Source organism: Cupressus sempervirens, chromosome 11 (assembly GCF_028749045.1).
Source record: "Cupressus sempervirens isolate cs-2001-9-10 chromosome 11, ASM2874904v1, whole genome shotgun sequence".
NCBI lineage: Eukaryota > Viridiplantae > Streptophyta > Pinopsida > Cupressales > Cupressaceae > Cupressus > Cupressus sempervirens.
The window spans coordinates 82,698,923-82,843,101 of NC_143128.1; the positions used below are offsets into that span (position 1 = coordinate 82,698,923).

Here is a 144,179-nt window from a genome sequence, read left to right on the forward strand (position 1 = left end):
GTACCTAAAAGAGGAGAAAGTTTAATGATGAAAAGAACACTTTTGAAAGTGCCTACTACCATGGAACCACCACAAAGGAAAACTATCCTTAGGACTGCTTGCAAATCCAGAGGTAAGGTATGTAAAGTCATTATTGACTTGGGATCTACTGAGAATTTAGTTTCTCTTGAGATGGTTGAGAAGTTAAAACTTAGGAGAATACCTCATCATTTTCCTTATAAGGTTGCATGGCTAACAAAGGGTCAACAAACTCTTGTAAATGAGCAAGCATGGGTTGATTTTTAGATTGGAAAGTATAAGGAAAGAATTTTGTGTGATATAGTTGTCATGGATGCATGCCACCTATTATTTGGTAGGCCTTGGAAGTATGATTTGTAGGCACAACATGATGGAAAACTCAATATATCCATCATCAAGAAGGATGGAAAGGTGATTAGATTGATTCCATTTTTTGATCATGAAGAAGTGGAAGAAAATAGAGGGAAGCCAAAATTATGATGGTTGATAATAAAAAAATTCTTACGAGACATGAAGGATGAACCCAAACCTTGTTTTCTTTTGATGCCTAAACCACAACCACAAGAACCCGTTGGAAATGACAGAAAGGAGGTTGAAACAAAGAAGGCAATTCCTAATGAAGTGAAAGAATTTTTGGATAAGTATGAAGGTTTGATTTCAGAAGGTATGCCAAAGTCTTTACCACCTATACGAGACATTATTCATTGCATTGATTTAATTCCTAGAGCTACTTTACTGAATATGGTTGCATACAAGATGACACCTCAACAAAATGAGGAGATTGCTAGACAAGTAAAGTAGTTACTTGATTCTGGCTTGATTACAAAAAGCTTAAGACCATGTGTTGTACCTACTATTTTGGCACCCAAGAAGGAAGGAAATTGGAGGTTGTGCATTGATTCTAGAGCCATTAATAAGATTACAATCAAATATAGGTTTCCAATGCCAAGAATTGAACATTTGCTTGATTGTTTGGGAGGTGCAAAGTATTTCTCCAAGATTGACTTAAAAAGTGGGTACCATTAAATAAGAATAAGAGCTAGATATGAGTGGAAGATGGTATTCAAAACCAATGATGGATTATTTGAATGAAAGGTAATGCCATTTAGACTCTCTAATGCTCCTAATACCTTCATGAGACTTATGAATGAAATACTCAAAGACTTCAATGGTAAGTTCATCATAGTATATTTAGATGAAATATTAATTTTCAGCAAGACAAAGGAAGACCACCTAGAGCACATTGACATGGTTTTGAGAAGACTTCATGAGGAGAAATTGGTAATAAATTTGGAAAAGTATTTTTTCATGCAAGAGGAGCTGACATATCTTGGTTTTGTGATCTTTGTTGGGCATTCATTTTTCACGAGGTCAATGGCAGGAATCCATAGTGTAATTCCTCTCTTGAAAAGAAAATCTTTTAAGGACCCGCTCCAAGGTTCAGTGTTTGTCTTGCGACATACCAAAATCTGCTCAATAGAAGATAAATGTGAATGTTCACAAGGAGGCCTTTTCTAGTTCCAAAAACTCTTTTACCTTGGAATCAAGTAAAATCTATTCATTGTCTCAAAATATCACACCAAAAGAACAATATTTTTCTATTTTCTATTTTTTCAATGAATGCAACTCTAACAATGCAGCTAGTATGAGGTCCTAATCTAATAGGGGGGTTAGCAAATCAAATAATGAACTAAAAGAAAATAACATGAAATAAAATAACTTGAAAGTGAAATTCCTAAACGGACATAAGCTACAAAACACAAAACGTGGTGAGTTAAACCTTTGAAGAAATCAGTAGGAAACCAATGAAAATAGGAGCAGCACTTCCTAGAATCCACTGATGCAATCGTCGGTGAGAATCTATAACAAATCAAATGATGTTTCACTCTTCATCAAATCACAAGGCCACGAAAAGTGCGCTCATGCGAGACAAAAAGCTATGTAGACACAATTGGGTGATCTCTTCTCAAGCTCATTATGTCAATGAAATTCATATATCTGTAGCAAACACCAAAACTAAAAGATCGCACAACCAAAAACAACATAATAAACCTTTGGCTCAATCATAATCTCATGAATTAAATCCACAAAAAATGACACATTTAGGAAAGAATAACTACACTCCGAATGCTAGCACCAAAAGCATAATTTTATTGCATAATAACGGCTACCCTTTTTACATTTTACAATGGGGTATTTATAAGAAATTGTCTCCTCAATTTGTGTTGAGAGTGAGAGATATCTTGATGCAATAAAATGATTTTAAAACATTAAAACAAACTAAATATGTACAAATTGGTAATCTAACTGGCGCTTAGAAGGACTCCATCCATATTTTATTCATTAATTGGATGCGTGAGCCCTTTACATGTCAAAAAAAATGAAAGCATGAGAGAGAAAGTAGGAGGAAGCCATCAGTCAAAGTAGAAGTGCATGGAGACACCAAAAATAGAAGTTGGCCCTTCACTTGACGTGTGTCGGAGTTAACTTACCATCAAAATACATTTCCAATGCATGGAAAGTGTTATTTTTGAAATTGACAGTCAACTGTCGGTGCACCTCTAAATTGTGGACCTGTGGACCTATGGAGCTATAGACCTCGACTGGGTCAAAATCTCAAAATTTTACTAAGTGTCAAAATTGAAATTTTAGCATCTGGGTTTTGCTCATCTTTATCCTAAAGATATGTTTGGATCTTTTCCCTTGAATTTCTCTATAATCTCAGTAATCTTAGCAGCATCGGAAAGATCCAAAGCCTCATACTTATCTTTGACCTTTTGTCTATAATTGTCCACCTCAATTTGAGTTTTTGCAAAATCTCCAAGTTTGGTATCCAACTCTAACAATGCTTCTTCTATCTTGAAGGCTTGTCTGATGTCCTCATCACTAGATGCTTCCTCTAAAGTCTTTCTAAAATTTTCCACAACTACCTCAACTAGTAAAAGCTTCTCTCATTCTTCATCTTCAAAAATATCCATGCATGCATCACTATATAACTTTTTTGCTTCCAAAATTTGATCTCGGGCTTGGTCCTTGAGCTTATGTATCTCATCATGCAATGTTTCCATCACTTTATTTCCCTCTACAATCTTTTCTATCCAATCATCTATCATGTCTAGCTCTTCTCTGATATATACATCAATTAGAATGTGATACCTTTGTCCTTTTACAGCTTGTAGAATTTGCAAATCCTTGCTCCAAACCCATACCTCATCCATAATACTGAAGTCCTACCTCAAAATTGCCATGATCTTATCAAAATTCTCTTGTATAGCATGTAATAACTTCAAACTTCCTGTAATTATAGTGACACCCCTATCCTTAATGTTGTCTCACCAATCCTGACAAGCTCTCTAGAATATCCTTTCAAGATCTCAACTTGCCTTCGAAGTGTTTAGATTTCAATCTCATCACATTCCATATGGTTAAGAACCTCTTTGACTCCCATAGTCATCATCTATCAAGAAGTATCCCATGTAGTCTTCCCTAACATGATATCCTTCACTTCATAGTCCTGAAGGCTGACAGCTTCTTCATCTGTACCTTTCAGAAGGTGAGCCACCTATGCAAATAAGTCCTTGTTTTGAGTAGTAGTAATGAATGCAAATGGTTTTGCATCCTGTAAATGAGAGTTAGGCTTTTTCAAAATCTTTGCAATGTCGCAAATATCATCCTCTGAAGCAAGGAATTGATGTTTAGCACTTCTCATTATTTCCTTCCAGAACCACCTCGGGATATGTTTGTCTGTAACCTTGGCTCTAGATGATGAATGGATGTGTTCAACTACCTCCTTCCCTCTGTCACTTTTTCTTGGAGTTTCCTATTGTGATGGTTCTTCTTCTATAGTCTCAATTTTTGTAGATCCCATAGTTTGATCCTCAACTTCCTGGGAAGGCTGTTGTATACATTCCATTACCTGTGCCTCTTTTGAGGGCTCATCAATAATCCTTGGTTCTAGCTCTCCTTGTAATGATAATTCCTTCTGAACATGTTCCTCTAAACTTGAATGTGGAGGTTTCACTGAAATCTTATCTACCATCATAACCTAAGGTGAAGATGGGGGCATTGGATGAGGACTTTGTATCTCAGGTGGCATCTATGTCCAATCTTGCTATTGAAATTCACCTATAAGAGTATCTCTAATCTTATCTCCAACCAATTCTATACCCACTGGCATGAAATCAAAATCTAGAATAGAGAGAATATCATCACCTAGCTCCCTTTGCTAATTCACCCATCATTGTACTTCATCTTTTGAAGAAGAGAGCTCTACCATTTCAGCTTGGGTGGGTGGTGGGGTATTTGTGACATTCTTCTTTCTTTCCAATTTTTTGGCTTCGACCAGTTGGGTTCTCCCTTGTAATGGCACTTTCTCTTCCTCCCCATCTGACTCTGTTTCATCCTCATCTGATTCTTCCTCAAGGATGGTTTCAAGAACAGATGGATTAGGCACTAATCTTTTACAAACTCTTTGCCTCTTGTTCATTCTAACCTTGACCCTCCTTTGCTTCTGTGGAACCATAGGCGAAGTGGGCTCTTCATGCATCGGATGAATGGATGTCTCTGGAATCTCTCCCTCCTCCTGTTGGCTTGACAAAATAGGAGGCAATGGAAAATCAACCTAGATATGAGAAATTCTAGGGTCTCGGGGGTCCTAGGGAGTAGATTCATGTTGCTGTAAAGGGGCCTATTCTTCAACATGCTCTATCTGGATCCTTTGAGGAGAGGCTCTCTTCCTCTTTTCCTTCTTCTTCTATGATGGATGGTAGTATCCCACTAGACGATCAAGCTGGTAGACTATTTGTAGCCTAATTGGAGATAGGAGTGCAAAGATAGGAACTATGACTTTCCTCCCCTTTACCCTTTCTGGGTGAGCATGTGCATGGAATATCACTATGTCCAAAATTGGATCAAGTGGAAAAGGTTTCTTGATCCAACTCTTTGTCATTTTGATGACATGTCTTGCTCAATGATTAATATCATCTCCTTCCTCTCTATCAATTTATGCATTCATAATGGGCCTCTTGCCAACTTTATCTATATTGAATAAGGGATCCAGTAGCTCCTGTGAATCTTGTAGCCTTATCTCATCTAGGATGGTCAAATGGAGAGCCTTTTCTGCTAAATACAAAGTCATTCTACAATAGTCCTTGATATGAACATCATAATCATTTTTTGCATTCATCCAATGATCTTCAATGGAATCTTCATGGTAGAACTCTTTTCCTGCCAGATTTTCCACTTTACCAAAATTGTTAAAGAATGGTCGGGGAGAGTTATATTCTTTGAGAGGATAATTTTCCCATTCCCATTAAAAATTTAGGATATCCTACTTTCTCTTTACCTGGTATGCTCCTATTACAAATGGCCAATCCCAACAAGGCCTTCATTGTTTCTTGATCCTCTCATAAGCTGACTCAATCTGTCAAAAAATTTCCATTAGAACCAACTTGTCACTTGGGTATCTTGGGAGCTTCTTTGGATGGATGGATGCACCACCAACTTGAATGTATGTGAATGTTTGGAACTAGATGAAATATGCACCAAGAGTTGTGATCTATGCCTTGACCTCATTAGATAATCTATTCCCATAATCCCCTTTGATGAATCGAATGATGGCAAAGATGAAGGCATCATTGACAATCATGTACTCTTTTCTTTGTGGTGAGAGCTTCTTCTTAACTAGTTGAGGATAAACTATATATGGTCATGCATTAGGATCCTGCATACTGCCCTTCTTGTACAACTTGAGATAGTCAATGGCTCTTGCTGCAAGTAGGTATACCACATAAGAAGTCATACAGAACTTCTTCTTGTCCTTTACTATCTGCAACTGATCACACAAGTTCTCACTAAGTGTGGTGGCCCAATTCATTGGCATCTTTGTGTGTCTGATGGTCTCAATGAAGTTAACCATGAGTGGAGCAAGATGACCCACTGCAGGCAATCCCATAACTCTACTCAAGAGAATGATTGAATATCCAATGTCATCCTTCATGTATCTTTGAGTCATATCTACTTTATTGATTTTCTTTCCCCGAGATGGCAATATGAGGAATATATGATGTCAATGGCCTCCTGGTGATGATCCTTATGCTACCTCTCAGCTACTTCATATGAAAGCCTGATAAACTAATCAGCTCTAGGTAAGTGAAAAACCCTCTCAATATTATCAGGTCATAGATCTAAGACCACTTCCCCAGTGATGCTCTTTACCACCCTTTCCTAAGGAAAAAAATGTCGAGATAAGGTCATAATCAATTCAATTAACTGAATGGTCCCAGGATGTGATGCTGCATTTACCAATCTAGACTAGATTAAGGCAGATCTCAAAGAAGATCTTTCAGTTGGGTTGTTACAAACCCTCAAAAACTCTCCCAAGTCCGTGTGTCCAAGTTTTTTGTCTTTGATCTGAGAGTGTTCATCGTGCAATCATGACTTCGGGGTTACGCCTTCGAACTTGTACATAACTGGGTTTGTTGTTGATCTAGATGTGGACACCATTTGATTATATCACCTACACATCACAAAGAGAAAAAGAATGATTCATTATCAGATATATATAAAACATTAAAAAAAATGATCTCCTAAAACTTATTTAATTTGTTGTGTTTTTTTTTTTTTTTTTGGTTTTTTGATCATATATAAAAAAACTTTTTTTAAAAAAAATTAAATTTAAAAAAAAACAATAAAAAATAAAAAAATTAACATTAGGTTTGAAACACAACGGCGGCCCAAAGGGTGTGGCGATGGCGGCACCACTCACACATGTCCAGAAGGGCGCGCATTGCAGCGACTGCGTGAGGCCCAGAAGGTGTGCGTAGTGACCACACCGTCGCGCATCTAAAAGGGCATGTGAGGGTGGCCATGCGTAGCCCAAAGGGTGCCATGGCAGTGACCCAAAAGGTGCATGCAATGGCACACCACGTGCTACCTAGAAGGGCACCACGGTGGCGTGGTACGCGTGCATCCAAAAGGGTGCACACAACGCCATGCCGCGCACTTCCTCTTCTAGTTGCGCGCACGCGCGAGTGCTAGGTATGCAGGAAGGTGGAGGGGGGAAGGTTTCTATACCTTTCCCTCCTCAGCTCAACTTCTTCAAAAACAAAATTAAAAAAACAAGTGGGGGAGGGGGTTTTTATAACTTCCCTTCCTTCTTTTCTTTGAATGAGCGTGCACTTCAATATGCGTGCGCATGTGAGATTTTTTTTTGATTTTTTTGACTCTAACTTATTTAATCGAGTTTTCTTCTCCCAACTCCTAAACTATAAGTCTGGGAGTCAAAAAGGTAGGGGGTCCCCATTCCTAGTAAGGAATGAGGCATGTGTTGAGGAGACCATAGCAATCTCCCAAGGCAGCTTGAAGATGGATAAAGATAAGGTAAGTGCTATACTATCTTGGCCACCCCCAAAAATAGTTGGAGATGTTAGAAGCTTTCATGGTCTTGCTACATTTTATAAGAAATTCATAAGAAATTTTAGTCATATATGTGCTCCTATGTTAGAAACTATTAATGGAGGAAATAAGTGTAAGTTTTCATGGAGTCAATCAGCAAATGAATTTTTTGAATTGCTTAAGAAAAAGGTTAGTGAGCAGCCAATTCTTTCTTTACCCTTAAAAACTTTTAACTGAAAATAAATTACATGCATGTAAACATATCAATTAAGCATAAAGTAAACACATGCATCAAAACACATAACACCAAATTTGGTAACCCAGAAATCCTCCAAAATGAGAAGATAAAATTGGGGTGGGGATGAGACCCACAAAATCACTATAGCAATAATGTTTAACCACTTCTAATCGTCTACCCTATTAAAGGCCTACCATGTTAAAGACTTTACACTGTATCAATAGTGACCTATCTAAAGGATTTGCAAACACTTTACATGAAGTGTCACCCTGTTAAAGGATTTTATCACCTTGTCAAAGGTTCTACAACCTAGCTATTAAGCTAACCTATCAACATAGAATTTTATTTCTAATACAATTGCTAGAGAGTACTAGATTAATAAAACTGATAGCTTATAATCCTTGATTTTTGAATTCAAACACTTGATCTACTTTCTCTGATCTTGATCCTCTATGATCTGATATCTATTCAATGCCCTTGCTCTATTTTGATCAATTGAATACTATAATGTTGCTATGTTCCTCTAAGTCTTTCCACACTTCCCTCTGAATTTTGCTATATTTTACCCATACATAGCTCTCATCCATGCATACAATGGGGTTCCATCCTCCTTTTAAAGATTTTGAAGAATTAGGGTTAGGTATGAATCTACAATCCATATTAAATCTTTAAATCCTATCATTCCTTGCACTTTTCTTATTGGTTATATGCCTTCTCCATTTTTCTTACTGGTTGCATGTTTATTGCATAGGTAATGTAAAAGATTCGATCTTATCTTTTAATCCCTTCGTGATTCATCCAAAAATGGTTTACATCTGAGTTTGTGAAGGCACAAACTCATATGTTGATTATGTGTTACTCGACACATACTGTATTACTGGTGCTCAACACATATATGATTCTGGTTTGATTGGCACATGAAGTCACTCAGCACCTATTGGAACTCTAGCTTGGCACATACTATAGCTTGGCATATATAGTGTACTCGGCTTCTATGTAAAAATTAGTTAAGTGTGTTGACACTCACCTGTCAAAACCATTCTAAGACCAACAATCTCCCCCTTTGACATGAGAGTCAAAAAAACTTAACTAAGCATTATACTTGGTCTTATGAGTACATTATCAAATCTGTTTAGCATATGTACAAAATTTCAAGAACTTGTTCAAAATTTTGTAAAGAACAATATACCTCAAAATTCTTATAGCTCCCCTTGAGCTGATTGTGCCATTTCCATTTGTGTAACCAAAATTCTTGTGTTGAATTTGTCTCATGCTGATGTATTTGATACTCTTTGTCTTTGCCCTGTTTCTGCTCTATTTCTATTTCTTGTGCTTTATATTTGAGTTACCTTCCATTTTTATCTACAACTCCTCAAAACATTATATCTCCCCCTTTCTATTTACACACTATATCTCCCCCATTATTAATTCTTCCCCTTTTTGACACTCATGTCAAAGGTTTCTAGGGATTAAGACTAAATTTTACCAAAAATGTACTATTTACCTCCATAATCATCTTAAGAGTTGCATCCTAATTCTCCAAAGAAATTTCCAATGATTTGTGTTGGATGGCAGTCTCTGCAGCAAGATGTACAAGTCCATTCGAAGTACAAAGATTAGGATCTTTCTTTAAAATAGTCTTTGCATAGGCTTGTTCTTTATGGAGTACTTCCAAATGTGGGGTAATGGAAGATTGTATTTGCATCAATTTGGCCTTAATATTTCCCTCTTCAACTGTCAACACAGCTAGTTCTTTTTGTGTGTGAAGCATTTGGGAAAAATGCTTCTCACTTTAAGCTGGATCATTTGGCAGCTGAGTGCTGGAAATCTTTAAATTTCTCTCCAAGCTCAGGATTCTTTGGCTTATCTCCTGTGTGAAGTATGAAAAGTCACACAACTCTTTGTATAATGAGAATACATTTTCAAGTACCTTTTTCACTTTGTCAATCTTCTTTGACAATTCAACCCAGGAAAGTGCTATTTCACTTGATATTTTCTCATTGAATTTTCCTTGGAATTTCTTCTCAGACCATTCTATGAGTTTTACATTGGTTTCTTGGTCTTCATTGGTCACCTGTTCTACAATATCTAACAATTGTTCCATTATTGGCTTGTTTTCATCAGGTGACTGCAAGTTGAAGGCATCCAAAAAGATGTCCTTGATCTCATGTAATGCTTTCTTTTGTTTATACTCCTTCCTGAGTATCTCTTTCCTTTTTCTCCTGTCCAAGGCTTCCTGCATCTCAGTAATTTGCTCAATGCTTATTGTCTTTGAGTCATAATTGGGTATGACTATCTCCTCATCTAACTCAAGGTCTCCATAGTGAAGTACCCTTGTCACCTTGGTTGAGCTTGAGCCTGGTGCAGAAATTTGCAATGGAATTGCATCAGTGCTCAGCTTCTAAAGGACTTTTGTAGGAGTCCTAGTAGTTGGTAGTTCTACCAATGTCTGTATGGCAGCCTGCTCCTCCTCTTTTGATGTGTCCTTATCTTCATCTGATCTCCCTTGATTAATTACAACTATTTGTGGTGTACTTTTTGTTTATACTATAGGATCAGATGTAGTAATCTATCATGTTTTCCTTGTTGTTGCTTCTTTATCTTCTTCTACACTTGACTTCTACTGCATGGTATCACTTGTTCCAGATGTGTAAACTGTTAGAAATGGTGGTGGAAGCATTAGGAGTTGGCAACTAGTAGTTGTAGAGATGGTAGAAGGTGGTTCTTGTGGATTCACCTTGTCTCTAATTGAATCTACTACTACTTTCTATAACTCATCCACACTCACCAGTACTAGATTTGTGCATAATTGTGCTTGTAATGTTGATTGGTGAAGGATCTTCTTGAGATCCTTTGTAGTTAAAGGATTGATGTTCTGACAAGATTTGTCAATAACATCGTTCACATTTATAGTATCTTTAGATGTGGTGATGACATGAGGAAGGCTAAGAGGTGGCAATTGTGTGTCTTACACACTCTGATCTATTTGTTGCTCATCAACTATTGCCATTTCATCTTGTTTCTCTATCTCCTCCTCTTCACCTTTTTCTTTCTACTCTTCCTCTTTCTTCTCTTCTTATTTCTTCTCTTCTTCTCCTTTCTCTTCTTCTTTCCTCTCTTCTTCTTTTTCTATTTCCTTTTCCTTCTTTGGTTTCTCTTCCTCCTCTTTCTCATTGACCCTAGCCTTATTTTCTTCTACATTCTCCTCTTCTTTTCCATCCTTGTCATTTGTCAAGTTATATATTGACTTCCACAATCTTGTGGAATTATTGACAACTTCTTCAATTTTATTTTGTAAAATGCTAAAGGCTCTATACTTTGTTGCAAACTTGCCCCCATGTTTCTTATTAGCCTTAGCAATTTGACCTTTAGTCAATTTTGGCATCACTTGTGCCAATGTGGATTCTCTTATTTCTTTTTTCATATTCAAGCAATAATGCCACTTATTTTTAATAATTTCATATAAATCCTTGGGCATAGTGTTGTCTAATTCAAGAGGTGTGTTCTTGAATTCTACCATCATGGCATATACTGATTCTTCTACCTTATTCTAATCTTCTCTACTTAATTTCTTGAAATCAATACTTTTCAAATTAGAGAAGTCTACATTCTTAATATTTTCACAAATTTTATCAATATGTGACTTGGGGGGATGACTTGTAACTCTAAACTGGCTGATGTCCTATAATTTTGTTCTTTCCTCATCATCAAATTCTGTTTGTGCAACATATTTCCTCCTTGGTTTCTTCTACACTTGACCATTCTGCTCAATAGCCATCTTCTCTTTCACTTGCTCCTTGGCCTTTTGAGTTGAGGCTCTTGTAGTGGCTCTTGTCACTAGTACAATTAGCTTGGCTTGAGTTGACTTTGTAACCTTTTTGGCTTCGGGCTAGGTTGTAGGTTGAGCTTTGGCCTTTCTCTTCTTAGGCTCAGCTTGAGCTGGTGCTTCCTTTGCTTCTTCTTCCTCTGCATCTTCTTCCCTATCTTCATCCTCACCTAAGCCTTGAGTTAAATGGGCCTTGCCCCTATTCATCTTCTTCACTCTCATCTTCTTCTTCTTCTTCTTTAACTGCCCCCTCAATTCCTTTTCCAAATTTCTTCTTTATCTTCTTCACTAACTTATCCTTCCTCTTTATTATAGATGTTGTCTTGAGCTCCATTTCCACTTTGGATTTCACAACATCAAATGTACCAAAAGGTTTGGCAGTCTTATCAACTTCCTCTACAAGCAATGTTGTGATTGTTTCTGAAGCTTCATCAACATCTAACTCATAACCTAATGGTCTTATCCATCTAACCCTTGGAACTATTGCTTGGATGTAAGTATAATCAATGTCAACCAAGATACAGATATCATTGATGTATTGTTCCATTAGAGAAACTGGTATCCTCAGTCTTTGTTTCATGGATTTCTTGAAATCCTCAAAATAACTTGTCATTTGAGCCTCAAAGTTGTCACCCATTTTCTCAATGTACTCATTGATTTGTGTAATGGCTAACTTGTTTGATTTCCAATTCACTTTACCAATTGAGGGAAATTCTTCCATAACATAGAAGAATATACAAATTAGGACTTATCCAAACTTACATTGAGCACATTTAGATCTTCTGATTGCTCCTAGATTCTCCATGATTTGTTGCAACAAAAACTCTACTAGATCATATGTATGATCTTTCTTGACAATTTTATATGCCACATCCATAGCAATACATGGTACACTTCAATCTGCTTGATTGATAGAACTTGTGAGAAATCACTCTCACTACAAAATTCAGAAGGGGATCTATGATTGTATCAATGGTCATGCCCTTCTTGTTCCATTTTGCCCTGGTGTTCTTTTCAATAGCTTCTTTTGAATCACTACGCAAGGTCTTGTGTCGATCTAGGGTTGGAAAACCTATAACCCTATGCACCATCCTCTTCATTATTTTGATAGGACCTCCTTCTAACCATAAACAACCATTATGTATCCTACTTAAAACAATTCTTATCCATTCAGTTTTAAACACTATGGGGAAAACTAGGGCATGGATTAAGCCCTTATTCTCAACTATTTGAAATTCTTCCTTAAGCACTTGATTTTCACATAGTTTATCATATGTTTGAAAATTTTCCAAGTCTCCTATTGCTCCTATCCTATAATTGCAACATTTCCTGACATCTTGCACCATTACGACTTTGGGTGGAATCAAGGCTAATGTGTCGGCAGGGTCATTTTTATAAGCAACTTCTGGAATCAGCCTAAAATCTAGTTGTTTGACCTCATTACTAACTAACTAAACCTCGAAACTTTCCTTTTCCTTAGGGTTTTTAGAACTAGAAGCCATTTTGCAAATCTAGGGTTTCAAAAGATATAAAATTTTATGACTGTGCAACTCGACACGTGAAGAATACCTTAGATTGATGAAATATGTGCTTGATCTATGTTGAAATCCATGCAAAAGACTTCAATGTTGTTCTTCAATCACTTTTGCACTCTTCTCATTCTTGCTCTGCATTTGAATGATGAGAAATGATATAAAAAAATGACCTTATACTCTTTTTGAACCTAGCATTAAATGCTTAGTGCATATAGCTATACACTTGGCTCTTGAAGATTTCAACATAATTTGGCTTCCATTGGTTTTTCTTCACTCAACTTCAACTAGATTTCCTTCACTCAACTTTCATTGATAACTTGGCATCTAAGGATAGCTTGGCAACATTTGTAAAAATTTTAAGTTTTAACTTTGCATTTTTTCTCATGTTGTTTTCTTCTTTGCAATGTTTGTTTGTCTTGGGACTGATGTTTGATATAGCTTTGTATAATAGTCCCATACACCTATTCATGCTTAGTTGGATGAGATGTGACCACTTGACCTCTTGGGTGAAGCAATCCCTTCATTTGATGAGGTGCATTCATCTTTCTTCTTCCATTTCTTATTCATTTGTCCTCTGATGTACTTAACATCAACCTTCTCTTTTCCTTTGTTGACTTTTGACTTGGGTAACTTTGACTTTGTTGGGAAATTCCTACTAATATGACCAGTCTTCAAGCAACTAAAACATGTAGTTTGACTTAGCCATCTATTGTAATTTTCTCTAAAATGTGTTCTTATGCAATTTTTAGGAATATGTCCATATTTCTGATAGTAGTGATAGCTATACCTAGTGTTATAGTCCCAATTGTAGTGATGACCATGGTTACCTTCTCTTGTTGCCTGATTTAATGTCCATATAGGCTTTAATCTACACTCAAATGCTTTATGTCCATACTTCTTGCAATTGTAGCAATGACCTTCAAACTTTGGTGTTCTGATAGTCCTAGTCCTGCATTCATGTGCTTGATGTCCTTGCTTTTTGCACTTGTGACAATAGCTTGCATTATTAGGCTTATCATGCTGATGGGAATTCTTTCTCCTACATACATTAGAAGTATGTCCCTTTTTACTATAGAAATGACAAGTAGGTTTAGTGTTCTTACCTTTGTTACTACTTTCTTTTGTAGTCTTGGATGATTCTCCTTGTTCATTGTTGGTGTAACCAAGTCCTAAAGTATCATTGCTAGCCCTTGGTGACTTCAACAGTTGTTCAAAGTGCTTGATGGCTTCACTTGATCTATTGAAGCTTTTTGCTATCTCCTTCTCTCTTCTCAATTCATTTTTCAATTGTTCATTTTGCATTTTTAGAGTGGAGATCTTAATGTCTTTAACATTTAGCTCATGATGAGCATTCATCATTTGGCTATGGGCATCTATCTGCATGTTTGAGATTCTTTCAAACTCAATTGTCTTTTCCTCCAGTCTATTGGTAAGATTTCTCTTGTCATCTTTTATCATGGCCTTTTGTTCAATGGCTCTCTTCTTCTATTTAGTTACCTCACAAAGCATTATGGCTTGTGATTCTTGCTCAATTTTGAGAGATCTTATCTCTTCTACTTGAGCTCTATTCTTTTCCATCAGTTATGCTATTGTTGCATCAAATTCCTTGCAATCTCTATTGGCAAACACTTTTTTGGTATCAATCTCCTTGTAGTGTGTGTTATTTCCAGCTATGGCTATATCCTTTCTTCTTTTCAAGGATTTTCTCAATTCTTTGTTGGCTTCCTCCAAGTTGTGTAGAGCGAGGTTCATATCAATCACCTAATTCTCTATGATCTTCCCAAGTTTGAAGACTTCCATCTTTAGATCTTTTCTCTAAGTTGTTAGGCTTCTCCTTGTGAGAACTTTTCTCTGATGCCAATTGTTGGAATAATCAAATGGGAAGAATACTTCTGAAAGGGGGGGTGAATCAAAAGTATCACACTTTAACCTTAAAAACTTTTAACTGAAAATAAATTGCATGCATGTAAAAATATCAATTAAACATAAAGTAAACACATGCATCAAAACACATAACACCAAATTTTGCAACCTAGAAACCCTCCAAAATGAGAAGGTAAAACTGGGGTAGGGATGATACCCACAAAATCACTGCAACAATAATTTTTGACCACTTATGGTGGTCTACCCTGTTAAATTCTTTACATTGTATCAATAGTGACCTGTCTAAAAGATTTGCAAACACTTTACATGAAGTGTCACCCTGTTAAAGGATTTTATCACCTTGTCAAAGGTTCTACAACCTAGTTGTTAAGCTAACCTATCAACATAGGATTTTCTTTCTAATATAGTTGCTAGAGAGTATTAGATTAATAAAATTGATAGCTTACAATCCTTGATTGTTGAATTTAGGCACTTGATCTACTTTCTCTGATCTTGATCCTTTGTGATCTAATATCTATTTGATTCCCTTGTTTTGTTCTAATCAACTGAATACTACAATTTTGCTCTATTCCTCTAAGTCTTTCCACACTTCCCTCCAATTTTTTCTATATTTTACCCATACACAGCTCTCATCCACACATATAATGGGGTTTCATCCTTCTTTTAAATATTTCAAAGACTTAGGGTTAGGTATGAATCTACAATCCATATTAAATCTTTAATTCTCGCTCATTCTTTGCACTTTTCTTATTGGTTGCATGCCTTCTCCATTTTTCTTATCGGTTGCATGTTGATTATGTAGGAAATGTAAAATATTTGATCTTATCTTTTAATCCCTTCATGATTCATCCAAAAATGGTTTAGATTTGAGTTTGTGAAGGCACAAACTCATATGCTAATTTTGTGTTACTCAGCACATATTGGATTATTGGTGCTCAACACATATATGATTCTGGTTTTCTTAGCACCAACTATGACTCAGCACCTACATATCACTCAGGTCATATGGTTCACTCGACACTTGTATCATGCTAGGCACATGAAGTCACTTGGCACCTATTGGAACTCTAGCTTGGCACCTATTGGAACTCTAGCTTGGCACATATTGTAGCTCGGCATATATAGTGTACTCAGCTTCTATGTGAAAATTGGTTAAGTGTGTTGACACTCAATTGTCAAAATCATTCTAAGACCATCAAAGGATTCACAGGCTACCTCTCAACATAGTTTTAGACAAGGATGTAAAGTTTGTAGGACGCTTTTGGAGAACTTTATGGAGAAAACTTGGAACCATTTTATCATTCTCATCAGCCTACCACCCTCAAACTAATGGCCATACAAATGTAGTTAATAGAACATTGGGCAATTTGTTAAGAACACTCACAAGACAACATGCAGCAAAATGGGATGTAATCCTACCCCAAGGTGAATTTTCATATAATGAATACATCAATAGAAGTATGAGAAAGTCACCATTTCAAGTGGTGTATGGAATTCATCCTAGAGGGATTTTAGAGTTAAGAGATATGAGTTCACAGCAACAAGTTAGTGCCCAAGGAGAAGAATTTTCTACAGCCATAAAAGAAATCCATGATGAAGTCAAAGCACAACTCCAACAAACCTCTGACAAGTATAAGAAGCATGTAGATCAGAAATGGAAACACTTAAAATTTGAAGTGGAAGATTTAGTATGGGAAAATCTCAAGAAAGAGAGGCTACCAAAAGGTAAATCTACCAAGCTTATGATGAACAAACTAGGTCCTTGTCAAATATTGAAGAAGTTTGGAACTAGTGCTTATGAGATTTGATTACCACTTGAGATTGGCATTTCTCCTATCTTCAACATAGAAAACCTCAAACCATTCAAAGCACCCAATGAAGAAATTGATACAGGACAGACTGTTGATACAAAAGACATTCAATGTGTACCATTTAAGAAAACACCACAGGTAGAAAGGTTACTTGACACCAAAGTCATAAAGTAGACAAGAGGAAAGGAGTCCAAGTAGTATTTGGTAAAACTTAGAGGTTATTCAGATGTAGATGTTGTGTGGATGATCGAACAAGATAACAAGAAGTAGGGTACCACTCTATAAGAGCTCATCTCAAGTGGGCTTGAGATACAATTTCCTACAGAGTATGGTGCAGGAGCACCCACAGAAATATTTTGGACGTGATTTTTGCACAAGCCAACTTGAGTAATTTATCCTAATTTTTTCATTAGGATAAGATATTTTCTTGGGATTCATTTAGATCATTGTGGGGTCATTCTTCCCTATTCTATATTGATCTAGAGTATTTTTTAAGCCATTTTGGTAGGAAGTCTCTTTGGGTTGATTTTCCTATTTTTTAATAATCTAGAATGTTTTGTAGATTTAGATTTAGGTCAAGTTTTTGGATACAAAGTTATAGGGAGAAGAAATCTATAGGAGAGAAAGTGTATTTACTATTCATTTGATAAATCAATTAGAAGAATTTTATTATCTATCTCTTGCTAGTGCTGGTTCCTTTTATTTTTGCTTCCATTGAGTTTTTTTTTGCATCAACTAGCAATAGTAAAGGTAGGTGAACAGGACCCTACAGAGGTCAAAGATGATGAAGAAGATAATAACAATGAAGACATAGTTGAGGGAGGTACAAAAATGGATGTGGATGAATAGGAAACAACTGAGGCAAGGAAGCAACAAGAACAAAGTGTACAAGATACACAATTGCCTAATGTCAGCCCTCAACATGTAACAAGTATAAATACTAAAATAGTAATATTAAAGGATGTTTCTAATCTCTATGCTCATAACATCAATCCCCTTATAAAGGAAGAAATGTAAAAGATACTTGATTAGTTTACACTATAGGCAAAATAGTGTGATAATCCTATATTGGTGAGTGTAGATGAGATTCAAAAATTAGTGGATGATAATACAAGAGAAGAGGTGAATACATAAGAACCACCTATTATCACTCCTTAAGTCACTAATGTACAACCTTCAGATAATATACCAAAAGCCACATTAGAAAAGGTTGATACAATTGGAAAGGATATAATGGAAACCCAAGCCAATACTTAAGAATAGAGTCAAATAGGTCAGAGAGATTTATCTACACCTCCAACACAAGTACAAGGTGCATCACAAGGCATTGTGGAAAACAAGGACAAGCCTAAAGAGATTGAGTTGACACCAAAGGTGAAGGAGCAAGTAGCAATTCAAGCCCTAGTAATTTTACTAGAATCTGGCACTCCTTCCAGTCACACTCTTTAGAAGCCAAGCATAGATGTAACACCATTGCAAATCTTAGTGCCAAGTCCAAGTATATCAAAGTCAAAAGAGGTCATACAATATGGAGATGTCAGCCTTGATGAAGAGACTGTGTTACCAAAATATGATTATGACACAATGACAATTGATTAGATGGGCATACTCCAAGAAGCCCTATCCAAAAAGAATCATTAGGAACTTCTTAGAAGAGAGCATAGCTATAAGCAAGAATTGTTGGATATCAAAGACATCTTTTTAGATGCATTCAGTCTGCCTACTACTAATGAGACAAACCCACTCATTGAACAACTGAAAAACATAATGGATAAGGTTAGTGATGCAAACCTTGATACAAATGCTAAATTATTAGAATGGTCTAAAAAGAAATTCTAAATCAAAGTGAATGAGAAAATATCAGATGACATTGCACTCACACAAATTGCATTGGCATCTAAGGTAGAAAGCATGAAGAAGGTACTTGAGAACATTTTCTCACTGTACACTAAACTATACAATCCAACACTCTTCACACAAGAGACAAGAAGTCACATTTTGAGTTTGGAAATTCAAATAAATGCATGAGGTGAAAAATTTCTTATGACTCCAGCTCAAAGTGAAAAGCACTTCAAAACGTGGTTGCAAACCCAGAGTCAATTAGTAGCATTATCTGTAGATGAAGATAATATAAGGGAAAAATTAACTAGCATCCAAACAAAATTGACCCCACACATGGATATTTTTCACAAGGAATTAGGTTATGTTGAAACTCTTATGAAGAGAGACCCAAATCTTTCTACATTAGACGGCCTAGTTTAGCTCATTGTCAAATTGGCCATCCAAATCAAGTCTTTGGATGTAGCATGTGAAAATTGGGATGCAACACTCAAGATTATACTAAAGGTCCATAAATCTTTCATGGACAAACACACTATCACTGTATAGCCCATTGACATTAGTGTCAAAAGGGGGAGATATAGAATTTGGGGGAGATACAGAGGAGACAGAGAAAAAGGGAGAGAATAAGAGCATGGGGCAGCAAGCACAAATAGCATGAAGTCAAAAGAGTATTAGTTGAGACACATTTACTCAGCAAGAGCATAGAATTTTGAGTACAGAATAGACCTATCAACTCAGGGGCAGTTATCAAATTTTGAGGTATAAGTCATTACAAAATTTTGAAATTTTGTACATAAGTTGAATAAGATATATGTTATGCTCATAAGGATAAGGATATTAATGCATGACCAAGTGTTTTTGACACTCATGTCAAAAGGGGATTTTTTTTATCATAGATTGGTTTTGACAAGTGATTGTCTACACACTTATGCTGTTTACTTAATTTATGCCAAACAAGTAGTACATGTCGAGCACAACATGTATATAATAGAGCATGTTGAGTCCACGGTAAGTGTCAAGCCACTCATGTGTCGAGTCACTCAAGTGCTAAGTAGACAATGTATGTCGAGTAATTTAGGAGCCGAGTAAGTAGTAGATGCTAAGTGATATAGATGTCAAGTCACAATAAAGAAATCAATATATGCCAAGCATCAAAGACTTCAGATTATGAGTGAGACAGTTTTTTCATAGTTGTTTGTAATGGCACAAACAACTATGTAAACCATTTTTGAGCTGACTTAAAGATTGAATGATGATATTTTGGAGATAAGGATGAATATTAAGTTGGATTCCCAATGCATTACATGTAGCCAATCAGCTAAAGGGAAGGTTTAAGCAAAAAAAATGGATGAATCACAACTGTTGATTCATACCTAACCCTAAGTCACCTGAGTCTTCTTAAGGAGGACAAACACTAAAATTTCAAAAGGTGTATGAAGAAGCGAAGAGAAAATTTTTGCATGCAAAAATAGAGCATTCATGGTGGCTAAGGAGTTATGATCTAAGATTAAATTGTAGAATTAGTTAAAGGAGAATAGAGGAAGAAGATAGCATACAGTAAAGAGACATCTAATCAGAGGTGATCTGTCATCAAGTAACCAAGTGCTAACTATAGGATCAATGTTGAGTCATTCTACTAGGTGAATCAGTTAAATCTCTTAACAGAGTAGTCCTAACAGGCTGTATTGAAATCCTTTAACAGGATGCTTACTTTATTGTGAGTTGAAGTCCTTTAACAAGGTACACTTTTAATAAGGTGTTGAAATCCTTTAAAAGGGTGAGACCTAATAGTATTTTTAAGCCTTCAATAGGGCATACCTTTCATAGGGTAGATCATGTCTCATGATAACCTTCATTGCATACACTTTATTACTACAGTGGTGAAGATTTGTAGGTATCATCCTCACCCCAGTTTTACCTTCTCATTGGAGGGTTTCTAGGTAATCATATATGGTGTCATACATGTGTGAATGTTTACTTGTTTATGTGTTTTAGATGTACATACTTTATATGGTATTTCAATTTACTAATTGAATGTGTAAGATGGATGTGAAGTGAAAGTTTTTATGGGTCAAAGTATAAACTACTAATTCACATGCCCCCCCCCCCCCAACAAAAGTTTTCCTTTCCTATTGCACTTTCAATAGTAGCATCATATGTTGGATCCCCTTGATTTTCCTACCAATCACAACTTTGTTTAAATATTTTATCCCATGGTCTAAGAATTCTCCTATGGTGATAACATTTTCTCAAATCTAACAGTTTATCTCCTAAGAATATGATATTTTGTCACTTGTCCTTAATGGACCCGTGTCATCTAAAGACTACTAAAGGCATTGGAGGAAGATCCAATTAATCTCATTTTTTTATATCGCTAACAAGATATTTCACAAACACAAGATCGTTCCATGTAGATAGGGAATTGAGTAAAGTGGACTATAGTGGGACATGTTGTGTCAAGAGGACCCTGTTGTCTAATTGGTATGCATGGATCTTACTCACATATGTGTCAATGGGCTATGTTTCAAATGAAGAAGAGGTAGTACTGCACATAAAATCAATTGTGGTCATGTTTTTGTGAGGACTAATATTCATCTCACAAAAATAGGAGATGAAGATGTGTGTCACTTGTGGAGTCAGGGTGTGTGCACTGTGTTTCAAACAATAAAAGGTGGAGCCAATAGATTAGATGACTATCATGTTTTCATTAGCCTAATAGGATTTCATGATAACATGATATTGTAATATGTGGCATCGGGCTAGACAAAAGGAAATTTAATGGGGTCTAAGTTGTCAACGGAGCTTGAAATATGATTCATCCACGTCATTTTTTTCTCATGGGCTTGGGAAGTTTCTTATAAAATTTAAACTTAACAAAGAGAGATATGATGGCTCTAGTATTTTCATGAGGATTGGCATCCATCTCATGAAAATGTGAGATTCCTCCACATATCACAAAGGGTTGGCCATAGAAAGAAGGTAAAGATCAAGTTACTAAAGCGGTGAAATTATGCATGTGCTTGAAATCAATGGCAATTTTTTAATCAAAAGGTGAGTTGGCTTGATAATCTCTCATAGGAAGATTGAGGACTCTCACATTTTTGTGGGATCTGACATCCATCTCGTGAAAATGTGAGATGCTTTCAAGTAGGTGTAGAAACATCAAAGGTGTCCACATGATTAACTAACTAATTTCTTATTGATCAAAGTAGGTGCCTTAGTTGGTAATGAGGGATTTCAATGAAGCTAAAAGGACTTATGAGTTCTAGGATATCAGACGGATTAAGATTTACAATGCAATTTTCAACTTAACTTATTATGAAGGAAAAGCTTTTTTATTAATGACTGCAGTAACATCACACACTTCATAGTTTTAAAGATTCTTTATAGTATTTAAATTTGTCATTCCAACCAGTCCTTGCCACATTTTTTGCAATATGTGATCTTAGTGAAGACTGAACTAGTCTGCAACTGGACATTTTGAGCAAATTCAGAGGCATCTTGGCGAGAAAACAAGTGAACCTCCTCGCCTAAATAATTCAAAGTGCTTAATTTATATGGAAAATTGAATTGTGAAAATTTATTAGTGTGAAGTCTATTCCTTTGCTACTTTTTTAAAGGACTAGGTTTATTTTGTCAAATAATGTAAAAGCCTAGCCCTCATAGTTTCTCAATTCTGCAAAAATGCCACCCAAGAAACTTTCCAGGAAGTTCGACTATGTAGAGAGACATCTCCAAGATGATTTTTTAGACCAATTACCAAGAACTAATAAAGGGAAGGTTTCCACTAAAAAATGAAAGAAAATGGGTGAAGAAGTATGCACAAGCTTGCAAGACAAATATGGTGTTATCCCTGATGTGCATATGCCTAGTCTAGTGTTCCAAGTGTTCTAAAGGTGGTATGGATAGGCCAATATAGAGAGCCTAGTGTATAATATGTGGTAATATGAACTAGGAAAGCTAGTGGTCCCAATGGTGTTAATGGATGTTAATTTATTGTTGGAATTGGTAGAAAAATATGACCCTATTTCACAAGTGATTAGGGATTCATTTGGAAACACCTTGTTGAAGGTAGATGTAGAATCTATTAGAAAGGATTTTGACCTTCACCCTACCCTAGATGTTACTAATGAAATAGATTTCCAAGGGTCTAAAGAACCTTATAATAAAGCAAAAATGGAGGTGTTAAGGAGGTTCATCAACCCTTATCTAAGAATTGTGAATGGGATAAGGCTCACTTGTAGAGCCTTGGGAAATAAAAATAAATATGATGATACAATGGTAGACACACATGCAACAACAAAGGAAGGTCTAAAAAAGAAACAATGTGGATGTGTCTAGGAATTCAAAAGTATGGTGTTACAATTATCTATGATTACCCTCAATACCTATAAGCAAAGATAAATGAGGGATTGGCTACCTTACATAAGGGAGAAATGTCAAGTTTCAAATGGTACTCATTACTCATGCATATGACCCTTTTCCATAACAAGGATTATTTTTCTCGAAATATGGAATTCGAAGTGGAAAGGGATGGTGAAATTTTGCCAGTCAAGCTATGGTCAAAAAAAAAATTTCTAATTGGAATGAGATCAATTATAGATTTTTTGAAAATGAATTTGGTATATCGCTAAGGAAAAGATTATTGCCAATAGTTGAGGATTTTTCACATTCCTTGTTATTATTATTAAGGCCTATTGATTGCATTTTTGTTCTAAGGTTTTATCATTACTGGGTTAACATTTAATTTTACCCTCACACTACTATAATTAGGATATATGGTTTCCCAAGAAGACCCTTGGTATTCCCAAGATATGTCACATTAAGGGTTAGATTTTTGGAAGTTATAAAAGAGATTGGCATGTTGTAAGACACTAATTTTCCTCGAAGGCAGGTAAACGAACCTTTTTTCTAGACCTTACTATTTTAAATCATTTGGTTATGATCAAAGGTGTACATAAGGATATTTTTCAATTTCTTAGACTTTACAAGATGGATACCAACACCAAAAGGTTAAATGACATAGAAGATTTTCACAAAATATTGATGAGTACAATAAGTTGGAAGCCTAGACAAGACCATGAATTTGATTTCCCTGAGGATATCATCAAGAATCATGGAGATGTTGAATCTCAAAATAAAAAGAAAAGAATGTGGCATTCCTACCAAGACATGTTAGGTTACATACATGAGAAGGATCCTCAGTATGATCCACTTTCATCTATCAACCCTATGGCCAAGAAATTGAAAGTCATCCTTGATAATTTCATAGAATTCTATAGGACCATGAAGAAAAATCTTGGCATGAAGAAAAACACAAAAGTTACATTTTTTGGGGCTACACATGGCTTAGATTTATTATTGCAGCCATTAGACACGATTCCCCAAGAGGGAAGAAGGCAGAAAAGACTAGGAAATGGACTAGAACCTCGGGGTGTAGGAGCAGCCAAGAAAAAAAGAGTTGAGAGTGATCTAAAGGTATAAAAAAGAAGGAGATCAGTAAGGGGATCAAGGCACATGTAATCTATCAAGGACAAGAGGTAGAGGAACTAAGAAGAAGAAGCACATCACCCCAATCCCTAAGACCACTTACTCCAACCTCATTATCAAGAAGACACCATGTTTTATTTCTTGAGAAGGAGCGAGTCTCAAAGGGTCTAATGTCCACCCTAGCTATGGAGCAACTAGGAGAAGAGAATTTTCATAAGGAATAAGAAGAAGGAGGAGGAGGTGGTGGTGGAGAAGGAGGAGAAGAAGCATTTATCTATATACCTAATAATTTATTGATAATCAGAACTCCTTTCATGCCAAGAGCACCTATATCAAACATTAGCATACAATAAATAAAGGGATTTTTCCCTAGGGATATAAGAATAGAGGCTTTCAATTCTTTGTGGAATATGATGAATTAATCAAGTCAGTAGCCTTCAAGTAGTTATTATAGAAATATTACAAGCAAGAATGCTATTAGAAGATGGAGGATAAGAAAGCACAAAAGAATGAGGCTACTATGATGAGCTCATACATGAGATAGAAGGTGAAATGATGAGAAACTTTAATATCATCACTCCTAAAGAAGGAAGGAAGATTGTGTAAAAATCATGGATTTTATTGCTACTAAATTTGGATTTGGCATATGTAGTTTCCTTTGATTGAGTTATGCAAGGCATTAGGGAAAACCATCCTAAGATTAAGAAATCGGATGAGCCCATGAGAGGCATGTATTATAGTGATTATCTTGGCACACTAGCTACCTCATCTTTCTCCTCCTTTGGTGCAGGAAAGGAAATTGTTGATGAGGGCATTGATCTTAGAGGTAATGTGGTATTACATAGAGTAGGTATAAAGTTGATTGATTCTACTATTGAATTGAATAACCATGTTTCTTATATTGATAAAGTGGCTAAAGAGCATGAGAAACAATATGAGGAATTCATCGTAAAGTATAAGCATGTTTTCCCATGCTTATGAAGATCAAGAAAAATTAATGGATGGAATTCAAACTCAAGTGAGTTTGTTAAATTAGAGAATAGTTGAACTAGAAGTAGAAAAACCAACAAATGCAGATGATGTAGGGTCTTCCCATCAATAGACCATTGTTCCTATGACACAAGGAACTACCATAGTGCCAATACAACAAATCCCAACTAGTGGAAATAGAGATGTAAATGCCTTGATCAAGGAAGTGGTGGATCTGAAGATGATGGCTGGCAATGAAAGAAGTAATTTTGAATTTAATAAAGACGTAATTGTCCAAATTGCATTGATGCATTTGCATGAGAAAATTAATAGCTAGGATGTTCAGAATCCATGAAGTATGGTCTCCATTAAATTTGGTCATTACAAAATTTGAGGAAGACAAATCACAGGTCAAACCAATTTTTGATAAGTGGGTAAAAAGTATTAATAAAATGAAGCAAAATGATTTGTGTGCAAGGGTAGACCCAAATGCTCCCCCTAAGGCACTCCCCACTACCAAAATTATGAAGTCTCTTGCAAGTTTTTCAATTTTACTTGAACATATTGAGAATAAAATTGAGTTAAGAAATAATTTTGAGGGGTATAAAGCTACAGTAGTGCCGCCTATTATAGATTAGGACAAAAAGGTGAAACAGTTTTTAGATTGGAGAACTAAGTCAATAAACAAGATACATGAGTTAACAAAGGAAATAGACAAGGACATGAATATGATTCTTTTCAAAACTTGCATTACAAAGTTAGCTACCTCTTGGTTATTTAATGAAAATTTTAAAAGAGAATTTACCCAAGCTACTATCAAATACAATCCTTACAGATAGGTGACCAATCAGATCCTTGCACACTCTTGGCCTAGTGATAACAAGTATGAAGAATGGGTGAATAAATACATTAACATTGATGATTTAAGTGCTAAGGGCCCACAAAGAAACAATTTTCTTAGGAGATATTTTCTTTTGAAAGTGACATGCGATTGGAGTAAAAAGAACAAAAGGTTACAAGATCCTAGAGGTATCACATCCAGCCTTGAGAGTCTAACTGCATGCATGTTCCCACCAAATTAAATATATTTTTGTAACTAAGTATGCTTGTCAGATGAACATGTGACATGTAATATTCTTCAGTCTAAATCTTGTTACAATCTATCCATACAAAAGGATTTCCAATACTTGGAGAAACGGGTCTAAATTCTACTATTGTGAATGACATATTCATTTTCAGTCGGTCTAATATTGATGTTAGTTTTTTTATGCTTGTAAAGGAAAGAAGAGTGAACTAAATGTGAATAGATTAAGTCTATTTTGGGTCATTTTAAACTTTTATCTAATTTCACTGATGTATACATGTCAATAAAATTAATGCAAAGAAAAGATTTCTGGAATTATAAACTTTGAACCTTGTCTTTTTTTGTGTTATCCTCTAATTTTCTTTGGTTCAATCACAAAGAAACTGAATTTCGATTGTAATTCATTTAGAATTATATCGTGCATCTTGTTTTGTTGTAGATCCAATGGATTGAGTAAATTATTAACATGATATGAGAAGGTCATAGGGTTCCATAGAGATATTTTGATAAGTATATGATGCAAAGTGTGTATTAATCTTCATTTACAAGGTAAATGAGTAGATATTCAATTGTGATGTCTGGTTTATATGGAAAACCCCAATGGATAAAGCATTGATCAAAATATATTTGTTGAGCATATTGTGAACCTTTCATAGTCACAAATCTTAAATCAAAATCATTGTCATTATATGTTATTTTGTAGATTTAAAGATGTCTACCCTCACTTGGCTTAGGATTTATTAGAGTGGATGGTTAGTTTTTATTCATCTCTTTATTCCTTTTGAGTTAGAAGAAATAAAGGTATTTATCTTATTTATTAGGGATTAAAATAATAGTATTATTGTGATGAAAGTGAAATTAATCCCAGATATACCCACCTAAATCTTGCACAGCTTTAAGTGGACAAGATTGAGTTGCTTTGTCAGTTGGTCCTATTGGCTTGTTAGGACATACTAGTCATGGGAATTAGCTAGCCCCTAGTTTATTTGACATTTCATAAGGTAGTTAAAATATTGTCAAATCAGCAGCCAACAAAATGGTGACTCTACTAGGGATACACTACATGAGTTTTGCTTAACATTTTATGATGTGTGTGCCAGATCTCTATCCTTTGGTTATGTCATAGAATTATTTCCATTTGTAGTGCTTGGTTATTTGGTCAAGTTGGTGCTTTGATTATAGTCCCAAGAAAGTGCACAATATTTTATGTTTTAAGTAGGCCATTGAAGGTATTCTCATTCTTCATGTGGTTGGGATTTGCATCCAGTTGTGTTTGGACTAGCTTTTTTATATATTCTCAAGGTTTGCCTCTAGCAAGGTCCTATTTCCCCTAGTGGGTGGCAACTCAATCAAGGTTTCTTAACTAGTGTTTTGTTTATGTTATTCAACATGGTGGAAAAGTGAAAGAATACAAAGGCACATCCTAAGGTCCCACTACAAACCAAGCTACCCTAGGGTACTAAAAGGAATTGGCACAAGAAGAAAGGAGAACCAAGTCATTCTCATGCTTAAAAATCTAGGGATACCATGGGAAATAATCCTTAGTATCAACCCTTATAATTAAATGGGTTTTCCTCCAGAAGTTATCAAACTGAAAATATTGGGTTTCTAGATGGACTTTCAATACTCCTTTTCAAGAAGAAGATGCATACCAAGATAAAGGGGTTTCATCTGTTGGGTATGTTGGATCTAGATTGAGTGGCCCAATAAATTTGGATCAAAATAGGAAATCAACAAGTGTAGATTACTTTTATGGAGATAAATCTCATAGATCTAGTGATACCAGAGAATCAGAGGCAACCAGTATTAATATTGATGAGTTGTTCATTGAACTTGATGTTGTCAAAAAGAAATTTGTAGAGTAAGGTGCCAAATGCAAGCATTTGGAGAAAGAAACGAAGATGGAAAACATGAATGCTCTTATGGAAAGAGATAATTTTCTTAGAAGAATAACTTTTATAAAAGAGAAAAATAAGAGGTTGGAGGAGAGACACATACCATTGCATACTGAGAGTCATAAGAACTAAGTGCCAAGAAAGGGAATGTGCTTTACATAAGAAAAATGAAATTGAGGAAGAACTTGTCTTAAGGTAGGTTCACCAAAAAAAATCTTCTGATGAACCAAAGTTGGAGAAAATGCATCCAATCATGTGACTAAGGTTGGTGACAAGGGCAAGCAAAAGATGACTAGAATTCATATCAACGGTCATGTAGAAGCTTCAAATGGTGCTCCCACTATCTCCAAGATTGACATCGAGTTGGAGAAGGCCAGAAAAGAACATAAAGCTTTAGCCAAGGATTTAGAGAAAGAAGAAATGGAAGCCGATGTTGCTGACATGAGAAGGAAGATTCACTTCCTAAATTTTTCCTCCAATGTTGGTGGTCGACCAGTTGCTTCTTCCCAAGGTATGTCTTTTGGTATTTCTTGTGGTGTTGTGACAAGTAATGCAAGTATTTCTCATGCTATTCATGTGGTTTCTTCTATTGGAGTAGGTCATGTTGCATCTAGGAAACTTGTAAATACAAACTTGTAGGGAAATGTTGGTAATACCACTACTCCTAGTGGTAGTGGTGGTGTGGGTAAGTATCTAGAAAGATATAAGAAAATATGTTTTGCAGGCATCCTTGGATACCCAAACCCAATCCCAAATGAATTGAGAAATAAGGTCAGCAAATTTATTGGCAACAATGGTATGACTATTGATATCCCTCCTTATACTCCAATAGATATGTTGTCCATGCTTTCACAAATCATTGTAAAGGTCCCCTTACCTAAAATGTTTAAGATAAAGGAACACAAGTCTAAAGCCTTTATGTGGTTAGGTGCTATTGGAAAGACTAATATCGTTGAAGATATCAAACCTATAGGAGGAAATGTAGAAGTATCACCCAAGACAAAGGAAGATGGAGTAATTTCCTAGATTCCCCAAATGTATTTTGATATTTCTACTGCAACATACATTGAAAATATTGACCCATGTTTCTTAAGTCTCATGGTAAATGGAAAAATGGTAAATAATTGTATGATAGAATCAAGTGCTTCAAATATTGTCATGCCATTTAAAATCACGGAATCCCTCGGTTTAAAAGTAGACATCAAACAAGGAAGGTGTTGTAGTCTAGATTTTAGGGAAGTCCCTATTATCGAAACCATTAGTGCACTCCCATATTATTTGGTTTCCAAGGATCACACATATGATTGAGAAAAGTATGACAATGATGCAACATGTTTTTTGGACACATAAATCAATACTTTTAGAGCATAGGTGATTGTAACAGAAAAGATAAAAGAACTTGCTCCAATGAAACAAGAGGTATGGAATGATTCTACAAAAGGAGATTTGTGGACTATGTACTTTGATGATGCTAGTTATAAAGAGGGTGTTGGTGTAAAGTATCGCTGATTTCACTAGAGAGGAAGACATTTGGATTTTCTTTTACCTTGGATTTCACCTGTACAAATAATATTGCAAAGTATGAGGCCTTGCTCTATGGTTTAAGGTTAGCTATGAAACATGGTATAAATTGTTTGCATATAATTTGAGATTCTAAGCTTGTAGTATCACATATAAGGTTTTTATATGCATCTAAAAATAAAATCAAATAGACAAGTTGGAACATCTTTCCAAGCTATATTCTATTATCGATTGATATGTAGTGATGTGATAGGTTGGAACGCCTCTTGTAAAAGGTGTGAGGACATACATTTATTGATGATTAGAAAGGGTGGCGGTAAAGGAAAAAAATTATGTGTAAAGGATTAAGCTATTCATTAAATATTATGACATCTCATCAAATCAAAACTTTCCCCAATCATTCAACATAAATGTCACCCGAATTTGATTTTAAATAACCATTTTCTCTCTTATTTGTCATGATTACCTACTTGTGATAAATTTCATCTAAATTTTACCAAAGTGAGAAGGAAGGTGGTGAAGTAGAAATCTTTCTCAGAGTTCTTATTGGAAGTTGAAGCATGGGCGAATCTAAAACTTTTTCTTGAATTTCTTGTTTTGGTTTTCTCTTTTATGCAATTGGGAGCTTTTCTAGTTTTTTCTCTATGTTCCCTTGTGTGTGTTACCAATTTTAAATCCTACACATATATCCTCATGGCCTCATCCCACCCCAAAATGCCTAAGGAGAAGAAACCTGCACCTTTGATGAGTTTCCTCCTAAAATTAGGAGATACCACTCTGGGAGATGAAAGTATTGAGAAAGTGGTAGAAAGATTTGAAAATGCTCAACCCAAGTCCATGGTAAACATAGTGGTTAGGAGTGGTTTAATACATTTTGGTGGTTTCCCTAAAGTTGCATTGTGTCTAGAACTTGTCCTTGAATGTAGAGATAAATATAATTTCGTCGAAAGATGCATTAGGGCCAGCAATGGAGAAATCTTGGTTTATGTGAGTCGTGTTAAAATCATGGGTGCCTTGAGGATTCCACAAAAATAAGTATAAGAAGACTAGACCATAAAATTTTCCTATTCCCAACTCACTACCAACACTAAAGATTTCAATAGAACTATCAAAAAGAATTGTTTTGTAATGCCCCGCTCGGAGATCCTTGGAAACAAGGATGAAATACAAGCCAAGAATTTATTTTTTTTTACAAGTATGAATGCACATGACAACATCATACAGGGATCACAACGATTGCAACGGAAGACTCCACCACAATCCCAGCAACCAACGAATCTCCAAACGCAGCCAACAACGACAAGCGCACAAGTTGAGGGCTTAAGAAACGACCACTCAACAACAAAACACCAAGCTGGGGGCAAAATGCAGAAACCTGAAATTTGGCCAAGCCTGAAATCCTCAATCCCTGAAAATTGGCTAAGTCTGGATTTCTGAAGCCCTGAAATTTCCTAGAATCTTTATCTTATCTCGAAGAGGTCTGAAACCTATCTCAAAAGATTCGTCGCATATATTAAAATATATCTTAAGTATAAGTTGAAATATACGTCAACTTATACTTAAATGATATATTTAAACCCCTAGGAAATCTATTTTGAACTAGGAAAGTGTAAAAACCAAAAGGGTGTCCAAAACCAACTTTTGAACTTCCATCCTACAAGCCTAGATAGCCCCTGTTTCTCGCGCGAGAAAGAAAATTGGTCTCGAGTTTCACATGAGATCTTTCACCACTGCGTGCAAGAAAGTGTGCAACTTTGCACGAGGACTACTGAGCATTGCGCGAGGGCTTTCACTCTCGCACGAGGATTCCCTGCGCACCACGCGAGGATTTACATTCTCGCACGAAGAAGTGTACTCTCTCGCACGAGGAACTACCTTTCCACATGAGAAAATAAATTAGCATGACAACAAAATGCAAATGAAAAGCTTAAAAACAAGGAAAACTCCACACTGGGGAGTACCAGATCCATGTAAATCGAGGAATGAACACTTGAGAGCAATAACAGCAAGAAAAGAAGAACATCTATCCATCTAAACCATAATAGCAAAGCACATGCTGAAATAAACATTGTAACGTACAAAAATACATCTCAGAACTAAACAACCAAATAAGTGCACGATTCCTCCCAACCATCAATAGCATCATAAGACCATCATGGATCCTAGCTATCCCCCGCATGTAATGTCCCAAGTCACCGACCAGATCATCGGTACTATCGCAATAGGGACGTCACTACTACAACATGCAACAAAATACGCATAAGGAATCTAACATGCTAGTAGAAAAGCATAAGATAATCCTATAGTAGATAACATCACCTATCACATGCTAAACACCAATAAGCAATAGATATGTTACTACAACAGTTCACATCATCTAATCATATGCTAAACATCATAATATGGGAATGCGTCAAATAAACTAACATCATCTAAACATGATATCCAAGCATTCCAATGAAAGCAGAAATCACAAGAAAGCATACTTTGGAACCCGAAGTTCCAAATGAAAATATCCAGCAACAGTTGCACTAGGACAAGACCATCTTTGTACATTGGTCCCTAGCAAGGGTGAAGGTAGCTATGCCTCCCAACCACATGGAGCCCATAGGTCCACACCCATCGTGTTGATGGAGATAAGGATCCAACCACAAACACACAAAACAACATCCATGGCTAACACTCACACCAGACAGTATGATGGGTGCAACCAAGAACCTAAGACAATGCAAGGAGTACAGGTCCTGGTCAGACACTCAAAAGGCTACTAAGTAGGGGCTGACATCATGGAGAGTCGCTTGGCATCCAAAAGCCCAAGCTCGAATCACGTGTGGCAACACTCTCAAGGGACTCCCTTGGAACCATCACACAAATGTGGATCTTTTCATTTTCTTAAATTTTATAAACACTCACACATTTTAATTTAGTTATCACTTACTTAAAAATTTGTATCCTCCATCAACCTCTAACGCCATAAACACTGAGCTACGAGATAGATGCCCCCTCTATATGCCACCCTACCATACCCATGCTCATCCTACGATAAGTGCCCGTGGGCATGCATACTCTCATCCCAACTCTAATGATCAAAACTTCTAGAAAAGACATGGAAGGTCGAGACCCACAAGTCCTCCGACAAACGTACGTGCACATACTCGTGTGTGGTGCACCACCATCACGAAGATCATAACACAAGAACAGGATGAGAACATAATGCAAAACAAAACACCCAACTGAAAGCAACTCAAGAGGATGGATTCTTCATGAATCCCAAAGCCAAAGAAACCATACATCATGAAATCACTCAACCGGCCTCAATCCGAGAGTATGGATTCTACAGAAATCCCAATGATGCAACAAGACCAAAAGTCATGAACTCACTCCACCGGCCTCAATCCGAGAGTATGGATTCTACACAAATCCTAGTGTCCATGAAACAAAAGAAAAGGTCCAACAGAAACCAAAACAACAGGTATAAAATCAATCAACCGAACACATCGGGAGTACGGATGCAACACGCATCCCAATGCAACATAAAAGTGCAATAGTGGTCTGGCTGATATCCAAAGGGATCATCAAGGTCCATGACCCACATTGTGCCAAGAAAACTTGAGAAAATAGAGTGGCACGCAAAATGAGGTAAAACTCTCAAATTTTGGAAAACTTCAAAATTAAAACCCATTTGGCCTTTGGGTTCAAAAACCCCAAAAATCCAAAAATAAAAGGAATTAGACACCATATGCAATAACGGCCAGCATAACAGTCCAAAAACCCAAACCCTCATCCCGAAAAATAGGAAAATGTTCATACCCACCCAATTGGGTAGAACTAACATACAAAAATGGAGGGGAACACTAGTTCTCGGCCTCCAAACAAACGGCTACCAAAAACAGAAGCAGAAACAATAAAACAGGAAAGCCCTACGTCACAGCCAAAAGGGTAAAAGAGGAATCTCAACCATAAAATAAATATCTAGCAGAAGTAGCTAAAAATTGCGGCAATCCAAGGTTTCCTCGAGCTGGATCCAACGAGCCCAACCTCACGACGATCCCGTGCTCGTAGCTCCTAAAATGAACAAAACAATAAATCCTCATGAAGAGGATTTTGGGTTTTACTCTCCAACTTTCCAACTCAAAAGTGAGAAGTGAGGAATTAAATTCCTTTTTGGATACTTATTCACTTTTCGAGTGAATAATTGATTAGGGCAAATAACCAGCCAACCTAGTTAAACCCCGAATCGACCCAAACGAAAACAGGCTATTCCTATAAATAGGAATTCATCTATGGCAAAGCTGCCAAAAATTAAAATAAAATAATTAAAAAGCCTGAAAATCCAAAAACATAGAAATCTCCTTAATAACTTTCGTGACAATTCGAACCTCTAAATGCATAGACACGCTTACTGGTCTAATCACATAATGCAAATGAGTTCATATTTAATAATCACCAAAAGGTTTAAATTAAACATTTAATTAAGGATACGTCGACCATATGAAGACGACATTGGTAAAATATGAATGGCTAAATCACTAACTCCATGCGCCACTGTCAGGGATATAAATCCTACACACTAAACAACACGATCAAGTGCAATTGCATATAATAACATAGCCGAAGCAATAAATGCATTAAATCACCTAATTTAACCATTTATTTAATTATATTAAAATAATCTATTTACATCAATCACGTTCGCATAAAGCATAACAACGCAGGAATGAAGTAAATAACCATAGCATTAAATCCATTACATAACGTAATCAAAGGTATGTCCAAAAACTAGATAACCAGATATCATCATAAAACACACTGTCATCTCAAAATGGCATCGTCATGCAATATGATCAATTGAACAGCATCATAGTCTAATATCTATGATACTGAAATCAAGGTATAACATCTAACCCTTGAATCATCTCAAATGTAAAGCATCATAAGTAACAAATATCTCTCTAAACAGAAATATAACAAGGTAAATGTCCGCAACACAAAACCAAATAATCCAACATGAACAATCCATTCTAATTACTTAAGAATTTAATAATGATTGTTTAAACAACATTAAAAGGAACTTAAAACACAAGCAAACACAGTCATAAACATGACTAATCACTGCTACAGGAACCTAGTCCAGTGTAGCATGGTAATAGAACATAGTGCAATCTCTGCACACATCTCAGGGTAATCAAGGAACAACCTCATGATACCACATCGATCCTAGTAACCACTGGCACAAACCTCAATGAACCATAAATCACATTATAATCTCATAGATCAGTCAAAAGCATACAAAGCAACTAATACAGAAACATAAATCCAAACACCTCGATGGTGTAGACCACTCAAGGTCACAATCATGATCTCATCACAACAAAAGATCAACAAGGTTGCATCCATCGGGACAACTTAAAAAAGTCAAATGGGAGAGGCACTACATGTCTTTTAAAGCCTAAAAAAGGAGGTTACCCCTTACCACGTCCCTAACTAGAAAACACATTATCCTAGTGATAAAAGATATCATCATTCGCTGAATATGGTGAAAGGAAACCAACATATATTTTTATGGAAAAATTGGATGTACTTCTTCATCCAAACCATTTTAGATGAAATTAAATATATTAATTGGGAGGAAATAATTGCAGATAGGCTTCACGAAGAACTTTCCAAAGTATCTTGAACCATTCGTTTCTATGTGTCCTCCTAGTTTTCCTATATAGTTGATTGCAAGGAATGGGAAGGTCTTCCACTCCATGTTTGTTCTGGACAAATGGATATTTATGATTACTACCCCCATGTGTAGAAGAAGAGGAGTAGCAAAGACTTTAGGAGGTTGCAAGATTCATTCTTGATGAAACTAGTTTTTGAATTACAAGGAAAGGAGAGAAAGAGGTAATCGGAAGAAGCCATTCAACTAGTTATAATATATGGTAGCTTTTTCATTTAAAAAAATCTTATATTCTTGTATCCAAGGATTGGTGGGTTCCAGGGTGAACCATTGAAATTTCCCAGGTATTTCTTGGAAAGGTACATATTATTGAAATATGTAGGCAAATGGATGATGTAGATAAAAGTTGCAAGGTTAGAAGATTCAGAACCTCTTGTAACCTTATAGGTTGAATTGGGTCATTACAGATGTAAGAACATTTAGGGTGCTTTTAGGTTGGATCTTGAGATAAAAGATATGAATTTAAAGCCTTATCATGCTCGGCCCAACTTTGACAACAAAGGCTTTAGTCAAAGCCAATTTGAGCTAGACCTGGGATTTTCACATGAACCTCAAATGGAAGATTATGGGATTGACTATGAAGATAATTATCAGGTAAGGAAGAGGTTATGGTTAAGGTTGAACATGAGACAGATTTTGGATCTCCAATTGCATATAGATATGTCTAGAGTAGAACAAGTTAAGGGTGAAGAAGTGTTGGACTCTGAATTTACAAAATAGTTTGAATCCCTTCCTATGCCCAAGGTTGATTAGTAAAAAGGAGGAAGATGATCTCCAAATAAGGACCCTCGACATTATGAATAGAACAAAAGAATGGCTAAGAGGAAAAAGGAATATGAAAAAGAAAGAAATGGGGAGAAACCCGCAAGTAGATTCAGCATCGTCTAGTTCAACTCCACCTACTGAACAAATTGATGAAATTGTTGAATATCCTCCTATAGGTAATCTAGAGTTTGAGATTGAAGTTGAGTTTCATGTTCAAAAGAAAGTTCAAGTTCAAGTTCAATCATCAGCAAGAGTTACCCGCTCAAAGAGAGAGAGGAATAAAGAAGAGGAACCAACCAGTTATAAGAAAAAATCAGGAGAGTCAGTTGTGGTTAACTTGGACACTGAATAAGAAGAAGGTGAACTTGCAACATCCATGATGGATAGTTCGACACTTTCCATAGGACAAGGATAAAAGTAGGTGATAGATAACACCAATGTTCTCGATGCACTAGTTAGGCGTAGCCCAGCAAACTTTCAAACCCCACAAGCTAAAGGTAACCCCAACACTCCTAATTGATTTGACCTTTCCATTAATAAAAAGTGTAGCATTATGCATGCAATAGGTCCCATGGAAGACATGGTTAGAAAGTGTCTAGTAAAGACACCTAGAACTAAGAAGCCAAAGGTAGAGGTCATGCTTGAGCTTGATGAAAAGACTATTCATTAGATTGTGGATGTGTATAAACTAGCCAATGATAAAAACCAAGATAAAATCATGCCTCAAGATTATGTTATTGAAAGGACTAGCCTTGTATGAAAAAATTTAATGCCAGGAACTAGAAAATTGCTAACAAAATATGGAAATATTGGAAGGATAAATGGGAAATAAAGCAATCCATGAGACTCGTGGTAGAATACATCTATGCCCTACAAAACATTGATGCCCTAGCTTTACCAGATGCCACCTTGGTAGTGGATGTTTCCTCCCATGTCAATCGAGAATTCTTGGATCAAATGAAAAGAAACAAAGTTGTAGCAAAGATGTCCAATGATTGGAATGATCCAATGATGGCTAATGGAGTAAATTATATTAGCATCTTTATTGAAATTAATATGCAAGCAAACAAGATAATTGGTGAATTAGAGTCAGAACTCAACACTTGGGAAGTACAGAAGGTCAGGTGAGATGAGTACATTATACATATCAAGGAAGTACAAGCTTACTATGTAATGAAATTCTTGGCCAAAAAGCCTGCTACTAGAGTTGATGACCATCTCCTATTTGTAGCTAGAGCTAACCTTGGATGGAGAAATGTTGTCATCGAACAAGGCCTGGATGAATCATTGGAACTGCACAAGGACATGGAATGCTTTAAGGAAATCATGGATAATGATATCCAATGCATTGATATCATATTGATGGAGAATGAGGAGAAGCCTGCTCGTGGAGCTAAGGAAATAATTGCTTCTTCCAAAGACAAAATGAAGATCATGAAGTAAATTGAGGAAATCTCCATCAAGGATTTCACTACTACCTCCAAAGTGGACTCCATGTTAATCATATATAGGGATCATCTTAAGGCCCATGAGAGGAAAGTGGAGCATATTAGCAAAGTAAAAGAGATATGGAAATTGCGGATCAAGCGCATAGGAGATCTGCAAAAAAAGAAGTTGATTGGATTCATGGTGGCATACAAGGAATGGAAGAATTAGGTGGCAACCTTACTGTAGATCAAGAACAACAAGCCAATAGCTCTACTCCAACTGGAAATAAAACAAAGGATGGGAACTTAGTGGCTTATAGTGTTGCTTTAAGTTTGATATAGTTTTGTTTTAAAATTATGTTTAAGTTGCTAGGTAGTTTACCGACTCCTGCATGAGTTAGTTTTAAAATTGAATCTTGGCCCTATGTGGCTATTTAAGTTTATTTCAAAGACTTTGAGAGGGTCGGCTCTGTGTGTTTCAAAAGACTTGCACTTGATGTTTTCTTTAGATTTGTTAAAGACTTTATACGATGCAATATATATGAAATCTTATGGTTTTAAATCTGAATATTAAATCTTGTTGTTTATGAATGCATGATGTTTGTTTTCATGTGGAAATGAATGATATGTGAAGGTGATTCTTATTTCATTGTATGGGATTTTCTTATCCAAAGTAGCAGAGAAATCATTTAAGTTAGCTGATTTCATGATCTCATTGTGATAACATGTCATGTGGCTTATTATCGTGGTGAATTTCGAGTGGTTCTTTAATCTACACCTTTTCATATTTATAAGCTAAGTTTTTTTGCCTTATGCTTTCGGGCTAAAAGTATTATTTTTAACCATTCTTTTATAATAAGAACTAACTAGAAAGTTTTTCAAGTAAGGAAGTCGCACCTTGTAAATGCAAAGAGTTTGCTAGGAAACAAGCTCATTTCTTAGTGTATTGGTTTTTCTTGATATTGGGATAGAGTTGTAAATTGATTAAGATTATAAAAGAGGGGAAAAAAAATTCACTAACACTAATCATGATTTTAGTTTTGATTTGTAGGTGCCTGGTTATCATTGTCTAACCCATAATCATACACTCTTTCAAGAATATGAAATCTCTCATCAACCTTTAACATTAGCACTCTCATTTAGCTTTCTCAATCTAAGATTGTAACATTTATATGTCTTACTCTTTGTAAAGTAACCAATAAATATTCCATCATCACTTCTACGATAAAACTTTCCTAGTTCATCATCTCTTCTAAAAGTACATGATAATATAATAGCTTGTATAAAACTTGCTAACGTCATGTTTGATTTGAACTATGTTCGATGTATGGATTGTAGTAGTGGTTTCTTCTCTCAAATGCATCTATGTTACCTTTCCTTCAAGCATCATTGTCCTTGTAGTGTCTAGAATAGTTGTATTATTTCTTTCTGCTACACCATTTTGTTATAGAGTCCTAGGTGTAGAAATTTGTTTGTATATCCCATGCTCTTCCCAATATGTATTAAATTTATTTAATGTAAACTCTCCTCTATCTGATCTTAAGCATTTAATCTTCAATCTTGATTCATTCTCAACTTTTTCCTTGCAAATCTTGAACTTATCAAATGCTTCAAATTTTTCTTTAAGAAAAAGCAACCCGCATCATTCTTGGATAATCATCAACAAAGAGTGAGATATTTCTCACCATAGTATCAACTTGTCTTTGTAGGACCACAAAAATCTATATGGACCAAATCTGATCTTCCCTTAGTAGAATAAGCCTTGCTCTGAAATCTATTTTTGGTCTTCTTTCCCGTAACACAATTCTTACACATCATATTAGGAAGCTTTACACATTTTTAAAAAAATACTCTGACAGCATTATTGTTACTAATCTTCACAATGTTATCAAAATTTACATGACAAAACATATTATGTCATAACTAACTATCATCTATCTGTGCAACAAAACAAATGACTTCTGATGGGTTCAATTGAGACACATTACCTCTTGCATTAGTACCTAATGTGATCATATTTACCCTATTGATCTTTGATTGTAAATTTGTCATCCTTAAATTGCAAATGATAACCCTTGTCAACAATTTGTCCAACACTCAATAGATTATGCTTTAGTCCATCAACAAACACTAAATCGTTAGTTTTAGTTTTACCATCAAGAGTTACAAGTCATTTTCCTTTAACCAAACAAGGAGTTATGTCTCCAAATCTGAAAACACCACCATCATAGTTGTTAAGCTACACAAATTTATCATTACCACCTGTCATATGGTGTGAACATCCACTATCTATAATCCATTCTTATTTATTTTCCACGTATGAAACCAAAGTTCTTTCTTCATTAACAGGATTTTCATCTTTGATATCAACAAAACTAATCTCAACCTCGCTCTTCTCAGACTCATCATCAAAAGCATCATTACTAGCATAGTAACATTCCTTAGAATACTTGGACTTATATGGCTTGGGCTTATACTTTGCAACTTTGGTAGGACATCTAAAAGAAAAATGACCTATCTTATTGCATGGCAAGCACATCAAACGTAACTTGTCTTCGTATTTTCCTTTACCTCTAGATTCTCTTGTTTCGACTAGTGCTTCAAGTTCCTCCAATTTCCTTTTGTCTTCCTCTATCTCTATCCATTCCTTAGAATATTTGCCAAGATGTGTGTGTTTACCACTTCTACTAGTACTTATATTATTCACTAGTATATTCTTATCATTATGAACAATGGCTTGAAATGCAAATTCAGCATTAGGTATAGCATCTTGTAATCTAGAAGTTTTGAATATAGAAATCTTACCAATCAATCTCCCTAATTAATCCCTTTGTGAGCAATAAGATCTCCTCAATTGCCACGATCTTATTATCATATATTGGTGTCAAGGTTCTTAGAATCTTTGCAATGATTTCATCCTCTGAATAACTCCACCTAAATTTTTGATGTCAGTGACAACCTGTGTTTACTCTCTAAACATATGATCTGATAGTCTCATATGTTGGCAATGGGACAGCATCCCTCATGGGGTTCATGACATGGCTTGACCACCTCTTGTGTCTTCTATAAGTCTAGTGGTTGCATCAAGCATTGACAAATAGGTTAGTCTTTTGGTACAACAACCTTAGCTTCTAACAAGTGGTATTAGAGCTTGATGACAAATTCGAGTCCACCCAAGCCATGACAAGTGATGTTGGGAGGGATTTTGTCGACAGTGGGTCAGTTTTCCTTGTCGGGTTCGTAACATGGCTTAACTACCTCCTATGTCTTCTAACATCATTTTCCTTCACCCTCGTGATTTCCAACTTTGTAACTTGGCTTGCGTGGTGTATGTCTCCTTCATATAACACTTCCAACTTTTCCCAAATCTCGTGTGCAGAATCAAGCTCCTTAACCTTTGTAAACTTTGCCTCTAAAAGTGCATTGATTAAAGCTTCTCTAGCAACCATATTGCATGTAAATTTCTTCCTTTTGGCCTTCATATTAAATTCTAATTCATATTTTGTCTTGATATCTTCCTTATTCTTTGTGATCAACCAGCATTAAATCCCTAAACAGATCACATGATTCCTCATCTTGTTCTTCCAATTGTCAAAGTTTTCACCGTCAAATTTTGAACTATCATTCTAGTAACTTCTCATTCTAGATCTACTCAAGCAGTTAAGCTTTCTTCTCCAAGAGGACCACAAGTTCTTAAACTAATTATTGGAAATAGCAATCCACGCAACACAATTGAGAGGGGGAGTGAACCAATTGTGTTATATTTATCAACTTTATACTTTTCAACCAAATCACCAATGAAAGATATAGCAATGCAAAACAAGATGAACAAGATATGAACTATCAACATAAAGCACAAGATTTTTGTTCTCGAGGAATACTGTGTTAAGGGGGGAAACGTGGTGGGGATGATACCCACAAGGTCATGCACTAGTATAAAAATGTCCTTATTAGGAAACCTGACCCTGTTAGGGGTCGATACAATACATCTAGTACATCAACCCCTGTTAAAGGTCTAGTTCTTGTTAGAAAACAAAACACTTGTTAAAAGATCCTTCAACCCTATTAGGAGATGATGAGAACAAAAGGTTCACTGCCTAAACACATTGCTCGAAGGTTGAAGCTTAAAGCCACATTCAAGGACTCGTTGTCTAAAGGGGAAGGTTAAAACCACCTTCAAGAATGAACTAACTGATGACAACTCATTTGCCTCTACAGTTCCAATGAGGTGTACAAGAAATAATCACAGATTTTACCGATACCTTCATCAAAGCATCTAAGAAACCTTCAACTCTTCTCTAATGTCCAACATCAAGGCTTGCATGTACATTCGCATACATTTCATGCATTACAATAAAGAAATTACTTTCCTTTATATTAGTTACAACAAGCAACTAAATCAGCTTGTTAGAACTTCCTCAATGCACAAATAATTACATCAACCGATGCTAAGAAACTCACAGTACCTAATCCAAGTGTATAACAATTACAATCATTGAAACACGTGCCATAATCTAGTAAACAATGCTTGTCAATCCATATCACACACTACACCACCTAGTTGGCTCCCAAAAAATAAGTGTGCAAATAACACAAATATACTCTAAACTAAATCTTTTGTCATGCATGATTTTCACAACCAACTTACACTAAAAATACAATAACCATCTCTAGCATATTTCCCTATTACTTGCCTACAATCGATCTTCACCAAAGCAATCGTAGATCTCATAAATAATAGCATCAAACCATGTGACCTTAGCCATAAGATCTTAATGAAGGAGCATCCTAAATGTAAGAGCAATTTTGCATCACCCAAAAATTTAATTTTTTTTTCAGTCTTTTCTATTTTAATAAAGACTAGTAGACAGGGTGGTTACTATCTATGGGAACTTGCTATGTTTAGTAAGTTTGTCATACGAGCTTGGAATGTCCTTATTTTCTACAGGAAAGTTCATTTTAAAGTTATAAAGCCACAATAAAAATCTCATTGCTCCAGCTTAAGTATCGGAGAAGTTATTGCGAATTTTCGGTGGAAAAATCTTCACGCTCACCATTGGAGGCCTTAGAGTGCCCAACTGAGGTTCAAAAACTCAACGGAAAGGCGCTTGCACAATTCCAAGCCTGTAGATCACTAGTTGGCATTTCCGAAAAGTGGTTATAATAACTAATCGGAGTAACAGTTCAAGAGTTATGGCCTTCCGAAATTGGGCTGCTCTATACTCATTCAATATGATATAATCAAGCTTGCATACTGAACATCATATACTGACCATACTGCTCTATCTAACTACCTGTAACATCCAAGCTCATAGTCTGTTTGAACAACCAATACATCTTTGATTCATATGTTGACATCAATGACAAAACCTGAATGTCAACAACCCAAACAGCAACAATTCCAACCAATATACAACAATAACTCCCATGTCTGCATTACCACAACTTTTTGTGACAATTGTGAGCAATCGAAACAAGTATATGAATTGTTGTTCTAACTGATCCTTCATGTTTTCTCCTATCTGCATATTAAGAACAACCATTATTTGTGGTAGACATTTGTTGATGCGAGTTTTGTGTCACTACATAACATATTAGTAATTGGATGCTTGATACAGAATATCAAATACACAATTCCTCTCTTGAAAAGTTATCTCTCATGGGACATGAGTATAACTCCAATGTTCCTTACACCGTTGGATACTCGCTCAGTTTTATCAATGTGATTTGCTGGTAATCACGTAGGCGGCCTTACGTTTTCTTGTTTGAGAAAAATTTGGATCTTGGTGAGAAAATGGAGATGGTGGTTCGGTGTGAATGTTAGATGATTTTGATGGCGTGATGATGGCAATGTAGGGTGAATGGCGATGGAAGGTGAGAATGCCGATGTTTTGATTTACTTCTCTAACTAGCCTCTTCTAAGCATGAAATTTGGCTGCTCAACTACTCCTACTCCTAAGAATGGAAGGTTAGCAGATGGATGGGGATCGAATCTAATAAAGGCTAACCAGCGGCCCTACCTCCATAGATGCAACGCTTCAAAGGAAAGTAAACTAGATCACCACACAAAGCCTCCCAACCAGCCGCTAGGATGCTAGTGGCCTAGTGTTGACCCCTATCAAACATCTACCAAAGCTACCATGCAACTATCCATTTTATTTTACTCTTACTCAAACAACTTGAAAAGAAAATTTAACTATGTGGAAGTAGAAAACATGCAATAACACCCAATGTTCTTAGTCAACATGCAATGAAAAAGAGAGCACTTTGGTATTATTTTCACAACAATTTCTCCAAACCCCCTCCTTTACAAATGAGAGCCAATGGCCTTATATAGAGGTCCAAAATACAATGGACGGTAGAGATCAAAACAAGATCAACGATCCAGATTAGATCCAAAACCCTAATTAGGGTTGCCACCCCATCGGCCAATGAGAAGATGCCACCTCATCAATGGACCAATGAAAAAAGTGCAAAAGTGGCAACCAATGAGAAGGCACCAAAATGGTGGCCAATCAGAAACAAACACTTGTCCTATTCTAGAAGAAAGAGAAAGTTGCCACTTGGGTTTACATAAGATGATCTTCTAATATAATTCTTCCTTTTTCTTTTGTTCTTTTAGCTAAGGCAATGAACTTAGCTAGCCTTTCGTTAACTTCTTCCATAGGAGGACAAGGTGTGTGCTTCGCTCGGAGTTCTGCTGACTTTGCCACGCTGTTTGTTGCTTGTAGTATCCTTTCGTGATCCTTCTCATATTCCTTTGCAAACCCAATAAAAGCATTGAGTTAGGAAAGGGTGTTCAGATGTTTCCTTTTGACGGCAGCCTTTCCTAACTCATCCAATCTCGATCCAAATCCTGTCTCACTAACATCCTCCTCTCTAATACCCTCAAAATCAAGCGCCACCCCAACGTCGCTCATCATGGTCGAAATGGAAGTGTCGACGCTTGGGCCGTGTTGTGCAATCTTATCATGAATTTCTTCAAGTGTTTTGAATCTGGTAGTCAATGCAACATACCAAGATTCAACTATGCTCAATCCTCTCTCATCAACCAACCGAGATCTTTCCAAATATGCCTCTGGTAGCCTAATGAACGCCTGCAGCCTAGGAATAACCAAATCCTTGATGGGAAGAAAATTCTTCCATTCCTCTTCAAATAATCTGAATTTGTTTCTAACAATCACCAATGACTGGAATGTTGAGATGAAGGAGGGCAAGAAATTTCGCCCATCTTGGATTGTATCATAGATCCAACCCCTTACTTCATGTAACTGAGCTGATACCTCTTCTGAATTGCTCCCGCTGTCTTGAGGAAGGGCTGCCTAATGCAGCTGTTGGATTGGTTGGCAATCTCTCCAATATTTGTTTTCGGCCTCCAACTTTACTATCCTTTCGTTTGCCTTCCTCAATCTTTCTCTGATTGATGCTATGCCTTCCTGAACCTCCTCACATTCCATATCATCTGTATTTCTTCCCAAATTATGTTCTACTATTTCGTACTCCCGGGCTGCAATCTCATCCGCTGCCTTATTGACTGTTGGTATAGCAATCTGAACCCTTCGGTGACCATCACTGTCGCTTCTGATTACCCTTGCCACCGTATTTGCCATCTGTTTTTGGTTCTCGCTATCATCCTTTTCTATTAGTCCTTGGATATCAACTGCGTGAGCCATTACCACCTCGCCTCTCGGCATAAGCATTTGCCTTAACCATAGTGGTGCAGTGTATCTCCCCAAATCCGGATTCGGTTCGACCAACAAAGCATCACCAACGACCTTAGACGCCTGACTTATCTCTTCAATATCAATCGGCCCATCTTCTTCTCTACTAGTTTCTGCCATATTTCCTTGCTGGTTCTCCAAGAGAGGGGAGTACCCCGTACTTTCACTGTAGCCACTTGATTCCGAATCAGAGCTCACCTCCACTGCGGCCCCTTTATCACTCGAATTGACCTCTTGGCTTCTAGCCTTAGTTATACTCTCCCTTGACGGCGCTGCCCGCTGTCTCTTGGCTGGAGGTTCCGAACGTTCTTGGCTTTTCTCTACCTCCAAAGCCCTCTTCTTGCTATTTCTAACTGTCTCCGATTGCCGGCCACTTCCTTCACCCTTCTGTCTGATTGATTCTACTAGACCTTCCTTCGGTTTCATCATCTCATAAGTAAGGAGAACCTTTTGTCTTTGTAGCTTTCTCAACTTGGCATTATACCACGACTCGGTATGCAAATCTACTGTCCTTGTGACTGCCTCCAAGGAAGGATCTTGATGATCGTCCCAATCCACTGGATTCAACTCTGTTCCAACTACTGTCTCATAGTCTTCTCTCAACACACTACGATCATCCTCCAATTGATCGAGAATATCAAGGCCTCTCCATCTGATATCTCTCATCATGTTCACCGACAATCTTGAGAAAGCTAGCTTTCTCACGTGAAAATCATCCTTTGCATTGGCCCAAAAGTCCTCTATAGTGGGAACATGCTTAAATTCGTTTCCATGAGATGCCTTGATAAGACCAACAGGGTCGAATCCTTGCCTTGCTCTGTACCATCCTAGATGATACCACTCCAATTCCTTTTCCGCAGCCTCAAAGGTGGCCCGATTTGGGCAACTATCATTGCCAATTATAATTGAGAAGGAAACGCCTGTTTTCCCCTCATTCCTCACTACTCTATCATAGTGCTCAAGCTGCCTAGCCAATTCCATCAAAACTACCTTGTCGGGCGGGTATCTTGGAAGCCTCTTGGGACAAACTGTACTTCCTGCCACTCTAATGTATGTGAATTGCGGGAATTGGATGAACCAACTCCCAAACTTCTTAATCCTTGCTTCTGCTTCTGATGAAAGTCTCTTAGCATGCGCCCCTTGTAATACCCTTACTGTCTTCATGGCGAATGCATCGCAAAACATCTTGTAATCCTTGTTATTGTGCAAATGAAGCTGTGGATAACATTCATGCACCAAATATTGCCCCGGCCCATTACCAATCTCTCCTAAGGCCCCAAGTCCCGGACTCTCATACAATCTAGCAATTAAGTAAAACAGATAGGATCCCATGTAGAATTGCCTTTGGTTTTGAACTGTTCTAAGTTGCAACTCTAAATTTTCACTTATGATCCTAGCCCAATCAAATTTTCCTTTTCCCTTTTCAATTTCATCAATGAAGAAGTACATCCAGTTTTCGAATTGCATAGCTTGAGCTAGGCCCATGATCCGGCTGAGAAGAACAATGAGATCGCCATATTCCGGCTTGAAATCTGCCACTGTAAGCCTTGTTGATTTGTTAACTCCTTTCCTTCCTTCGTGTATCCAATTCCGCTTTAGATGTGAGAAGTAGGCCTCTTGGTTACCTTGAAATGATTTGGCCGCCTGATCCACCACTACAACTGTCATGCCCTTGCTCTGGGGAATATTAAATGTCTCTTCAATTGCTTGTTCGCCAATGTTGGCCAACACTCTCTTCCCTTCGCCAAAAATGATGGATTTACTGTCTAGATCAAATCTGGATGCACACTCCATAATCAATTCCGGACAAGGCAAAGTAGGAGGAAAAGCTGCTGCATGTACAATTCCGCTCTTGTATATCCTCTTTGCCAAGGGGGATTGTCCTTCCTTTAGTCTGTCCCTCATCCGTATCATGTCCACTGTAGCGATATTAGTATCGGTTATTTTCTTCATTTTCGAGAAGAAGGAAGTTTTGGGCGTCATATCCTCTTTGTCTTTCTTAGCGTTTGCCCGCTTGGGATTCTTACTTGCACTATCATCCTCCATGCTCGTCGCCCTATTACGGGATGGTAGAGTGGTGGACCAAAAGGCAAGAAGAACCAAATAGTGCAATTCTTAGAAAAGAGCGAAAGAATGGATGTCAGCTTAAGCACTCCTTGCAACTCTAGATGATGACTTTCACCTTAACTAATAATCTTACAGCAACTTTTCGGAACCCGGGATATGACATCAAAGAATTACAAATCCCTTTGCAAATTAGAAAACAAAGCCTCTAAGCTTATCCAACACTTGCCTTCTATGCAAAAATCAAACTTTCATATGTATCTCTTCTCCCAACAAAATTGCCCAAATCTGATATAAAAAATTGCAGCCCCTCTAGAAAATCAAAATTTTGTCTTCCACAAATTTCGGCCCCCACAAAATTCGGCTAAGCATGAAAAAAAATCTGCCCTTCCACAAAATTCGCCCAAGCAAAGAAGGAGCAAAATCTGTAAAATCTGCCACCTAGGGCACAAATCGCAGCCCGCAAAGTGGAGCAAAAATCCCCAAAACGCAAAAAATCTGGCCCTTGGACAAATCGCCCAACAATGGCAATGGAGAAATTGCCCAAAATCGCCAAAAAACTGCCTTCCACCAATTTCGCCCAAGTCTGGAAATCTGCCCTTGCTTCAAATTCGCCCAAGCATGAGGAGCAAATGAATTGATGAAAATGACATGGGAGGGGACTCCCTTTATAGCAGCTTTCACCTTCCTCCCAGGCTGGCCGACTTGGTCCTATAGAAGAAAAAAAAAACCAAAATTAAAGCTAAGTTAGTGGCCCACTTTAAATACTTTGCTAAAAATTTAATTTTCTAAAATGAAAACTGCACTTTTAATTTACTAATTAACCACAAATTGCAAAACGAAATTGAATGGTGCCTTGGGGATGCTAAAAATTTCTATTTAATGAGGGTTTGCTAATTAATACATCCTTGAAGTTGAATTTTGGCTAACCAAAAGCCATTTCTTAATATTAATTTACCAATTTCATTAAATACCAAAAGCTTTCAAGGCAAATTTAATCTATTAAAGCCAATTTTTGCAATTTTCCTCTAAATCGATTTTGCTAAATAATTAAAATTTTATGACAAAAAATAAAATTGCCTCTAGAGTAAAAATCGATTTTGCAATTTAACTTCATCTTACAAAATTAAATTCTATTTCACCAAAAAAAATAAGATTTTCCAAGAACCTAAGTCTAACGAAAAATTTCCTTATTTGAAAATCATTCAAATTTACAATTAAATCCAAATTTTCAAAAGAAATCGTCTAAGTACAAAATTCACAATCTTATCCTGCCAAGTTGAAATCAATTTTGAACTTATTCGGCCTAAGGATAGAACTGATAGCTCTGGAAAATCAAGTTGAAACCGGGTGAAAAAATACATCTAACCTTCTCCACTGGCCCTAAAGGCGATTAAAAAGGGGGTCCCCAAGATTTTGGGGCGATGTGTGAAAACCTCACAACAACATTCTAAAAAGGAGTACCAAGGCACAACCATCATACACCTGAGCTCACAGCTCATGTTCAGATCTAGCATAATACAGATTTCTTGTTTCAATTCTTATACCATTGTCAATTAGCAGCTTTTTTTTTCTGTTCAAGTCCTCTTTGCATTTTTACATCTGTATCATAGATATAAAACCTTTTGCCCACAGAGACTTAATGAACTTGTTTTTTGGGGTTCAACCCCATGTGGACACCAAATCAGCTATGCATCAGAAAGACTGCAAAGGAGGGCACAATTTGGATTTCCAATGTTACATCAGGTTGTGCAATGTTTAATACGAGGTGGAAGGTGGTAGCAAAGCATGGCTACTCAAGAAATGAAACCATTGAATCTGCAGGGTAAGCCCATGCAGCATTACCAACTGGGCAAGCTGAAAGGCTGCAAATGAGTTCACAAACTGCATCAGGTCGCCAAAACATGAGGAGCTATGGATGGTAAGGTAGGTTGCTAAGCCAAAAAGCCAGCACACTATTCTACTGGTATACTTGGTGAGAAACTTGCAGATTACAAGTCATGACTTGCCAAATTGCCATTACATGTTTTCATTTGTATGTCAATGGATAGGTGTGCAATATGTCTTATCAAAAGATACCACCTTCCTATATTAGTGAGTCCTTAAACAAACATGATTTACTATTTAGGTATCCTACAGATTTCAGGGTATATCAAAGCATTTTGATATGCAGTGACATGAGCGTATTCAGTCATCATTGAAATTTAATTTTACTGTTACAAAACATGGGCAAACTTGGATTTTAAACAAACCACAAAAAGTCATTGATCACAAAGGTTCATGTATCGAGCAAACAGCATGCAAGTGCAAATTTCTATAGTTGCAAGTGACAGAAAGAAGTAAACTGTGAGGTGAGATCATGTTTTCTTGAATGCCTTTAGGAATGAGATCAATGATCAGCATGTGTTAGTGCCTCAAATCCAAACAACCTGGCTTATGCCATGAGAATACTAAGCTGCCATATCCTACATTTTACATTGTTTAAGGACAGAAAAACCCCAAAAAAGTTATCCTTGGGTGAATAAAGAATCAAGCTTTCTGCAAAATATATATTCTTCGAATTCATCATCACAAAACAAATTCAAGTTGTTTCTCTTACATATGTAGAATTAAAAATTTGAGATAAAATTATGACAGACTATATTGTAATAGAATTTTAATTTAAGAAATTCATAACTATGACTATTATACTGTACTCTAGCTAATGGACAGGTGCTTAACTTAGAACCATGACGCATAGAGATTGATACCAGCATCAAACAAGAATTACCAAATGCAATTTTCTAATGCATTAAAATTGTTTTTTATTGCAAACTGGGTTTCCAATAAAATATAATACTATTGCAGAAGTAGGACCTACAAAATAGTCTACATTATCTACAATAGAGAAACCTGTACAATACAAAAATGGTTTACAAATGCCATTTCATAAATAAATAGATAATTTTCCTTATTAAACTTCCTTATAACCTGTTAAAATGAAGCTTGTGGGAAACAAAAAAGCATAATGACTACTCATCTTATGACAATACTGTACATGTATGGTCAATGACATATTTTTTTACAATGCAATTCACAGCAGAATAACTTCCATGGAAGTTACCAGATTTTCTTTGGTTATTGGAATAGTGAGAAAAAAAAGTTTAGACAGATTGATACTATAATAGTGAAAATAATTGTTGGCAATCTCAAAAACCTCAACTGCATTCAAAGTAGGAACTCGGATTTTGCCTCATTGCCAATGTCTCCCATGAGTTGTTCAGATCAACATATAATGCAGGAGCCGATGATGAGGATGTAGCAAAACTGTGATCAGAACACATTTGCCCTGCACTATTACTTATATCTGGATAGGGTGCCTGAGGAATTGCCCATTCTGCCTCTTGTGGTTGCGGAGCAAGAATGCCTGTTTCAGCATTATGTTTGATTGGATTCTGGTCACTTATGTTCACTGGGACTCCAAATTCATTGAATTTTGTACGAGGCTGAGAAGCAGCATAGTTCCAGGTTTGACCTGTGGATGTTACTTCACTTGCAAACTGAGGCCAAGAATCAATTACAGGAGTCAGTGGGGGATATGCAGTTTCATGAAGCCAGTCATAATTGAAGTAAGAAGCAGTTTCAGAGCTCTGCTCTGTAGCACTTGAACAAGGATTTTGGGTGTGTGGGCATTGAACAATATTGTCACCTGCAGCAGAAACTCCCACAGAAAAACTAGAATGTGGTAATAAGGGAAGTTCATTGTTTGTTTCAACACAAGAAGACAATGATTCTGTGGATGGATTAGGTTGCATTGTGACATTTGTTGTGATTGAATTGCTAGAACTAGAAGGGTTTAATGTGATATTAAGACTCGGATCACTTGAAGAATCATTCTGAATTGTGCCATTTTCATCTATATCACCACCCAGCAGAAAATCACACAGCTTGCTAATGTCATCAAGTACATAGCTTTGAGGACAACTGACATTTCTTCGTAGCATATCATTGGCATGTATATGTTCACTAGAATGAATGTTTATTGATTGTGTTTGAGTAATAGAGCAGGTATCCAGAGGGTTTGACCTGTTACTGTTTGTAAGAAATGTGTTTATGCAATTTCTCTGTCTCTGCAAATCATCTGTAAAAACCCGACTTCCATTTGATTCTGTGACATAGGCTCCTTGCCCACGAGAGCCTAAACTTGATGGATCTCTCCGGTAAGGGCTTGGAAATCTGCTTCTGCTCCGGCCAACTCTAGGGTTCTGGCTGGCCACATGCTTAATATAGCGGGAAGGTGTCACTTCCTTATTGGCGGCAGAGCTCCTATTATTTGTAGGATACAAAGATCTCTGTTGATCCATGGTAGGATTCAGCTGAAGAGGTGTCACTGCCCCTGCATTTGCTTGATTGCTTCGGCTTACAGGAACTGTGGTCCTTGTTGCAGTTAATGTAAGTATAGTATTGAAAGAGTGCTGTAAAGTTCTAGGTGGTTCTTTGCAATCACGCATCTTGTAGAAATTCCTTTGTCTTTTCCACTTTTCTTCTTTGTCTGATGAATGACAATGATCTTTATCAGGGTTCTCTTTGCCCCAAAACAAACATGGAGCAGGCTTATCACATACATAACAGTGGCACTGATACATCAAACATTGTAAATGTCAACAACTGCATCTATGACAAGCAGAATACAGGTTTATATTATTCCCCTTAATTCAAAACTCTCAGATGAAAATTTAAAAAGATATAAAGCTGAAAGAACAAAGAAAAAGAAAGCTTACCTTTTCACAAAATTTCTCATGAGGGGTGTTTTTGAATGGAAACTTCACACAAAGATGACGTGGGTGAGGGAAGTCCCTACATGCAACCTGCATACAATTAAAATTGATTGGAAATTCAGCAGCATCAAGACATCAACAACAAACAGTTACTACAATGTATGAAAGGCATTCCATCCATCAAGCATTCTTTTTCTGTCAACAACCCCATAGCTGTAGGAAAATGAATAGCTGAAAAAAGAGGAGGAGAACATTGAAGTCAATGGCTGTCTACAATAAAGCATGAGAAAACAACAGCAACTATTTTTAGATTTGGAACCAATTCTAACATGAAGAGCTTTATAAAGTGCAAGTGCATGGTTCAGTTGGCTGCCTTAGATTCAGTGTCATCTAAACCAGCTTGGATCTTTTGCCCTGCTTCAAAATATCAAGCAACCCAATGACACCAAAAATCCCCCAGATTTATAATGATTTAATATCAATCAACTAAATGATACCTACAATCCACCTGATTTATGACGATCTAACTCTTTTAGGGAGCCAAGAGAGAGTTCAAGAATTCTTGATAGACATGAAACCAAAGAACATATTTCATCATCTAAACCAGGGTTAATGAAATAGTGTTGAACTAGGTAACAAAACTAAAATCAAGGAAATTTAGTCCCACAAGCATATATCGCTTCAAAAAGGACATGCTAAAATGACCATTATTGTAATAAAAAAGCACATGCAAAATGGAGTTCAAACTTCAGTTTCAACATAGAGGCTCATGACACAAACATAAAATTATGCAAGAAAGTCCATTAAAAACAAAAGGAGCATACTCCAACAAAGCCTTTCTATAAAATCAGCAAGCATGACTGAGAGGTAAGAATGGAGCATTCCAATGATTAAAAGCCATCAGCCAAGTACAATAACCTGCCACCACCACTACTAACCAGCAACCGCTAAGCAAGCTATGTTGTGAAAAATGAATTGCATAGTACATGTGCCTAGAGGATAGGTCCATGTATTCCATGAGCTGAGAAGCTGGTAACCCTCATTGAGCAGCCAAAGACTACGGAAAAGAGCATCTCTCTAGTTACCACAAAGTCTGATAAGACATTCATGCTGTACCATTTTGTCTATATAACATAGTTACACCGCCTTGCGAGACAGGGGGACGGTGGGTGTAATGCCTACCCCTACTTGACTTTTCTGTTATATTGTCGAATTCTTTTAGGCCAATTTTCAGATTGTGTTTTATGATTATCAGTACTTGGTTACCGGGTTTGATTAGATGTATTTCATATTTAGTTGATATATGTGATGAGTTAGTTATTTCAGTTTATTTAATGTGTTTATGTTTATACTTTCGATGATAATATATGTATGTTCATTTAGTGATTTCAGTTATTTCATGATGATAGTTAGATGAATGATTTATACGTAGTTTTATGGATACTTACCCCATACTTGCATGTGTATGCTGTGCGTGTATGTTTTCTCTATGTTTGACGTTTCTAATGTGGTTAAGGAAGGGAGCCGTAGTCACCTGCTAGTCGGAATTTACACGATGTACCACTTCCTACCATTGCCTGTTTAGTTTAGAATATATGATTTTGTACATGCATGGATTTTATGCAGATTGCAAGTACTGGGTATCAACTTCCCTAAATTGTCAAGATGAGCATACCCTATCGCAGTATTTGAAGGGTATAAGTGGGGAGATAACTCTAGAGTCCAAATCCCCACCTAAGCCAATTAATGTATTATGATAAGTTACTATTGTATGTTTTGTATGAAATGTGCAATTTTACTAATGTTGGGTTTTGGGTTGACTTAGCTTCGACCAGTCAGGATGTTTACCAAAGGCTTGGAAGTTTTGTCTGTGATGTCATGATGATGCTTTGATCACGATCTTTTATACTCAACCATGGTAATGTGTCTTGTATGCTCTATGAGGTGTTTTGATCTTATTAATTGTTATTGCTTTTCAATGTTCTTGTGTGAAACTGAGGTGAATGGTGTGACCTCTCTGATATAACCTTTGAGTCTTTGATCAGTTGTATTTGGATTGCTTTCCAATCGCTTGTACAAGAGTGAGGTATTTGTATGATTTTTTATTTTTTTGGTGATGTCATGTTGTGACATGGAATTGGTTTATGTATACTTGATTTTGGGATCAATCCTGTTAAGATGATCGTATTGGTGGAATCTGTGATTATGATCAGTGATGTTTCAATACTTGTCAGTTGCTTGTTTAAGAACTGATGTGTGGTTTATGGTCATATGAGACCTTTTGATTTTACTGAGCTTATGGTAGGTTATTTGTATGTCATGTTGGGAAGTGGCTTGCAATAGAGGCCGAGGCCCTAAAGAGGCTGACGGGTAACCTATTGTAAGTTATTTAATAAGTGATAACATTTCATTAAATGGGTTTAAAATGAATTAATAAGAGTCGCTATTTTCCTCACCCATGCCTTGAGTGCTAGTACAGGCTAGGATGGGAGTACAGAGGATGCTTGGTAGCAACCATACTTCATTAGTATGCCTTGTCAATACGAAAGGATACTAGTGCCGCATAGATTTACTAGGAGGTTGGAGGATTAAAAGACTAGCCGGGTAACCTTAGAGTTGGTTCAGGCAATGACACTTGCCCACATGCATAATAGATTTCCTACATGTCTATGTTGCCTCTGGGATTAGTTGATACTTGTGTCTTGGTACCCTTTGAGATAGTTTGCTTTCAAGTGATTCCTTGAACCTAGATGTTGGTTTTGACTTTTGAGTTTGTTATCCTGTTGGGACTTGAGTTTATCTCCTTAGCATAGTGAGAGTGGACCTTTTTGGGTTTCACAAGGTCAGGTGGTAGTGCTTTTTCTTATACTATTGAGATCTGACCGTTGGATGTCGTTGTTGGATGTGTTTGTGCAGATGTTCTTTTTTATTTGATCTTGTATTTATATCATGGATGGTTATACTCTAAGTATATTGTATTTGATGTCATAGATCTTACGAGATGATGTTGTCTATTTCATTATGTATATTATTTCAGCCTTTCATACCCTATGACATTTATAGTGGATGATTGTGCATTCTGTTTATTGCCAAGTGACATCTTATATAATTGTATATCATTTAAATGGATATGTACTTGTAATTATTCTTTAATATGGATGTGTTGTATATTGAGTTTAGTATTAATTAAAAACTTAAATGTGATTCAACGTCATGGGACTCTTAAGAGTTGTAACTTGTTTGTGTTGTTAATGTATGAGCGTATGTTAATTGCTTCCGCTATTCTATAACTGTTGTTGTTAAGTTATTATCTTTAACTCTGGAAAAAAAAAATGTATGACAAACTTAATTTCTTTTGGGTTCCCTATAGAGCGTTACAGCAGGATGGGGGGACAAGTTTCCGAGACAGGGGACAAGGGGGCCTTGATTTGGGGACGGCAAGGGGATGGCGGCAAGGGACAGGGGGGGTGGCGGGGGAACAAGGGTGTATATGCTATACATATGGTACTTAAAATGCTAGTTATGAAAAGATGTACTATAATTATATAATATAAGATATAAAGATGCAACAAACTTAAATATTAAACATTGCATTAAAGTTTTGAACTGGAACATCATGATTCATGATCAAATGACAAACAATGAACATTGAACATTAGCAAATGAAAGCGTCAAATTATATAATTTTAAATTTATAATATATATCAGTCTTCAGATATAGAAATGCAAATGTGAATAAAAATAAAGAATAGAAGGCTTTTGAAAAAAGGAGGAAGGAATGGGCCCCACATCCCATTATAACAAAAATAGAACCAAAAAAATATTAAAATAATGCCTTCTTTTTTTATTTTTTAATGTCCCCCATCTTGTTGCCGTAGGAGACGTCCCGACATCCTCCTGCACTCACAAGGGGCACAAAAACATCTCTAACGGAGGTGGTGCTCTGAGTGGCACCAACCAAGACCTCGTCCTCCCATCTCATGTGCGGCCCAGTTTTGGTGGGGGGCGCGTACCCGTGTTCACTATAACATTGATAATGTAACAGCACAATGCAAATGACTAAAAAGCTTGTTTCCACCCTTTATCAAGTCGCCTATTAATAACAAAAAGAATATGATTTCAAGTACATTTTTTATTTTTCGACCCCTATCCCATTATCTAAATTCTGCATTTTGAAAAAAGGTTATCTAAGGGCCAATGAAGCAGCGAGTCTTGAAAACTATAATGAACAAACATTGATACAATTTTCATCTACAGCAGGACACACGATGCATATTGGATATTGGATAGAAAGTCATTGTGGTGGAGCTAAGATACCAATTCGTGCCCAGATCAGGTGGATTCGAAGGCAAGTACGTTTGGATTCCCTGTGGATTCTGGCCGAAAACCAGCCACAGGCCTTCGGATGCGTCAGAGGGAATCTCGGAGGCCTGTGGCTAGCTTCCGGCCAATATAAATGCATTCGGAGGCCTGTGACTGGCTTCCGGCTAGAATCCATAGGGAATCCGGACACATCAAGAATTCGAACGTACCGCCTCCAAATCCACAAATCCAAACCATCCAAAATTCGAACGTACCCACCTCTGAATCCGCCTGATCTAGGGACGAATTGATATCTTAGCTCGGGGTACGATCAGATTCCAAATGTGTCTGGATTCCCTATGGATTCTAGCTAGAGGCCTGTGGCTAGCTTTCAACCAAAATCCATTTAGGGAATTCGGCCGCATCTGAAGTAATCCACAGGCCCAGCGCCCAGAAAACTAATTTAAAATGTCCAAACTTAAGTTATTAGCAATGGAGATGATGATGAGAATGTGGATTTTCTTACGAATCCTTATTAGACTGATGCATATTAGTTGATTGAATCTTCAACCATGAACTAAGTTTTTATTTTGTTGGAATCTTGAACATGACCTATTGGAACTTACTATCTAAGACTAAACTCTAATGTTGAACAAGCACATATTGATATACCATATGAATTTTGAAATATCTTCAAATTTGATGAAGGGTGAAGTATCATAGTCCTACTATCAAATGAACTTTTTTTGTATATTTCTTGCATTTCTTTGTTTTGTATATTTCTTGCTATATATATACACACATGCACGCGCTTCCTCCCGCATCCACTTCCAAAAATACAAATTCCCCGCATCCCATATCCGCTTCCAAAATCCACTCATGAATCTACATCTAAATCGTTAACTTAGTGGTGGAGGTGAGGTTTCTCTCCATGTTCAAGGATTGTACAGGATAAATTGGCTGCTGAAGAGAATGTTTTTAAACTTTGCTCAGTCTATGCTTCAAGATTACAAGGAGAGATCTAACCTTTGATTGTAGATGTCTTCCAATTTTCCTGGCATTCAATTTATTCTTGGTGGGGACTTTAACATGGTTCAAGTAAATAATGCTAGTTGGATGGACTCATATTTTCTTGAAAGGGAATCAAATGTTTTCGGATCTAATTTTAATAGAAAAAAATCGTAGTTACCGGATTCATGCCCAGGAGGCTGGATTCAGGTCTAGGTTGGATCTGGATTCAGATTCATACCTAGATCGGCAAGAATCCGGCAAGAATCTATATGAATCCTTGAGAATCCAGCAAGAATCCATGCAAATCCTTAAGGATTCAACATGAATCCGTGTGAAATCCTCAACGATTCAACGGGAATTTGCAAGGATCCATGGGCAAGCCAAGGTTTTAAGTGGATCCAAATTATTTAAGGACTTCTCAAATATATTTTGCTTTCCTCCTAACCCTGAAACGACCCTTTTATTCATCATCCAAATACATTTCATCTCACATTTCCTCTCTATTTCGCTCTCATTTTGCTCTTTCATTGTATATTTCTCTTACTCTTTGCATATATATATAGAGACACACGAATCCTTAGGAATCATAATTGGAAAAAAAATCACAAATCCACAGATCCAATTCCCATGCCCGAATCGGATTCAGATCCCAAATCAGCAACCATGAAAAAAAATCTTGGAAAGGAAATCAATTGTTTTCTGATCTAGTTTTAAAAGAAAATTTGACTGACTGATCCAATAGTAGGCGAAAAATATAATATAAGCGTTTGGTATTCAATTTCATGGTCATATATGGGCAGAAAGGGAAAAAAAGGTCTTCCGCAAATTGGATAAATTTTATTATTATATTTGATGAACCATTGTTGCACCATTGTATGCATGTCTCAGGCGATTCTGTTAGGCCACCCTTTTAAAGGATTAACTCTTCCCAAGGATGATATTCCCCAAGAGTGCTAATTTGCAAATTGATAATGCTCATTTCATTGTGCTTAAGAAAGAAAATTTCAATAATTTGCATGACAATAAAAATGATACTGTAATATCCCTTGCTCAAACTGGCTGATTTTAGCTCAAGGAATATTGTCAAACACTTGTATTGTTGCCTTCCAATGCTAAGAAATTTAGAATGTTTGCAAATGATATTACAATGCCTCTTACAATGAACTAATATGCAAGTGCAATTCTTTTGATATTTTCAATGCATATACATGGAAACTAGATATGGAATGTATACCTACAGCGAACTGACATTTTGACAAACAACTGACATACAACTATTATTTTGATCATATATGCTATTAGATGGACATTTCGTCAAACAAATGGTGGTATGCAACATGTATCTCCTTTATTGAATTCATTCTCATGTACAATGTTGTTATGAGTTTGTCAAAACAAATGGCTTACAATAATGACCACAGTAATGCCAAAATCTGATTCTGAATTATCACAACAAAATCATATGCCCTAAAAAAATTACAAGAGGAACCTGATAATAGTGATGCCCAAGGATGGAGATGAATCAAGCATAAGTATCGTAGCGTGGCATCAATCTTGCATATTGTGGCAGCCAATAATAAATGTATGCTCCAATTTAAGTACAAATAGAACTCCTGAATTGAAGCTCTCCTGAATACCAAATTCAACGGATATTTCACTGCCTCAAATGGTTGCAACACTGAAGAGTTGATGTTCTCCAATGGCTGATTGAAATCAGAAACCTTAGTTTCTTCTCCCAACTTTATATCAAACGCAATTCACAATAATCGGATGATTAACAATGAAGCTCTCACCTCTATTTATTCTTTTCCTTCCCCCTTCTAGAAGGAAATAAAATATTATTTAATTGCATTCTCTAGAAGCTTCCCCCTTTCCAATACAATAATTAATTGCATTTCTAGAAAATTAAATTAATTAAATATAAAGTCACCTTTTAATTTTAATTTTTTTAATGACTTTATAAGAAATTAATTTAATCAATTTCTCCTTATTTCTTCACTTAGCCTTCGAAGAATGTAAAGGTTAAAAACTCCACTGAGTTGCTAAAAAGATGGGGGCATTATAGTCCGCCCTCCCTGAGATTGCTTGTCCTCAAGCAACTTCAAGTCCAGATGCTGCAAAATCTCCTAATTCTCCCATCTCGCATCCTCTACTGGCAAGTCCTTCCATTTCACCAAATACTCCCTTATAGTACGCCACCTCAAGTTTCTTTCCCTAAAATCAATGATAGCCTCTGGCACCAATACCAATTTTCCCTCATCATCCAAGGGTGGAAGCACTGTAGAAGGAACAATATGATGTCCTAGCGCCTTCTTGAGGCGTGACACATGAAAAATGTTGTGCACCTTGCTCTCCGCCAGAAAATCTAACTCATAAGCCACCTCTCCCCCTTTCTTGATAATCCTAAATGGACCATAGTATTATGGCTTAAGTTTCTCGGCACCACTCTTCTTGAGAGTGGATTGACAGTAAGGCTAGAACATAAGATACACGATATCTCCAACCTCAAAAGTCCGCTCAATACTTTTCTGGTCTACAATTAACAATGTCTTTTCTCTCCTGTGACAAATCACCTGCACTAGGCACTCTACTGTCACTCAAAAGCAGATCCATAAAATTGGGTGCCTCATACCCATACAGGGCCATAAAGGGTGACATCTAAATAGACATGTGATAAGTGGTATTGTAGCAATACTCACAAAGATAAATCCACTTTACCCATGCCTTCTGTTGCCCTACTATATAATTTATGAGATATCCCTCCACCCATTTATTCACTGTCTCTATCTGACCATTTGTCTGAGAGTGGTAGCTAGTACTCGAAGTGAGCACTATCGCACACAACCTGAATAGCTCCTACCAAAAGTGACTCATAAACCTGTTGTCTCTATCACTCATAATGCTCCGAGGTAAGCCATGTAATCTGAATATCTCCTTGAAGAACAACTCTGCCACCTGTGTAGCAGTGTATGTAGCAGTGATCGAAAAGAAGTGTGCAAACTTCATAAGGCAATCCACAACCACATATGTGCAGTGGCTCTAGGTAGCCTATGATGAAGTCCATAGATAAACACTCCCACTTCCTATCAGGAATCGGAAGTGGTTGAAGTAAACCGGTTGGATAGGAGTGTTCTTGCTTATTCTGCTGGCAAGTGGGACGCTCCTGAAGTTCCTCTGCTTTGAGCCCTTTCCATGTGAAGTGCTCTCTAATCTACCGGTATGTCTTGTAGAAACCAAGATGTCCTGCCATAGGTGAATCATGAAAAGATTTCAGAACCATCCTCCTCACTGTTGAGCTTGAAACAAAAAATATTCGCCCTTTGTAAATGATGAGCTCATTCACAAGGGTGTATCTACTGTCCTGAATAGTTCCATCTATGAATCCGGCATTCCACACATCCTTTGCATACTCTACAAAAATCAAGTGTCTCCAGTCCTCCGATATATCTGTCAATAAGCTCAAATGGGGCCTACGTGATAAAGCATCAGCAACTACATTTTGTGTCCCCTTAAAATATGTGATATCAAAGTCATAGGACTGTAACTTGCTCACCCACTTCTGCTGCCTATCATTGAGATCTCGCTGCCCCAAAAAGTGTTTTAGGCTATTATGGTCGGTTTTGATACAAAATTTGCTAACTACCAAATATTACCTGAATTTAGCCAAAGCATGCATTATGGCTAACATCTCCTTATCATATATGCTGAAGCTCCACTCTGGCCCTCTTAATTTCCTGCTCTCATAAGCAATAGGGTGCTTCTCCTGCATAAGCACCGCTCCAATGCCCTCTCTGGAAGCATCACAATATAGCTCAAACGGTTTGCTAAAATCAAGTAACGCTAACATTGAACAGGAAGTCATCAACTCCTTAAATTTCTCAAAACACTATTGTGCCTCAAGAGTCCACAAGAAAGCTCCCTTTCTCATCAAATCTGTCAAAGGCGTTGCATGCCTGGAATATCCATCCAGAAACCTCCTGCAGAAACCACATAATCCCACAAAGCCCCTCAATTGTGTAAGGTTTACTGGTGAAGGCCACTCCACAATGGCATGAAGCTTTTTAGGATCTATGCGTACACCTTCTACACTTATGATGTGACCCAAATACAACAACTCTGTCATACCCAAATCACATTTCGACTCTGTTGCATACAAGGACTTTCTACCCAATATATCCAACACCGTGTCAAGATGAACCAATTGCTCCTCCCAAGGTCTACTGTACACCAAGATATCATTAAAGAAGACAAGTACCAATTTCCTAAAACCCTATTCATTGTTGCCTAAAAAGTAGCAGGTGCGATAGTTAGCCCAAATGACATAACTACAAACTCAAAAAGGCCACAATGACATCTAAAAGTTTCCTTCTCGATGTCCTGCTCTCTAACTCTGATCTGGTGATAACCTAATCTCAAATCTATCTTTGAGAAGCAAGCTCCATGAAGCTCATCTATCAACTCAATGATCCTGGGAATGGGGTACCTGTTTTTAATTGTCTTCCTATTAAGCACCCTGTAATCAATGCACATCCTCAATGTCCCATCCTTCTTTTTCACAAACACCGCTGAAGAAGCGAAAGGAGACTTACTTGGTCTAATGTGGCCCGTAGCAACTCCTTTATGGTTTTTTACAATTTCATCCTTCAACCTCTTTGGATGCCTGTAAGATGTAATCATGATGGGCTTAGCCCCCTCCTCAACTCAATGATGTGCTCAATACCCCTATCTGGTGGTCTACCTGGTGGAATGTCACTGAACACCTTAGAGTGTTTAACTCTAAGCTCTGAATATCAAGAGGATATTCAGTCTTTTGTTGTCCCTCCTGTGATAGCATTAACATGCACTCTGCTGCCCACTCTACCTAATCATGTCGAATCAATCTAGCCATCCTCCGAAGAAGAATGTCTTCTATCCAAAAAAAGGATAAGAATCTGAAACGTTCTTTTCCTACCAATATTAGACAGTCTAAATCAGGAATATTCCAAAAAACTGCCTACTATCTATTATTGGATTCTGAAAATCATTGAACACTCCACCTACGAATTAAAAACTATTCTAATTTAAGATCCACACACCTGGTCCTAGGTGGCTATATCTGGAGAGCTTATCGAACTGCTACTCTAGGTATGCCACCACATGTAGGACGTTATTACAAACTTCAAAAACTAAAAGCATTTAAAACACAACATTAAATTTCCTATTACATTTTCAACAATGTTGCCTCCTATAGCGTTTCTCTTCTCTGCCACTACAGCATACTCCCCTGTAGAATGAATCTCAAGTCCTCTTGAGATTATGTGTTGTAGAAATGAATCTCATTCTTCTTTCGAACTTTCCAATTTCTTTGAACTAGGATGAGCATATATACAAGAAAAACAAAGATAATATCCAACTTCTCCACATTGTAGCTTTGATTCTTTAATGCTGTAAATGTCACAGAAAATTCTCCAGCATGATTCACTATACATGAAATCTGCATCCCTGCATAAACATTATTAAAAGAAAACATATCATCAGCATTAAAATTATTTGAGTTCTCTTTTTGAATATGAGCTTCCTTATACACCATGTAATGTGCATCATATCTATCTTCATCAATAGTAACCATAAACTTATCTGCTTCTTGACTATCAACCAGTTTCACATCTTGAATCTTAAGAATCGTATTTATCTCTTCTTACTTTATTAAACATTTATCATCATCTTGATCTTCTGTAGTAATCTCACTTTCAAATATCTCTTTCTTATTACAACTTTGCTAAAGAACAATAACAGTATTGCACTCTTTCCTTTCTTCTTCAAGCTGAGTTTTCGTACTACCGCCATGCCTTTTCCATTCTCCCACAATGGCTGCAAATTTTTCCCATAAATCAGATTCTTTTTTAGAACTTGCTGTTACACATTCCTTAGCTTCATCTTCATGCCATTCCTCTTGACATTTTTCTTCATTATGCATATTTAAGGCTTCATCAGTTGCCTCCAAAATCTTTTCCATAGGAGTACCTTCCAACATTGTACTCTTCTCTATTTTCAAAGGACACATTATTGTTCCAACCATAACTTTATCACACTCAACTTGCCTCTTTATTCTTCTCATCAACATTTACTTGCTGCACTCCTTTTTTCTGCATTTTATTTTCTCTCAACTTAGCTTCATTCTCTTCACGTTTCCTTCTCAAACTTTTTATTTCCTCTTCTATCTTGCTTACCTCTTCTTTTTGTTTTCTCATTTCTTCTTCCTCTCTTTTCTTCTTTTCTATCACTTCCACCTTCAAGTTTGAAGACTCCATCTCTGAATTTTCTTTCTCAGTCTGATTTTCAGCATCATTCTGTAATTTGTCTTTGAGTACCGGAACCAGTGCAAAGAGTGGGCTCTTCTTTCCTTTCACCTCTTTCAAGAATTCTTTCTTACCCATCACCATAACTTTGGCTTCTGCGGCTTTTGATTCTTCTTGACTTGGCTCAACTAAAGGTATCAATTCAATGAGCTTTCCATTCTTTGTAATGGTATACGTATTCTTCACTCCATGATGTGCCTTGAGATCATATTGCCAGGGTCTGCCGAAAAATAAATGGCATGCATCCATATTAACAATATCAAACAATAATCTATCCTTATAGGCTCCAATCTGAAATTCCACCCAAGCTTGCTCTTCTACTATAGTCTGTTGTCCTTTATTTAACCAAGATACTTTGTAAGGATACGGGTGTTGTATTCTTGGTAGCTTTAACTTTTCCACCATTTCAAGAGACACAAAATTTTCTGTAGAACCAGAGTCTACCAGTACCTTACAAACTTTTCCCCCAGATTTACAGGTAGTTCTGAAAATGGACTTCCTTTGTGGTGGTTCTTCTTTGACAGGCATTTTCAACAGTGTTCTTCTCATCATAAGTGCTTCCCCCTTTTCTGGATAACCATAACTGTCTAAATCGTCTTGTAAATCCGCTTCTTGTGCTAGGTGTATTCTCCTTTCACCATGAGTACTAGAGCTTGCTTTTGTTGGACATTTGTGTGCCATATGACCTTCCTGATTACAGTTGTAGCATCTTATTGGTCCATTTGTCCTTCCTGGTGATCTTCCTCTGAAATTTGGCCTTCTACCTGTGAAACTTCCTCTAAAATTATCAAACTTATTATCTTCATTATGCATCTCCGTTTGTGGCTGAAAATTTGGACTCCTTCCGCTAAATGTACCTCTTCCTCTGAATGGTTGTCTTTCTCTGCCTCTGTTATTATTTTCTTGTCTCCTTTTGATTTTCTCTTCCACCTTTAAAGCCAACTGATAGCACATGGCTACGGTATTAGGACTCAGCAACTGCAACTCTTCTTGTATGTTCATCCTCAAACCATTTAGGTATCTTGCTACCTTGATACTCTCAGGTTCTGCAAATTTTGACCTTAGACTTAACTTCTGAAACTCTTCTGTATAAGTACAGACATCCATATCCCTTTGTCTGAGATTTTGCCTCTTCTGATGCAACTGTACCTCATAGTCTTCAGGGAGATACGTCTCTCTTATCATTGACACCATCTTCTTCCAGGAACAAATCTTCCTTTTATCCTCTTTTACCCTTTCTTCTTGCACAAAATTCCACCATGTAAGGGCTGCTCCCTTCATTCTGGACTTAGCAAATTTAACTTGTTGTGATTCTGAAACTTTCTCACATTCAAAATGATTCTCTAAGGCTTCAATCCATTCCAACACTAATTCAGCGTCCATCTTTCCTGTAAACATAGGTAACTCAACGGGTTTTCCTCCCAAAGCCTTTAAAGCTTTAAAAAATGGCTTCTCATTCTCAGATATTTCATCTTCCTCATCCTTGGGTACTTCTTCCTCCTCTTCTACTTCTTCTTTCATTTCTTTCTTCTCAACCACAGTCTTCATGTGTTCCAACTTACTGGCTAATTCTGCCAATATCCCCTTCAGTTCACTATTCTCTTTTTGGTAAAGTTCTTCTTGCTCCTCAACCTTCTTCGCTAACTCTACATTGGTCACCATCTTGTTTGACCCTATTGAAGAATCTTGATCAGGGGCGTTCAACATATAACTTCACAACCTGCAACTCTCAAGCTCTGATACCAAAAATGATGCAGAGCCACACCTTGGAAAACTCAGGAGGAATCAGTCACTCAACTGAGTTGCTTCAAGGGGCATCTACAACCTCCAGGATCACACACTAAAATCAGATTCAAAACAAAACTTTGAAAATAAAAATCCCCCAAAATATCTTCTTGCTGCCTCCGGATAGAGCTGCACTCAGACATGAATAACTTTCGAACCAAAAAAGATTTACTCAATCCAACCGTTGAGATTTGGCGTAACTAGGTTTCAAACAACATATAAAAATTTGAGAAAAATCCAACGGTTCAAACCCGAGATATTGACCACGCATTGGAGTACATTTTTCTGCAAAACATTGCTTCTTGCTGTCTCTAGATAGACCCGTGAACAGACATGTATAACTTTTGAACTAGACAATATTTTCTCAATCCAACCGTTGATATTTTGCGTAACTAAGTTTCAAACGACATATAAAAATTTGAGAGAAATCCAACGGTTCAAACCCGAGATATTGACCCCGCATCAGAGTACATTTTTCTACAAAACATTGCTTCTTGCTGTCTCTAGATAGACCTGTGAACAGACATGTATAACTTTTGAACCAGATCAAAACTCTTCGATCCCTCTAGTGAAGATGGGCATAATTAGGCCTATAATAACATATCCAAAGCTCATGAAAATCCAACGGTGCATTTGGGAGATATTACCCACGCACTGAGACTAATTTTCTGCAAACATACCAAATTCGACCCAAAACTAAAACTTTTTAATCTTCTGCAAACTATCAACTTGTTTTCAGTGAGAAGATAAGAAAAATCCGTTCAAAACTCAGACCATCGAAAACTTGCACAAAGACAAAATGAAAAAAAATTCCATATCTCTCCAAATTCGATTCTTTTTTTCTGTCTTACATAGCCGACTGGCTCTCTTTTAAAACTGATTTTCTTTTCCTAATTAAAGGATGTGAAACGTTTTCTTCTTATTTTAGAAAAGAAGAATGTCTTCTATCCAAAAAAAGGATAAGAATCTGAAACGTTCTTTTCCTACCAATATTAGACAGTCTAAATCAGGAATATTCCAAAAAACTGCCTACTACCTATTATTGGATTCTGAAAATCATTAAACACTCCACCTACGAATTAAAAACTATTCTAATTTAAGATCCACACACCTGGTCCTAGGTGGCTATATCTGGAGAGCTTATCGAACTGCTACTCTAGGTATGCCACCACATGTAAGACGTTATTACAAACTTCAAAAACTAAAAGCATTTAAAACACAACATTAAATTTCCTATTACATTTTCAACAATGTTGCCTCCTATAGCATTTCTCTTCTCTGCCACTGCAACACATTCATCATTTGCAGCCATAAGGATATCTACAAATGTCTCATCCTCAACTTCCTTTGTTGATTCCTGTATTGGGTCGGATGTGTAGGCCTATCTGCTGTTCTGGAAAGAGTTCTATGAGTTCTAAGTGATCCCATTGCACTATTGTTATTCCCTTGTTCCTGATTTCATCTGTCTTGTGCGTTCATGCGCTCAACCATGGTGGTGAGTGCCGGTAAAGCCTGAGCCATTCGCTCTTGTTTTGTAACCATTTCTCTGAAAAATTCTCATGTTTCCTGATCCTCATTCCTATTGTCTCTTGGTGGTCTACGCTCTTGCCTATCACCCATGGTGTCTGGCTACCCGATAAAATCTTGTTCCTTATCAAACAAAGCTTGCCTGATAGTGAAAAATCCGTGAAAACAATGATTGCTAAACCCTCAGGATGGCAAGATTTAGCTCTAATACAAATGTAATATCCCTTGCCCAAACTGACTAATTTTAGCTGAAGGAATATTGCCAAACACTTGTATTGCTGCCTTTCAATGCTAAGAAATTTAGAATGTTCCCAAATGATATTACAATGCCATTTACAATGAACTAAATGCAAGTGCAGTTCTTTTGATATTTTCAATGCATATACATGGAAACTAGATATGGAATGTATACCTACAGCCAACTGACATTTTGACAAACAATTGACATACAACTATTATGCTAATCATAAATGCTATTAGATGAACATTTCGTCAAACAAATGGTATGCAACAGCTATCTCCTTTATTGAATTCATTCTCATGTACAATGTTGTTATAAGTTTGTCAAGACAATGGCTTACAATAATGACTACAATAATGCCAAAATCTGATTCTGAATTATCACAGAAAAATCATATGCCCTAAAAAACTACAATGTTAACTACTAATAGCTGCAAGAGGAACCTGATAATAGTGATGTCGAAGGACGGAGATGAATCAAGCATAAATACTGTAGCACGGCATCGTTCTTGCGTAGTATAGTTTTGTCTCCAATCAAGTCCCAAACAATAGTTTTGTCTCCAATCAAACATCTTAACAAGTTGCCGAGCTTTTGTTCAAAACTTCAATTTGTCCATCTAAGCGTGGATGAAATGTAGAACTAAACTTAAGCTCGGTATTTAACTTCTTCCAAAGTGTCCTATGAAATTAACCAGTAAACTTAGTATCTCTGACTGAAACAATAGTCTTTGGTAATCCATGTAATCTCACAATTTCTCTGAAAAATAGGTCTGCTATGTGTACTGCATGTGATATAAGGGATGAAATGTGCCATTGTTGAAAAATGATCAACTACAACAAAAATAGAATCATTACCTCTTTGCTATGCTCCACGGAGTTTCCGAGACGAGGACGTTTTAGGGGACGGGAACGTGTTTCCGGTATGGGTACGGGTCGAAGCCAAAATTTAGGAGACGAGACCTCAGGGGACGGCTATAAAATATAGGGGATTTTAAATTTTTTATATATGGAGAATTAGACTTCTTTAGAGATATATTTCTGATATGCATACTATAACAATGATAAATCATAACATTGATAAACCATTCACCATAGAATACATGGAAATTGAAAACTATTAAGATTAGAATCAAAATGAGAATATGATATGATGATATATCCGAATATCGCATACAATTAGCAAAAATGCCCAAAGGCTCCAAGTATCAATCTATCATCATCATGCATGAAATGAAAATCAAAATGACATAATGAAAGTAAATACTAGAAGTGTAAATGAGATGTCCAACTCCATAATAATCAAAAGCAATAATGTATCTGAGTATCTGAAAAGCAGAAAGCCAAATATATGGCTGTCCTCTAGGAATCTAAATCTCTATCTAAATCAAGATCATCATCAATCTCATCCTCTGAATCACTGGGAGGGGTAGGCAGAGGGTCCTCATCCAATGGAACTCCAAGCAGCCCTGGGGGTGTGTTATCCTCATCAATCTGTAATGCATCCTCAGGATTAACATCCCAACGTAGTGCTGGAGTCTGTCGATACTCAAGACTCTGTCGCTCCTGTAGTCGCAATACACTATGAACAGCCACAAGCTTCTCTGATCGTCTAGAGGTAAGGTTGTTCTCTTGACCGATTGAATGAAGCTATATGTAGACCAATTCTTCTCTGCAGCAGAGGAACTCGCAACCTGTGAGAGAAGACGGGTGGCAAGGGCTTTCAGCTCAGGTGCATCTCTACCATGCCATGTCCACCATCCAATCGGGTCCTTTTGAGCTAATGTAGCTCTATCAGTCCTTGCCTCTAGTCTACCAAATGTTGGACCACGAAGATTGGCAAAGTCAAGCCATTGCCCTTGAATTTTTGCAGCATCCTCTGCACTATACATTTTTGAAAGGGCCTTGAAGAAGCCCTCCTTCACCTATATTGAACAAACAAAAATTAAGAAGTGAGAACTTAGAGTTTATAAACTTTACAAATAAAATAAAATATTTAAAAATGTATTATAAAATCAGAATTCTTTAATAAATTAAACTCACCTCCTCATCATTAGATGGAGGCACTCTCCCAAGCCTTGGTGCATACCATTTTGGATTGACTGCATAGGCTGCCATATGAAGTGGGTTGTTCATAGTGTTCCACCTTTTCATTACAATGGGCTTAAGATGCTCCTCATAGAACTCCAAAGTAGGTTCCTTATCTTTAATAGCTTGCTTGATCTGCCCAAGCATGCTATCAAAGGTCTCATAAATCTCTCCAAGGCTAGGAGAGTCAGTATCAGCATATCTAATGACCTGCACAATAGGGTCAATGAAGGAGCAAATGTATCTGCAAATGAAAGAAAATTGCAAGTGAGAAACATAATATGTTAAAAAAATCAGCAAGTGCTTAAATCAGAAAAAAAAATTTATTAAATCAGCAATAATAACAATTATGATATCCACCAATTCTTAAGTTTCTTACCTCATTGTGGTCCACCAATTTTCATCTAGGATTCTTCGTTTGACAAGTCTTCCATCTAGGGTGCTTGATTCATGCCATCTATTCCACTCTGCATTTACCACCATGGATTGTAAGGCCTCTTGAACCTCAAGCATCCTCTCCAACAAAATGAAGTAGCTAGCATATCGAGTCTCCACAGGCTTGAAGAATTCTTTTTTGGAAAATGTCCTAAATAATGCAAGAGATGTGTGATGATTGCAAATAAACATTTGCACGTCTCTAGCCTCAAACACCATAGTCTTTATCCAATCAATTTTCCCAAAGTCCTTCAAGGTGTTATTCAATGCATGTACACAACATGGGGTCCAAAAAATGTGTCTATAGGTGCTCTCTACTATCAATCCAGCTGATTTACACACAAGGGCTGAATCAGTGACTACTTGCACAACATTTGAAGTCCCTACCTCTTCTATAGCATCCTTCAAAATCTGAAATTGGAAGGATGCATCCTTCTTTTTTCCCGAACAATCAATGGCTCTAAGAAAATAGGCCCCTGCTGTACTAGTGACAATAAGATTGATGAGTGGCCGATGTTTGATATCGGTCCAACCATCCATGATAATAGAACATCCATCACTCATCCATGTTTGCCTCATATCCTCCATCAAAATGTTTACTTTTGAGTACTCTTTGTCAAGGATAGTGGTGCGTAATTTAGTCTCTCCTGGTGGTACAAATGAGGGACCAGCAGCATAAATATCTTTGCACATTTGTTTATAGAATCAGGAACGAGAAACATGGTATGGTATGCCATGAGCAACAAGAAATCTGCCAATGGACTCTTCAGCTCTATCTTTTGCTTGTATGTTAAATAAATCAGCCACATTGGTATCTCTCTTAGTCTTGGCCTTTCCCTTCCCTTTACTAACAGTGCTAGTGGGAGTCAATGAGGGTGTGGGTGTGCTACTCATAGGACCCCCGGATTTCAATAACTCCCCCTCCACATACAACCTATTGGCCTCAAGTTTTTCTTCCTCCGTAATTTTTTTGCAACATTTCACCCCTTGCCCACTTATCCATAAAAGATGGCAATACACTCTTGTGTAGCTCCCAAAATAATGGTTCTTACATAAATGACACTCCCATTCCCTACTACCCCCCGAATTTTTCTTCTTATTCTTGTCTACTTTTGTGGCAAATTGTAGGAGAGGTTTCTTAGGGTTGAATGGGCCTTTGGCATATTGTTTTAGGGATTTGGAAGGGCACTCAAATGGATTAGGCATTGCATCTTCCATAGGGACATCTACATTAGGCTCATCAATGGCTGCCCTAGGTCTTTTTCTTGGTCTTTGTAATTGTGACACTTGAGTTTCTTGCATGGCAACTTCCATGCTATCACTACTTCCCACACTCCACTGCTGCTCATGTTTTTGCCTTTGGATTTTACAATGATTTATAGTATACTGCTGCAAGTTATAGAAAAAAAAAATATTTCAATGTTTCATTAACATGCCCTCTCTATGTCATTGAAAAAAATGAAAAATGACAACAAACAACAGTGAAGTTTGAATCAAACAAAAAGAAAATAAAAACCATACCTGGAATGAAGTAGAAATGAAGGCAAAACTTTCTCTTCCACCTCCAAAACACACTCCTCTTTTGTTGTTGTTGAATATTCAATGTTTTCCTCTTCCTCTTCCCAACTTGCAAACAACTCCAAATGAGCAATGAACTCCAACTTAACTATTTAAGAAGACACATTAGGGTTAACAACTTAACATCCATGTGGGCCCTAGGCAGAATAGAAAAGAATAATTTTTTTTTTTTAAAAACCATTTTTTTTAACTTTTTAACTCACCCGCGGCCGGCTGGAAAATAGGGGACGGCGTGGGCAAAAGGGTATGGGCGAGGGACGGGAACCGTAACCAAGTTTCCTATGAAACTTTTTTTGGCATTTCGGGGACCGTCCCCTTTCCCCTCAAAAAGGGACGTCGCAGGGTACGGCCAAAATTTGTACCCGCGTCCCCGTTTCGTACCCGGTACGGGTACTAGGGTACAAAGGCAGGGGACGCGTCCCCATGGAGCATAGCCTCTTTGAGTACTCGGTACTGCATAAACAAAGTCCATACTGATATCTTCCCATAATTTACTAGGAACATGTAACAGTGTATACAAGCCCACATTCTCACTAGTTCCTTTAGCTACTTGACAAACTCTGCAACTCTTTACCAACTTCAACATCCTTACACATCTGTGGCCAAAAGTATCTTTCAGAAATCAACTTCATTGTCTTATCAATCCCAAAATGTCCCGCAAGTCCACCGCTATATTTCTCCTTAATGATGCTTTTGTAATATCCCCATCTTTTTAGCAACTCAGTGGAGTTCTTAGCCTTTACATTCTCCGAAGGCTAAATGAAGAAATAAGGAGAAATTGATTAAATTAATTTCTTATAAAGTCATTAAAAAAAATTAAAATTAAAAAGTGACTATATTTAATTAATTTAATTTTCTAGAAGCACAATTAATTATTGTATTGCAAGGGAGAAGCTTCTAGAGAGTGCATTTTTTAGAAATACAATAAATTATTGTATTGGAAAGGGGGAAGCTCCTAGAGAATGCAATTAAATAATATTTTATTTCCTTCTAGAAGGGTGAAGGAAAAGAATAAATAGAGAGGAAAGCTTCATTGTTAATGATCCAATTATTGTGAATTGCATTTGATATAAACTTGGGAGAAGAAACTAAGGTTTCTGATTTCAATCGGCCATTAGAGAATGTCAACTCTTTAGTGTTGCAACCATTTAAGGTGGTGAAATATCCACTGAATTTGGTATTCAAGAGAGCTTCAATTCAAGAGTTTTGTCTGCGCTTAAATTGGAGAATACAATTATTGTTGGCTACTACAGTACGCAAGAATGATGCCACGCTACAGTACTTAGGCTTGATTCATCTCCATCCTTGGGCATCACTATTATCAAGTTCCTCTTGCAGCTATCAGCAGTTAGCATTGTAATTTTTAGGCAAATGATTTTACTGTGATAATTCAGAATCAGATTTTGGCATTACTATAGTCATTATTGTAAGCCCATTTGTCTTGGCAAACTCATAGCAACATTGTATATGAGAATGAATTCAATAAAGGAGATACATGTTGCATACCATTTGTTTGACGAAATGTCCACCTAATAGCATATATGATCAGCATAATAGTTGTATGTCAATTGTTTGTCAAAATGTCAATTGGTTGTAGGTATGCATTCCATATCTAGTCTCCGTGTATATGCATTGAAAGTACCAAAAGAATTGCACTTGCATATTAGTTCATTGTAAGAGGCATTGAAATATCATTTGCAAATTTTGTAACATTAAAAGGCAGCATACAAGTGTTGGACAATATTCCTTGAGCGCAGGGGATATTACAGCTTGCCCTCATAGATCCTCTTGGTATACACAACTGAATTTCTTTAAACAACATGCCTTATTGAATGATATAATCAACCCATTTGTTTTGCTTATCAAGTATGTGATTCTTACAAGCCTTCCCAAGTTTTACAAAATCAGAATCAATTTCATACAAGTTCTTCAAACCATCAAATCCAAGTACTTCGATACTAATCTCTGACAATAAGCTTCTTCTTTTGTTCAAGGCATCTACTACTTTATTTGACTGTTCACTCTTATGTTTCAATACAAAAGAAAATTTTGGCATATACTCTACTGTGATGTCCCCTTCTAGCTAGAGACATCACTTTAGCTGGTGATTAGCCTATTAGAGACCCTCGTAGACTAATAAGATTGGATAGAGGGTCACCTTGGTGTGGAGATCCTCCAAGGACCAGAGCAGAGTACTCTTTTGGGTTGCCAGAGTTTGTTTATGATGAGTTTTTGCTTTGAGTTTGGCTTGGTCAGGCTATTTTTAGCAGTTTTGGAGTTATAAAGATAGACCCCTGCTATTTTTAGAAAAGGCGTATGGTCATATGCAGTTCTATCATGTTAGCTCCTAGTCCAAACGACATTCAAAAATGTTGAGTAATAATGGAGATATTAATGTTTATTTAGTTAAAATAAACATTATTGGTTTTGAGCCTATATTGTTAAGTTATAATATATAACTTAAGTGAGGGTCATCATATCATAAAAGGGGCCATTGTTTCAATTAATTGTGGGTCCAAGCTTATGGAAAAATTAAAAGGGATTTTATAAGTTTTAATGTAATAACATTTTTTATGTTATTATTATATCTTTTATCCCATATTGAGCGTGGAGACTCATTCTGGAGTTGAGGAGTCCTTATAAACAAACCTTGTCTTCCTTCAAGAGCAAGTTATGAGAATTGCTTAAAAACTTTGCCTTGTGAAATTTCTTGAAGTTGTGGCAACAAGGGTTTCTACAAGTTTGAGAAGAATTCAGACTGTGGAGAACGTAGTATCTTCAGAGTTGATGCAATTTGAGGGTGTGAAATATCACTTGAATTTTGCCTGTGAGTTGACTTCATTTTGGAGTCAATATTGTGTTTTAGTAGGAAAGAATTGGATGAATCTGTTTACAGGTTGGAAGGGGTTATAACAGCAGCTACAGTGCTATGAACAGCAAGCGCTACAGTGAATTAAAAATCAGAAATTTAATATTGCAGTTTTTTATAGGCGCTGCCCAAGGAGGAAGCAACCAGCAGCGTGGTTGCATATTGGAGACAAAAATCAGGTTTTCAACTATTAATGATGATGTTTTTAATGTATTCTTCCAGCAATAAGTATTGTACATACATTAGGAGCCATCTGAATAAATGAATTTGATTAGCATTATAATCAGATTTGAGTTATAATTTTAGGTAAGATTAGTTTTCAATATTTGTATTTTCTTTTCTTCAACTCAAAAACCCAAAAACAGCTTAAAACATTCAAAAACAAACCAAAAACAATCATTACACCCAAGGAAACAAACAGTGATCAGCGTAGAGCCTATTTGGGGTTCTTACATTGGTATCAGAGCCTCATTCCTGCCATCCTGAGGGTTTGGGGAGTCATATGCAGCCACTTAAAATTGGACCACACAGGTACCATACTCATAGGAGAGATCTGATTGAAAGAGAATAGTTACAGGAAACAGGAAATATGGAAGAGAGGCATGATGGTAGTCCACCTAGGAACAGGAGGAATAATGATGATCAGGATACCAGAGAATTCTACCGTGCTATGGTTACAGGGCAGCAGCAGATGGCACAGGCATTACAAGCACTCACTACTATGGTAGAAAGGATGAACCCACCTGTTAGACAAAATGGGGAGCCGAAAGAACAGGGAGATAACAGGAGTGCTACAGGTAATCAGAGACCACAACGGACCCATTCCAGAACAGCTGATAGGCCTACACACCCTACATTTGTTCCAGAGGAGCCAGAAGAAGCTCCAGTAGAGGAGGCGACAGAAGACCTCATATTTGCAGATGCACTCATGGCTGCAAACGATGAATGGGAATTATTAGCTCCGCAGGTTCGGGAGAGGATGACCTTTGAACGCTTTGTAAATCAGAGGAGAGAGCATTATAGGTCACTCAAACAAGATAGGAGGCCTAGAGGTCAAAATAGTGAGCTGAAGAGGGCTATAGGCAAGCTTACTATGCCTACATTTGATGGAAGTGGTAAGATGACAGCTCAAGCTTGGATTCATAAGCTTGACACATTTTTGGCACTAAGGCCAATGACAAAGATTGAAGCTATCAAATATGCCACCTTGCATTTGGAAGGAATAGCACATGATTGGTGGTACCATGGTATGGTAACACTTCAGCATAACCAGGTGACAGAATACCAAGACTTCGTGGATAGGTTGGTTGAAAGATTTGACAAGAAAGATCCAGAGATTTACTTCTGGGGCTTAGCAAAACTGAAACAAACAGGCAACTTGGAGTATTTCATTGGTGAATTTCAGCGGTTGGCAGTCATGGTGCCAAACATTTCTGAGCATAGATTGATAGTTCTTTTCATTGAGGGCCTATCCGAACCACTGAGAGGTTGGATAAAGGCATTTGATCCTATTTTTTTACAGGAAGTGATGAAAAAGGCAAGAAGTATGGAACATGCAGTCCTAACAAACAAATTTCAGTCCAAAGGAGCATCTTCTAGTAAGGATAACAAACCATTTTATAAAAAATCAGAGAGGACTGATTTTTAAAATGATTCTAAAGATAAAACTCCAGCACCTTTTGACAAGGAAACATTAAATGATATGAGGAAGAGAAAATTATGTTTCTACTGTAAGGGACCCTATGATGCAAACCATGATTGTCCTCTTAGGCCAAAGGGAAAAGCTAACAGAGTTATGTGGGCATACTATGAGGAATCAGAATCAGATAATTCAGATCAGCAGTCTGATATAGAGGAAATAGATGGTGAAAAAGAAGAAGACAAGGCTGAAAACTTGTCTAAAATGGAGTCCAAGGATGGGGAAGGAGATGGGCAACTTAGGGAAGCTCGTCTCACTAGTATTAAGCAAGAAGGGTCATTCCGGATGAGAGGAGTAGTTGCTGGACAGCGAGTCATAACCTTGGTTGATACAGGTGCCACTCATAATTTCATTGATGCTAGGATGGTGGAGAAGCGTGGCATACAAACAGAGGAGTTTGGGGGAATTGGAGTGAGGGTAGCGGATGGCTATGTCCTCAAATGTGATCGTAGGATCACTGGACTCCCATTGAAAGTTAATAATTATGACTTTAAGGCAGATTTTTATGTTGTACCTATGGGAGATACAGATATAGTTCTTGGGATGAGTTGGTTGCACGATATTGGTGAGTTCACTCTTAACCTCAAGGAGATGGAGATGAGGTTTAAAGTGAATGGGAAGACACATATTCTTAAGGCAATCAGGGACAGTGATCTCAGGATGGTCTCTTTTCGTAGAATGGCTAGATTGATTCGACATGATCAGGTAGAGTGGGCAGCAAAGTGCATGTTGATGCCATCACAAGAGGGACAGCATAAGATTGAATATCCTCCTGATATTCAGGAGCTTAGAGTTAAACACTCTAAGGTGTTCAGTGACATTCCACCAGGTAGACCACCAGACAGAGGTATTGAGCACATCATTGAGTTAGAGGAGGGGGCTAAGCCCATCATGATTACACCTTACAGGCACCCGAAGAGGTTGAAGGATGAAATTGAGAAAACCATAAAGGAGTTACTTGCTATGGGCCACATTAGACCAAGTAAGTCTCCTTTTGCTTCTTCAGTGGTGTTAGTAAAGAAGAAGGATGGGACATTGAGGATGTGCATTGATTACAGAGTGCTTAATAGGAAGATGATTAAAAACAGATACCCCATTCCCAGGATCGATGAGTTGATAGATGAGCTTCATGGAGCTTGCTTCTTCTCAAAGATAGATTTGAGATCAGGCTATCACCAGATCAGAGTTAGAGAGCAGGACATCGAGAAAACAGCCTTTAGATGTCATTGTGGCCATTTTGAGTTTGTAGTTATGCCATTTGGGCTAACTAACGCACCTGCTACTTTTCAAGCAACAATGAATAGGGTTTTCCATCCTCAGTTGAGGAGATTTGTACTTGTCTTCTTCGATGATATCTTGGTATATAGTAGATCTTGGGAGGAGCACTTGGTTCACCTGGACACGGTGCTGGGTATATTGGACAGAGAATCCTTGTATGCAAAGGAGTCGAAGTGTGATTTGGGCATGACAGAGTTCTTGTACTTGGGTCACATCATCAGTGCAGAGGGCGTGTGCATGGATCCTGAAAAGATTCGTGCCATTGTGGAGTGGCCTTCACCGGTGAACCTTACACAGTTGAGGGGCTTTCTAGGACAATGTTGTTTCTATAGGAGGTTTGTGGATGGATATTCCAGGCATGCGGCACCCTTGACAGATTTGATGAGAAAGGGAGCTTTCTTGTGGACTCTTGAGGCACAGGAGTGTTTTGAGAAATTTAAGGGGTTGATGACTTCTTGTCCAGTGTTAGCATTACCAGATTTCAGAATACCTTTTGAGCTACATTGTGATGCTTCCGGAGAGGGCATTGGAGCGGTGCTTATGCAGGAGAAGCACCCTATTGCTTATGAGAGCAGGAAATTGAGAGGGCCAGAGCGGAGCTTCAGCATATATGATAAGGAGATGTTAGCCATTATGCATGCTTTGGCCAAATTCAAGCAATATTTGATAGGTAGCAAATTTTGTATCAAAACCGACCATAATAGCCTAAGACACTTTTTGGGGCAGCGAGATCTCAATAATAGGCAGCAAAAGTGGGTGAGCAAGTTACAGTCCTATGACTTTGACATTACATATTTTAAGGGGACACAGAATGTAGTTGTTGATGCCTTATCACGTAGGCCCCATTTGAGCTTATTGACAGACATATCGGAGGATTGGAGACACTTGATCCTTGCAGAGTATGCAAAGGACACTTGGGCAGTTGGATTCATAGATGGGACTATTCAGGACAGCAGATACACCCTTGTGGATGAGCTCATCATTTACAAAGGACGAATATTTTTGGTCCCAAGATCAATAGTGAGGAGGGTGGTTTTGAAATCTTTTCATGATTCACCTATGGTAGGACATCCTGGTTTCTACAAGACATACCGACAGATTAGAGAGCGATTCACATGGAAAGGGCTCAAAGCAGAGGTACTTCAGTATGTTAGGGAGTGTCCCACTTGCCAGCAGAATAAGCAAGAACACTCCTATTCAGCCGGTTTACTTCAGCCACTTCCGATTCCTGATAGGAAGTGGGAGTGTTTGTCTATGGACTTCATCACAGGACTGCCTAGAACCCAAGGCAGGGACTGCATATATGTGGTTGTGGATCGCCTTACGAAGTTTGCACAATTCTTTCCGATCACTGCTACATACACTGCTACACAGGTGGCAGAGTTGTTCTTCAAAGAGATATTCAGATTACATGGCTTACCTCGGAGCATTGTAAGTGACAGAGACAGCAGGTTTATGAGTCACTTTTGGCAGGAGCTATTCAGGTTGTGTGCGACAGAGCTCACTCCAAGTACTAGCTACCACCCTCAGACAGATGGTCAAACAGAGATAGTAAACAAATGGGTGGAGTGATATCTCAGAAATTATATAGCAGGGCAACAGAGGGCATGGGTAAAGTGGATTTATCTCTGTGAGTATTGCTACAATACCACTTATCACATGTCTATTCAGATGTCACCCTTTATGGCCCTGTATGGGTATGAGGCACCCAATTTTATGGATCTGCTTTTGAGTGACAGTAGAGTGCCCAGTGCAGGTGATTTATTACAGGAGAGTCAAAACCTTGTTAAGACTCTCAAGGATAATCTAAGGCACAAAATCAGCAGAAGCAATATGCAAATCAGAAGAGGACTGAGCGGACTTTTGAGGTTGGAGACATGGTGTATCTCATGTTGCAGCCTTACCGTCAATCCACTCTCAAGAAGAGTGGTGCCGAGAAACTCAAGCCACGATACTATGGTCCATTTAGGATCATCAGGAAAGTGGGAGAGGTGGCTTATGAGTTAGACTTGCCGGCGGAGAGCAAGGTGCACAATGTTTTTCATGTGTCACGCCTCAAGAAGGCGCTAGGGCATCATATTGTGCCTTCTACAGTACTACCACCCCTGGATGATGAGGGAAAACTTGTTTTGATACCGGAGGCTATCATTGATTTTAGAGAGAGGAACTTGAGGAGACGTACCATCCGGGAATATTTGGTGAAGTGGAAGGATTTGCCGGTAGAGGATGCTACTTGGGAGAGCGAGGAGATTTTACAGCATCCAGAGTTGAGATTGCTTGAGGACAAGCAATTTCAGGGAGGGCGGACTGTGATGTCCTCTTCTAGCTAGAGACATCACTTTAGCTGGTGATTAGCCTATCAGAGACCCTCGTAGGCTAATAAGATTGGATAGAGGGTCACCTTGGTGTGGAGATCCTCCAAGGACCAGAGCAGAGTACTCTTTTGGGTTGCCAGAGTTTGTTTATGATGAGTTTTTGCTTTGAGTTTGGCTTGGTTAGGCTATTTTTAGCAGTTTTGGAGTTATAAAGATAGACCCCTGCTATTTTTAGAAAAGGGGTATGGTCATATGCAATTCTATCATGTTAGCTCCCAGTCCAAACGACATTCAAAAATGTTGAGTAATAATGGAGATATTAATGTTTATTTAGTTAAAATAAACATTATTGGTTTTGAGCCTATATTGTTAAGTTATAATATATAACTTAAGTGAGGGTCATGATATCATAAAAGGGGCCATTGTTTCAATTAATTGTGGTCCAAGCTTATGGAAAAATTAAAAGGGATTTTCTAAATTTTAATATAATAACATTTTTTATGTTATTATTATATCTTTTATCCCACATTGAACGTGGAGACTCATTCTGGAGTTGAGGAGTCCTTATAAACAAACCTTGTCTTCCTTCAAGAGCAGGTTATGAGAATTGCTTAAAAACTTTGCCTTGTGAAATTTCTTGAAGTTGTGGCAACAAGGGTTTCTACAAGTTTGAGAAGAATTCAGATTGTGGAGAACGTAGTATCTTCAGAGTTGATGCAATTTGAGGGTGTGAAATATCACTTGAATTTTACCTGTGAGTTGACTTCATTCTGGAGTCAATATTGTGTTTTAGTAGGAAAGAATTGGATGAATCTGTTTACAGGTTGGAAGGGGTTATAACAGCAGCTACAGTGCTGTGAACAGTACAGCGCTACAGTGAATTAAAAATCAGAAATTTAATATTGCGGTTTTTGATAGGCGCTGCCCAAGGAGGAAGCAACCAGCAGCGTGGTTGCGTATTGGAGACAAAAATCAGGTTTTCAACTATTAATGATGATGTTTTTAATGTATTCTTCCAGCAATAAGTATTGTACATACATTAGGAGCCATCTGAATAAATGAATTTGATTAGCATTACAATCAGATTTGAGTTATAATTTTAGGTAAGATTAGTTTTCAATATTTGTATTTTCTTTTCATCAACTCAAAAACCCAAAAACAGCTTAAAACATTCAAAAACAAACCAAAAACAATCATTACACCCAGGGAAACAAACAGTGATCAGCGTAGAGCCTATTTGGGGTTCTTACATCTACCCACTTCATGTGTCTCTAATTCAACTTATTCTAACTACCCAAGTACTATAAGGCTTAATGATCAGTGTATAATACAAATTCCTTAGGCATCAAGTAAAGTTTCCATTTCTTCAAAGGTTGAACTAATATGCAAGTGCAATTGCTCCATCAACATCTTCTTGCTCTTTTGCTAACGTTGTTATTTGTGCAGCTGGTAATCCCTTCTTGTCTCTTGCACTACCCTCACACATGTTAATTCCTTCACCCATAGGGCCCAAAAAATGTAGTTTCATTCGGAAATAGGAGCTTCTATATTGTACATTGCAATAATTGCATTTCCATATGTATGATCCACCCCCAGGACATTGTGTGATTCTTGTTGTGTGTCTTCATAAAAGAGACCCCTTATCAATTTTGAGATCTGATAATCCAACCCCACCCACTAAGCCTTAACTACTCATTGTTTTATTCATGCAATCTAGAAAATAGAAGAAAGAAAACCACGCTTTAACACTTACACAAAAACTTGAAAGTTTGCAAAACTAGAAATAAATCAATAATCTATGAAAGAACTAAAGAAAATGGTTGAAATGCATACCTTAAACACTTCTTGCAAGGTATTTGTAGCTCCACAACCGATCTTCTTTGAATCCAAACACTTTATTTCAAACTAGCAACTATGAGAGAGCAAAATCAAAGAGCAAATAAACATGCATAATGAATAAAAGGGGCATTTTTAGGGTTTAGACAAAAAAAAACATAAAAAATTGCAAATAGGCCCACTAAATATTTATTTTCAATGCTTGTTGTGCTGTGGATCCACCCTGGATCCTCGAGGATCCAGACAGGATCCTCATTCCTGCCTATGGACTCGTTCAGATCCTGCAGCTCCACAACCGATCTCCTTCAAATCCAAACACTTTACTTCAAACTAGCAACTATGAGAGAGCAAAATCAAAGAGCGAATGAACGTGCATAATGAATAAAAGGGGCATCTTTAGAGTTCAAACAAAAAAAAACATAAAAAATTGCAAATTGGCCCACTAAATATTTATTTTTAATGCTTGTTGTGCTACGGATCCTCATTCCTGCCTGTGGATCCGTTCGGATCCAAGCAAGGATCCAGATCCCGAACGGACCCAAATCTGGATCCGGCCTCTGACTTGCAAATTTAGAAATTGTTAAAGTATCAGACTTTAGACTTATATTATTCAGAATAACTACTCAAGACAAGGATATAATATAATACTGAGGATAGTATGAAGTATCCGCTGCTCTGCAATATATACTGGAAGATGGTATGAAGTATCCACTACTCTACAATATATACTGGAAGGCTTATGTAACTTGTGTTCGCTGTATATTACAAAGTCAGCAATGATGGCTCCTTATATGAGTGCGGCTTTGTTCAAGAGTCACGACCAATAGCCGTGACTCATATTTGAGTCACGTCTATCAGATGTGGCTTAATGTAAACATTAGACAAACTAACGTTAACAATAGATAACATGACGACACCCGATAACATGTCGTCACTCAAATAAATTGATGGAAGGAGATAATAATATAACAATGTGAGGTGATTAGTTTATTTATAACTTATGTATTCATATTTATATTTTAGGATATCTGCATATATACATATACATATATATATATATATATATAAGCATTTATGAATAACTCTTCAACTAATCTATACATTAACAGAAACTAAGATAAAAACTATTAGAGACTAGCTCTTTTTTTGGGAGTGGAATATCATAAATAGATCTAATGACATCCCTAGCGATAATACCTTCATCTTTATGATATGGCCCAACGTTTTTATGCTTTCACTGGACCACTTTTGAATAGAACACCATTGTTGTAATGCCAAAGGTTTATTATTGATTTCCACAGGTCACCGAGTAAATCTGAAAGGGCTCAAAGGATCAACATTAATATAGATCAGAGATCCCAGAATCACCATGATTCAGGTGATTCTGCGATTCAATTCAAGGCTGCCAAGTAATGCTAACTTGGTGAGTTAATCAGCCAATTTTTGGTCAGAAATCGCCCAACTCAGCGATTCACCATAAATTGCCTAAAATTGCCATGACTAGGGGGTATAAATCGGCTATTCAAAGGAGTTTTAATGTTTTGTGAATGGATTTTATGAAATTAACTTTTCTGATAAAACAAAGGCAGCATAGAAAGATTCTGTAAGTAATGAATCTGAAGATTGTATTCTTATAAAAGAAAGGTTTATTTTCCAGATTGCCATATGTTTGTATTTGTTGTTTGAAATCTGATGATTGTGACAAAGAAACTTTTGTAAAGATCAGATTAACATAATTGAAGTATGTCTGAAAAGATGTAGTCTCTGGAGTATCATGTGAGCAGATTGTATGAAGAAACAAGTGTTCTGCAGACTGATTAAAACTAAACAGCATGCAAATGTTTTAATCCTATAGACTCTGTGGAATATCGTTACACTTTACACTTTATAGTTACATACATTTATGATTCAATGTCATTGGTTTTATGGATTCTACATAAATTTATGATTCAATGTCATTGGTGTTATGGATCTTACATACATTTAGAATTTGACAACATTTATAATTCTATTATCTGTGTCATATGATCCTATGTTTTATATTTACTTCAGCTACAAATTTAGATTTTATGTATGTGATGGATTTATCATTTATGTTTCTTATTTATGTATGTTAGCTTCTATTTGATGATGTTATAGTGTTTTTAAGTTATATTCAATAAAGGGTGCATGAAATAAGTTTTAAATTGTTAAAATCTCTAAATTTCAAGGTTTTTTTTCATTTTGTGAGTCGTAGCCAAGTCTGAGTTGAGTACGAGTTTGGGAACTATGATATAGATACATCTTACTCAACGACAAAACTTTAACCTACTCCCAAGCCTTCAAGACGGAGCTAAAAACAAGCCTTCAAGATTGAGCTAAAAACTAATGAACCGCCATATTTTTTTAGTGACATCTCAATCAACATGAAAACTTTTAACCTGCTCCTGAGCCTTATATATTGAGTTAAAAACCAAAGAACCCTAGTAAGGCATCTAAAATTTCCCAAACAGGAGATCCACAAAGCCAAAGCCTTTCCAATCAAGCCTGTACTTTGGATATTTACTCCATATATTATGCCTGATCAACACTTCACAATGCTTCCAAACATCAAACTCTCTTCACAGCCAGAGACACACTGTACATACGAGTCCTTTAGATCTATGTGCACAAACTCTGCTGACCTACAGCACCATTTCCAATTAACAACATTTCTCATTCTACGATACTTTTGTATCTGACCACAGAAAGTGCCTAATTAACTTTCAAAGTGCTTTAGTGAGAATAATATACCAACCAAGCTGAAGAAAAATACAAAGAATAAGAAGCACAGAATTTATGATGAACTTGGAATTTGCTAGCAATTGTAAGAAAATTTGTATGTGAGTTACCCGTCTTCTTTAACACTTTAGCCATAACTCAATCCGTTGTTTCTTGCAAAGCTACCAAGGTAGCTCAAGTTTTAACTGCTTGTTAGGGCCATCTTTCTCCCAACCATCTTGAACATGCCAATGCAGGATCTCCTTCCAACAAACAATAGTAGACCTATGAGAACAACTTTGGAATAGAAGCATTCTAGTATCTGTAATGTCCCCATCTTTTTAATAACTCAGTGGAGTTCTTAGCCTTTACATTCTCCGAAGGCGAAGTGAAGAAATAAAGAAAAATTGATTAAATTAATTTCTTATAAATTCATTAAAAAAAATTAAAATTAAAAAGTGACTATATTTAATTTATTTATTTTTTTAGAAATACAATAAATTATTGTATTGGAAAAGGGGAAGCTTCTAGAGAATGCAATTAAATAATATTTTATTTCCTTCTAGAAGGGTGAAGGAAAAGAATAAATAGAGGGGAGAGCTTCATTGTTAATGATCCAATTATTGTGAATTGCATTTGATATAAACTTGGGAGAAGAAACTAAGGTTTCTGATTTCAGTCGGCCATTAGAGAACATCAACTCTTTAGTGTTGCAACCATTTGAGGTGGTGAAATATCCACTAAATTTGGTATTCAAGAGAGCTTCAATTCAAGAGTTTTGTCTGCGCTTAAATTGGAGAATACAATTATTGTTGGCTACTACAATACGCAAGAATGATGCCGCGCTACAGTGCTTAGGCTTGATTCATCTCCATCCTTGGGCATCACTATTATCAAGTTCCTCTTGCAGCTATTAGCAGTTAGCATTGTAATTTTTAGGCAAATGATTTTGCTGTGATAATTCAGAATCAGATTTTGGTATTACTGTAGTCATTATTGTAAGCCCATTTGTCTTGGCAAACTCATAGCAACATTGTACATGAGAATGAATTCAATAAAGGAGATACATATTGCATACCATTTGTTTGACAAAATGTCCACCTAATAGCATATATGATCAGCATAATAGTTGTATGTCAATTGTGTGTCAAAATGTCGGTTGTAGGTATGCATTCCATATCTAGTCTCCACGTATATGCATTGAAAGTACCAAAAGAATTGCACTTGCATATTAGTTCATTGTAAGAGGCATTGGAATATCATTTGCAAATTTCTTAGCATTAAAAGGCAGCATACAAGTGTTGAACGATATTCTTTGAGCACAAGGGATATTACAGCTTTCCCTCATAGATCCTCTTGGTATACACAACTGAATTTCTTTAAACAACATGCTTTATTGAATGATATAATCAACCCATTTGTTTTGCTTATCAAGTATTCTTACAAGCCTTCCTAGGTTTTACAAAATCAAGATCAATTTCATACAAGTTCTTCAAACCATCAAATCCAAGTACTTTGATCCTCATCTCTAACAAGAAGCTTCTTCTTTTGCTCAAGGCATCTACTACTTTATTTGACTGTTCACTCTTATGTTTCAATAAAAAAGAAAAGTTCTGCATATACTCTACCCACTTCATGTGTCTCTAATTCAACTTATTCTAACTACCCAAGTACTATAAGGCTTAATGATCAGTGTATAATACAAGTTCCTGAGGCATCAAGTAATGTTTCCATTTCTTCGAAGCTTGAACAATTGCAAAAAACTCTTGATCATAGACTAAATATTTCTTCTTAGCATCATTCAACTTCTCACTAAAGAAAATTATAGGCTTACGTTCTTGACTCAAAACAGCTCTAATTGCATTATCACTAGCATCACAATTAACTTGTAAAACTTTAGTAATTCTGCAAACACAGGTAATTCTACTACCTTTTGTTTCAATGTTTCAAAGCTCTTGTTTTCTCCTTCTGTCCATATGAATTCCTTTTATATCTCCTCTCATTGTCTCTGTCATAGTATTATATACTAAACTGAAATTTCTGATAAACTTCCTGCAAAAACTTGCCAATCCATGAAATGATCTAACTTCTCCAACATTCTCAGGTGTAGACAACTCAAGTATAGCTTTTACCCTTTCAGGATTCATCTCAAGTCCATCAGCAAATATAACAAAACCAAAGTACACAATCTCTTCCTTTGTGAAAGAATATTTCTTCAGATTTATCAACTTCTCCTCCTCCTTCAATCTCTGCAACACTTATCTAATATGTATTAGGTGTTCCTCTTTAGTCTTTCTGTAAATTAGTGTCATCAAGATACACAATCACAAATTTCCCTAAGAATTCCTTCAATGCCTCATTCATCAGTCTCATGAAAGTGTTAGGTGCATTAGTTAAACCAAAAGGCATACCACTCATACAAACCCTCATTAGTCTTCAAAGCAGTCCTCATCCCCTTCTCTGATTCTAATCAGCTGCAAACCACTCTTGAAATCAATTATGGTAAAATACTTTGCTCCACTCAAACAAATCCATAATGTCATCCATCCTAGGCAAAGGAAACCTATACTTCACCATTTCCCTATTTATAGCTCTAGAATCAGTGCACATTTTCCATTCTTCTTAGGTGTCAATATTGAAGGTACTGCACAAGGACTCAAACATTCTTCGCAAGCAATTCTTGCACTTGTCTATCCAATTCTTCATTCTCTACAAGTGTTAACCTATGTGGTGCCTTATTAGGCAAACTAGCTTCTGGCATTAAATCAATACGATGACTAATACTTCTCACGGGAGGTAAAACATCAAGAACATTATTTGAAATAATATCTTGAAATTATGTCAACAAAGATCTAACCCTAGGTGCATGCTCAAGTTCATCTTGTTTCTCAGTCTTTCTAAGAATCAAAGCAAAACAAACATTATGTTCTTTGTTCAATTGTCCATTCCACAAGGTTCTTTTGATCATCAGGTTCTCTCCATTTTAAGTTCATTAGGTGAATCAATAGCTTCTTCTTGAATTAAGGCATTTCTACTACTACTTCATGACTTCTTGCCAGAATAGGTACATTCAAAGGCTCCATATCCTCCTCCACATTTAAAACAAGTGCCCTTAAACCAAGATCTATCTTCCCTTTTGCCATTACTAGTATTCCTAGAGTAAACACAAGAATTACCTCTAGTGTAGTTACCTCCTCCTCTACTACCATTATCCTTTGATTTACACTTATCTTGAGATGTAATATCAGATCTGCTACTTTCTCCATAAGATCTACCTCTACTTTTCTAAAATCTTCCTCCCCTTGTCCTCTGTCTGTGCTCTTGTTTCTTTGCCAATATTTCTTCAGCCCTCAAGGCATGCAAGCATGCTTCTTCCACACTTTCCATCTTCACAAAGTTAATTTCATCTTGAATTCAAGTCCTCAATCGAATAAGATATCTAGCAACTTTTTCAACCTCATCATCAACATGTCCAGCTCTGATATCCAATTTGTAGAATTCCTCAATGTAGTAGTCTTTCACAATCATGTCTTTTTCCCTCGAATTTTGCATTCTCCTTAACAACTTAACTATATAATCAGCAGGACGAAATTTCTTCATCAACTTACCGAACACTTTCACCCAAGTCCTGATCTTTTCCTTTCCTCTTCTTTGTTTATCAATTTGCAAGTGTTCCCACCAAAGAGAAGCATGTCCTCTCAATTTAGTGGTCATTGTCCTCACCTTCCTATCATCAAGGGTACTTTCATAATCAAAATACTTTTCCCTCTTAAAGATCCAATCCAACAAAGCATTTGTATCAAGCTTTCCACAATAACTAGAAGGATCAAAAGAAGATCTGAAATATGTTCTAGTCAAAGCTCTCAAAAGCCTCTCCTCATCCTGTTCCACTTCAAGTTCAGGGTTAGGTGTAACTGTTGCTTCTTCATTACTAACATCATCAAGATGTACTCCACTTCTCTAGGTTGTCTCAACAACTTCAAGTCTGGCTGTAATTTGTCTCAACATGTCCTTAATAGCATTATTTGTATTTCCTCTACCTCGAACTATTTTGACAATATTTCCTGCAAAAATCGTAACCCTCTACAAGTTATAGGTCAGAAACCAAGTCTGCCACCTTACAACCAATCCAACCAAGGTTCTCCATGATCCAAAGACTCTACAAAGAAAGAAACCTTCACTCTGATACCACCTAACACAAGGGAAGTTCAGTAAATGGTTCAAGAGGCACTTACCAACCACCCCTGCTAGAGTTACACATAGGAGCACAACCTAATATATTTATTCCAATGTAGATATGATGAGACAGTTTCATTACAATATGCCAAGCATAAGTCCTACTTGGTTTCAGCCATATAAAATTGAATTACAACATCAAGCTTAGAAGCTCGAGCTTCCAAAGCCAAATATTTCTATCTTTCTTCTTACTATCCTAATTGCTACTTACTCTATTCCTAGACCTCAAATATATAGCCATCAAGACCACAAGTCAACGTGACAGATACAATTATTATAAAAGATAGGTCATGCCCCAAAGGAGAAATCAGCAACAACATCATTAAGCAAACTAACATCCATGGGAACAAAGATAGGTCCACACGCAATCCAAGAAGATGTTCCCAAGGCCATAGAAAGCCTTGAAACCACAAAAACCTCACAGAAGCCAAATACCACACGTTACTCAATATGCCAAGAAATGAACATGTCTCCAGCAAAGAGGAAGATAACTTTTTAACAAGATGATATTAAGTTCCACGAACATGGAGTGATCCATGATAGGTCCACATCAAACAACCAACTGTGCAGAAATAAATAACATGAGCAGCAAGGGCTGCCCCACGAACAAAAAATTGGTACAGGAAAACTAGAAATATTTTTGGTTGATGCAAGATTGCCAAAGAACCCAAGATGCTCCTACATCAATAACCAATATTATTGAATATAACAATAGATATTATACGATGACTACGTCATACCCCTAATAGAAGAACTCCTAGACTACAATTAAACATCAAAAAATGTTCAGCAAGACTAATGCCAAGAGTGAAGGCAATGGCTTGTATTGTGCTGCCTCTAGCTGTGTCAACAAGCAACACCCTTGTGGAGATCTAGGTGCAATGCACCTTGTGGGGAATTGAGTGCACAAAGCATGCTCCCTTAGGACCTCCAAAATCGCACAGAACTCCACAATGTGCATCATTTTGGTGTTTTTTTAAGGTGCCAAAAACAATACTAATGAATCCAAAAAATAGTGATTTTGGACTTGTTATGAAGCGTCCTCTTCATCGTACCATTAAGGAACAAAACCATTGAGTGGTCAGAGAATTTGTCTTGTACCAATGAAGTATTACACGATGTTCTTTGTAATGTCATATGATGTGATTATCGAGGGGTCATACTGTTGTTTTATGAAGGAGTTGCATGATAAAATTTTGAATTGGTCATACGTTGTTGTAGGGATGATGTCATATAATGCAAGTGTGATGCCAAAGTTGTACCAACAAAGCAACAAAACACCATGCAAGGGAAACAACAAGTCGTACAAACGAAGTAGTGGTTGTATGGGAGCAACAAACTATACGGTAGGATCCTTGGCCATACGGGAGGAAACTCTATCAGTCGTACAGAAAAAAACCTCCGCAGTGTACAAAAGAAAAAACTCTTAGTCATTGGGTGCTAGTAATATAGTGAAATTGTATGAAGTGAAGACCTGATAGCCTCATGAAAGAGACATGAAGTTATTGTAAGTTGTTGTATAAGGAACACAAGACTATCCTCCAAAGAACATGACATTTCACAAAAAAAATCAATACTCTGAGTTTATATGGTTGTTGGACAAGCGTTTGTCACTATGTCTTGTGTGATAGCATAAATATCATCATCATATAGTGACTGCAAATTTTTGTGAGTGTTGATATCTCATGGTTATCGATTTCAGACTTTATATATGTTGCCAATGTATTTCCTATCACATCATGATAAAGTAATGTTCTTAATTAAACAATACTAGTGTTGGACAATATTCCTTGAGATCAAGTTTCTACAGAATAAGCATAAAAATCAGAGTTTACAAAGTTGTTGAAGTTAGAACCAGAAAAGGTTCTTACAGTGGTATCAAAGTGATTTCTTGCCATCCCATTGGGGGTGAATCATCGAGCTCACACGTTTGATTTCGAGTGATCGGCACTCTTGCAGTTGTCAGTTATGGAAAAATCTACAAAATCAATTAAACAAGGAAACCAGTTGTATAGCATGAATCTTTCCAGGAAATGATCAAATGCCATATTGAAAACTTGGAGAAGATTAAGCAAATTCAAAAAAGGATGGATGAATTGCTCTCAAACCCAGCAAACATAACACTGTTTAGCACAGTTTATGACATCTTTTTTTAAGGGGCCTGCATCACAAAACCAAAGGGAAGACAAACAACGAGTCTACAAGTGAGACATCAAGGAAACTTTACAAGGAACTTTGAGCAGTTAGTGACTAGCATGCAGCTAATCTCATCAAAATTAAAAATCAGATTTACATTAAGCAAGAAGAGAGCACTCACAGTTCTGATTCCTATGACAACAGTCCCTTGTTTGAGCATAATGATGATGTTGATGACAGGGCCAGTGATGCAAAGCATCTAGGAAACTCAAACAAACTTCCTCAGGATCCTGCTGATCCATCCTTAATCTTATCATAAACAAACTCCTTAGAGGCATATAGCAACCAACCAAACATTATTCCATTGATAAACTTCAATTGCATTTGCAGACTTACTGATTTCACCATTTCACAAGCGCGCATTCAGGTACCCTGCGGAATGGCAAAACTTTATGTTTCAATAGTGATTTTTCGCCAGGGTTAACATAGGCACATTGCAAAATAGCAAAGTCATCGCTATTTTGCAAGGTGGAAAATAAGCAAGCTGTGAAACAGCGAAACTGCATATTTCAAGGGATCATTTACACTGTCAAACAACAAAATCATGACACATTGCCAGTTAGGGCATCACTGCATTTGCACATGCCTTAATCTTTTGGATTCAGACCAAATGCACTCTAAGGTACATTGAATGCATTACATCTCCGTATCCATTTTGCATTTATCTAATTCGTCTGTATGTATGAAAATTGTTTACAAACAGAGGGAAGCATAACTGTAACATTAATAATTAAAACATTTCAAACTACACTGCAAGAAAACTTATCATTCCTAACAACATACAGTACAAGTATCATTGTGACAATGTTGTTACTTCTATGATCAGCCCTAACTTTATTGGAGTCTTCACATCTCTATTAACCTCAACTGAACCCTGCTGCAGCAAGCAGCCAGAGGAGTTCAAAGTGAAACTTTACATTTTAACCCTCTAATCTGCCTTCTCCCCTCAAACTCAGGCATTACCAGAATTTTATAACATTCTTGAACTGTTACCGACCTTTCAACTTCCCTGACCAACCAGACCCATGCAAGATCTGTTACACTCTGATTGGCCATATATCAATAATGGCAATAACTATGTGCAAATGCTGCAAAAAGTGTATTTTTTCAACATTGTACATTTACAACTTTTGGAGCAATTTTTCATTTGTGAGTAAATACGTTATGAACCTTAAATTGACCACTAGACTCTTTACAAATCATCAATGACCCAAACATAATCATATAATGACAATGAACATCCTGACTGCGCTTGTACAATGGGCGCTCCTGCACCAGCTAGTGCAGAAGATGTAGTGGGGGTCTTCTTGAGTCTTGACTCGCATAGGTGGGAGTGTCACTTTTGAGGATTGCATGATAAATATGAGCTCTAATAGCTCTAATTTTTAAGACAGCAGTCATAATGGTGAGCCTATGCAGGAGTTAGCAACCTTTCCATGGGTGCAATATGGTTGGATGGAGTTTCCCAGAGTTGACACTCATGATTCGGGTGTTAGAAATGAGTTATGTGATGTAGATTCATGCCATAACAATTCTTGTTTTCATGACAGCAATAAGAGGTGTTTAACTCAGCATGAGATACCGGAGGTTTACAGATAGAGGTTGTTGGTACTCTGGATTTAGGTACAAGTAATTATTTATGAGAAAGACTACTGCTGCAGTGAGTCTGATTTTTCATATCAGACCTTAGAGAATGAATCTGAGATTTCATTTGTTCATAACAGGTCCCAGGATCATTCTTCAAAGGTACTTAGAAAACATGGGTAGTGGGGATGTGCAAGGGGACTGCTATAGTATCTGATGCAAAGGACATAGGTGGTGGGGTCAAATCAAATTGCTTACACTAAGACTTACAAGGGAAATACAAGGTTCCCAAAACCCTCCAAACAGCAACTAGTACACAGACAACTCCAACACCTTCCCAATGGCCAAGCTGAATGTCTTAGACTGAGACAAGATGGATTCAAGAGGTTTCAACCAAATTTGGGCTCTCCAGCAATACCCAACACCCAAAACCCTCAAACCCTACTTGTTTCCTATTAGGTCTCCAGCGAGACAAAACTGAAGATTTCTCACAAACTTTCCAAAACACTCCCCAAACAACTAGGAGATTTGGACACCCATTTCGGCATACTGCAACATATCCCAACCCCAGCATAGGTTGTTTTGACTCAAAATACAGATCTACAAACTGTGCACTCTTTTTAAGCACAAAACGGGTCATTTTCCAAAGCAAGTACCAGCCCTATTTACTTCCAATCTCCATGACTTTCAACAGTCTCTTGAAATGATCCCAAACCAAGGAAAATCAAGTCAATTTGGCCCTCAGACCCCTGCAAGTATGAAACCCCCAAATTGGTCTCATACAAACCCTCAAAAGTAGGGTTTTCCCAATGTATGCCTTCCCAATCAAATCTCAAACATCTGAGAGTTGATACACCTTCTCCATGCCATAACAAGACATTCCCAATCATAAAACACCAACCTCCAGTGGCTAGAACTCCTGCTGCTGCTCCATAGCCATGTATTTGATGCCTTTCTCCTTCACAAACCTCATTGGTGATCACCAATCCTTGCAACTTTCAGTCAAATCCTTGTTAGGGTGTATTTGTACATATGTCTACATGATCATTCCATGAGAATCAGACTCCTACATTCATGGAATGATCAGCATTTCAATAAACACTCAAAACTTCCAAGAAAAACAGGAAACCCTTCAATCAGCAATCAGCAATTTGGACAAGAAAAAACTCTATCAACCTCAGTACATGGGAAATTGATTCAAACAATGTACACAGATGCTTGTAAAATCATAAAGGTTCAAAGGAATCAAAGCCAATCAAGAAAATATGCACAAATTACTCTCAAAAATGAAGTTTTATTGCATTTTCTTCACCAGTCCATACAATTGCTGATCCAATCCGTACTGCCCTATTGCCCCTAAGCCTTGACCAGGCCATATAGGTTGTATGACAACCTCTTCAACCAATTTCAATCGGTTGGGACTTATTACAGCATGTTTTAAAGTCCTAAAACTAGTTTCCCTCCTAAAATGCACTTAACCATTGGATTTCAAATATTTGAATTCCACGACTTATTTTATTGCATATATTTGCAAATTTACCCTTTCTAACTATATGGATTCAATCCATAATCACCCCTAGGACCTAATAGACCTTCCTAATCAACTTAGATCCCTTATTGGCACTATTGGCCACCCTTACATCATTTTTGGTCCCAAGTCCTTTATCAAGGCTTGTAGGACTTTTCACATTTACGTCGAATTGTTCATTACATAGTGCCATTATTGGCTTCAAAACCTCCCAATGGCTTAGATGTTTGGCTAGGTGCCCCTGCCCCAGTATCAGCTTCTATTTTATCAAATGAGCCATTTGTTGAGGTACCTAGCAGCAATACTTCAATTGTTGATGCGTGTAGAGTTGATAGCACACATGGTGCTAATTGTCATGAGGTGAGTGATACAGACACAGCTTCATACCGCACAGGAGACTTTGATTTGGAGAGCTTGCATGGGAGCCATGAATTTCAGAGACATCATTTGTTGGGCAACTGAAAGTTGATGACAGAATGATTGCCACAACCATAGAGCACTTTGATGTTGCTCACCATATGTTGGCTACCAATGGTTGGAGCGCTCCAATGACAGATAAGCACTATGATGGTAGTCTTTCCTTTACAAAATTTCAGACACTTCGAGAAGCTATCAGAATAATGAAACCAAATTGTTTACACTTATTGGCTGACAAAGACTATCTTCTCGAGTGGGAATGCACTTACTATGACATGCTGAGGTCAAAGGAGGAGGAAGTAGATGAGCTCACCCATGAGCTTGGAGGACTATTGATTCACTGGAGAAAGCATAGTTGGCCCTTCATGAGTCTCAATCATGGATTAAGGAGTTATCCATGGAGTTGAGGTTGGCACAGTCTTCACCAACTACAGTTAAAGTTCAGTCGTCTTCAGTGGCAGTTGGTGATGAGAAAGCTGAGGATGTGGCTATGCCTATCATAGTTATAGGTGCAGATGATACAGTTGGGATGAGTGCATCTATAGAGAGCAACAAGAACCCATGTTGCATCGGGTTCTCCTATGGTTACATCCACTACATATGTTGTTGGTAATGAGCTAGATGATAGGGCTTACATTCAGAGCTATGACAGTCAGCATTTGACAAAGGTGGGATCTTTTTATTGTGACTACATACGGAGGAATTTTCATCATGACTTCTTAGATCCACACATTAAGGATTGATGATGCATTAGTGTGGGTTGGTTCCGACGTTGTACCATCGTTTGGTGGATGAGTATTTGCCATCTACAGTATATGGGATCAATGGTTGCAAGTTGGATTATTTGCGCAGTCATCACTTTCGTGGGAGCCTTGTAGAGGATGGAGATGGAGATGGTGCTAGTGATATAGCCACTTTCAGATGTTCTAATCTCCATAGTATGTATGGATGCAGTGTGCTTTGGGTTCCTAGTGCTGACATGGCACTAAAGTTTGGTCGGGTCTCATTAATTGGCTTCACCACTTTGGGCTTAGTGAAGTTGAGTAGCAGATGTGGAAAATGTTCTTCGTAGGCTTCTGTTCACTTTTTGGAATGCTTCTAGTGCATCAGGATTTCAAACAGGGCTCATAGATGATTTTTAGAATGTGTACATGGTGTCAAGAACATATGGTTTTACTTTTGCCTTCCATGTGCATGGTCTCTTTTAGATGCACGGTTCAGTTGCACGTGTCAGATAGTGTGTATGGCACTCACTTTGCGTTGTTTAGGGAAGCAAGCTTTGGCAGCTTACCAACTTGCTTCCCTTTGAGTTGTTTCCCCCCACGACATCTATAATCAGATTTGGTTCAATTTGGAAGGTTTTGTCAATTGTACTAGTGATGATTTTACAGGAGTTGGTTAGTGATCACAACATTATATAGTCTTACCCATGGGATCGGAGTGGACTGATGTGTTATTTGTTTCTGAGATTGCTTGGAAACGAGCAATTTCAAGAAGGGTGGATTGTAAAGGCCATTTTTTAGCCAGTGTCAAAGGATGAGTTGCTGTCCCTCGTAGGCTAATTATTGTTGATAGAGAGACTTCTGAGGTAAAGGCTTGTTTATGGGAGGGTCTCGTCTTATCCACAATTCAATATGTTCAAGTTTAGTCTTCGTTTGGCTCATATTGGACTTTGTTTGGGCTTAGTTTCATGTACTTAATATTTATGGTAAGTTTAGTGATGACTGAGAGGGACCCTTTCTATTTTTGGAAGTGCATTTGGTTCTGTGGGGAAATAATTGGTATCACTCTTGTTTCAGAGGGCATGTTTAAAAGATAAGTACTTCGGAAGTTATTATTATTTTAGTGGCCAAATCATTCTTAAAAAATTTAATGGCTTATTATAGAGTTAAAATTGGACTCAAAGTTGCATAGATACAGCTATGGATACAAATATGGATACCGTATTGGGAAGAAGTGTGGCAATTTTTCAAGACCCCGTATATGGATACGTTGGATACGATATTAATAAAAAACACATATATATATTTAACACAATTTTCTAAATTATTTGAGGAGATTTTCATTACTTCAAAAGAAATATAGACACATAAATGCTATACAATTTACAATTAATTTAACACGTTACAATATGCAAATATAGTACAGTTGCATTAAAAGATAACCCAAAAAATGGGTTGCTGAAATAGAAAAACATTATATTTGTGTTTCTCATTTGGTGCAGCTTTTGTTTATAACAATTTCTTGAAAAAACAATTGCATTAATGGAGGTCTTTTATAATAAATTTGGAAACATTAATGTTAAATCTTTAAAAAATCACATCACGTAGCATCTAGATGGGTTGGAAAATGAAGTTCTTTTAGGCAGACACGGGTACAATATTCAACATCTTTCCAGGCAGTATCCAATATGTTCCCAAATTGGATATGTCGATATGCATGCCCAAGGAGGGATAGAGGAGTTTACAGCAGCTCTGAAAATTTGACTTTAAAGTTTCACTTAAGTTGAGGGTTGAGTCATCATTGGTAGGGGATATTTATTCAATTAATTCATGGAAGTTTAAGCCAAGATATTAATTGAAGTATTGGAGTAAATGAATTATTAAAGGAAAAAAGCATATCTATTTATCCTGCATTGGTTGGAAAAGTGTGCGAGTTCTCCCATAAAAGTTATAAAAGACTCACGTGAATTCTTTTTCATCATGTTGCTTATGCTTTTTTAAAATTGGTGAAGTTTATTAGAGGAAGAACCCAGGATTTTGAATTCAACCATTGAAGAGCAGGGATTCTTCAATTGTGCAATCATTTGAGCAAGTGAAATAACTTCTGAAATTGATCTTCTGGAAGAGCTTCAAGATGGAGGCTATCATTGTGGTTCAACTGGTGATTCAAATGCGAGGTGGATTTAAATCAGAATTCACCAATCAATTAAATGGCAGATTTTGGTGAGTAAATATTATTTTGGTAGCAAATAACATTCATATTGCGGCAGCACATCATTCATGGGCAGAATTACACAGTGCTGGGTATGAGATTTGGTTTGAGCATCAACATTATAACTCAACTTGGGCATCCATAGGAGTGGAATATTGGGACAGAATCTATTGTATCTAACTAGGCATCTATCTCTATCAGGCAGCTGTGAGGTCTGGGCATGGTCTCATTTCAAATTTGCAGCTACAGATGCATCTTTTCAGTGTGCAAAATAAAACTTGTATTTGATTCTTAGGCGCCTGGTTTGCTCATTAGCTTATTGAGTTCCTGCTATTGAATCTACATGGCCAACTAATCAGATCTTGTATTTGGTTTAAATCTGAACTGCCATTCTTAATGATGGTGTTTCACAGCAACAATCAGAAATTTGAGTTTATATGGTTGTTGGACAAGTGTGTGTCATTATGTCTTGTGTGATGCCATAAATATCATCATCAATATAGTGACTGCAATTTTTTGTTTAATGTTAATATCTCATGGTTATTGATTTCGAACTTTATATATGTTGCCAATATATTTCCTATCACAGTGCGATGAAGTAATATTCTTAATTAAACATGTTCCTTCAGATCAAGTTTCTACAGGATAAGCATAAAATAAGAGTTGTTGAAGTTAGAACCAGCAGGAGTTCAAATGATTTTTTATTTAAAAAACACAGTTTTTCTTTAGAAAACAAAAAGAAACCCTTAAAAACTGCCTAAACCTAATCCTCAGCCCTCACTTTACAAAGACAACACCATTTCACAAAATGACATTCTTGCTAAATGCATTTTGAATGATAGATGGTCTTTTCCAAAGGAGGATGATCCAGAGTGCCAAAGTGATGAAAAAAGCTTGTACAAAGGAGATCTGGTCATCTAAGGTAAGTATTTAAACTGATTCTTATATTTCTTGGCAAATTTCAAGTTTTTGATGCGTTTTTTTACGTTTAAAAAACTCATTTTTTTGTTTTTTAAAAAAAAACAAGTATCAAGATTTTCTATTATGTCTTTTTGTGTTTGTTTTAAACTTCTATTAGTTTATAAATATTGCATGCTTGATTTTATATTTTTTAATTAAATTTTATTTCTAACAAATTGCAATCTACATGGAGTGGTCACTATTTCAAGTTTCAAAGATATTGAAACAAACAAGCAATTTAAACATGATCAAGCATCTCTTCTAAGGAAATGTGTTGTGATGCCTGATCACCTTCCAGACGATGAGGCTTTAGTTAGTAATGTAATGAGTGTGAAGTCCACATCAAGTGCTCAAATAGTGAAGTGAAAGCTCACCTTGTGCTATAAGTGGGTATGGAATTAGAGTATGTAAAAGGTGAAATAAGAAGGCATTGCCAAAAGGAAAAATTATGACATTCATTAAAGAATGAGTAAAAACTGATGTACAAGGGGAAAACTAAAATCTCATCCTTTAGCAAAAAAAATTGTGATATCCTGATTCTAAAAGAGAATTTAATCATTAAATTAGAATATAATAAATGAACAAATAAACAATGATAATATTATAGAATTTATTATTGATATTACTATATATAATATACTATTAGTATAAATATAATATATTATTAATATAAATATCACATATTATTAATAACAATGTCATATCCCAAAAGATTAATCTCATTTTTATATTTAGACTTCATGATGCTTGATGTATTTAATTGATTAATACCTATTATATTAAATTGATGCATACATAATACATTTAACTGATTAATATCTATTATATAATATTAATATCATTTCGCATATTTGCCAGAACTAATTAAATACTAATATTAAAATACATTCTTTAATATATGAATCTCAATTTACCAACATTGACTGGCATTTATATGCCATTATCATAATAAAACATGTTGAGTCGGCTGAATAGACACAACTTAAGCCCTGAATGGCCACGTGGGAAGGAACACATCCCATAAGTGACACTCAAGTAGGGTATAATAGGCAATGCATCAGATAGAGAGAAGGGGAATATAGCCAATGTAATGTCAGTTGTGTAACACTTGATGATTTGGAACTAATTTTTCCTTGCAAGAGACTTATCTCTGCTAAGCTTATACACTACAGGATTTGGACAGTAACAGCGTACTATTTGTAAATGTTTACTTGCTTGTTATTTAAATCAAATGTAACAAATGGGAATGGCAATCCTTGTACCCAAATACTGACACAATAAGATCAATCAGAATATCTAATAAGAAACCCCATTCGATATATCTGGATGGCTTTTAATAAGTATATTGAAGAAATATGTATATAAGCTCCCATGAAGTCTATAATGTTTTCTCTGAGCTGCAGAATTATGACTCTCGTTATCAATGTGATATATTGATTAAGTATTTCTCCGATATTAATTAATGGATCTGCAAAAGAGGTTCCGACTGTTCTAAGAGTAAAAGTTTTTCCTGGTATTCTCTCAAGTGTATGCACGTGTATTTTGATTGCAGAAAAATGGTGGAGCAATTTCTTCTTCGAACTGTAATAAATATAATGATCTCCATTCAGTTATTCTTTAATTTTCTCTGTTCTGGATACTGCAGAATATACTACAGATTCCTGTATTGATGCTCCTTATCGCAGTCTTCATTATGTTTGGTGCTGCTCATTACTCTTCAATGTATATCCCCTCCCAATTACTTTTATCTACTTTTTTTACTTTTTCCTGTTCAGTCGCCATTTGAAAGAGCACTTGACCCTTCAATTTTAATCAATCCTAGGGAATTGATGGGTCAAAAGTCCCAAAAGAGACACGTCCTTCCTTAAATCTGGTTACTTCACAGCAGATCATATCTCTCTAATACTACTAATTACTTTTAATTATAAATATTCATTATTGTTTAATCTCAATATTCATTATCGCTTAATCTCAATATTCATTATTGTTTAATCTTAATGGCAAAGCCCCATGACTCCCTTAACGGCTATAATTGGCTATAATGTGGCCATGCAAGCCTCAACACTTCATATCCACAACACTCCTTCCTTATGGAAGCAATTTTTTGTTGGATGATATTTGAATTTTACAAAGGCTGGCGACTACAGTAATTGTAATTCTTAGAATATGTGAGCTCCTTAATATCTTCATTAGCCCATCTTCCAAAATAATACGTCTAGGGTGAAACCTAACTCAATTAAAATTAAAAATATATTTTTATTTTTATTTTTATCTTTATTATTATTGCCCGTTTAATTACTATTTATCATTTATTTATTTTTGTATTCAGTATTATTATTTATTCAAATTGTAATCATTAAATCTCATAATTATTTATTAATTTTATTCTATCAATATTGTATTATATTATAATATTATTATAATGGTCCACTAATACATAATATTATATTATACTATATCAATTAATATATTATATCATTTTATTTTTATACTGATAATATTAATAATAAATTATAATATAATTTTTTATTATTTGTCTATTCAGTAATATATATTTTTTATCATCTATTATTAAATCCTATTTTAGAAATGAGGACATCACACACACCATAGGACAGAAGGAAGATGAAGAGATGGTATGGTTAATGTCAGCAATGAGACCCACAGGTCCTTCAAGGCAACCATAACTCAACCACAAGACCTCAAAGATCTTTCACTCTCAAACTTTACATTCTCTTTCTCCTAAGTTTGCTATCGAACATAGTTAGGTTTGCATCATATAATGAAACAAATTGGTTGAAAAATAGCCTGATTCACAATGAGTGCATAAGGTGATAATGACAAATAACAAGCGTCAATTCAAGCATAAAACAAAAAATGATATTTATATTTATTGGAGACGTTTGTGAAATATTTCAACTCGTCTTTGTCGTGGTCAGAAAATTGGAACACATAAAGATATATGCATCAACAATCACTAGAAACTCATACACAATAGTGGTATGACCTTGTAGAGTCATTTGAAATGTGTGCTTGGCTTAAATATACTTAACCAAAGCCTTCGTTTGGTTTCTTATTGGGGATTGCACGGGTATTTGAAGACAAGGGAGGATTCCAACGCAATCATTGATTCAGATTGTAGGAAAGGACAGCAACTGAGAATAATAGGAATCGTGATACATAGTAGACCACACAAATCATCAAGAATCATCTAATTATTTGGCTCTAAATCAAGATAACCCTATTTCTTGAATTAATCTTAAATTTTAAGTCAATTATTATACAGAAATATCTTTAGGTTTAATAAAATTATATCTATAAATATATTAGAGTTCTTATTTCAAGTTGGAATGATTACTTCAAGAGTGGATTAGGGTAAATCCCAAATAGGGGCATTACAAAACATCAATGATGGCACCTATTGATTTAAAAATGGCCTCCCAGTGTCAATTTTTGGAGACAAATTCTATCTAAGAAGAAGATCATCTTCTTTCCACAAATGGCCTTCCAATGTCCCTAGAGATGGTGGACCTTGAAATTGTCATCCAAGTCATTACAGGCAATGCAAAATATTACATAGTAGGTTCTTTGGTCGAGGAAATGTATGCACACATTTCGGAGACCATGTAACATATACTACCTTAACTTAGTGATGCAAGCAATTGGCACTCAAATAGAGTGGGTTATAACTATAAACACTTAGATTGAGGAGAGATCGAAATGCTATTATAAACCATCATAAGTCACAAGACATTTTCAAAACTTTCTCAATTTTGAAGTTGTTAATGGTACATTAAATTTTTACAATTTTTAAATTTAACTTATGACTCGTGAACCATACCATAGAATAGTAATGTCCCCCCCAAACCCTGGAAATAGTTCCCACAGGGTGGGAAGCTCTAACACTCAAACCCTACATTTGTTTACACAATATTAGGTTGTTGAGACCCAATTTGCATCACGTGTGATCATTTTCAATCCCCTTGTGAAGGTGCAAGAGGCATTAAGCACCATGGTCATTAACTAGCAATTGAGTATTTATAAGCAATCAAATACAATGAGGGTACAAAAGATCAAGCTATTAATCCTAGATGATGATTGGTGGGCTAATGTGGATTATGTCTTGAGATTCACCACGACTATCAAGTGTATGTTCAAGTTTGTTGATAAAGATTAGACATGTTTTAAAGAAATCTACAATGCCTTTCACTCCATGATAAAAAAATGTCAGAATAGCATAAAAAGAATGACACTAAAGACACATTTTTCCTTAGTGTGGAAATAAAAAAAATCATTGCCAACAAAACAAGATGAACACACCATTATATCTCCTTGCATATTCATTATCCCTCAAATACTATAACACAAGGATACTTTCTTTGCTAGGGTGAATTCCACCACACAAAGAGTGAATTTTCTAATGGATACAAGTTGGTGATCCAACAAAATTTATTAGATCCAAACACGGTGGATTATGTTAGGAAAACATTTGGTAAGTTCATATCAAGAAGATCTTACTATTTGTGCTCTTTGAGACCAATACAAGGAGGATGTTCTTACATGATAGTACCTCCATGAGTAAGATAATTTGTTCTAACCTCTTGCAATTAAGATTCTATAACAAGTGAACATTTTATATTTTTCCAATACAAGGAGGATGTTCTTACATGATAGTACCTCCATGAGTAAGATAATTTGTTCTAACCTCTTGCAATTAAGATTCTATAACAAGTGAACATTTTATATTTTTTGACATTTATAAACTTTATGACTTACACGCTCTTTTATTTCTTTTGCACTTTTTAAGTTGTGTTGGTTGGTTTTCTCTACAATGTCAACAAACAAGTTGCAAGTTCTTCAGCTGAACAAAATGGGAGTCACATGCTTCTTTACCAACTCAACAAAGCATAACCTGTTAGCTGCAAAAAAAAGGAAAAAAACTTGTTTTCTATGCATTCTAAGATGACAACAAGGAGCAATGAAGAATTAGGATACAGTCCCTAAGTCTACCAACTTGGATGCCACTATTCTACAGCTTCCTAGAGCCAATGTAAGGTAATTAGGTGTAAAGTCCCCTTTTCAGGATTGCCCTTTTTTGCCCTAGAATCACAAATTCTACTAAAATGAGAATTGTAAGATGGTTGGAGATATAACTTCACTTTAAATGCCTTTTAACAAGATAAACCCTGATTTAGGTCTTGCAATCACCAAACAAGTATATGCAAACGACTGTATTGTTAGAGTAATATAATCTGCCTATATGGTTATGAATTCTTACAATAATTCTTCCATTTGGACTATCCTTCACAAATAGTGCCTTTGCATGATGAAACTCGTGCCCATTCCACAATAGGCCTTTATTCCCTTTCTTGAATTATCCTTTGCCTTTGTATGATGTAGCATTGTTCATTCCACTACAGGACTTACCTATCTTGTGAGGAATTAATACTATTTTTCATTGTTGCCTTTTAGACTAATATATTATTCTCCCAATAGTTCTCTTTTTTATTTCTTCTTCAAATGGAACCTTCTCTTCAATACCCCAATTGAGTGTAGGGAGTCACACACTTTCATTTGTTAATGCCCTTATGAAAGGGTCACATCCTTCAATTATAAAAAGATACATCTATTTGACAACAATTATTGCCCCTTTCACTCTTTAATTTTCACCTATCTCTTAGTAATCAAATCTATCTTTACTACTTTTCAAATCGGCACATATCCCATTTAGGATATGTATACCCTCTTCTTATTTTCTTCTTCCTTCTCGAGTCTTGATTCATTTCCCTCCTTATACTTTTGCTCTAAATCTGCACTAGATTGCCTCTACTACTTCTCCTTTATATCTTCCCATGTGAGGAAGAGGTCGCGTCTCTTCAACATGTATACCTTATAACAAAAATTATGACCATTCATAGCTGATCCTCTTTCAAAGAGTCACAACCCTTCATGATCATAACCCTTTCAAAGAGTCACAACCTTCATGATTACAACCCTATCATAGAGTCACAATCCTTCACCTTTAGAAAGTTACTTCGTTAATTTCTTCCCTTTCCTTTCCCTTAATAGCTCCTTAATTCTTATGCGCCAATCTTTCTTCCTCCTTCCCTTTTTGGAATAATTTTAAAACCGTAAGCTATATTGAAGCTTATATTGAAATTTGTTCTTTCATAAGCTATATTGAAGAAAAAAGCATTAAAAACATATAAGTTTGACTGTACATGATGGCTGTCAATTTGTGTTTCCACATATAAATTACAACTGGCAGTATCTACATTGCAAAAATGTGATCTGCCAAAGATAATTAAATGAAAATCCCCAAAAATAACACAAAAGATGGTGCTTTTTCGACACAAACACGGATACTCAAATTGACAAAGAATTTCCTTTTTTAGTTGAATTAGACCTGCACAAACACAAAATAATTGAAACTAGATACACGATATATTAATTGAAAACTTTCTAAAGATAAAGCAATTCTAATGCCAACACAAGGGGTAGGCTCCTTTTGGCTCAAACACTTAGAGAAAAATACAACACTAAATACAGTTAATTGACAATACTAGTCACAAGGGTCTTATCCAGTTTTTCCTTTTCCATTCTCAAGTTTTTGTTTTTACTGGAAAAAAAAGGCCTCCCTGGAACATTTGACACATATTGGTATATTTCAGGGTTGCATCTCCAAATTTATGGGAGATACAGATCAGTCAGGAGACATTTCTTGGCCACATCTGAGTACTAGAAACAGAAAAAGGGCCGGGACAGGAGAAAAAGATGGGACATGTCCCATGTCACCCTAGAATAGAACCACGGACCCAATATGTGGAAAGAACAATAAAATAGAAGAAAAGTGTCCATCAAAACAATTAATGTCATTAATATATCTGACTGAAGTATGGTACCAATCAAACAATTTGACTGTTTACCACAAGTAGCCCAGCCAGATTCACCTCAGCAATCACAGTCATAACAAACAATGGAATAAAGAGATGCTTATTGTTAGGGAAGACTAAAAAAAAACTAAATTGGGAGATGTAGCCCTTAGGAATGCATTAACCAAATGTGAACATATTATTGGGAAATTTTTACTAGAAACTGGTAAAGAAACCCATTGTCAAGAAATAATTTAAGAATAAAGTTAGTAAATCATAAAGGGATTTCTCAATAACAAAAATTTTAAAGATTAAGAAATTATGACAGCAGTGTAAACATCAAAAGCAGTCCTTTAGAATCAAATGAATGCAAATGTTCTAAAACATGAAAATGCAATACTACATGGTATCCAAAGTTGAAATAGTTTAGAACTATCCACAATTGGAAAATAAAAACACTTACAGTAAAAACTGCTTAATTCTAAATAATGATACACACATTTAATGACCAAATAATTGGCTAAGTGCACTCTAGTTCTAGAACAGATTCAGATTGGAATATCAACAAGATGACAAAGGAACTATGTTTTGGATGACTACTTGCCGCATTGGTAAATGGGTGAGTATGAAACACTGAAACCTTCCTAATTACTGAATTGCATTATACTAGAGCTGACTGTAGAAACAAAAAAATAGGCAAGAACAGCCACTGCCAAACAACAAACCTTGACAGCTAGCACACAACAATCATACAAGCAAACAACCACATCAATGATCACAAGACAAATGAAAAATGTCATTCACTGATAAACAAAGAGAGGATGGCAACTGAATAAAAAGTGATTAAGCCAAGGGCTTGTAAATCATGCCAATTTACATGCCACGCGTCATATAAAACCACTTCTGAATTGATTGCGCAAAACTTTTGGTGCTAACCAGAAATATTAACAAATGCAGAAAAAAATCCAATAATTGACAATTGCTGGATGAAATAAACAATTGGTAACTGCTGGTCAATGTTTTAATACTGTGCACTCAAATAAAGTTTAATGTGGCAATTATAGGGGAAAAATAAAAAATAAATGATGAACACAGGAAAGACATGCAAATAAACTTGAGTACTTAAAAACAAAACAAAGGGCATGCACAATGCACTTTGCAACAAAGGAAGAAGTTGCAGAATCTTCACAATAATAAACAAAACTATCAGGTATTGAATAATGAACTGTTTATGATTGGACAAATAACCTTGCCTTGGGAATGACTGATACCAAACAATTGTAGCACCACCCTATTTAACAGCTCCACAAGACGACAATCAAAAATTGCCAATATTTTGTAGTAAGGATACTGTAGGCAGCATTTCAGGTGAAGTTAATGTATACTAACATTAAGTTCAAATAACTTGTGAACTTAATTTTAGAATACTATAATGTTTCTTTAATGGTCATTTTAGCAAGTCTTTAGTTTATTAGGTAGTTTCAATTTCCGTCTTGAGTTCACAATTGTTTCTTTTAGAAACATAGTCTTTGTAAATCTATATAAGGATCTCTCGTCTCCTTTGTTTAATACAACTACAACAACATCGATTTACCATAATCTACTTAAATTTTGTAAGTAAATCAAAAAAGGTGTAGTCAAAAGTTTCATTTTTTTAATCCCCTTGTATTTATGTTTATGTGATCTCCATTCCACTTCAGGAAATCATTAAGCTACACAATTTCGCGATGAATAAATATATAGCTGAAGTTTTCCATTCTTCTGTTTTCTATTATATTTATGTTGTTATAAGCATTTGCATAGTTTCTATGTAAGCTGTTAAATAACACTTTGCACCCAATGTGTTCAGGCATATTTAAATCAAAATTCAAATAGAAGAGAAAGATAAAAGACAAAAGGGCATAGTGGAAAAATATCGAAAGCCACAAGCTTTTGTTTTTGCTAACTAACAGTTAGGTGGAGTATGTATGGAGCTTGAGAGAGGAGATTGTTCAGATGTCAGAAAAGCAAATGCTCAAATTTGAGTTATGAAATCCACGCCATACTTTAGTATTTCCAGTTTATATAATTTAAAACCAGCTTGGAGGTCGCATCTAACCAATAATTTTCAGCGTCTAGAGCCCTTCAGTGCTTTTTGTCAAAAAGTTTGACGGATGCAGGGTCACCTTATTGAATGGGATACTGTTTCAATGGTAATCACTGGCAGTCTCATAGCAAAGCCCCTAGTTCAAATGCCCCCCAGACATATTCAATTTTGATGTGTTGAAATTGGGAGAAAAATATAGCATCTAAATCTGGATGCATCGTACCCAAAGGACAAGATCAGGTGCAACTCCTGGGCGAGTTTGAGAGGAGCATCCCTCTGTTTTGGTATCTAAGTCCAAAATTAACAAGCATAGAGACAAATTATGATAGGTAAATCTTAATATACTAGTATTTGGGACAAAAGAAAACTTTGCTAATAATTAACAAATTTTTTCAGCAACAGATAGAAGAAAAATCCAACCAACCAACAAAATTCTATATTAGGCAGGACTTAATATAATAGCATTATGAGCAGAAACACAAAATCGTCAGTTACACAGATTTCATTAATAATAAGTGATATAAAGCACTCAACTTAACGATTTCAATACAGGTACACTGTTAATAAAATAGGAAACATGCGAAAATTCCTCAAATTTCAAATGGATAGAAGAAGAAGAACATTTGACCACCAAAATAATTTCAAAGGGAGGCATACTTAAAAAACTAGAACTGGAAGCGGGAACTTATAAACATGAACTAATTGCACAGATTTCAATAGGTAGAAGGAAAAAATAATGCAACTGCCAAATCGGTTACTAGGCACCGCTTTGAAACTATAAATTGGGGCAAAACTTTATCTTACATCTGAAATACACATATTTCATCAGTGGGCAGAAAAAAGAACGAAAACAACAGACCAATTTCAATAATAAGTATGCGTTAATATACAGGAATTAAGAGTAAAAGATTAATAAATATTAACAAATTGCACAAATTTAAGCAACGGGTAAAAGAAAGAAAGCAAAGGGACAAATAACAAATAGCTTACCTCCCCTTTTTCTGCAGTGACAATCAAATCCTCTGACTCATCAACCTTAGCCCTTGGATCAGAAACCGCTTTCTCTGGATCACCCTCTAAAACCAAGCAGTCGTTCTCCAAATCTTCAAATTGGGTTCCAAAACTTTTACCCCTCTTAGGGCGACTGTTCTTCTCGGAACAGGTAAAGTTCTCAATTACAGTGAGCTCGTCATCGTCGTCTGTAAACACGGTCCTTTTCAATGAAGAGGACCTCCTTGATTGTGTTTCAGTATCTCCTTCATCATCTGAAGAGCTAATTTCTACTACAACGGCCTCCATGCTTAAGAATTCAATTGCCAATAATCCTAGAATGGGTGAAGTACCCCTTTTAAAATATTTGCAAAACAATTAAATGGCATTATCTGCATTCGGATCCTCCGTACCCCTCTGAAGGTATTTCTAGGATAATTAAATGGGGTTATCTGCATTCATTCTTAATCTCACCATTTTCTATTCGCAGAACATTGGTATCCCACTCTGCATAATGATGGCAATACCAAACCTCCCATATTCCTAGTATGGCATTTTCTTCTGCACTGATAGCTGCTCTCATGAAGAAATTTTTTTTAAGGGAAAAAACAAATCAACTTCAAGGGCAAAAAAATGGAATGGAAGAACTTGACCGGGCCAACGAAGTCAGCAAAGATGATGTGAAAAATTGGGGATTTTAGGGGACAAGGGGAGACAATGATCCTATGGGACAAAATTAGGGCTTGGATGCAAATAGGCTGGCATATCTTTTAAGTAGCAAAACCGAAAAGAGATGTTACTTTTTATTGATGACATCTGGAGGAACACAAACTCTTGTTAAAGTAGGATAGAAGTTACACGCGTTAATCTTCAAGGTCAACAATTGAGTGTATGTTTTATAAGGTAGTAAAATCAAGAGAAGTACAATTAGCATTTACGTTAAGGTTAATGTTCGTAGTAAGATATGTTTTGTGTATTATTGGGTATGAAAGAGTCGAAAAGAGGAAAGGAAGTCACGAATATCAAAGGTTAGATAAATTGTATCGTTAATCAATTTTCAAAAACTAAAAACATTAAAAAAAAAATTGACTTTGCTTTGTCTTTAGTGCATTTTGTTTCAAAATTGGCCTATCCCAACATCAAACACTCTTTTTGTTGTGAACAATTATTTTGTTTTGAAAATAATTGAGTTGGTGTTGAAATGTGGGGAAAAATAACATGAATGGATGTAACAAACTTTGTAAATTATTCAATACTATACAAATTAATATGTGGGAAAAAATGAATATGAATGGATGTAATAAACTTGTTACAAACTTTGTAAATTGTTCAATGTATGTCTACAAGTTAATATGAGTTCAAAAATTGTAAAACAATAAACATGAATGGATACATCAAATTTTGTAAATGGATGCATAAAACTTTGTACATTGTTGAAAGAGTGTTTCAGATTATTAAAAAAATATGTCCTAAAATTTCTAAAACAATGAACATGAATCAATGCATAAAACTTTGTAAATTGTTCAATCGGTGTTTACAAATTACTAAAAAAAATATGTAGTTAAAATCTGTAAAACAAATGTAGGAAAATTATTTGAAACCTATATTAAATATCAGACTTCTCTAAACTAAATTAATAAACAAAAATTGAATGTTCTTAAATAATTCTTAAATGTTTTTATAAAAAAAAAAAAATTTAAAAAAAAAAATTGAACAAAAAATGAAATAGGTTTTAAATATACATAAACAAATAAAAATAAATAGCATTATTATATCAAGTAAAATAAAATGATCTTTTAAATAAATAAATAAAAATATTCATGCAACCAAAATAAAATTTACTTTCTAAATGTTGAATAATGTTAAGAAAATTTTAATTTTCTTAATAATTTAAATTTATATTTAAAAAATAAAATGAATATAATACTATTGAACAAATGATAATTTGAAAATTAGTTATAATTTCTATTTGAAATTAATAATATTTACATTTCTCACTTGAATCCTAATAAATAGATAAATGATAATATTTACTTGAATTCTAACATTCATATTTATCCATTTTACACATGACCAATTAAAATATTCTCACATAAAACATAAGGAGAGAATCAATTTATTTGTAGCTTGAATTGATTAATATAGAATGTGAATAAACTTGATTTTATAATGGGGAGGCTACTCCTTTGAATTTTTTAAATGATAAGCAATCTTTTGAAATAGTGAAGTAGTGCATGACTAATTAAAAAATGTGTCCATCATGTTTGCCAACATATCTTTCTTTCTACATTTACTCATTTGATAGTAAGAAAACTTTTGATTTTGTTAATATTGGTTGGGAACACTTATTGGAGGTTTTGCAAATAGCATTGCAAGCTAAGTGGGTTTAATCTTAGAGGAAACTTCAAGATTAAGTGTGTTTGTGTCGGAGTAGTAATTGGACGGGTAGCCTCCTAAAAGTCTTGATACTTAAACTTTGCAAGCATCACCAATACAAAATGAGTATTAAATGTAGAACTTGAGCAATAAAAATCCACATAACCCTAAAGAACACCTGCATGGAAGAACTTGTCATAGAGAAGTAGAGAGAAAAAAGACAAGGATTTGACTCTAACAATATGCAAGATTATATTATCAAACTTAAAGAATGAGTAAATATATAGAATGGATTAATCCTTATAGAAGGAGATCATAAACCTAAAAGGGAAACCCTAGGAGGTAAAAGTGTATAATTATTAATATAATTATTAAATGTGACTAATGAAAATGCATGAAAGTGAAATCTTAAGAAGGGAGTAAAGTTAATTTAATCAATATACTAAATTAATACTTTATTGTAACACACCCCCTTAAGATGAGCAACAATGCAGCTACAAATAATGCAAAATGATAGCGAAGGAACTACAATGTTGAAAGCAAACTTGGGTCCCAATAAAATGGCTTGATGAGGTACCCAATCATAAAAAAATCTCTATGCAAAAGAGAAATAGTGAAAACCACATGGAAAAAACCCTACTCCAAAAAGAGATAGAAAGAATGTTGAATGCAGAAAAAGAAGGAAGGAAGGCCTCACTGAGAACACCTAAGGACAACTTCTTTCATCCCAAGCCTAGAACGCAATTGAAGATACTATGGGGATGCACAAGTTTTAGTGAATATGCCAACAACATGATTTGCAGTGGGAATATACTCCAAGCTAAGAGAGTCATTTTGAATCAGATGCTTGATGAAGTACATATGGAGCTCAATTTGCTTAGTTCTTTGATGCTTAACTAGGTTGCGAGAAATATGAATAGCACTCTGCTTGTAACACCAAAGTATAGTGGGACTATCCATTTGGAAACCAAACTTTATCATTACTATCGAAGCCACAAAACCTCTTGACTAGCTAGCACTATTGTTGGGCACTCTGACTCTATGGATGATAATGTGTGAGTTGTTTGCTTCTTGCAAGACCATGTGATAGGATCAAAACCAAGATAGAAAACAAATCCAAAGTGGACTTCCATTCATCAATATCAACAGCCCAATTTGAGTCTCTATAACCAATAATGTAAGGAACCCTTGATGTGTAGTGAATGTCATGAAATGTAATACCCTATATGTACCTTTAGATGCATTTGGCAACTTGCCAATGAATCTCATGAGGATCATGTGAGAATCTAGAGACAAGTCCAACTACAAAGGAAAGATTAGGATGAGTATGTTTTAGGTACCAAAAACTACCCACAACTTGTTTGTATAATGTGGAATCCATTGTAGGAGTAGAGCAAGTGGTAGATAAAACAACACCTAGTTGAAAAGGTGTGGGGACAAGCTTGTAATCAAGCATGTTGAATCTCTAGAGCATATAAAGAGCATACTACTGAATATGGAAATCCCATTTGAAGACTGGATAACCTATAGGCCCAAAAAAGTGTTGAAGACCAAGATTCGTCATCTCAAACTGCTCCATCAAAGCTTGTTGAACATTGTGAATCATAGAAGATGAACTACCTATGATAATACGATCATTGACATATAGCATAAGTACCAAAATGTCAGCTCCATGACATTGAATATAAATTGCAGGATCAAAATGACAGTGTGTGAAGTGTGAAGCAAGCAAAAAAGAGTCCATCTTCTCATACCAAGCCCAAGGGGCTTCTTTGAGACCATACAATGACCTCCTAAGTCTACAAACTACATAAGCGTCTTAAAAAATCCTTGAGGTCATGTCATATGTATCTCCTCATGAAGATCCCCATGTAAGAAGACACTCTTCACATCCATCTAATATACTATCCATCCCTAAGAAGTTACAAGAGAGAGTACAAGGTGAATAAATATCATGTTGGGGAAGGAGCAAAGGTCTCAAAGTAATCAATACCCTCCACCTGTGAAAACCCCTTCATAACAAGACGTGTCTTATATGTATCAAAATAACCATATGTAGAAAACTTGGTATGGTACACCCACTTGCACTAAACCAAATTTCTTCCTTTCAAAAAATGATAAAGATCCCAAGTGTGATTCTTCATTAAAAAGAGTACTCCTCATACATAGCCCTATCTCACTTAGGGTGTCATGTTGCCTCTAAAAACTTTTGAGGATCATCGGAAATGGCATGACTCAAAAGTCTAGTACCAGATGTCAAAGCATGTGTGTGATGAGAATCTAAAGGATCCCCTATCAAAGGTCTAGCTACATCAACAGTATCACAAGCCCACTTGGGCATAAACTAAATATCTGGTGGAGGTGGGGAAAGTGGATCATCATCTAAATCATCCTTAGAGGATACAAAATCCTTAAGAGGAGAAGAGGAAGTACTTAGATAGTAAGGGAGAAGCTAGTGACACAGGTTCCATCTAAGGATAGTGCTCATCAAACTGGACATCTCATTGAAACAAGACCTCTTTGGAATCAAGATCAAATAACATGCACACCTTCAAACCTTATAGTAGCCAACAAATCTAAGTGGTCAAGTCTTCATCTCCATGGCTTTTCTTTGAGCATCATGAATAAATGCCCAAGCCTTAATACCAAAACTCAGAAAGCATAGACATCAAGCTTGACATGAGTCCAAGCCTCCTCAGGATTCAAATGTCGCAATTCCTTGTAAGGCATATGATTCTTAATAAGTTGGCACAATTGACAACCTCAACCCAAAATGATGAACTCATAGCTCAAGATTATATTATACGATTGGCCATCTCCTATAATATTATGTTCTTTCTCGCAACAACCACATTCTATTAAGTGATAAAGGGAACTAAAAATTGATGTTATAAACCATAGTCTATGCAAAAGCTCTAAAAGCCTAATTCACATATTCCTCCCCCATTTTCATTGTGTATCTACCTAACAAAAAGACCAAATTGCTTCTCCACAAATGTCTTAAAGATTTGAAATGAATCAAAGACATCATACTTGTACTTCAAGAAGTACACCCATGTGTGTTTGGGGAAATCATCTATGAAGGTGAGCACATAATGAGCACCAGAATAAGGAGTGGGAAATGACATAAGATCACTATGTATCAACTCCAATGATGCCTTATCATGTGATGCTCTACCTGTTTGAAAATAATCTTTGTGATGTTTTCCAAGTGCACAACCTTGACAAACACTATAAGTACAAAAGATCTGAGGTATCCCAATCACTATATCCTATGTACTCAGTTGTAGATATATGTAATTGACATGGCAAAAATGTTCATGCCAAAGTCTGCTCAATGTGTCTTCATGAGCAACAAGGGAAACACTTGTAGAATCAGAGCTGTCAGAGGCATCAAACATGCGAATCTTTGAATCAACACTCCATGTAGCAACAACTAAGTCAAGATTATGGAGATCTTGAATAACCACATCATATGGTAAGAACTCAACTATTTTACTAGAGACAAAATGATAGATCTGATAAATAGATAGGAGATTCATAGAAATGGCAAGAACCAAAAGAACATCCTATATAGAATCGCCATATAATGAAATAGTGTCAAAACCTATAATTGAAAGTTGTGTTGAGTCACCAACTAAAATCTATAAAGTAGTACGTTGAGTAAGTGAAGTAACCAAATCAAGTGAGTATGACATATGGTGTGAAGCACTAGAATCAATGATCCAAGTAACATAGGAAGACAACACTCATGCAGAAAGAGCACATCCTTTTCATGGGGGAAGAGGTGGTGACTCTAGAGAAACAATACTATGTTGTTGCACGGCCCCTTCTAGAACCTCGAGACATTTCCAACACCTCGAATATGGATGCCCTTCCTTGCTGCAAAATTGCAAGGATTACCTGTAAACTATGAAGACTCACTAGACTTAGAAGGTTTACCCTTTAGAGTACATTTTCATGTATCTAACCTATGAGTTGGATTGGAGGAATTCTCACTGCTAGATGAATCTCTTTTAGGTTTTTGTTTCTACTTTGACTTCCTTGTGGATGCCTGATCAACCAATGCTCGTTTCTTGGATCCTATTAGAGAGTCCAATTGTGCAAGCATGACTTACTCTCTAGTCGATCGATCATAGAATAGCTCAAATTTGGGCATGGTAAATCTAGGATGCAAAGCATCAATAGTGGAATGGAAGGTAGATGATAAAATATGAAAGTTTTCTTGAAGCTTTGACAGAATGATAAATATGCTTCTTATCAACATTTACTTTTCTACAACCATGTAAGAAAGATCTTTGTTGTTTAAACCTCATCAGAAAGTCCTAAATGGAGGGATAAGAATCAAGTACAAGAAATGTAATCTTTGCCTAAATCTAAAGTGCTCTGACTCACAAAACAAGTCCTTGAACTTGGCCCACATCTCTCGAGGAGTATTTAACTCATCAAGATGAAATTGCAAGTTGTTTGAGACATGCAAATAAATCAAACCCATGGCCTCATCCATTTTATTCCTATGTTGAATGACCTCAAAGGGCCTTTGTAAAACCGATTTTACTTTGTCTAAACAAGACCACAAACCCTTCAAACGGATAAGTTGTGTCATGGTGGTTGCCCAAGCATGATAGTTATGTGGGTTTAGAGGAACTAGACAAGAAGAGGTATTGACCATTTTTTAGAAGGGGTTTGTTTTCTTTCTAGTTTACTGATGTAAATGACAAAAAATAAAAATAAAAACACCCCCTACAATGTAAATAATCTAACCCTTGATGTTATATAGAATGTGTATACAAGAAAAGAGCAAAAAGTATTCAGATGAGTATTATGTGTATTTTTTAATAATTTTACTGAAAAAACAAAGAATATATGAAGTGCTTAAGAAGAGCTTTTTGTCACTTTTTCTAGATCGAAAACAAAGCTAAAATAAGCAAGTTATACCCCCTAGAGTTCAAAAAAAGATCATTTATCTTTGACAACAAAAATAGCTACCAAACTAGAAAAGAAAAAAAAAGCCTGAATAACCTCCATAAACGTGTCCATCTTAGAATCAGTTTTCTGTCGGTATCTTTTTTTCCAAAAATTGATACCATATGCTCTAGATATCACAAAAATATGAACAAGACCTCCATAAGGCAAATAAAATACCAAAAAACACCCCTCGGGGACTAAAACACATGGCCCCTAGGCACCATATGACCATGCACAAGGGCTAGAGTGTTTAGTAGAGCTATAGTAGTGCAGCCTAACAAAGGTCATCCAATGGTGGCCCACGAGTGGAGATCGAGCAACAACTGAACAAGTGGAACATTGGCAGTGTTGTGGCAACAAGGCTACTATGAGCGGGGAGTGTGGTGGTGTTGAGAGGTGGTGCCTTTTTACGACTAGACACACTTTTTTTAAATATGGAAAATAATGTTTTATTTCATTTATTTTTTATTTTTTGCATCTCGATTTATGTCCAAGTTTGTACAGGGCATGTTAACCAAAGTATTTTTGCCTCACCTAGCAACGTCAGCCAAATTTAACATGTTTTATATCAAAATAGAGGTTTTTGGGCATTGCAAGCTCAACAACGAGGCTTGTTTTGCTCAAAGTGCTCCAAAAAATAGTGACCCCCTATTACAATAAAAAAAACTTCAAAACAAATCTTAGACTTGATCAAATCAAACCATTGTTTATCTATTTCCTTCAAACTCGAACAAGTTGCAATAGATCCGCTCTAATACCATGTAGAATTTGAGCAATACAAATTCATTGAACCCCAAAGAACATCTACATGCAAGAATCTATCACAGAGAAGTAGAGATAAAAAAATACAATGGGTTTTGCTCTAACAATATGCAAGATTATATTATTAGACTAAAAGAATGAGTAAAAATATACAATGGATTAGTCATAATAAAAGGAGATTGTAAACCTAAAAGGGAAACCTTAAGAGGTAAAAGCATTTATAATTCAATTTAATTATTAATGTGACTAATGCAAATGCATGAGAGTGAAATCTTAAGAAGGGAGTGGAGTTAATTTTATTAATGTAATTAAATTAATACTTTAACATTAAATATTTCATTCATTCTCATGAGAGATGGGTTCTTGTGAAACACTACTCATTAAACATGGATCAAATAGGTTGACTCAAGAACTATAGAGTTGAACCCTAATAACAATATCACAATTTGTCTTGGTATCCTCTTATAGAATGTGTTGTTAGAAATAGAGGTTTGGTTGGCATTTGAATGTATTATTTATGTGTTGTATTGATGACATGTTTTCTCACTGATGACAACATATATTTATGTGATCATGATAGACAAAGATTTTGTATATTACAGGATGATTGTTGGCATGTAACATGTTAAGCTATGTAAGCTTATAATTGTGTTCAAAGATAAGTATAGATATCATATTTATGTTTTTTGAATCTCATTTTACTAGTAGTTGTATGCAAAAAATGTGACACACTTTTCTAAGACATTATATACAAGGAATCCAATGGATTAGGAACTTTGAATGGTGATTTAGAGATTCCTATCTATGATGTACAAGGGAGAATTAAGAAAATTGTAATAATGAATATAGCTCTCAAATGAACCTCAATAGGAGACTGTTGAAAGGTGCCACATAAAATGGAAGATTCAAAGATAGGAGCAAGAGTGCTAGTATCCAAGAATCAAAAGACAGTATGCAAGTGCAAATGAAGCTAGGATGAGAATGAAAACTAGTCAAAGATGAGATGTAATAATAATAATAAAATATTAACTACCAAGAACAAGATTACAATACCTACTATGTAAGTTGTGTAGGCTAAGCTAAATGAAATAAAGGAAACTTAGCTAGAATGCAAGTGAGATAAGATGCAAGTAAGCTTTAATGAGTGCAAGAATGCTCCAACAAGATGCAAGAGTGCAAGAGTAGAATGAGTGCTCCAATAGCTCTAAATTTGCAACATAACAATAGAATGAACATGAGAGAATGAAAAGAAAACCTTCTTTTAAAGAGAAAAGGATGGTAGGATATTAAGAGACAAAATCTACGATGGAGAATAATCCTCATTTTGACTTCGATGCACGAGATTCTAAAGAGGCAAAATCAATGGTTGTGTTTAAGAGGCAAAAAATGTGTGGAGGAGAATAAGAGACAAAAGAGATCCGATTGGCTTGGAAAGTGTGCATTCAAAGTGTAGACAAAAAGCATTTTTCTTTAATTTTTGAAATAGCAAATTCTTTTTTCATGTGCACACATTGGATAGAGGGGTTTATTTAATTAAAGGGAGCATGTTCTTCTAATTAAATAAAGTCTTAAGATAAGATGGTCAAACCATAGGATATAATCGAATAAGTAACAAATTGATTATTTGATCAAAGATAAATGATTGAAGAACTATGCAAGATTGATTAAGCATAAGAAATAGTCTAGCATAGAGATTTAAAATGCTAAAAAAGGGCTTATATTTTACTAGACCATTTTGGTTTATTACAATAGCAGACTAGTGTACAAGAAATAATGACAAAGATAGTTACTAGCATATTTTCTATATCTTATGAGTGAGGTAAAATTAATGGCAACATGCTTGGATATTGGTAGAAGACATGCATGTGAACCTATGTTCATGATAGCAAGGCTTAGATATTATTCAAGAATGGCGAATGTTGTGAAACATACAATATGTTTTACTAGCAGTCAACTAGGTTGAGGAAATGTTTTGTATATCATTATAAAATGTAATAATTGTATTGTAGCATATCATAACCTTAATATAATATTTGTAATAATGATTAAGAATAAATGTATGCCTTAATTTAATTAAATGTATATTTAGGAAGCTTTAACAAGCTGACCTAATTAATCATTTGTGAGGGTATAAAGGAAAGTTGTTTTCCTTGGTTGGGGGTATATGTGGGTATTTTTTGTGTAGTCATATTGTTAATGCAAGCTTGAATGTTGGATGATCAAAGCAGAGAAGAGGCTAATCTAGTTGATTGTGTTAGGATTTAGAGGAACTATTATGGCAAGTAAGATGCATATTAGTCAGTTCACTTTGATTCAGATTTGTTATCCTAAAGTTTTATTTTCACACTTATTGGAGCATTTAGATATTGGGTCTATTAGTTTCTTTATTAACCTTTAGTAGGGTTAGAACCTTTTAACAAGGGTTCAAGAATAACAATTGTTGTACTAAATGCACAATAATTGGCTCCTAACGGGGTTACTCCATTTCACAAGGAGCTTATATATTAGTACACTATTTTGTGAGTTCCATCCCCATTGGGGTTTCACCTATAATCAAGGTTTTCCCTAGTTAACAAATTATTGTGCTACAGTGTATGATTTTCTCTTATTGTGCATCATTTTTTTAAATGTTAGACTTGAGATTTGTAAGTTTGAGTTAAAATTTAATTTGTCACAATTGATCCCCCCCCCACCTTGAAGTTGTGTGTGAACCTTACTTCTTAACAATTGGTGTTAGAGAATTAGGTCCTCTCTAAAGAGATTTATGGTTTACATAAAGGAAAGTCCAAAATTTGATAATGAGAACTATGACAGTTGGAAGAATAAGATGCGAACACACTTAATCTACATGGGGATTGGCTAGTGATTGATTACAAATACACAAGATAGAAAGGGAACTATATTCAAGCACAGATGAATAAAATAATATTTTCTAATGTAATATAATTACAAGGGAAGTAATGATTACACACTTTTATAAGCTTAATCATTGAGGTAAAAGGTCTTGATCTTGCTTATTGTATTTGGACTAGGTTAGTGGTGTAAGTAACCTTCATAGAAACAAGGGGTATAAGGGGTTGGAAAGTAGGTATCAAGGGAATAAGGGATTGGATCCAAAATGGTCAATAACATCGTAAAATGACCCATTATGTAAGGCTAATGGACTCTAAATGTTCATATAATCTTGGAGTTCAATTAGATCATGGTGTTGAAAACAATTGTTCAATTGTATATTATCTTTGATGTTACACAAAATGTCAAGTTGTTACTAGTCAGTGTCTGTTGAGCTCACTCGGGTGATCGAGACAATTTCTAGCGTCTGTCGAGCACTCTTGAGTAAACCAAGTTTAGAGATAGTATGTGTCAAGCTTCACTCGGGCACCAAAGAGAAGTTGACATGGAACCAGTGGTAACCAAGCTCGCTCGGTTACCAAAGGAATTCAGTCCAGGATGCAATGTTAACCAAGGTTACATGGTTAACAAAGGAAGTCTGAAGAAATTCTTTTCTGAGTTAGTGTTGACTGATTTGGGTCAGCTAACAAAGGATTTTCTTGAATCAACATATTTAGTTTGATTTAATTGTTAAGTCTAGCCAACTTAAGGGATGAATATTGAATATTTGTAAGTGTATTCAAGCCAACTTAACTATGCAAAAGATATAAGTATAAGGTCAAGCTATGGGATTGAAAGATGAGAAGCATGGGATTGAGAAGATAAACCAAGGAAGGGAATTGGAAGGATAGAAGAGTATCCTAAGTTGACCAATCTACAACATTTTATTTGATCAAGGAGGATCAAGTATACAAGCTAGAATAGAGATTTGAAATCAGCAATATAGTTGCATCAACAATCAAGTCATATCATCATTACTCTCTAATAATTGTAGCAGTGTATCAAATCTCTTAATAGAGCTAGCTTAACAACTATTTGCCAAATCCTCTAACAAGGTGGCATTTCTAGATTGAAGTGTCTAAAGACCTCTAACAAGGCTACTCCTAACAGGGTGATTAAATCCTTTAACAAGGTCACACCTAACAGTGTGTTTTGTAACCTTTAACAGGGTTGGCTCCTAACAGGGTGATTAAATCCTTTAACAGGGTCACACCTAACAATGTATTTTGCAACCTTTAACAAGGTTAGTTCCTAACAGGGCTCACTTCAAAAGAGTGAAAAATAGTAACTAGTTGCAATTGGTGGTGTTGGCCTGGTTTTTCACCACCCTTGTTTTGTTGTATTCAGCAGTGAAAAACCCTAAATGTGCACTCCAAGTAATTTGAAATTTGGTCAAAAAACCCTAGGCAAAAAATTCACCAAATAACCTTCTGCCTTGCCTTGTTTGGCCTAGCCTATGAGAACTTTAGAAAGTATTATTTCAAATAAATTTTGGAGGGACATTTTTATCCTAAAGATTTATCCATGCAAAGATGCCTTTATTAATCTTTTGATAAACTTTATAAAGTTTGCCTAAATTGCATTATTTTATTTGAAAAAAGGTCCAAGTTGCGATATCTTTCAAGCATCGTAGATCCTTTTAAGATAGAGGGTTGAGGCTTGCCCACAATATAGAGCTGTGAGGTCTTTAAATATTGTGGGCAAGTGCCTTTTCAACATGTAGCCCCTGCTAACTTTTTAGCCTCAGTGCGCCGAAAAAGGTTCATGGTTGTCAGAGCTAGTCAGAACTTTTGTAGGTTCATCAGTACTTTTCGTGCACATTCTGGATTTCCTACGATATCATTGGTTGAGTTACTAACAGAGATACGCCTTTATCACCAAGAAGCATCAACCATTGATTCCATTTGAATCAAGGGCTAGTGCTTTCCCGCAAGAAGGAGATGCTCGTGAATTAAATAATGCGAGGAAGCAAAAATGGGACAAGTGGCACAGTTTGACAAGATGGGCCCACCGTTCTCAAAGATGATGATGAGATGTCTTCCATGGCAAATGTCAGATGAATCAGAATGGATGGAGATATTTTATTCATCACTACAACCAACGTGGTATTTAAAATGCCTGATTCTATAACCGTTGATCTATCAAAGATCAAAGGTCAGCGCATGCTCGCATTTTGAAGTTCTAAGAAAGATAAATAATGCGAGTAAGCGGTTCTTGGACATGCGGCAAGGTGGGGTCAAGAAATTTTAACTGTATGTTGCGGTGTGACACACTGTAAAGTGATTGCTGACATGTACTGCTAGATGTGCCACTAAAGAAGTTTGTTTGCCAGATGGAAGTGAAGCCTCATCAGTCGTAGATCTTTCAAAGATCGAGGGTTAGTGCAATCCTACATTATGAAGCTGCTAGTTAAATAAGGAATGCAGGTATGTGCCTATGTGACACGTGTCACAATGGGGAAACCTTACGAAAGAACACTAAGTTACGCCATGTGGTCTACCACTTGTGCTTAGTTGGAAGTACTTATGCTATGGGGCGAAAACCTCAGAAATTAATGCAGTAGTCAGGTGGGTCAGAGCACGGGGGTTGAGCAGGGTCATTTCATTGGTCCAAGTCGATGATTGACCATAAAGTGTAAATTTTTTTCACACTATTGATCTCATCTTGATCAATGAAGGACACTTTCCCGCATAAAGAACTTGAGGGAAGTTTAAACACAACGAGAATGTGCCATACATACACGTGTCCATGGTAACGCCACTTTTCTTGTCTTGTAAGGTTTACATATTTCTAGCATTATCACCGTTGATCTTTCAAAGATCGACGACTAACACAAGCCCGCAATGTGAAGATGCTCGTCAAATAAGAAAAGTAGGAATGTCCTAGCTTGACACATGGAAAGAGTGACGTCAAGCACCTGCTCGCTCAGAAGAAGGTATGGGATCTGCTGGCATGGAAGTTGTCAGAAGGCACTAACTCATATAAAGGTTTCTTATTGGTCAAAATAGCTGACTGGATTTTGTTCAAATGTGAATTGATCTGATCGTTGATCTTGTCTTGATCAACGAGATGCGCTTCTCCACAATTCTAAGGTGCAAGAAATTTAAGAAATGCAAACAAGCGGTATTGCGACACATAGCCTTATTTTTAAAGCCATGAAGCTTGTTGCCTTTTAAATCAAAGCCATTCGATCTGGAGAAAATCTATAGATAGGATTCAAATTTGGTTGCAATTTGGAGGTAACGGTTACTGAGAGTAAATATGATTCAGATTTCATTCATGTGATTTTAGTGTATGAAAAGAACTCACGATCTCACCATTAATGAATCACCAAAGCACAGAAAGAACATCAGGTCATACAAAATTCTCAAAGCCAGGGCATGAAATTTTTTGGCTAGCAATCCAGTAAAATTGTAGAAGAAATCACACAGTGTAGAAGTGCGAATTCTAGCGGGCAAGTACTCTGTGACTCTTTAAGAAATTCAAGTATCTGTTGTTATAAAATTTCTAAGGTTTTATTCAAAATGCTTCCCCGAAAAGTATTCACCGGACAAACGAATTATTTGAAACGTTCTGTGCATGATGATTTTCTTGAACAATTCCCCTTATCGGTACATGAAATAACTAAGGGGAGGGAACTCATTCCAAAACACCCGAGAGTAGCTTTAGCAAAAGGTTTTTATGATAGAGAAAATTGGGTAAGAGATGCCCAAGTTTCCATGGGGGGTTTGGAATTGTTTATGAAATGGTTTTTAGAGTGAAAAATGAACACTCCTATGAGCAATTTATGGGAGTTTGACATTGGTAAATTAATAGTCCTCATAGTTTTATTTGATAGTGATTTATTGATGGATTTGGAAAAGAAATATGATCCGATTACAGGGTGGGTAAAGAACCATGCTAGAGTGAATCTCTTTAGGGTTTTCCATGAATTAATTAGTGAGGTTTTCAACCTCAATCCTAACCACGCTGTGCATGAAACTATTGATATGGATGACCTTCAAGCAAGGTATGATGCACAAAGGATTTACCTAAAAACAATAATAAGAGTATATGGATTTACCCAAGGACCATGCACAAGGACTATTGGTTAGTCCTAACTGGGGGGATATAATCCCTTACAATGTCTCAACAGTAATAAGAGTATATGGCTTTTTGGGAAAGCCTCATGTTCTACCTTTCCATGTGCCCTTGAAGATAGGGATAGCTGAGCTCCTATGGTAGATAGGCACTATAGATGAGAGGGAATTGTCTAAGAAGGGTACCTTCTTTCCAATTGTTACTATAGTGCATGATTTTGTTTTTGTCAGGAAAGGGTGGAAGCATCTTAATTTGTTTTTAGATAGATATAACACGGCAGAATCTAATGCCAGATTTATTGATCCTGAAGGATTCTATGACTTCTTAAGGGAGAGGGTGAAAACTTGTTGCATGGTACAACAAGTTTATTATCCAGAGGATATAATCAGAAATGTTTTCACTTTGCAAGAACAGGAATTGAGGAAAGAAAAATGGATAGTATTCAGTAAGACTTTAGAATTCATTAATGCTTTTGACCCCCAGTATGACCCATTGAAAGATAAGAAATATTGGTGAGCTGAAATACAAGCATTAATGAATAATTTTGCTATAATAATCCAGACCATGAATGAGAAGAAAGCCATATATGTTGAGACATATCCAAACAAGGATGCATAGGTACAAAGAAGGCTAAGCGACAGAAATGTGGTAGCTCTTGGCCAGTATACTTTGTAGAGAAGGGCAGGTTATGTAATGGTTCAAAGTGTGCAATAGGCACCCCTTCATCAGAGGCCAAGACTAGGAAGTCCATTTGCAACCAGCTCTCCAAAAAAGTAGAAATTAGAATAGGGATCTTCTTCTTCTCAGGTAGAATAATAATCCCCAAGCCAGTTCCAAATCCGGATTGATGATGAATCATCTTTAAGGGAGCATGATGACGAACCTGATTTAGATATTAAGGAAGAGGTGAAATCTAAATTTTTGAATGATTTTGCTCAATTTACTCCTGAAGCTGGGAGGCAAATAGTTAGATAGTTAGGAGTCCTCCTTCTGCCAGAGTGGGATATAACAAATGCCATTGTTTTTTATTCAGTAAGGAAACAGAGGGATGTTCAACTAAGGACTGCTAAAGAAATACTACAGGCTCATAGAGGAGTCAAATTTAGTGATGACCACCAAGCCCTTGTTATATGGTCTATGGAAAAAAGGGACAATACCAGAATGCATGAGATTCCCACTACAGAGCATACTGGTGCATTGATAGTGTTTAGGGCTAGTGAGATAGGTCGTAAAAAAATAATTGGTATGGCATCAAAGATGCTAAAATTTGGTAGTGTGGTGTCTAGCCAAGAGGAAGATAATTTTGCCCAGCTCAATGCTAGGTTTGAAGAAGTTTTGAAAGCATGTGAGGAGAGGGGTATGCAAATACAATCATTAGAAAATAAAGTAACTCAAATAGATAAGATTCTTGGGAAAAGAAAAATAGGAGAGACTAGTAAACCTAGGATTGCATACCCCCCATGGCCACCTGTTGAGCCTTTTAAATCAACACCAATTATTAAGATACCTGATACTCCAGAAAGGCCTCAGTTCTATACTGCAGAGGATTTTGAAGAGGAGAAAAATAAGTTATATGCAATGCATGTAGAACTTAATAATCAATATGAAGAAAAATTGAGGCAAGGTATCATGTATTTAATAGACAGGATAGAATGGCCTACATTTTTTGATCAATTAGCGAGGATTTTAGCTATCAGGGATGAATTGAAGCAAAATGAAGCTATATTTAGACCCATTGTATAGAAATGGACAGAGAGAAATTTAGATATCATTGCTATGTGTATATCTGTTATTTAGCTAACATATCATCAGATAGAAGGAATTTTTGATTTACTAAATAAGTTGTACAGTTTTGATGATAAGAAAGATTCTTTCTACAGAAGATTAACTATTTGTTTTTCCAAGTATTTTGCAGAAAAAATTGATTTATTCCCTTCTGCTCTAAAAACAATTGATAAAATAAAGGAAAAGGAAGAATGGAAGAGGGAGCTAGATGAAGTCTTCTGTGAAAGAATGAATAAGGTTATAAATGAAACGAGCCATCTGTTATGGGCAATGACAAATGAGGAGTTGGTAAAAGTACAAATATTTTATAACTCCATCAGAAAAGATTTTGTTGATATAGAGGCAAATGCAAATTCTTTAGTAACTGTACAAAGAGAAGTTCTAAATTTTGACTGGCCAGAGGACACTACCTATAATAAGTGGAAGGAAGAGTTTATGTCTACAGAATGGATAGAAGGAGATGATGAGGTGGAGAATGATGATAAAGAAGAGGACACAAAAGTAGAAGCCACCTCTACCATTAATGATAAAGACAAAGAGGATCCTTAGGTGGCAGGAGGTGACTCATCACTGTCACATTTGATGGCCACTTATCCCGAGGAACCATAACACTAAAGGAATCCGATCATAGTGTTTTTGTCTCCCGAAAGGGAATAACAGAAATGGACCCATAAAAGAATTTTAAGTGTACCAGTCTTTCTGTTATTCACATTTTGTCATTTTGTGATAGGTGCATGTAAATATTTCTTATAAAGGACACCTGTCAATTTCTCTTAGCCTGAAGCTTGTTGCATCTCACACTATATAAGTGAGATTTCAGGGCTAGAGAAGGGGCCAATTTTTAAAAGAAAGCTTAAGTGGTACTTAGTTTGTTTTTGGTCCAATGTTTGGAGCAAGTTTATGATGTATTTTCTCTATTAGTTCCTGATAATACATGAATATAGAACGATCTTTGTGTTTCTTCTTAAGGTCATTCTGAGTTTATTGTAAATGTATACAATTTTCAAAGAAAATAAATACAAATTATGAGCTATCCCCATATTAGTTCTTTATGAATTTTGTCTCCTTTTGAATTCAATCCAGTTAGGTTGTATATCTTTTCATCACTGCTATTAGTTCAATGGATTAAGTAAAAGCTTTGATGAATTTGATAAGGTTGCTATAGTAGTAAGAAGGATTTTTGAATGATGAATTCTGATAAGAATTACTGACAATATTTGTTGTAAGGCAACAAATTAGATCTAAGGATTTGTAGTAGACTCTGAGCCCTAATGGATTAGGCACTGGTCAAATTGATTCAGCTGGATGAGAAATATGTCATAAGTGGTTTTCAAATGCAGAATTATAATCAATTTTAATTTTATTTCCTATAGATTTACAAAGTTGGCCAGCACTTGTTCGCATGGAATGTTTTAGCTTCAATTAGCCACTATTGCTGAGAACATGTGCAGATGTATAGAAGAATTTTGGCTAGATTTGTTGTTAGAGTTATTAGATATTTCCTAATTAACTCTAGTTGCTTAAGCTAAACTTTAGGCATCTAATAATTAATTTCTTTTATTAATTATTTTGATGCAACCTAGGTTAGACCTTTTTCAGGGTTTTGATCTCCTTTATAAGGATGATCTCTTATTGTAAACTTAACTTGAGAATTCATTATTGATATTAGCAATCTTTCTTTTTGCTCATCAAGAATGTCTCGTCTATGGATCTGGCAATTCTTGCCTCCATAGCTTTTTGCTTTTCTCTTCTGTAATAGGTGTTTGCATGCAGGTGATTCTTGGGAGCTGTGGGGTTGATCGTTCATCAACTTCAACATTTGTTATATGGGATGTGTTTATCAAATTGTCAAGAATTATGCATGTATTTGAGGATTTGAGATGAGAATCAAAATGAAACTAAAATAATTCTCATACAGTGTTTCCCAGTCTTGAATCATCCCTGGGTATAGCCACCCTAGTTTTGCAGAGCCTAAAGAGTAGAAAACCACCTTTGGTTTTGTTGAAGTTGGGTCCAAATGGTTTGCACACATAATTGTTAATAGGAATTGGCTAATCCTTAGATTGTGTGAGTGATATCATTTTGGTATTGAGCATTTTGTTTCTTAGTAGTTATAAAACACCAACAAAATGGCGACTCTACTGGGTAGTTGTCCAACACATTTGTAAAATGTACTGTAGAGTCTTTGATCCTGTTGTGTATGTGTGTGTCAGGTCTTCTAAATTTTTCCCGTGGTTATAAAAGGATATTTTAGTGACAAACCTTGAGAATTTAAAGAGTGAATATCCCAAATACCACGTCAACATACTGACGTATCTAGTTTCTCCAGTTGTCTTATCTTACGAGCAAAGAGTTGCAGTCTTATGATCTTAGTGATTGGTCTATCTATGTCAGATATTTCTTTTTCTATTTGTGTATTGTTTCCTTGGAGTCAGGAATAACTGTCATTGTGTAATTTCCCAAGAATAGGGTGGCGACTCAGTCAAGGTTTTGAAGCTAATGCTTATTTTAACAAAAGGTGAATATGGATGACAAGAGAAAGAACACAAGAGCTTACATGAGAGCCAATCTTGATGTACCAATGTATACTGATTTAACCCAAGGTGGTAGGAAGAACCAAAATAAGAAAAGGACATATCCAAATCCCACCTAGAAACCCAAAGGTAGTGTATCCGTCAATTCCCAGTATCAACCAGTATTAGGGAGAGAGTCTTCTTCACTCAGTTCTGAATCCGAAACCACAAGACTCTTAGGAGGCATTTTCAGTACCCCAGTACTAGATGAAAGAACATATCAAGATAAAGATACGAAACCAGTACGAAATGCTTCACCAAGGCCAGATCTCATGGCAGATATGAACTATAGGCTAGGATTTAGGAGTTCGTTTGATGATCCTTTTAATCCTAGAGCACCCCCATACATGGAGACCAATCTTATAGATCTGGATGATCCTGCTGATTCAGAGGCTTCTTCTGCAGACCTTAAAGAAGTACAATCTAAGATAGGAGTTCTAAAGAAATGGGTTGCTGAGGAAGAAGCTAAACACATCCGTCTTGAAAAAGAGAAGGAGCAAGCCACCTTGGATGCCATAATAGAAAGAGATGCTCTGCTGAGAAGGATGGTTGCCTTGAAGGAGTAGAATAAAAAGTTAGAAGAAAATACCACAACTCTCCATGCTGATGTATTTGGAGATGTAGACAATCTAAGAGCTAAAGTTCAAGAACAAGAAAAGCTTTTAAGCCAAAGACAAGAGCCTGTTATTACCCAAGTCCAAACCTATAAACCTGTTCAAGTAGACCCTATAGAACCCACTATAAAAGCTACAGATAAAGGGAAAGGCAAAGCCATAGGAATCCAAATAAATGAACCTCAAGCTCTACCAAGCAAATCTATAAACCCTCCCATGTCAAAATTAGATCTAGACCTGGAAAAAGCTAGAAAGGAGAAAGAAGATCTTGCAAAAGAACTTGAGAAGGTTGAGAATGAAGCTCAAGCTGCAAAAACTAGGAGAAAAATCCAATTCATAAAATCGAATTCTGCATTGGCTTCATGGCCAAATTTGTCTATCCCATCTGTAACTCCTGTACTAGCTAGTGGTCCAATAATCTCAACTCAGGGAATATCCTATTCTACCCCTGCCTCATCATCCACCATTAGCACCCAAGTCCCCTTTGTCCAACATCAACAAACTCAAAATGTGGTTCCTCTAAACCAAGCTAACATAGCAAGTACCTTAAATGTTCCTATTTTCCAGAAGAAACCTGTATGCCTGGAAAAGTATAGACAAATATCATTTGCTGGTATCCCTGGTGCTCCACATCCCATATCGTTTGATTTAAGAGACAAAGTGGTTAAGTTTTTTAGGAATAATGATGTTACCGGTGAAGAACATTTGAGAATTTTTATTGATATGTTAAATGATTATGAAGTTGAACATGAAGATATGGTAATGAAATTGTTTGTGCATTCACTAACTGAGGATGTGAGGGATTGGTTCAGAAGGCTACCTGATGATAGTATTACCTCATGGAGTGACTTGGAGAAATTATTTAAAGAGCAGTATGGAGATAATACCAATGTTGGGTTCATGTTGAATGAATTCAATAACATCAAGAAAAACAAAAATGAGTCCACATTTGACTTCAATGTAAGATTCTAGAAAGGTGTGTATAGACTATTTCAAGTTATGAGGTTGAATGAGGATGTTTGTCTCACAACATATTTCAATGCTTTTGATAGCAAAATGGCTTATCAATTGAGGGATAAGGATCCCAAAACTTTAAGGGGACGCCTATAAAGTTGCAGTAAATATAGAGAATAATAGGAAGGCATCTGGAAAACTAGGTAGGAGGGATGATCCAAAGCTTTTTAATCCCAAGAACAATAAAAAAAGGGAGGGTGATAAAAGTCCTATAGGAAAGAAGCCAGAAGAACCTACTATAGGCCAAGTTTTGGAATTCCTAAAGAAGATGAATCCCACTAACTTCAATAAGCTAAATGTTGCTGAGAGAACCCCTGTGAATAATAGCAATTTCAACAGGCAACCTAGAATGCAAAATTACCCTTACACTACCCAGTGGAAAGAAGGTAAGCCAATTCCTAACCAGACACAAAATGTGAACGACAAGGGTACCCCAGATCCCTTGCAAAGGAATACTATGAATATGAATAATGATATACCATGGTGCATTGTATGTCAATCACTTCATTCTTCTAATTATTGTGTTGTTGCTCAATCATTTGCCCTGGATCAAGGTGTGCAACTTGAAGAAGAAAATGAAGATAAAAGCCATGATGATATAAGTTGCAATATGGTAAGTATGTGTGATGATTTTATAGATTCTAATTCTAAAGAACCTAAAAATGATATTACCAATCAGAGAATTGCTTATCATTTACATCATCAGCAAGTGCTTTCAGATGAGGAAGGTTATGATGAAGATAAGGTATGTGTTACATCTTTTGATGTAGGTCACCTAAGCTTAAGAATGCTCTCCAAAGAGGAGATTGACAAAATCACAGCAGAAATGATTTTCCAAGTTCATAGTAACTACAATTTGAGAAATAGAATAGTAAATAATGATGCAGGAAAGCCATCCAGTGTATTCATCAAAGACATTACACATAAGATGAATGATGAAAGTAAAAATGTCAATATAGATGTGCCTAAGATCAAAGACAACAAGGCTAAGAAGTGGGAACCAAAAAGGAAGGTTCAATTTCAAACAAATGAAACTACAAAAGCAGTTATGCAAGCAAAGAAATCAGGACTTGATATTATCAAGCAAACAGTGGTGCCTATTGTTCAAAAAACTTCAACTCCAAGTATTCTTGTAAAACCCACTATTGTTGAACTTGTTGATATGATATCCATGTTGTCCCAAATAACTGTAAAAGTACCTTTGTTTGAACTTCTTAGAATTGAAGAACATAAAAGCAAGCCTTTATCATGGTTGGGAGGGATAGGAAACAACAATATTGTTTTGTAGAACAAAATGCTATCCAACAAACCCCATTAGTAGTAGAGGATAGTGGTATCATATCCCAGATCCCCCAAATGTTTTTAGATGATTCCTCAATGGCATTTATAGAAGATATTGACCCATTTTTCCTTAGTTTGATCATAAAAGGGAAGACCCTAAAAAATTGCATGATAGACTCAAGAGTTTCTAACACCATAATGTCTTTCAAAGTAATGGAAGTGTTAGGTTTGAAAGTAGACACTAAGTAGGGTAGATGCAGAGGTATGGATGCTAGGGAAGTCCCAGTCATAGGCACCATAAATGCTTTACCTTTCAAATTAGCTGCATATCCTGAAGTAGAGTTAACCATGTCAGTCCTTGAAGTGGATATACCTCCACACTATGGAATGTTTCTTTCTTGAAAATGAAGTGCTTCTATGGGGGGTAGTCTACAATGTGACTTAACCTATGCTACTTTTCACATCAGGGATAAAGCTGTCAAGGTAAACAAAGAGCCAAGGGTCAGTTACATCTTAGGGGAAGAAATTGACAAAGATGCCACTTGTTTCTTAGATACTGGTGTAAATGCATTTAGAGTTGAACTGATTATTCAAGAAGTCGATAATTTTCTTGCTGTAATTGAACATGAAGTTGAATGTTGTACGAACTCACCAATATTATGGACAATGTTCTTTGATGGAGCTAGTTCTAAAGAGGGTGCAGGGGCAGGGGTAGTTTTTGTTTCTCCTGAGAAAAATACTTTCAGATACTCATTCACTTTAAAGTTTTCTTGCACAAATAACATAGTAGAGTATGAGGCCTTGTTGCTAGGATTGAAAGTTGCTACACATCATGGAATTAAGAATTGCATGTCATGGGAGATTCTGAATTAGTTATCTCCCAGATAAAAGAAACCTATGCATCCAAGAACAAGAGATTAAAGTAATACAGAAATGTTGTTTGGGACTAGATTGAATCTTTTGATGCATTTGGTATCTCATGGAGAGATAGGACTCAGAACAAGATGGCTGATTTATTAGCAAATGTAGCAATCAAGCCTAAGGAGATATCATTTGCAGGAATCTCTCAAATTGAGGTACAAAATAGACCTTCAATACCTGATACCATTGAAAATTGGCAAGTCTTTGACGATGACAAAGACATTATAAATTTTTTGTTAAATGAAGATAGATACCAGGGTCAAGAAATGGATTGCAATGATTTAATTGAAACCATAGATGGTAAGGAAACCATTTTTGGCTAGGAGATTATGCAATTGAAAACCAATAAGGTGCCTACGGGGTTAGTGGTTTTGGAAAGTATTTTTGATAATCAGGATAGATTAAAACCAGGATTTAAGGACCCTAAGCCTTAGGAATTAGAAGAGATAAACTTTGGTACTGATGAAGCTCCTGAAAAGGTTTATATTGGCCAAAATCTGCCTGCTAAAATCAGAATGCCATTGATTGACTTGCTTAGGAAGTATAGACATGTTTTTGCATGGTCATATGATGACCTTAAGGCTTATAGGGAAGATTTGTTCCAACATGTCATACCACTAAAGGATAATGTAAAACCTTTTAGACAAAAACAAATACCAGTAAACCCTACCCTAGCTCCCAAAATCCAAGAAGAATTGATGAAAATAAGGGATGGGGGGATAATCAAACCAATTAGACATTCCACCTGGGTTTCAAATTTGGTACTTATCAGAAAGAAAAATGGAGACATAAGATTATGTGTTTATTTCAAGAATTTGAACATTGCATCCTTGAAGGAGAATTATGGATTACCAAATATGGAAGCCATGTTGCAGCAAGTAACTGGTTCTGAATTAATGTCCATGATGGATGGTTTCTCAGGGTACAATCAAGTTCTAGTAAAGGAAAATGAACAATTTAAGACAACCTTCACAACCCCATGGGGGACCTATGTATATGTAAGGATGTCATTTGGCTTCATTAATGCAAGAGCTACTTTCCAAAGAGCTATGGATGTGGCATTTCATGATTATATCAACAAATTTATGGTTGTATACCAAGATGATCTTACAACATATTCTAAGAAGGTTGAGGATCACTGCAGGCATTTGGAGAATTTTTTTATCAAAGATTTGGAATATGGAGTATCCTTGAACCCAAAGAAATGTACATTTGTGGTGATAGAAGGCAGATTACTAGGACATATAGTGTCTAAAGATGGGGTGAAAATAGATCCTGAGAGAGTAGCAGCTATTGTTAAAGTCCCCAAGCCAAAGAATGTAAAGGAATTCAATCCTTCTTTGGCCAAGTTAATTTTCTTAGAAGGTTTGTTACCAATTTTGTTGAAATTAGTAGACCTATCTCAAAGATGCTCAAGAAGGGAGCTACTATAGATTGGAATGGTGAGCCTTCACAAGCATTCCAGGATATTAAAACTGCAAAAAGAAATGCTCTAGTACAGAGAACTTCAAATTACACAAAGCCTATGCATATTTTTTCTTTTGCATCCTTTCACACTATAGTCGCAGTCTTGTTGCAGAAAAATGAAGAAGGATATGGACAACCCATTGCTTTTTTCAGTAAATCATTGCTGTAGACACCTAAAAATCCTTTAGAAAATAAAGTATTTTTATTTTCTAAAAAAAATCCCTGATGACATCATCATTAATTAATTAATTAATTATTTAATTAATTTATTTATTTTTATGCCATTAAATCCCTTTATCTTAATTAAAAATATTTAATTAAGGAATCCCTCCCAAAAATGTTTAAATCTTATTTAAACATTATTTCCTTATTTATTAATTATTTAATTAATAAATTGACCAAAAATCCCAAAATAAATAATTTATTTATTTTTTGCCCAAAACTTGGTCAATTTCCTTAAGACCACTAACCTCTTCCAAAATCTTCTAATCCTTCTTTAATTTCAATTAAAGGCTAATCCCATCATTTTCTAAACCTAATCCTAACTCAAAATATTTAATTAAGATTAAATATTAGTCCTCATGTTTATTAAAAATATTTTAATAAATATCTCCTCAACCCAAACCCTTGAAATAAATAAAACTTTATTTATTTCCTAAAAACCTTATTTATCCTCATCCTAGAAGCCTAGACTCTTTTAGAAGATGTCAATCCTTGTCCTAATCCCCCCTCTAACCTTGTCACATTCCCTAAACAAGGTTAGCCAACTCCTAAGCTAATCCTAATTCCTCTTCTAATCATGTGCACAACTTAAGCAAGGGTTAAGACTTGCTAACCCAAGCCAAAGTCAACAATCTCATCCTCCTCCCAACCATCTCTATTTATGACCCAACCATCTCTATTTGACCCAACAATCCCCATTTATGGCTCAACCTCCTTCATTACTCCTTTGACCAACCCATATCCTACCCTCTCACATCCAATCACCCTGTGACATGTGTCATCTCCTAATTGGCTTTAAACAAGCACAATCCATGCGCTCCCCTTTGAGTGCATCCTAGCCCTCCCTCACCATCTTTCCATCCTTGCATCCTGACCATTCATCCTTCCACCTCTTGGCCTATAAATACAAGCCTCTCCCTTCACTAAAATCATCCACTTTTGAAGCAAACTTATAATGCTATTTTGAGAGCCTAAAAACTACCAAAATACTATTATAATGTTGAAACCCCTCCATACCTTCATTATTGAATCATTCATCCACACTCATATTTGATTATCACTCATCCATTTGGAGCTTGAGCACATCATGAGCATACATCTGCTATCCATCAGGGACATAGCTTCGTCATCATGAGAAGCACTTGAGGAGTTTACCATCTTTGATCTACTTTCCTCAATTTTTTCTTCTTTGGTCCTATCTTAAGTGTTAGCTTGCTTAGTATTGTTAATGCTTTCATTTAATAGTTAGTGTTCATTTTACTCTACTAAAATAGGTGATACAACTGCAGCCTATTGAATTGAAATATGAAATAAATGAAAAATAGGCATATGCTTTAGTAAAGGTTGTAAAGGCTTTTAGATGCTACCTAGTAGGTGCTATTGTCATTGCCTTTGTACCCAATGTAGCTGTGAAGGACATATTTTCTCAATAGGAAGTATCAGGTAGAAGGTATAGATGGATCAACAAGATCCAATAATTTAATATTGAAATACAAATAACTAAGTTGGTAAGAGGTCAAAGTTTGGCTAAACTCATGGCTGAATCTAATTTGGATGCCAATCAGATAAATGTGGTAGTTGATGACCTCAGATCTGACTTATGTGACATGGATCGTTGTGATTGGTACATTAATGTTATATATTACCTACAACACATGGAAGCTCCTTCCCATTTGCTTGAAAATGAAAAGAGGAGTACTAAATTACAAGCCATCAGATACATAATTGTCCAAGGCAGTTTATGGTGGAGAAATTTTGAGGAAGTGTTGCTGAAGTGTATTGATCAAGAAAAGGCAAAAGAAGTCTTAAATGAAATGCATGCTAGAGTGTGTGGAGGACACTATATGGCCAAGACCACTGCACATAAGGTGATGAGGGCTAGATTTTAGTGGCCCTCTCTTTTCAAGGATGCTCAAATTATGATTAGGAAATGTGACCCTTGTCAGAGGTTTGTTGGAAAACTAAAGTTCTTAGGTAATACTCCATTGAAGCTAGTGGAGGTCCAAGCACCCTTTCAACAATGGGGTATGGATTTCATAGGAGATATTTCCCCCAAGTCTAGCACTGGCTATTCTTGGATTCTAGTGGCTACTGATTACTTTACAAAATCGGTAGAGGCTATCCCCACAAGAAATGCAACAAGTAAAGTTGTCAATAATTTCCTACTGAATAATATTATCTCCAGATTTGGTTGTCCTCAAAAAATTGTAACAGACAATGCGATGTGCTTCAGGTCTGAGGAATTCATCAAATTTTGTGATAAATATGGAATAACAAGATCATTATCTTCTCCTTATCATCCACAAGGAAATGGACAAGGTGAATCCACAAATAAGAGCCTGTTTAAGTTATTAAGCGAACCTTGGATGATAACAAGAAAGCATGGGATTCCAAGTTACAGTTAACAATATGGGCTAACAGGGTAACTGTGAAGAAAGCCATTGGTGTAGCTCCATTTGATATGGTGTATGGAATTCAAGCAAGAATGCCTCAGAGTAGCCTAGTAGGTTTGTATAACTACATTCAAATGTATGATGAGGATATCATTGATGATATGAAGAAAGATTGGATGAACTAGTTGGGCTAATTGAGACAAGGAAAGAAGCATCAATCAAAAACCAAAAGCTACAATTACAGGTTAAAGCAGTCTATGATAAGAGGACAGTGAGCAAGAAATTTGAAAGTGGAGATTTGGTCCTTATGTGGAATGCTAGGATAGAATATAAAGGAAAACATGGAAAATTTGATCCTATCTGGTTAGGCCCTTATTTGATTGAAAATACTTGGGGTGAGGATTCTTATGTTCTCAAAGATTTATCAAACAATATTCTTGAACTGCCAGTTCATGGACAGTTCTTAAAGAGGTATTTTTCTTGAAAAATCCTTATTTTCTCCATTAACAGTAGTCTAGGTTTCCTTGTACATTCTATATAATCTTTTTGTCTCTCTCTAAGTTGTCATAGTTTTTTAAGGTCAAGCTTGTGGTCTGCTTCTCCTAGGGATTCTAAGCCCTCATATGAATCTTGCTTATTCATTGTCCCCAGACAGAGTCACTGTTGGCCTGGTTTTTCACCACCCTTGTTTTGTTGTATTCAGTAGTGAAAAACCCTAAATGTGCACTCCAAGTAATTTGAAATTTGGTCAAAAAACCCTAGGCAAAAAAATCACCAAATAACCTTGTGCCTTGCCTTGTTTGGCCCTAGCCTTTGAGAACTTTAGAAAGTATTGTTTCAAATAAATTTTGGCAGGACATTTTTATCCTAAAGATTCATCTGTGCAAAGATGCCTTTATTAATCTTTTGATAAAATTTATAAAGTTTTCCTAAATTGCATTATTTTATTTGAAAAAAGGTCCAAGTTGCGATATCTTTCAAGCATCGTAGATCCTTTTAAGATCGAGGGTTAAGGCTTGCCCGTAATATGGAGCTATGAGGTCTTTAAATATTGTGAGCAAGCACCTTTTTCGACACGTAGCCCCTGCTGACTTTTCAACCTTAGTGCGCCAAAAAAGGTTCATGGTTGTTAGAGCTAGTCAAAAATTTTGTAGGTTCGTCAGTACTTTTTGTGCACATTCTGGATTTCCCGTGATATCATTGGTTGAGTTACTAGCATAGATATGCCTTTATCACCAAGAAGCATCAACCATTGATTTCATTGAATCAAGGGCTAGTGCTTTCCTGCAAGAAGGAGATGCTCATGAATTAAATAATGTGAGGAACAAAAATGGGACAAGTGGCACAATCTGACAAGATGGGCCTGCCGCTCTAAAAGATGATGATGAGATGTCTTCTGTGGCCAATGTTAGATGAATCAGAATGGATGGAGATATTTTATTTGTCACTGCAGCCAACGTGGTATTTAAAACACTTGATTCTATAACCGTTGATCTGTCAAAGATCAAAGGTCAGTGCATGCCCGCATTTTGAAGTTGCAAGAAAGATAAATAATGCGGGCAAGCGGTTCTTGGACATGTGGCAAGGTGGGGTCGAGAAATTTTAACTTTATGTTGCAGTGTGACACATTGTAAAGTGATTGTTGACATGTACTGCCAGATGTGCCATTGAAGAAGTTTGTCTGCCATATGGAAGTGAAGCCTCATCAGCCGTAGATCTTTCAAAGATCAAGGGTTAGTGTAATCCCGCATTATGAAGCTGCTAGTCAAATAAGGAATGCGGGTATGCGCCTTTGTGACACGTGTTACAGTGAGGCCAAATTACGAAAGAACGCTAAGTTACGCCATGTGGTCTGCCACTTGTGCTTGGTTGGAAGTACTTATGCTATGGGCATGAAAACCTTAGAAATTAATGCAGTAGTTAGGTGGGTCAGAGCACAGGGGTTGAGCAGGGTCATTCCATTGGTCCAAGTGGATGATTGACCATAAAGTGCAAAAAAATTTCACACCGTTGATCCCGTCTTGATCAATGAAGGACACTTTCTTGCATAAAGAACTTGAGGGAAGTTTAAACATAGTGAGAATGCACCATACATACATGTGTCTATGGTAACATCACTTTTCTCATCTTGTAAGGTTTACATATTTCCAACATTATCACCGTTGATCTTTCAAAGATCGACCACTGGTGCAAGCTGGAATTTGAAGATGCTCATCAAATAAGAAAAATGAGAATGTGCCATCTTAACACGTGGAAAGAGTGACGTCAAGCACCTGCTCGCTCAGAAGAAGGTATGGGACCCGCTGGCATGGAAGTTGTCAGAAGGCACTAACTCATATAAAGGTTTCCTATTGGTCAGAATAGCTGACTAGATTTTGTTCAAATGTGAATTGATCTAATTGTTGATCTTGTCTTGATCAACGAGTAGTGCTTCCCCGCAATTCTAAGGTGCAAGAAATTTAGGAAATGCGGACAAGCGGTATTGCAACACGTAGCCTTATTTTTAAAGCCATGAAGCTTGTTGCCTTTTAAATCAAAGTCATTCGATCTAGTGAAAATCTACGGACAGGATTCAAATTTGGTTGCAATTTGGAGGTAACAGTTACTGAGAGTAAAAAAGATTCAAATTTCATTCGTGTGATTTCAATGTATGAAAAGAACTCACGATCTCACCATTAATGAATCACTAAAGCGCAAAAAGAACATCAGGGCATACAAAATTCTCAGAGCCAGGGCACAAATTTTTTTGGCTAGCGATCCAGTAAAATTGTAGAAGAAATCACACAGTGTAGAAGTGCGAATTCTAGCAGGTAAGTACTCTATGACTCTTTAAGAAATTCAATTATCTACTATTATAAAATTTCTAAGGTTTAATGCCTCCTTGAAAATAATTCACCAAACAAATAGATTATTTGAAATGTTTTGTGCACGATGATTTTCTTGAACAATTCCCCTTATCGGTACATGAAATAACTAAGGGGAGGGAACTCATTCCAAAACACCAAAGAGTAGCCGTAGTAGAAGGTTTTTATGATAGAGCAAATTGGGTAAGAGATGCCCAGGTTTTCATGGGGGCTTTGGAGTTGTTTAAAAATGGTTTTCAGAGAGAAAACTGGACACTCCTATGAGCAATGTATGGGAGTTTGACATTGGTAAATTAATAGTCCCCATAGTTTTCTTTGATAGTCATTTATTGATGGATTTGGCAAAGAAATATGATTCGATTATAGGGTGGCTAAAGAACCATGTTGGAGTGAATCTCTTTAGAGTTTTCCCTGAATTAATTAGTGAGGTTTTCAACCTCAATCCTAACCACGTTGTGTATGAAACTATTGATATGGATGACCTTCAAGCAAGGTATGATGCACAAAGGATTTACCTAGGAATAGGGCCATTGCAGGAGCATGCTGTTAAAATTGGCACCTTGCCTGTGATTACAGCCAGTACCCTAGAGCCATTACTGAGAAGGCATTTCAACCTTAGAGCTCAAGCATTATATTTTTCTCTTTGCAAGATTTTTGGGATGGATGAAGTTGATCAAATCCCAGGCTCTATTGTCCTTATCATGGCTCAAACTCTTCAATTTGGGATGAGCACTATCCTGGATTTTGCTACTTTTCTTGCAAAAGAAATTCACAATGGCCTGGTGGGGATAGCACGAGGAAAAGTGGACAAACCATTCTGTTGGTATTCATTGCTCATGCATGTATGCTTGTACAAGGGATTTACCTTCTTCTCCAAGGGTATGGAGCTAGAAACGACCAGGGATGGAGAGAGGAATCTAGTGCAGCTATGGAGTGTAGATATGGCTGCAGAAGCTATAGATGCTAGTTATGTGAGATTTGATAGATACTTTGCATCAAATCTTAGGCATCTTTTGAAAGGGGACAACCCTAGAATTCCACAAGCATTGTTAGAATTGGTCAGACCCAAGGACCATGCACAACGACTATTGGTTAGTCATAACTGGGGGGATATAATCCCTTACAATGTCTCAACAATAATAAGAGTATATGGCTTTTTGGGAAAGCCTCATGTTCTACTTTTCCATGTCCCCTTGAAGATAGGGATAGCTGAGCTCCTATAGTATATATGCACTATAGATGAGAGGGAATTGTCTAAGAAAGGTACCTTCTTTCCAATTGTTACTATAGTGCATGATTTTTTTTTTGTCAGGAAAGGGTGGAAGCACCTTAATTTATTTTTAGATAGATATAACATGGCAGAATCTTATGCCAGATTTATTGATCCTGAAGGATTCTATGACCTCTTAAGAGAGAGGGTGAAAGCTTCTCGCATGGTACAACAAGTTTATTATCCAGAGGATATAATCAGAAATGTTTTCACTTTGCAAGAACAAGAATTGAGGAAATAAAAATGGATAGTATTCAATACGACTTTAGAATTCATTAATGCTTTTGACCCCCAATATGACCCATTGAAAGATAAGAAATATTGGGAAGCTAAAATGCAAGCATTAATGAATAATTTTGCTATAATAATCCAAACCATGAATGAGAAGAAATCCATATATGTTGAGACATATCTAGACAAGGTTGCAGAGGTACAAAGAAGGACAAGCGGTAGAAATGTGGTAGCTCCTGGCCAGTATACTTTGCAAAGAAGGGTAGGTTATGTAATGGTTCAAAGTGTGCAATAGGCACCCCTTCATCAGAGGCCAATACCAGGAAGTCCATTTGCAGCCAGCTCTCCAAAAAGGCAGAAATTAGAACAAGGATCTTCTTCTTCTCAGGTAGAATAATAATCCCCAAGCCAGTCCCCAATCTAGATCGATGATGAAGCATCTTTAAGGGAGCAGCATAGACAAATGGGTGGAGAATGGGATGTACTTGTTACTTCTACAAACTTGGAAATTGGAGAGCCACAAGAACCTCCTACACCTTCCCTAGACTTAACCATTGTTGATTACCAAGGTAAGGAAATTGATCCGATAGTTGCCCAAGCTTCTAAAAGGTTTATTAATGATGAGAATTTTGTAAAGTCTAGCGCTTTTTCTCAATTTTTGTGGAGATTAAACATGAGAAATTTTGAGAAAACCTGTGAGAGAATAAAAGCAGAACAACCAGACAAACCTGATTTAGATATAAAGGAAGAGGTGAAATCTAAATTTTTGAATGATTTTGCTCAATTTACTCCTAAAGTTGGGAGGCAAATAGTTAGTCAGTCAGGAGTCCTCCTTCTGTCGAAGTGGGATATAGCAAATGCCATTGTTTTTGATTCAGTAAGGAAACAAAGGGATGGTCAACTAAGGACTGCTAAAGAAATACTACAGGCTCATAGAGGAGTCAAATTTAGTGATGACCACCAAGCCCTTGTTATATGGTCTATGGAAAAAAGGGACAATACCAGAATGCATGAGATTCCCACTGCAGAGCATACTGGTGTAGTGACAGTGTTTAGGGTTGGTGAGATAGGTAATAAACAAATAATTGGGATGGCATCAGAGATGCTAAAATTTGGTAGCGTGGTGTCTGGCCAAGAGGAAGATAAATTTTCCCAACTCAATGCTAGGTTTGAAGAAGTTTTGAAAGCATATGAGGAGAGGGGTATGCAAATACAATCGTTAGAAAATAAAGTAACTCAAATGGAGAAGATTCTTAGGAAAAGAAAAATAGGAGAGACTAGTAAACCCAGGATTGCATACCCCCCATGGCCACCTGTTGAGCCTTTTAAATCAACACCAATTATTGAGATACCTAATACTCTAGAAAAGCCTTAGTTCTATACTATAGAGGATTTTGAAGAGGAGAAAAATAAGTTATATGCAATGCATGTAGAACTTAATAATCAATATGAAGAAAAATTGAGGCAAGGTATCATGTATTTAATAGACATGATAGAATGGCCTATATTTTTTGATCAATTAGCAAGGATTTTAGCTATCAGGGATGGATTGTAGCAAAATGAAGCTATATTCAGACCCATTGTACAGAAGTGGACAGAGACAAATTTAGATATCACTGCAATGTGTATATTTGTTATTTAGCTAATATATCATTAGATAGAATGAATTTTTGATTTACTAAATAAGTTGTAGGGTTTTGATGATAAGAAAGATTCTTTCTATAGAAGATTAACTTTTTTTTTTCCAAGTATTTTCCGGAAAAACTTGATTTATTCCCTTGTGCTCTAAAAACAATTGATAAAATAAAGGAAAAGGAAGAATGGAAGAGGGAGCTAGATGAAGTCTTCTGTGAAAGAATGAATAAGGTTATAAATGAAATGGGCCATCTATTATGGACAATGACAAATGAGGAGTTGGTAAAAGTATAGATATTCTATAACTCCATTAGAAAAGATTTTGTTGATATAGAGGCAAATGCAAATTCTTTAGTAACTGTACAAAGAGAAGTTCTAAATTTTGACTGGTCGGAGGACACTACCTATAATAAGTGGAAGGAAGAGTTTATGTCTATAGAACGGATAGAAAGAGATGATGAGGTGGAGAATGATGACAAAGAGGAGGGCACAAAAGTATAAGCCACCTCTGGCACTGATGATAAAGACAAAGAGGATCCTCAGGTGGCAGGAGGTGACTCATCACTATCACATTTGATGGCCACCTATCCCGAGGAACCATAACACTAAAGGAATCTGATCATAGTGTTTTTCTCTCCCCAAAGGGAATAACATAAATGGACCCACACAAGGATTTTCAATGTACCAGTCTTTCTGTTATTCACATTTTGTCATTTTGTGATAGGTGTATGTAAATATTTCTTGTAAAGGACACCTGTCAATTTCTCTTAGCCTGAAGCTAGTTGCCTCTCACACTATATAAGTGAGATTCCAGGGCTAGAGAAGGGGCTGATTTTTAAAAGAAAGCTTAACTGATACTTAGTCTATTTTTGGTCCAATGTTTGGAGCAAGTTTATGATGTATTTTCTCTATTAGTTCCTGAGAATACATGAATATAGAATGATCTCTATGTTTCATCCTAAGGTCATTCTGAGTTTACTGTAAATGTATACAATTTTCAAAGAAAATGAATACAAATTATGAGTTGTCCCCATATCAATTCTTTTTGAATTTTGTCTCCTTTTCATTACTTGGTTATCTTGATGTTGTATGAGTAAAGGCTTGTGCAATTGAATGCAATCTAGTTAGGTTGTATATCTATTCATCACTGCTATTAGTTCAATGGATTAAATAAAAGCTTTGGTGAATTTGATAAGGTTGCTACAGTAGTAAGAAGGATTTTTAAATGATGAATTCTGATAAGAATTGCTAATAATATTTGTTGTAAGGCAACAAATTAGATGTAAGGATTTGTAGTAGACTCTGAGCCTTAATGGATTAGGAATTGGTCAAATTGATTCAGCTGGAAGAGAAATATGTCATAAATGGTTTTCAAATGTAGAATTATAATCAATTTTACTTTTATTTTTTGTAGATCTTCAAATTTGGCCAATACTTGTTTGCATGGAATGTTTTAGCTTCAGTTAGCCACTATTGCTAAGAACACATGCAGATGTATAGAAGAATTTTGGCTAGATCTGTTATATGGGATGTGTTTATCAAATTGTCAAGAATTATGCATGTATTTGAGGATTTGAGATGAGAATCAAAATGAAACTAAAATAATTCTCATACAGTGTTTGCCAGTCTTGAATCATCCCTGGGTATAGCCACACTGGTTTTGCAGAGCCTAAAGAGTAGAAAACCACCTTTGGTTTTGTTGAAGTTGGGTCCAAATGGTTTGCACACATAATTGTTATTAGGAATTGGCTAATCCTTAGATTGTGTGAGTGATATCATTTTGGTATTGAGCATTTTTTTGCTTAGTAGTTATAAAACACCAACAGGTGGTTTTTCTCAAATTGGGTTTCCATGTTAAATCCTAGTGTCATATGTGTTCATGTTATTTGCTTTCTATTATGCAACTAAGTTCATTATGGTTAATCACATTAAACATCTAAATAATTAATATTTCAGTGCTTACCATGTTACAATAATTCTTAGTGTTTGCCAAGTGATTCAGTGTTAATTGAGTTACAGTAGTATTTTCAATTTCAATGGAGTTTGGTTTTGATTTGTATTGACATCTAAGGGTTCTGGGATTTATTTTTATGTTACCTGATTCACCCCTCCCCTCATAGTTACTCATCTTATATTTCCAACACATGGGATCCTTATAAAGGTTAGGATAGGATCAAATAGGGTGTTTGATAATATTTTGGGTATAGAACAAGTCATTAAAGGCTTGGAAAAACTTAGGAATCAACTTGGAGGACTTTTAAATAAAAGTTGCTAACAAATGCAAAAGTTTCTCGGGTCATTGCAAACTTGGCATCAATGATCACAACCATTTAAGATTCTATTATGGAGATTGTAGGAAGGCTATTAGTCCATGGTGAATCAAAGAATGAAGGGGTTGGATGTTTTGTGCAAGTTTGGTGGAGAATTTTGAATAAACACTTTGTTTTCTTTTTGTTTTTTTTGTTACTTCCTCTAATTTTACAACCTTGTGAAAATTTATTGACGTGGTTTTTTAGAGGGGTGAGTTATATGTTTGATGCAATTGTTTTGAAGTAAATTGATTAAGTTTGGTGAAATTTAGACAATATTTTGCAAACATTATTTTAAACCCTCACCTCATAAGGGTTTTGAAGAAATGTGACCCTAACTTGTAATTTAACTAGTGGATTTCAACGACCCTTGGGAAAATACAAGTTAAAGATGTGTAATATATGATTTCAAAAGGCCAGAAGTAAAGGAGATAGGTAAGCATTTTATCACCAGGCCCTAGTCAAATGAGCTTGTGTTTTGGCCTAAAAGTTGAGTATTTGAGCACATTTTCAAGATGGGGAGTGTCTAGACCATATCTAATGGTAGAATTTGTTGAGATAATTTGTTATAAGACTATATAATCCATTTAATTTATTCTATGTACCCATCCTTGAGCACTTCTTTGTAATTCAATCTTAATATTAGGTTGATTAGGTCTGTGAACTTAGTACTTATTGAGGGGTGCAGGAGTGGAGTTGGGTCATGGTTCCTTGG

At 36.3% G+C, this 144,179-nt stretch overlaps 2 protein-coding genes across 3 annotated transcripts; both read right to left on the reverse strand.

The window, feature by feature from the left end:
* Window positions 1-50,134: 50,134 nt before the first annotated feature.
* LOC149528330 (uncharacterized) lies at window positions 50,135-108,646 on the reverse strand. Of its 2 annotated transcripts, XM_089808942.1 has the most exons (4): window positions 90,558-90,738; window positions 90,112-90,401; window positions 51,971-52,057; window positions 50,135-51,826 (listed from the first exon to the last, which is right to left on the reverse strand). In XM_089808942.1, the coding sequence occupies exons 2-4, from the start codon at window positions 90,136-90,138 to the stop codon at window positions 50,408-50,410; spliced, it is 1,533 nt and encodes a 510-aa protein (XP_089665068.1). In that variant the 5' UTR covers window positions 90,139-90,401; window positions 90,558-90,738; the 3' UTR covers window positions 50,135-50,407. The 2 variants fall into 2 exon arrangements, with proteins under 2 accessions (XP_089665068.1, XP_089665067.1); XM_089808941.1 differs by lacking the exons at window positions 90,112-90,401; window positions 90,558-90,738 and adding an exon at window positions 107,808-108,646.
* On the reverse strand, window positions 68,428-71,026 carry LOC149528331 (uncharacterized). The gene is made up of 3 exons (XM_089810847.1): window positions 69,635-71,026; window positions 69,211-69,499; window positions 68,428-69,092 (listed from the first exon to the last, which is right to left on the reverse strand). Exons 1-3 carry the CDS (start codon window positions 70,381-70,383, stop codon window positions 68,550-68,552), a joined length of 1,581 nt encoding a protein of 526 aa, XP_089666973.1. The 5' UTR covers window positions 70,384-71,026; the 3' UTR covers window positions 68,428-68,549.
* Window positions 108,647-144,179: the final 35,533 nt, after the last annotated feature.

Coding starts and splice junctions, on each gene's coding strand:
- LOC149528330 (XM_089808941.1), bottom strand. CDS start 108,116: ATGGAGGCCGTTGTAGTAGAAATTAGCTCTTCAGATGATGAAGGAGAT. Junction 52,058..107,807: donor TCACTGCAGAAAAAGGGGAG/GTAAGCTATTTG, acceptor AATTGTATGCAG/GTTGCATGTAGGGACTTCCC. Junction 51,827..51,970: donor ATGAGAAATTTTGTGAAAAG/GTAAGCTTTCTT, acceptor TTGATGTATCAG/TGCCACTGTTATGTATGTGA.
- LOC149528331 (XM_089810847.1), bottom strand. CDS start 70,383: ATGTGCAAAGATATTTATGCTGCTGGTCCCTCATTTGTACCACCAGGA. Junction 69,500..69,634: donor AATTGGTGGACCACAATGAG/GTAAGAAACTTA, acceptor TTTCATTTGCAG/ATACATTTGCTCCTTCATTG. Junction 69,093..69,210: donor CTCCATCTAATGATGAGGAG/GTGAGTTTAATT, acceptor TGTTCAATATAG/GTGAAGGAGGGCTTCTTCAA.